The following is a 143708-nucleotide window of genomic DNA, read 5'->3' on the forward strand; positions in this document are numbered from 1 at the left end:
TTACAAAAATCTTGGTTGGTTTAAAATTCTCAAACTTTTTTTATTTGGTTGGAGTTTTTTGTTTTGTTTTGTTCTTTGTTGGGGTTTTTTCTCTGGTTTTGTTTTTATTGTGACAAATGTCAAAGAAGCCAAATAGTCTCATTTCTTTTTCAGTTTTTAACTTACTGCTTCTTCTTCCTGATTTCTTGGAGCCTTGCTCACTTCATGTGATGTTTTTCATACAATCTCAACTTAAATTCTTGGACAGAGCAGCTCACTTGTGCCCTGTCTTTAGTATTTTCTCCAAACTGTTTTTCTGCTGTTCTTGAGACTTGACTTCCTGACATCTGACAGGTGTTCCCCTTCATTGTGATTTCTCACCATGTCTCTTCTGGTTGTTTCACCCTTCTCCAGCTAGGCAGAAATTTCAGAAGAATGGGATGAATTTGAAGTAAAAATCTATTAGAAAATGGCGATCACGTAAATGCCAGTGTAGCTAGTTGTACTCAGTAACTTCAAAAGCTAATACAAAATATTTTGACTGAGGTTGTGAAATGAAGCAAAGTTCCTAGTAAAACTGCTTTTAGGAAAAGAACTTTTCCTTGGCATTGAAGCTTTCACAGATAAGTAGATCCAGTATTTTCCTGTCTTGGGGCAGTTGCTGGGCTGAAAATTTAAATCTCTTGAGCAGCAGTAAATTTCCCCAGAAAAGCCAAGCCTTTGCTCATTAGCTCTACCTGCCTTAGGTTTTCCTAGAGTCTTTTTCATGCGGCAGCCATCTGTCTTTACCATTACTTAAACTGAGCTTGAAATTATTTGGTACAGACTAAAGTTTCACGTAGATATTTGGAAATAAGCTAGCCAAGTTTTGCAGAAAAATGTAATTAAGTTCCTCATGCTTATAGAGCCTCACTTGAAAGAGTTGAATTTTTATTCCTTTCCAAAGGGAGAAGAGCTTTAATTTGTAGAAATCTCCAAAGCATTTCCATGTCCTTGTGTGAAAAGACACTACAAGAACACAAAATGTGTTTGTTAATAATCCAGCGTGTCACAGGATATCACAGTACACAGACTTAGGTTCATTACCTTTTTCTTTCTGAACATGCTTATTTGCAGTGCTATTTTTCTTTTTCTCTTTCTTTTTTTTTTTTTTTTTTTTTTTTTTTTTTTTTTTTTGTAAACAGCTGTACTCGATGGTGAATACCAACAGAAAGCAGAAGCTGAGAAAATGGTTGAAAGTGCTCAGAGGCAGTGGGAAGAGGAGCAACAAAGATTGGCAGTGGAGAGGGATAACATCCACAGAGCACACCTTGCTGAACTGGAATTCCTTTTCAAAGAAAGAACTGAAACAGAAAAGGCTTCTCAGGTGTGATATATTTATAGATGGAAAGTTCCATGATATGCTGGCTGAAAGTTTTTTGGTGCAAAGTGCGTGGTGGGTTGGAGTTTTTCTGGTTTAAGAGGAAAAAAATTCCCCAAATAGCTGAATACTGCAGACTAGTTCTGAAGGTTACAGCCTTATGAAATTACACTTAGTGTGCAACACTGGTTTGGGGCTTTGATGGAACATGTTGTGGCTGTTTGTCATGGTAAGCACCTAACCCAAGTTATCAGTACACAGTGGTAGGGAAAAACAGAGGAGCTTGTGGACAGGACATAAGATCCTTCTCAAAACAAGCAGAAACACAAGTAAGTTTTTATTCAAAGCTGATTACTATAAAGGCAGGGCAGGGTACAGGCTGTGAAGAAGCCGACTTTTAGATGGAGTTTTCTTTTTTGAGTTGCCAGGTGCAGCAGGGCAAGCTCTGAGTTCTGGCTAACAGTAGGTGGCTGAGTTGGTTTGAGGAGGCTCTGGAAGGGTATTGCCTTTTGTTGTGTACAGTGTTTTGTAGAAGATTCTTTCAGAGAGTTTAATGCTGCAGCAAAAGATGAATGTTGAAAAAGTATGCTATGCTCTGCCAAGTGATGTTTGTCCTCAAAAAGGACAAAAGGAGCAGTGTATGCTCAGGGCATTGTGTTCTCTGTCAGCTCCCTGGCAGTCTTCTCTGCCAGTGGTTGTGGAGGAAGGGGCTTTCTTGGTAGATGCAGTAAAGCTACAAAATGGTAGGAAGTGTAATTAAGATGAGTAGACTAAGATCGCCATGAATACATCTAGCTCATTAAACAGGTCAGTGTGAGCTGTAGACTTTCAGAATCTTGACATCTCTGAACTCAGAAGTCTTTCTGAACTTTCAAAACTCTCCAAAAGGAAAATGTGATTCACTAATAGGTGCCAAACCTATAACCTGCCTTCAGCAGTAAAAATGTTCTAATTTTCCCTTTTGCTTTTGTAGCTGTTCCTCTGCCCATCACCCTACAGTTATGTTATGTATAGTCATAAAATTCTGGGAAATAAAAAAATCTTACAGCTGGACATGACTGCATTGAAAGCTTAATTCATTTAAACTTGTCAGATAAACATCAGAAATATGTGGGTTTATAAATTATGACTTCGAATGCACTGCAGTCTTTTGTGTTGTGTATTTAGAGACTTGGTTGAAATCTCCTTTAATTATTCTGAGCTATGAAATGAAAGCTAAGGAGATTTAATTGTGGTCTTAATTCGTGCAGAGAAGTATGTAGGCAAATCCTGTCTGGAAAAACTGCACTTCACAAACTGTAATTCTGAACTTGGCTGTAAAAATGATGAGGTAGGATGGGAGTGGAGTCACAGAGTACTGAAATGTGTTTCTGGGACACGTAGGAAAGGTCACTCTCTGCTCCGTGACAGTTTCATGATGAGCTTGTTGTGCGCATCCTGGCCCGGGATAGGAGGAGTTGGGGCTCGCTAGGAAGGGCAATAGCATCACCTCGTGGTTAGACAGGAGACCGTATCTCTTCACGTTTTTTTCCTCAGAATACTTGGGAGATCGCGTCGTTTACACACGGTTAAAAAAAAAAAACAACCAAACAAAACAAAACCAAAACAACCAGACATATTTTCCATGAGCAAATATTTGCAGGTGGTATGGGGATAATGTTAAACAGTCATACAGCCTCCAACAAGGTTTGAAATTCTACAAAGCTCTGAAATCCTGCAGCTCATGCTGACTTTTTCAATGAGCTTGATATATTCATGACAATTTTAGTTTGCAAATGTTAATTATATTTCCAGTATAAAAAGTTTAAAAACTTTTGTAGTATTTTACAACAAACTATCTGTTAATTATTTCACATTTCCCAGTTCACTTTTGTTAATATCTGGAAGATAAACTTGAAGAAATAAATATATCTATGTCTTTCCAGGTATAGTTCCATACAAATTGTTAATTTTTGTTTATTTATTTACTTATTTATTTATTTTGCATTTTGAAGGGACGAAACCTGTCTTGCTGGACATGAAAAGCTAGATGATTAGCTTAGATTTAGTCCAAATTCATATGGACTATGGGGATTTCATAGAACTTATTTCGCAGACCCACAGAGTCCACTGATGTCAATAATTCTTCCAACCTGTAGTTTAGTTCAATTTGTGTATGCAGAAATTGATGTGGGGATCAGCTTCTTTTATTCTACTGAGGACTTCATATTTCATAAGTTTTTAAAGTAATTCAGTTTCTAGAAAGAAGAAAATCCTTTTCAAAATAGCAGAAATTAAAATTATTTAGTCTGTAGGAGTTACTGTTTCTGAAAACATCTGATTTGAAATTTTAGAAATTAATATCAGAACAAAAATGAACTTTTGTCCCCATGTGCCATGTAACCAAATGAACCCTTTTTCTATCATTGCCACTGAGTTGAGAGACAGAAGAGATTGGAATTGCTTTACTCTTTTTGAGAAAGATTTCCTGTGGAGATCTGATTTTAGTGTTACCACAGAAGGTCATGTTCACAGTGATTTTTGGGCCAATAGAGTTTTCTTGGTGTTGAATTAAAAGCATGTCTGCTGTTGGGTAAACACTTCTGTTGACATGTGCTGGCATCTTAGATTTTAAAGTTCTAGCATCTTCTGATGCGGTATCCACTCCTCTGTTGAACTCTCTACTGCAATGCTTTATCTTAGTAAAAGTACATCTTGATGTATTTCTTTATTAATTTACCTATGTATCTTTAGAAAACTAATGCTGCCCTGCAAAGCATGCTCAAGAAGTTTAAGGATATGGAGGTTGAGCACCATGGCTGCAGCAAGATGCTGAGGCTCCAGGCTGACCACCTGTATTACAAGGATAAACGGCAGGAGACGCTCATCAAAGATCTGGAGGTAAATCTTTCTGCTTGCTGCTGGGAGCCTCAGCAAGCACTGGCACAACTAAGCAGTTTCATTTTTGAGGGGTGGAACCTCTGAGTTAGTCTCTGTGTGCCTTGTGTTTGATTAACAAAATGTGGAGCATCAGTTTGGCAGGAAAGGCGCATTCACAGGTGAATGCTGCGAGCCTGACCTGAGACTCTGAACAGCAGATGGGAAGAGCTCTATGTCCCTGGGAAAGTGCTCTTAAAAATATGGAAGTATAGAGGAAGTATTTGTGCAGGATTTGTGATATTTTTTTTTTTTTTAATTTAAGATTGTTAAGAGTTAAATCTTTTGGGAGGGGAAAAAGCTTAAGCCTTTTGGCTGATGGTGTTGTGGAGTAGGTTTGGTATGCTCTGCGCTGTGACTTTCTCTTTAACAGGCCTTCCACAGATCTCTGTTTCTCTGTTATTTCCTTTTGTGAATGTGTGAGATTCTACAGAGTTTAAATTTAGTGCCAACAGCTTGTATTAAAATTTATTTATTTATTTATTTTCTAGCAAATGTTTCCCTAACTGAAGTGCTTAAAGTCAGATTCAGTCTCACATACTTGCTATTTTGCTTTACCTGTCCAAAATCAGTGACTTCATTTATATCTATGTATCGTTAGGTATCTTAAATGACTTTTAATATTAATGTGTTTTTTTTGATCTTTATTGTATCTCTTGAAGGTAGGAGTCATTTTGGAGTGTACTGTTCCTCTCAAATAAGTCATGAGTCTTAAGTGAAAAGATTTTTTTTGATAGAAAACAGTGTAGTTAAAATTGCATGTGAATTTCTATTATAGCAACTCTGTAGTTACTGCTTTTGCTAAAAGCATTTTTTACATTAAAATTCCATGTGCAGGCCTTTATAGGTATACAGGCCTTTATAGATAGGTATTCTGTGATTATGAAAAATGCAGCAAGAACATAATCCTACATCAATTTCTTTAATAAAGCAAAATTTTTATTTTAATATTCTGGATATGTAATTGGTTTTTTTTATTTATTTATTGAGATGAGTTTTCACAGTTCCAAAGTGCAAGTAGTTCAGATACCACAGGTTGGTTTATGGAGACCTAATAAACTGAACAAATAAAGTTGTCTTTGCATGATGTTATCATCTTTCTGGACTTAAATATTTTCAAAATGTCCTTTTAGGCAGCTACACTGAAAATAAAGGAACTGGAGGAAAACACGTCAGCAGCAAGACTAGCACATATAGAATGTAAATACACTATAGAAACCATGCAGGTAAGCTTTTAATTAAATATTTGGTAGAAGTTTACAGTAAAACAGAAGATGAACTTGTAAACTTACAATCTTCCAAAAATACTAAGACTTCCTTGCTCCAGTAAAAACACTGAATAGATTTTTTGCAATGAGTGTCAAAACTGTAAAAGGTAATAGAAAAATATCTCCTTTTTTCAGGGGACTATCAAGTTAATAGAATAAATATTAAAATAAAATGTCCCATTCTTATATTTGAGAATTCAAAGTAGTATTGAAACAGTGAGGGGAAAGGAAATGTTTCACAGTAGTTAAACTATTCAAATATCCTGTCCTATATCTTTGGAATGGGCAGTTAGATAATTTTGGGGACAGAGTGCATATATCCAGCTTCTCTAGCTGTGAGATATTAATGCATCCTGAGACTGCAGTTCCAAATATAATTATTCAGGGTACATTTCAGCTTCAAAGCTATTATATCTGCAGTTACCAGAGAAGTTTGAATACATGAAAAAAATGTAATATGTATACCTGAATATTAAATTCTTGTGTTACTACACTGTATTACACAGGGTTTGATCCATTAAAGCAATTAGGATTTATTTTAAAAAACAAGTGTGAAAAACCTGTAAGATGATTGCTGAGTGATCTCATACTGACTAACAAAGCCTTCATACTCGACTTTTGAAAAACTAAATGAGAAAACAAAAGGGAATATAATCTTTTTTTTCTTGTTTTTTGAGGAATACAAACAAGCATTGCCACTTCTTCAGTCAGTTATTTTCTTTTGAACTTTTCTAAGTACAGGCACTTAGCTTTCTGACATGATGATTAACTAAGTAGTGATGATTCAGTTTTCTTGGTTTCTTCTCTACTTTTACAACATACAAAGGAACTATAAGGGCAACATTCCTTGAAGTTAGAAATTTAACTTCTATAGGTGAAGAACTGATAAGGTTTTCTTCTTGTTTATGTACATGTACAAGCTCCACATGAGCTTAGTTCTGAGTGCAAGTGTAGCTTTTACTGTTAAGCCCATCCTTTCACAAGTCTACTAAAAAAAGTAGAATTCCCCTTGAAAACTTCTGTAATGCAAAAAATTGAAAACAGCAAAATCCAAACTCCATGAATGGACAACAAAATGTGCTTTTGGTCAGCATATCTATTTCTCTCTGTTTTGAAATCTATGTATTAATACATTTTTACATATATTCAATGCTTTCTAATTCCATATAGAATTAATAGAAGATATTCACCTGTAAAAAGCAGAACAGAACAGTGAACAGCACTAAAGACCATGGTAGTATTTTCTAACTTCTTTTAACTGCTTTCTTATCACTCGGTAGTTGAGAATTCAAGAACTTGAAGATGCTTTGAATGAAGAGCGCCTCGGGAGAGAAGGTTTTTCAGGGGTAGCAAGGAAAGATTTCAGAGAGTCAGAAAATGCACATGAGAGAGGAAAAAAAGTGTAAGTTTCCTTTTAAAGCCATTGCAAAATGGCAACAGACAGCTTGAGTACAACTCGTAGTTTACATTCCCTGCAATTTTCAGTCAGCAGAAAATCTAGTACAATGTGCCAAACCAAACGAAAGGTTCAGAACCTGTCAGTCCATTAATAACAGGCCCATGTCAATAACCAAAGGTATAGTAAATGGGTACAGATAATAACTGACCTGTTACAGACTATTTGCCTACCTAGAAATTTTGAAAATAGTAGTTATGGTAGGGTCCAGCCTCCAGTGGTGGTTGGGGTTAGTGTAGGAAAACATAGCCAGCAGGTCTAGAAAAGATGGCTTTTCTATCTACATTCTATCTACATTCTAGATATATTCTTATTATGAAGACATTATTTTCCACTTTAGTGACTCAGTTGAATCTCCAAGACTCCTGTCAAGAAGTTGTGTATCATTTATAGTGGATAATCTTTGTTTTCAACTTTTGAATGGCTGTAGAAAGCTTTAAACGGTTAAAAAATACTGAAATGTGTGACAGCAGAGGAAATCTCTTGGGATGTTTCCTGCCCAGCACAGTCTGCTGTGTCTGTGGTAACAGAGCTTGGGTGACCCCTCTGTCAGCCTAGAACTATAGGGGTCTGTATACACAGGTGTTTGTGTTGACTTACACAACGAGTGGTGGAGAATTAAAGAAACTGGTTTTCCTACAAAAAAAAAGCAAGTTTCCTGGGCAGCTAATTCAAGATTCATGGTTATGGAATATTTTTTAGTAATATATTTAAAACTTGAGCCTTTGCAAACATAAATTTTAAGCAAGCGTTTGGCTTTCCTGACACCATGCCTAAGTACTCAGACAATCTTTTTAAATTCTTCCTTGGATTCCTGTCTCTGATTCTGTCACCTTTGTGCTGTTGTTTGGCCTTGTAGTTTCCTCATCAGCTGCCTGTTTAGTCATGCCAGGCTCTTGTTTTCCTGACTGACACAGTACAAGAGCAGGTTAAAATTCTGGGTAGTCTGCTTTAAAAGTCATGCCAGAGTAGAGCCAGGCATGTGGAAACCTTAGGAGTGAGAACTGTACGTGAAATCAGGGTTGATGATGCAAGATGTGACATGGTCTCTCTGAGAGAGAGACCATGAGAGCTGTTGTGTTAGTTAAAATATAAAGACTTCTGTTTATTATATGTAATTTCGAGGCCATATCCAAATATTAATCTATTGAATTGCATGATACAAGGCTTGGTAACTGAAAACATAACCACTTGACAAGTCTTTCTTAGAAGGAATATGAATTTCTTCAATTAAGAAAGGCAAGCAGCTTCAGAAGTCATGTGATGTGATAACGTGGTATCTGCCATATCCATTGATTATCCTTTAAAAGAATACATTGTATTTGACAAAAGCAATTTTGGTTAAAGTATCTCATTATGGAAACTTTCCAGTTTACGAGGACAACGTTCATCCTTAAATGTGCAATGGAGAGATGAGGCAGAGGCAAGGAAGAAAGCTGAAGAATCCTCTAGGACATTTGTGGATACTATAGAGAGCTTCACCGTGGAGGAAGGCTCAATAGTAAGGAAAAAAAAACCTTTGGCACATATTGTTTAGGTTTTTTTAAACATACTGTCAAAATATTTACTGTGCTGAGGATCTGCTGCATTTGCTGTGCTGAACTGTGGAAGAACGCTGCCATTTTCTTACCCTGTTTGTTATTATGCTACCTTTTTAAGAATTTAATACATTGACAAATGTAACCAGTGCCTTGGAGAAGCTAATTTTTAAAGTCTGGATAGGATGTACTGGCATTCCTAATTAAGAAGGCATTTTGTAGATATGGATTATGATTTCATCTGAAAAATATTCTGTCTTTCTACCCAACTTTTTTGTCAAGTTTCATTAGCTACCATTGTAGAAATGTTTATTTCTATTTCATATACTCTCAGACTGTAAAAAATTATTGAAAATTGTTTCAAACTTTCAGGTGGAAAAGCAGAGGGGATTTTTTGTTGTTTTGTTTTTTGCTTGTTTTGCTGTAGATTTGGCACATTGGATGCATTTCACTGGATTATTTTCTGAAAACTTTCTCCTCTTATATGACCACTTTGGGCCTTTCTACTGTCTTGAATAACAATTGTGACATCTTCTCACATAGCAGCCGGGACGAAGGAAAGTTCTTAGCATGTCTATAAAATCTCTCATTGTGTGGTAACATTTGCTCTGTTTCTACTCTTAGCAATATTAATTTTGGTGGTGGTGGTTTGGAAACTTTTCCTCTTTCTCTCTCAGACCTCTGAGCATGGAAGGTACCTGAGGTCTGTTCCCTGTTGGAGCAGAGACCTGCATAAGAGAGTCTTCAGATTTGTGGGTGTCTTTTGTTCAGTTGGTGGAGTTATTCTGCACTTTGTTTTAGTGTAATTCGTAAACTGAAGAAAAATAAAGTCAGAACATTCTTTTTCCTTCCTCTCTGGAAGAACAGCTTCTTCCATGCAAGTATTAATGTATTAAAAGATATTTGCTGGCCTAGTTAGCCTGAAAAAATAATTTCATCAGGCACAAAAGGAATACATAGAAAGAAAAGCAACTGTCTGGCCTAACTACAGGCACTAATGATTGCTATTTATAACTATGAAACACAATTACAAGCTGAAAATGTTCTACTAGAAGCCTTAAGTGCTTGCTAGATGTTGCTGTGCTAAGAGTTTCCCTTTTTATCTGTATTCCTTAGTAAAATATATGTTATATATGAGAAAAATTCAGTACAAGATTTCATTCATGATCAAGATTTCTGGTAATGGAAACAGTGTTTAATGGCGTGCTCAAAATTAATGTTATATTACTGAAAGGTTAAAAAACCAAGATTGTCTCACTGTCATATTCACAGAGCTGGTTGTTTTAATTGTTTTATTCAAAAGATTTCAAATCACAGGACTGTCCTGAGCATGCTAGAAATACTCATTTTTGAAGAGTTGTATTAGTGGTTTCCTTATGAGGTTAAATATTTATTGCCTTGGTTGGCTTTGTATTTTTCCCAAAGATATTTGTATTTGTTTGGGAAGCAGGAGTGCCTGTATGTGATCCTGTTTACTCCATTGAGACAGCTTTGATTTTGCTTCCCAAAATGAGAAAGTGGAAGACTGTAGCAGCAACTAAGTATGGATAACATTTAATATATTGCTGTTGGTCTTCGCTATACCCATGTCAAAACTATGTGAAAATGTCAGTGTGTTCTCTTCCCTTCATTTTCCCTTCCTGCTTTCCTGAACTGTACAGTAGTTTCTCATATTTTACACCACTTTTGTGCTCCCTGAATATGTTCTTTCCACTCTAGTCTGAGAATCTTATCTTGATCTCTGACTGTACTGATACAGCAGTTTACATACTTTGTCCTCATGGCATTTGAGAAACAGCTTTCTATTATCTTAATCAAAGTTTCAAACCACATGAATGTACTAAAAGTATGAAGAATTGAATTTCTACTGCATGCTGTTTTTACTGGAATTTGTTTATAATCTGAATCAATTTATTATACCACTGATTAAAATCACTGTAAAGAAATGAGGCATGGCTTGTGGAGTTTGACTGATGGAGTTGTAGGCCTATTTTGGCCAGCTATTTAATCATATATAATCCATGCAAAACAAATTTTAAACTAATTTAGAGTGTGTTGTGCTGCCAGGCCAACTGGACTGTTTTCCGTGTGCTGTGCAGTTGTGTGGGGGCACAGTTTGAATGCACCTCAAAGTATTAACATGGGAGATTGAATTGCATCCACTAAGAGCATGGAAATTTTTATCTGTGCCAGGTCACGGTTGTGGCCCCCACAGAACTGGGATTTATTCAAATACTTTATAGACATACAGTGTATAATTAGATAGATTTTGTGAAATCTGTTTTCTTATTCTGCTGTAAGATTATGCACTATTATGGCTGCAAGTATTAGAAATGAACTGAGGAATTTTGTAAAGCTGTCAGAATGAACTTTGAGATCTTGTTTTCAGCTGCATTCAGCACTGCTACTGCACATATGATGCCTCTCTTTTGATTTTAACAGTGCCCAGCTACAGCAATTAATTTTTCTTTGTGTTCCAGAGGGAGATGTCCGTTCTCCTGAACTTATACCAGAGCATGGCAAACGCCCATGTGCTTGCCAAACATTCAGACACCCCCCTGGAAGAGTTACCGTGGACAGAGCTTTGTGCACTCTTGTGTGAGAATGTTGAAGCCCTGATCCTGAACTTCCACAAGGCTAAGGAGAGGGTGAGTGTCCCCAGGCATCAGCTGCCTCTGCTGAGCTCTGTGACATTTGTGCACGCTGCAGTCTCGTTAAAAAGGAGTGATAGTCATCCCCCCAAGAGGATTTGGACATTAACAAATGAACACCTTTAATTATGGCTGGTGCACTGCTCAGTTTGCGGCTGCTGCTGTGAGCATTTAGATGTGACCGGAGTGTGCATCAAGTCTCTCAGCTCCACCTTCTGTACAGGACACTCTGAAAGGACTATCTGATACTAGCCACAGGGACCTAATTAAAAGATAATAAATTCATCTTACTGATGAAGAAATTCACAGAATGTAGTAATTTACAGTCATAAAGCAAGTCTTTATTTTATCACAATCCATAAGCAAAATACACTCTCTCCAGGAATATCATCTTTAAATTATGTGTTTATGATGCAGATGTACTATTTGAAAGAATGCCAGTGTGGGGTTTTTGTTTAATTGTAGTTTTTGGATTATGGCATTTTTATTCAGAAACACAATAGAAATACCTGTTATAAAACATTTATCAGTATTTGTGTGAAGGAGGAGCTGTACTTTTCTAAGTGATATTAATGCAAGTGAGCTTACCTGGCCTTTCTTCCAGCAAACTTTGTTTTTTAGGGAAAAAAAAACAAAAAACTTTTTAAATAGGTCAGCTGGCTCCAGAGATTAAGGTAAGAGTGGCTAAGCCACTCTTCAGGATTTCACTTTGTTTTCTGGTTTATTTATCTTTTTAAGTAGAAGAGGAAAGGGAGAAGGAAAGATTAAAAGGGAAGGAGATGGAAATTGTTGGCAGTGTTTGTGGGGCTTGTGTCTTATTGTGTTTGATTTTAAATTAAGCCTTGTTACTGAGACTGGTTGTGAGGTCTCTAGGGCTCTTCTCAGGTTCTTAGCAGCTTTTCTGGGATTTTAGACTGTGTTGTCCAAAACTTTTTTCCCTACAGTTCAGTGTTGTCTTGCTGATATTTTCTAGTTACAAAGTGCAGGTGTGTGCATTTGGAGATCATTGTTAGCTTGGTTCATTCCTCCATTTAATTTGCATGGGAGGTACAGTGTTAAACCACAAGAGTGAATCCCTTCATGCTTGTTGAAAACAGATCATAAACTTATGAACTACTTGTAAGGAAAATATTCTCTATGTTTTCCCTGAAATTGTTTAAAAACTAATAATAATCTGGAATGTCTTGGCTTTTCAACAAAAAAAAACAACCCAAAAAAACTGCCAAAAAAACAACAAAAAAACCCCTAACCAAACAAAACCAAAAACCCCAACAAAATAAAGCCCCCCAAAAACCCCCAAACAAAACAAAAAAATAAATGTTGTTTTTTAATTTTTGTTTGCAATCATCACAAATTTCTAAATTTCTATATGCTTGGATTACTAATTTACTAATATACTAAAATTTAATACAATTGTTTAAAAAATGTTTGAAGTGTCTGGTTCAGATTTCCTACAAAGAAGGTGACAAGTATCTGCAAGGTGGTAAAAGGATGGCAGAACCAAAACCAAATAAAATACTTTGTTTCAAAATATATTTCAGTTTTGTTTTGAGAACCAAGTAATTAATCTGCTATGAAAGAGTTTTACTTAGTTTTAATGAAAATTCTGAAGAAATTACAGTTTAGATTTTATGCTGAAATAGTCTGTGCTTGACTCAAAGTGAAAAGGAAAAAAATAATTTCTTCTTAAATGCTTGTCACACAGATATCTCAGTTAGAATATATTTGCAAGCACAAGACAGACACTGTGAATGACCTTCAGCAGAAGCAGGAGGATGCTTTTGAGAAAATGTCTGAACAGTTAAAAGCACAGGAACATTGCTGGCAAAAAGAAAAACAATATCTTGAACAGCATTACTCAAATATCCTTGCAGAGATTCATGCAAGAGCACAGGTATGGTGCTGGGAACTTCTAATTTTTTGTATTGTAACATTTAATGGATTCTTTCAGGAGTTTAAGGCCCTTAGCAATTTAAGGTCATTTGGGAATATTAGTATATTTTTAAATTAAAAAAAAACCCAAACAACAAATCAACTCATCACTGTAATAATATTAACACCACTTAAAATAAGAAATAAATTACTTTATTGAAGCATTTGTTGAAGAGAATTTGGTTCACAGCTTCAGCTGAGAAGCCTGATTTCATCTACAGTGGGTAGTATTTTTTTTCTGAGAATGCTAAAGCTGTAAGATCGGATTTCCTTTTTTCAAGAATTACTGAGGGCAGCAGCTACTTTTTCAGCATCATCATTTGCAGAGATGGTGTGGAGTAATAATAATGTGGTTACCTGTGGATAAATTTAATTACATATGTACTGACCCTAAGAAGAGTGGTAGATTTCAACTTTATTGATATGTCCTAGGGTGATGTTTTATTGTATGCTTTATTGATATGTCCTAGGGTGATGTTATGATGCTTGTATCCCCAGTTGTGTGTTCTGTTTATGCTTGATATTATGTTCTGTGCTTTCAGAACTGAGTCTGAAAGCGAAGGTTTCTTTTGTCTTGTTATCAGCTGGCTCACCTCTCCCCATGGTCTGCTGTCTAGGAGAGGCTTTGCTTGCTTGCTCTTGCTCCTGCTTTTGCTTTTGCCTTTGCTTTTGCTTATTAGTTAGTTTAGCTAAGCAGTCCAATTTTTTTTTCCCTGGACTGTTTTCTTTCCCTCTCCTGAATATCACTCCAACCTGCTCCGGACTGGGACCTGGGAAACACTGAGAAACCCCAGGAGCCTGCATTTGGTGATCTGCAGCAGCCATCCCCAGTGTCGGAGACCGAGAACTGGGCGACCACGCCCAGAAGACACTTTCTGGATTTGTCATCTCTTCAGAGTGGTGAAAGAGTTTTTGTCATCTGGTGTTGTTAATAATTTTTTTTCTTTTTTGTGCTGGGGAGTGTCTTGTTTGTTAAATAAACAGGTTTTTTTCCCACTTCTCTTTGAGGAAATTCTTCCCGAACCAGGTTGGGGCAAGGGGCCATGGGGGTTTTCTTTCTGGAGCTCCTTCCAGAGGTTTTCTCCCGAATTTGCCCTAAACCAGAACATGATACTACAGTGAGAAGTGGTTTTAAAGTGTGAAACTGCCACTGCTTGTTAGATGAGTTATTTGCAATCCAAAATGTTACCTGTTATTCCACAACCACAATTTCCTGTCTTTACCATCACATTTCTTCACACCTGTTTCAATTAGAGCATTGTGAATAAAGGAAATAGATGTCCCTTGTTATTTGTGAGTTGCTGCAACTTACTTCACAGAATAATGTTGTAGTTGATGCAGATTTCAGGACTGGAAGTCTTTGCATGCTGAAAAATTTAATCTGTCTAGCTTCATGTTCCAGCCTTCCTTACCTTTTTTCTCTCACTTATGCTGGCTTTCTGCTTGGTAGAGCAGTGCTCTCCCTGAAATTGGAGGTTGTTACTACTATTGTTAAGTCAACTCATAAAACTGTATTGTGGGCAGACAAGCGGTGTTGGACCTTCTGTGAGCTGTCACTGTATTGGTGGATTGTTGTTAGAAATCAGGAGTCCAATTTGCAGTTGATGATCCTGTAAATTTCCCTCCTATCATTGTTTTGGTTTCATATATCTGATTCTGTAATAGTTTACTAGAAGGAGACACTTTCATCACCATCATTACTAAGAATATTTGACTCCTGTAATGCATCATTTGAGTGGCAAAATGAAGAATTTTCTTCTTGCTCTCATCTAGGTAAAAACAATCTAGTTAATATTTCTTCCTTTTATTTTTTGGTTTGTTTCTGTCACAGGAATGTGAAGAAACAGTGCAGAAAAACAGGCAAAAACTGTATGGTCTTGAACAAATCCGTGAGAAACTGGCCCACGAAAACTATTCCATGACAAACACATTATCAAATGCTTACAAGGCACGCTCATCCCTGCTGGCAGCCTGTGCACTGCTGTCAGGGGCCCTGTGTCCTCTCTACAGCAGACTGGGTGCTGTGTCTTGCCAAAGAGACATTCTCCAGGAGCAGGTGAAGCACCACAGATTATTGAACCAGAAGATCATCAGCCTCCTTTATGCTCTCCCTACTAATGTGGGAAACAGCCAAGTCGAAGGCAGGCTGGAGCAGAGAAGAGCCAAGAACCTGGTTTACATCTTCCGAAGAGCCGTGATTGCAGTTCTGGCTGCTAACAGGCTGAGGGCTCTGGCCCAATATTCTTGCACCTTTTTTGTCTGGACAGATGGCTCCAGAGGATGCACTGGAATTCAAGTTTGTGTGGGAGAATCCAGAGGCAGGCATATGTCACGTAAGTGAAATGTGCTTATGACAAATTATATGGTTAAGGAATAACAAAGAGCAAGATTATTATTATTATTGTTGGGGCATAAAGACATATTTAATGACATTTGGACAAATATTATTTATGGATTTATGTTTCTTATGTTGCTTGACAAATGTATTTCACTCTAAGAGGAAATGCCTAGTTTTATGTTAAGCATTGCAGGTAAAATTGCAATTATGCACATGAATTTAACGCTATCTGATATTTTTCATATTTGTGTTATGAATTTCAGAACTAGGTGCTACAGTATCTTTTCTGTGGTAAATATCTTGCAGTGTTCCTAAATTATTAACCATCACCTTTTCTTTTTTTTTTTTTTTTTTTTAGAAAAGGTATTTCCTTTTCTTTTTAAAATAATTTTTAATATTTATTTCCTAATAAAACCCACAAAAATGGCTTTCTGATTCAGGTAAAATATTAGCATAGGATTTTGAATTTTTCTTTAGAGACTATGTCTACTTGCCTCTTTCTGTTGCCAGATCAGTTTATACTTCCCTCTGCAAGGACAAACGGTATCAAAAATGTTTTGCAAATTAGAAGATTAATCTACTTTTTTTTTTAGTAATTCTGGAAGCATGCTTAAAGTGGTCTAAATTGTCTTGACTAATTTGTTGTTTATATGCTTATTTTTGGTTAATTTCTCAAAGAGCTTGAGTGTGCCATATCTTAGTGATTCACTTATCCTGCTAGCTGCAATTCTGTTTCCCAGGTTTTGAAGAGGAAGGAGTTGACTGCATTGAAGCACTTGACTGGTTAACTAGCTCTAACCTCTATACTGTAATAATCAGCTCCATCTCTGAACTGGAGGATGTTCTGAGCACACAAGGTAATTTTAACACTGTATTGTTGTAGCAGAAATATATTAAAAATAAGTAAGTAAGGGTGGTCATATAATTTCTATTTTTATGATTTTATCTAAACTATTCTGCGTCATAGCTCTGAAGAGATATTTCTGAATATTATGATAGACACCTTTGACGAGAGGTTATATCCTGAGCTAGTCAATGCAAATTTTAGTGGGGCTGTTTCCCTGAAGGAGTAATTTTATTGCAGGGTAAAATAATAACCGTCTTCTACAATCTCTGAATCATCACATCTCTGTACTATTGGAACAGATTCATTTTCTTTAACAGCTGATAGGATATTTTATATATATTTTATAGCCATGGAAGCAGAAGGCTGGAGAGTGTTTCTAGAGCTTATTTACAGTGAGAACTGATACAGGCTTCCTTGATTCATCTGCATTGCTGCCATCCCTGGTTCTTTATTAATCTCTAGTTTCAGAATCCCCACAATTTTGTCACAGAAAAAAAGGCTATTAGAAGAGGGATGATTATGTGAATAAAGGGAACTAGCAGGAGAAAGACAAAGTGATGCATTTTCCAGAAGGCTAAATACTAAATTGGTATAAAAGTTGTCATTGCATCAAATGTGCTTAGATGCAGTTTCAGGCACTTTTTTCTTTGATCATGCTGTTTTCAATAAATTGAATTAATATCCTTAAAAAGCAAAGTTTGAACAGTGTTTCAGATTTAGTATTCTGTTTTTCAGAATATTTACAGGTTCCATCCTGTATAAATGAAAAAGTACATGATATTACAAGAAATGGGAAGTAATAACCTGTTTGATGTTTTCTTTTTGTTGCTGTTTCTCAAAGATGTGCACTCCTGGCTTTCTGGACACTCACTCATCAGTGCAGCCAGGAACTGCTTTGCAAAACTGATGGACAGCCTGAGCATACTGATGGAGACAGTTCAGGGGAAACCTTGTGGGTGCAGAGCTTACCTGGAGAGGGACTCCCTGATACAAAGGCTGGCTCGTGGGCTCCACAGAGTAAATGCCCAGGCCCTGGAAGCTGGATTGTATGACAGACTGCCCAGCACAGTAAGCAGATTTACAGTTCTCTTTCATGGAAACAGAAGGTTTACAGCAGCAGTGAAGCTCCCTTGATAGCACCATTTAGTCCATGACAATGAAGTACCACTATATGGACACTCAGAAGTTGATTTGTCACACATTAGGGTGTGAATAGGTCTTCTCTTTTATTGACAGAGAATTTTTGGAGGAGGTTTAGTGTATCCAAATAAAAGATTTTTTTTTCAAGGTCTATCAGATCTGCATTAGCTTATAAGAGCAAATTTGCTTCTCGCTTGATGTAAATGTTAAGGATGCTTTTTATTATGATTTTCTACTTTCTCGTGTTTACCATCCTTTCTTTCAGTAAAGATAGCCTTCTTCCCTTTAACCAAAATGAAAGGATAAATTCTTTCTCCAATAATCTTTTATTGGAGACTTTAGGTGAAAATAGTACTTCTATGTAAACAGAATTTGCAGTAGCCTTTGGTAGGGTTGGTAGGTGACAGGTTCATACTTTTGCCCTTGTGTATGTCTTTTAGAGGTGGAGGAAAAAAAATGATAGTTTTGTCTTCATTTTCTTGGGTCTTAAATATGATTTATTGCTGACATAGCAGATTTTATAGCCCATCAACTTTTTTTGTTTGCTGACAGAGAAACATAGCAATCTTGCAGCAAGAAATATTTGAATTTTCACGAAGGCTTCATGCAGCAGAAGTAGAGTCCCGCTCACTGCACCTGCAGCTTGCAGAATGCAGATGGGCTCTCAGTGAGATGCAAAAAGATGCTGAAAAGGCCCACAGTCTGCAGGAGCAATTAAATGAACTTCAGCATGTAAGTGCATTTGATTTGGAGGCTCTCTTGCTTCAAAGAGATTCTCCTTTCTACACATTTTTGATTTGTGTCCTTTTGGAAAACAAGCATAAAATTGATTTACTTTCAACAGACTTTTGCAGAAACCTTGCCTTGTAAATATCACTAAACTAGAAGACAGATGTATTTAGAAAGACCCCTTTTCCACTGGAGTTTCCTTTTGATTTGTAGAAGGAGGTATCCTATATAAATTGCGGTTTGGTGTTCATCAGTCCAGGTTCTCCCATTTGTTGGAAATGTTGTGATGGTTTATGTATCCTAAAAGAAGATTTCACTTCAACAGAGTAAAGTCAGCTGGAATGAGGGTATTCAATAAGAATGTTAATGAGAAGTTCATGAAATATAAATATAGCAGTTTAAACTCTGTATGGATGTTGATGAATGTTATAATAAGTACAATACAAATTTTAGTAGGTCTGTTTCCCTGAAGAAGTAACTTTATTGGGGGGGTGGGGGGGAAAGCCTTTTCCTATGTTCTCGGTAACACAAATGAACAAAATTCTCCTGAGTCTTTTACTGTTGCTGATTAACTTACTGAAACATTGTGGGTTCCCTAACCTGAAGCCTAGTTGGTAGAAGCTGGCAATGTGTCCCAATCCAAACAGTTCCAAGCAGATAATATCTGCTAGATGATGTCTCACTCATTGTCCTTCCTGTTCCTATCTAATAAAATGGATTTTTTTTTTTACTCAAAAATATCTAATCATCTTCAGTTCTGTTCTCAACAGGTTTTATTCCCTTAGTGCTTTGGGACAATTAGATGAAAATTTTATCACATTTTACTATCACATTTTAGATTGTAGTTGAAATACAGATAATGATTTTCCTTGAAGAATTATTTCTTCTTTCTGGAACAGTTTTTGGAGAAGAACAATCCACAAAAGTGTTTACAATGATTAATAAGCTATCCACTAAAATTTTGATCATTGATCTGCATATTTTTGCTTCTAAATATTGAGGTTTTGCATCCTAGGGTCCTAATTTGAATAGAACAATGAATGCCAAGACTTTACATGAATGTTCTTTATTAAAAAGACAGTAATTAACTGGTCTTCCATCTTACTGTTCTGTGATCTGTCTTCATGTTAAAAAACCCTCAATACTAATCCTAAGCATGCATTTGTTTTAAAATTTTGTATGTTTGCAAGTGGAACTTACTCAGTGGTAGGGAAACCACTGAATATAGTTACAGAATCAGGCACAACTTGTTTTTCTTTCCAGAAATTCAACCAAGACAATATACATGAGGAGTTAGATTATGCTTTGCAGCGTGAGCAGCAGGCAAGATCGCTTTTACAAGAACACCAGCGACGGCTTCAGGAGCTGAGTAATAGACTGGAATTGCACTCATTTGCCAGCCCAGATAGAAGCCAAGTCGCTGATGTATCTCTGCTGGTAAGCCTATTCTTCTGGAACAGTCAATAGAATTTTACCTTTTGTTAAATAAGCCAAATAGTACAGTCCTTGTGAAAATAAAGTAATGAGTAAATACACATACACTACTCAGTCTGATGGAATTTTAGGCTACTGAGAAAACACTTCAAAGACTCCTTTTTTTTTTTTTTAAGCTATCTATGTTTTATTTTTAACAATTAGAGAAAAAGTCTTCAGTGGGTGTTTGTGTTGGGTTTTTTGCCTACAATAATTTTGTTTTCTAAAACACATTTATACATAGCAAATATACTAAAAACTAGGGGTTTCTAAATCAGTAATGCTTTTTATAGGTAATTCATAAAACCTTAGTATGCAGTGGTCCAAATCTACTTCACAATCAATTTGTCTTCCATGTTGGTCAGTAGGCAGTGGCATAAAGTGAAGTTTATTTGGGCTAAAGAGTAACTCTGCTCTCTGTCTGCTGGCAGAACCTCCCTAATGCAACGGAGCAGCTGAGGAGCAGAGACCAGGTTCTGTATCACCAGAAAAGACTCCTGGAAGACACGGAGCAGGACCAGCAGCAGCTTCAGGAGACTCTTGAGGAGGCGGAACCTGCCCTCAAACTGGGAGTAAAGTGAGCACTGGGGCCTGGGGGATGTCACTTAAAGTGAATAAAAATTTAAATTCCTACTTCCAGGGCAGGGTTTTAGCCCTGTACAGTGTAAGGTTAGAAGAGAAAAGTACATATCCCTCTTTTATTTTTAAATTCAGGGATAGTCTTCTAAAAACAAAAATGTTAGTTCAAAATACTAGGTCATACATTTTATGCAGTTATCCCATAATAGTGCACCAAATTCTGGGTGCTGAAATAACTAGCAAACAAAATACCTGTGCTTTCTTACTGCTCTGACAACATGTCTTTGGCAGATCCTTAAAGTTTTGTTTACTTAAGAAAAGATTGTTTGTTCACCGTGTTCCCACACCATCTTTTTGTAGACAGATACAATTTCTTTATAGTAAATACAGAAGCATCAGATAGGGGACAGATCTTTGCCACCAAGGGTACTGAAACCCATTTTGGACCTAGCCTTTCCTGTGGTACAAGATAGATATTCCTGCTGATTTCAGGGAGTTTTGGATTTAGCCCTAATCCCCACACCACTACATGATGACCTAGAGTAAAAGGAAAGGCTCAGGCACTGGTCTTGAAAAGTGAAAAGGAGCCCCCTTGACTCAAAGGAGGTTATTGCTAAGCTATTTTTACACCATGTGAAAAATTAAATCTTTGCAGATTTTGTTTTCTAATACTTATCATAGCATGAAATATGTATTATGAATATTGTTGTTCCATGGCTAGGATCTAAAAAAATTTAGTTAATTAAAATTTCTCATCATACCTGGGATCATTCAACCCCTGAAGAGCAACATCTGAGAAGCTTTAAGGGTTTTATGCACCAGAGAAATAATGCAATTTGCATAGTCCTCAATGAAATGTTTAACAAGCTAATTAAAATTATCAGATCATACCAAATGATGGTAGGATTTGATCAAAGCAGGTGTCACTTGCAGAAGGATTTGTTCTAGAAAGCTTTCTGTTTTCATCCTGCCCCAATCTATTTTGGGCATTTCAGTAAAGAGCATTCCTTATGGCCATACATATATCCAGTAAAGGTTATTTTAATGTGAAGTGACTTTAAAACTGGAATTGTTTCCCTGTATAGAGCAGCTGAATGTCAACCAAGAAAGCTACCCTTCCCTTCATTATTATAGCAACTCTTCACAACAAATAGGGGTTTTTTCTCCTTTTGGAACATATAAACAAAGCAGATGAAATAAACAGAATCTGTCTGTGTTTTCCAATACAAGAATATAATACCACCCTGCTAGAGACTTTTTATGACCTCTATATCTAAGCCATGATACTTGTTCATTAATAGACCTATAATTACATCTACTTGAATTGCTTATCCTCAACAGAAGCAGCTTTCATATGGAAATGCACCAAATAGTGGCACATTAAGTATTTTTAGGGTTTGCATTGGAGATATGAAAAAGAGAGAAAATCCAAACAGTTTATAACTGTTATAATAATCAACAATTATTTTACAAGACATGACATCTATAAAGTAGCAGAAGATTAATTTCTACATTGGTAGAGCTTCAGTTCCATAAAGTTACTCCATTATTTTGTTTTGGTTTGTTTTTTTTTCTTTTATAATAGAGACAAAGAGTTGCTCATCAACCATATGAAAGCTGTGGAAGACGCCCTGAATGAGGTAAGAATTGGAAGTGTTGCCTCTGATTTGTGTTTCCAAACATGCCAAAGCCTTAGAACTGCTTCTTATCAGGGGAAGAGAGAAGTTAATGTAAAGCAACTTCCTTACTGTTGAAGTTTCCCTGCTCAACTTCTTCCATCTTAATAAACCACAGTGAAAGAAAAGGCAAGTTTTTAGTACACACGCAACTTGTTCTAAATGTATAAGTTATGCCAAAATTCACTTTCCTCCCCTCACTGAGCATTATTTCTGGTTGACAAGTGAAGACTAATGGAACACACAAATTTTATGGTTAATCCTCTACTGAATAATGAGAGGTCACGTACTTGGTGGCCATATTTGGCTTTGTGTCTGCTCCTTTAACCTATGAAACATCATAAATAGGAAAAGGCAGGAAATCATAACCTTTGGACAGAAACTAATGTGGTACTTTTTAAAATCATATTTTAAACTTAATAGTAATCTCAGGTTTTCCTTCTGACTTATACAATTGTGCCTTGGTATAGGATTATTTGAAGGTCCAATAAAGATGTACATATTAATTATTTAGGAGAAAGGACTATTTTCAACTTTAGCTCTAATGGCAGATGGTTTCATAACTGTTTTTAATCAAGAGCAGCATAGAGCTAAAGAAGTGTTTTCATTACCTTGGAGTGTTGATTTCCCTTACTACATCTTTAATTCCTAGCAACATGGGATTCTTTATTTTAGTTTCTGCATTCACCAAAACTGTTGTTAATTATATTTTCAGATATCTTTTTCAAGTCTCTTTCCTTTAATGTTCATAGAAAATGACAGAACCTAAACTGCGTGTTTCACCTATAGCAAACCGTGCTGATAGAAAATTTCCTTTGTGCCACCACCATCTTCATACTGGCTTCTTTCAAACTTTGGAAGTGAATGTCATGCAGCAACTGCCGTGTTTTTACAGTAATACATATGTGCCATGTCCTTGGACTTTCTCTTTTCTGACCAGGGCAAGGTGCTTTTTTTATTTTCTTGGTAGCATTCTCTCCCAGCACTGTGAGTTAGAGATTTATTTGCAATGAAAATTCAATCAGTTGTACTTTATTCATGGATGTTAGGTTCAGTGATCAATGCAAGTCTACTCAAGGGGCTCAAGGGGACCCAGTTCATCCCAGCTGGTGTGTCTGAAGGAGAATTACCACTGATGCTGGGTTTTTCCCTTTAGGCCAAAGAGGAGGCCGTGGCAGGAGCTGCAGCAGCCACGCCGCTCCCCAGCCTGCAGCTGGAGACCCTTTCAGAGGAAGCAGTGAGGGGCAAGCCAGAGGCTTTGTCATTCCAGGTTAGAGTCTAAAACTAATCCTGTTTCATTTTTTGTGTTTTAATTTTCTTTCATTTTTGGCATCTGAGACACAACAGGCAGATAGACTTCTCTGAGCATGTGGAGAGCAAAAAGCTTCAAAACAATTACAGTCAACAGCAGAAAGACAATTTCCATGTATACTCTTGCACATGGTATTTCAGCAATGATGGTAACTTTTAATCTTGCAGTTACAGTGCTAAATAACTGATGGGAATACAAACATGGACAGAAGTATATGTACCTGAAAATTAATATCCCTCTATCTCCCTCTCTTTTTTCCCATTAATATACACAAGACTAATTAAAAAAAAAAAACAAACCAAAAATACAAACAAAACTAAAACCAAGTAAGGTTCCCACAAAAAACCAAAACCAACCAAATAAAAAATACAAGATTTTCATACTCATTTTTGGTCAGTATCAGATTTTTTCAACTCACATATCTAGAATCAATTATGGGGTTTTGAGCATTCCTCATTTAAAAGAAACTGATATTTAGAATGTTTAATATAGAAGCTATTTTGCTCATGTAGCTTCTATATAAATATAATTATTATATTTATTATATTAATTAATTATAAATATTATTCATATTATATATAAATACTGATTTTGTTAGGACAAAACAGTAAGTAGGAAAAAAGATAAATTAACAGAAAATGTGCCATATTTTCAGCTCTAAACATAGATTCAGTGCAATGCCTCCTCATTGTTTTTAAGTTTGATGTCTTCTGCAGAAACTATCCATTAGTCTTTATAGCTGTGCAGAATATATTAGTGCCAAGACAGATTTTTTTTCCCAATGAAAGAACAAAAGGCAGTGAGTACATATTTCTTTCATTGTACTTCTCTGTCTGAAGAGCAGGTAATCAAGTAAATTGCAAGAATCTTAGACAAAATAAGTATTTCATACAGTGTGTAAGTTTCTGCAGTAATGCCTTACAATTTGTTCTAGATTTTCTGTTCTAATGTAGTATAAAATTGCAGGATCAGGGTCACAAAATCAAACATTCAAGAAAGGCAGATTCTAAGCTGAAAAATTCTCACTGTTGCTCTCTTGCATGCATACATGCCTGATAACGATATAAATTATGTATGTATTATCGTGTTTCTGCACTAAAAGATGGAAATACGGAATATGCAATACTTTGAGATTCCCATGAAGCTTAATTAGCACAGATGAACTTTTCCATCAAAGGGTAGAATTACAAATGTTTTCCCAGTACAGTGATCCATTTTAGAGCTGCACAAAAGGTTCCATGTGTGGCATCTTTTCACAGGAGGCATTGTGACAATCATCAGGTTTTAAATCCTGCTTTTCTAATTTGGTAGTGGATGCTGCTTCTTTTTTCTTTTTATCCCATCCCAACTCCCATTCTTTTTGACCTCACAATGATTGCAGAAGGATCTGCAGCCTGTTCCCTCTTTCTCTCCAGAAGAGAATCAGAAATACAAAAGGTTGCCTTTCATATTTGCACAAAGTGCTTGTGGTATAACTAACAAAGTAGAATACGTGCTGGGGAGTTTGCTGCTGGGGCAGACTGGTGAAGTTCTTGTTCACTTGGCAGCCTCAGGTGCACTTGGTAAGTCAGGACATACACAAACAGCACCAATGGCTCACAGTCTGTGTCACTGTGAACTTTGTTTTCTCCATCCCTTTTCCTCTTTCTCCCCTTCCCCATCTCTCTTTCCCCCTTTTCCCTCTCTCTCTCTTCTGCCCTCATCTCTAGTTACTGTTTGATTCCTTTCCAAGCTCATTATTGAGGTTTTATTATGAAATTTACCTTTTATAGACAGAGGTCACCTAATGGATTTTAGTTTTACTTTATGCCAAACTGTATGAAGGGCAATCCTGCAATCTTGAGTAAGGTAAGGAGTTAGGAATCACTTTAGGAGCACTTGTCATTAAAAGCAGTGGAGTTGTTTGCAGGCACATCCTCTAGAATTGCCTTAGTTAGTCTGTGGTGAGCACAATTCAATTAAAGGCCTTATAATCTGCAAGAATCCTCTTTCAGAACTAGAACCACAGCACCAAGACATTTTGTAGATTCTTTCTGATGACAAAAGATGTGATATGGGTTAGTTTGGCACTGCTGGTTCCTAGAAACCATAATGAAATAATCTGACTGAATTTAGCAGTGTCAACAACTATTCTGAAAATCAGCAATGAGAAATCAAGGAAAGAAAAAACTACAAACATCATTGTCTTGGTTCGACAAGACAGGAGTCTGTGGAAGAGGGCAAAGCCTCCTGTGCAATGGAGAACGGCAAACCCCCCTCCCTCTGAATTACCAGGATCTTTAAATTAAAAGGCTCTCAGGCAAAGATGTGGGAATGGGAGTAACAATTCTTTACTAGGAGAAAACTAGACAACAATTTAAAAAGGCAAATGCAATCGGTACAAACAAAACCAGTGAGAAAGTCCAGAACCTGAGGAGTCGGGGTGCCCGTAGCAGTTCTGCTGGGACAATTGATCCCCTTGCAATGGTTGATGAGTTGCAGCTGAAGTGGTGATCTTTAGAAGGGTATAGTTTTCCTCTGAAGATCTGGTGGCAGTGGGGCCGGTCTTCCTCTGCGCCGTGGTTGCCTCTGAGCTCCGCTGCCGTCGCCTCAGCGCGCTCCGGCTGCTTCGCTGCGAGTGCCGCCGAAGAGAGCTGCTTCTCTGGCAATCCCGTGAAGAGAGAGAGCCAGCTGCCTCTCTCCCCAAAAGCTACCCCTTTAAACCATAATAGAGTGCTTGGCTTCCCCCTCTGGGTGGGACCCCTCACAATAGGATGATGTTACATTTACCAGCCTGGCAGTGAGTCAGTCAATAGTGTATAAACAAACCATTGCCTCTACGGGGCAAACCATTGTCTCTGAGAGAGATAACAAAAACCTGTCCAACCGGTTTGCCTTCAACAGATGGCAAATGGAATACAAGCTTATCTTACAACCCAGGACAATCATTGTAAATCAGTTTGTGGTAGTAAGCTGATTTTTGTCTGTATCACAAGTTTACATTCAAAAGACCAGTGTCATACTGTCTGAAGAGGAAAATTATCACAAATAAAATGTGATTAACCATTGTAAAGAAGATCAATAATTTCAACAATTAGTTGAGACAACTTGAGATACATATAAAGTTACCAGTACTGCCAAATCAGCTGTGCTCTCTTGTTCTGCTAATTTTATCATCAATCCAAACAATATGACGAAATTGGGACATTCTTCCACTGCACACATGGAAATAGTTACATTTTTCCAATTATAGTGCAATCAGATAATTGTTTGCAGAGTTCTGTAGGTTTGTGATGTATCTTTTGTTACTACCTTTTTTTTCTTTCTTTCTTTTTTTTTTTTTTCCTGTGGAGTGGAAGGATTAATAAATTGACTCATCTTGGAAGTGTGAACATTAGCCTGAAACTGTGTGGTAATTTTTTGTGAACAGAAATTGAACCTGAAATAAAATGAAAAAATTGTATCAAGAGATCAGTGCTGTACTGAATACTTGAAAACGTCTCATCAAAGCATCTTCTAACTAGGGTGTGGACTCATTCCCTACTCCTCAATGATATCAATATTCAATATTTTAGAAAAAATACAAAATCCAGCGTTAAATGTTTTTTGATGTTTATGTCCTGGCACTGACATTATGCTTACAATCTGTATTTGATCTCTTTGCTAAAAAGAAATGTTCTGTCTTCTGTAAAAAATTTGGAAGTGTGCTATTTGGCATTTAAGAGTAGCTTGCCTGGCACTAATGATTCCTTCTACTTTTATTTAAAGCACGTGCTTAGACATTTTATGGATCTCTACTCATTGGCAGCTTCCAAAGTTAAAGCATTAACATCAGGAAGAGAATCTTCACAGATTCACTTTGAACCCTTAATTGCTGAGCCTCTTACTCCTGCTGCTGATGGTAAGTCTGCTTTTCAAGCAATTTCAGTCACTTGGATGTGGGTTCCCAGACAGCATCTCCCTTCATGCTGCACAGCTTCAGTAGGCAAACACAGCAATACTTGATTGTAATGATAATGGAGAGCAATAAAATTAGTGCAAAGAGAAATGTTCTGAGACATTTTTCAAAAGAGAAAGGGGATGGTGAAACCTAATACAGGGATTGAAATTACTACTGTAAGTTTTCTTCCTACTGGTCGATGTTTCATTCTGAGTTTTTTGGTTTTAGTTCAGATTTGTTGCTTGATTGGTTGGATTTTTTTTTCTTTTTTTTCTTTTTTTTTTTTTGTTTTTTGTTTTTTTTTTTTTTTTTTTTTGCTTTTTGTTTTTTGTTTTTTGTTTTTTGTTTTGTTTTGGGGAGTGGTGGGTGGGTGGGTGTTAGTTTGGAGATTATTTTTATATTTCCTCCCTTCTTCCCTTCCTTCCCTTCCTTCCCTTCCTTCCCTCCCTTCCCTCCCTTCCCTCCCTTCCCTCCCTTCCCTCCTTCCCTATCTCCTCCCTACCTCTTTCCTTCTCTTTTTTCTTTTTCCTTCTCTTTCCTTCTCTTTCCTTCTCTTTCTTTCTCTTTCTTTCTCTTTCATTCTCTTTCTTTATTTTTATATATTTTGGGTTTTTTTAACCAAAGCATTTTCCTTTCTTTCTGTTATAAATCATTAACTTTTCTGTAATAGCCTGTCTCTGTAGCCTAAACCCCTTCGGTTCTGCCCATTTCCTTGCTTTTTAACATTTACTTTCTTTGAACAGAATCCTTGCAAGTTCACTTTTCCCCCGAAGCAGCTGGTTCCCCTCCTGCTGGTGCTGCTCCTTCTGCTCCTGATGGTAAGTCTGCTTTTCAAGAAATTATAGTTTCTTAGATGTAATTTTCCAGAGAGCATCTCCTTTCATGCTGCTCAGCTTCCATAGGTAAATACAACATTACTTGATTTTACACATATTGGAGCAATAAAAGTAGTGCTAACAGAAATGATCTGTGACTTTTCAAAAGAGAAAGGGGATGGTGAAAGATAAAACCGGGATTAAAATTACCTTTTTTTTTTTTTCCTCTATTGTTCCTGATTTGCTTAGGTTTTAGTTTGGGTTTTGTTTGTTGAATCTTTTGTTATTGGGTAGTAGTTGTGGTGGTTGGGTCGGTATTTTCATTTACAGTTTTTGATTTTTGTTATTATTGTTTTCCCTTCCCTTCCCTTCCCTTCCCTTCCCTTCCCTTCCCTTCCCTTCCCTTCCCTTCCCTTCCCTTCCCTTCCCTTCCCTTCCCTTCCCTTCCCTTCCCTTCCCTTCCCTTCCCTTCCCTTCCCTTCCCTTCCCTTCCCTTCCCTTCCCTTCCCTTCCCTTCCCTTCCCTTCCCTTCCCTTCCCTTCCCTTCCCTTCCCTCCTTCCTCTGCCTTACCTTTCCGTTTTTTTACTGAATTCTGTTTTCCTTTCTTACTCTTAGAAACTATGAACATCTCTGTAATGGCCTTTCTTTGCAACCATAACCCCTTCAGTTCTGTGCATTTCCTTGCTTTTTAAAATTTACTTCCTCCAAACAGAAGTTCAATTTCAACCCGAAACAACTGGATTGCCACGTCCTCCTCCTCCTCCTCCTCCTCCTCCTCCTCCTCCTCCTCCTCCTCCTCCTGCTGCTCCTGCTGCTCCTGCTCCTGATGGTAAGTCTCCTTTTCAAGCAATTATTGTCACTTGGATGTGGGGTTCTTGCTAGCATCTCCCTTCATGCTGCACTGCTTCTGTAGGCAAATACAATAATTTTAAGTGTAAACATAATTGAGCAATAAAAGTAGTGTTAACAGAAACATTCTGTAACTTTTCAGAAGAGAAAGGTGGATGATAGCAGAGGGATCAAAATTACTACAGTAATTTTTTTTTTCTATTGGAGCCCCTTTGCTTAGGTTTTTTAATTTTCCTTTGGTTTTGGTTGCTTGGTGAGTTGGATTTTTTGGTTATGAAGAGTGTTTGCTGTGGGGTGGGTGGGTGGTTTTGGGGTTTTTTTTTTTGGTATTCCTGTTTTTGTCTCCCTCCCTCCCTCCCTCCCTCCCTCCCTCCCTCCCTCCCTCCCTCCCTCCCTCCCTCCCTCCCTCCCTCCCTCCCTCCCTCCCTCCCTTCCTTCCTCCCTCCCTCCCTCCCTCCCTCCCCTTCTCTTCTTTCTCTTCCTTCTCTTTCCTCTTCTTTTTTTTAACAAAGGCTTTTTCCATTCTTTCTATTAGAAACCATTAACATTTTGTAATACCCTTTCCTTGCAATGATAACCATTCCAGTACTCTGCATTTACTTGCTTTTAAAATTTACTTTCTCCAAGCAGAACCTTTGCAAGTTCACTTTGAACCCAAAACTGGTGATACACCACCTGCTCCTGCTCCTGTTCCTGCTCCAGATGGTAAGTCTGCTTTTCAATGTTATAGGCTGGGGACAGTGTAACTGGACAGGGCTCAGGTGGAAAACGACCTGGGGGTGCTGGGAGCATAAGCCAGCAGTGTGCCCTGTACTCAGCAATGGTGAGGCTGCACCTTGAGTGTTGTGTCCAGTTCTGGGCCCTCAGTTTGGGAAGGACGTTGAGATGCTTGAGAGCGTCCAGAGGAGGCAACAAGGCTGGTGAGGGGCTGGGAACACAAGTCCTTTGAGGAATGACTGAGGAAGCTGGGGGTGTTTAGCCTGGAGAAAAGGAGACTCAGAGGTGACTTTATCACTCTCTACAACTCCCTGAGAGGTGGTCATAGTCACGTGAGGGTTGGTCTCTTTCTCCAGGCAGAACTGACAGAAACAGAGGACACAGTCTCAAGCTGCACCAAGGGAAATATGGGTTGGATATAAGGAAGAAGATTTTTATAGAAAGGGTGATAAAGTTCTGTAATGGCCTGCCCACGAGGTGATGAAGTCACCATTCCTGGATGTGTTTGAAAGAAGACTGGATGTGGCACGCAGTGCTATGTTTTAGTTGAGGTGTTAAGGCATGGGTTGGACTTGATGATCTTTAAGATTGTTTCCAACCCAGTCATTCTATGAATTCTGTGAATTCTGTGAATATTGTGGGGTTTTTTTATTGGCCCACATTTGCATGTGTATTTTTGAATTTTGCTTTGATTGGTTGGATTTTTTTTGGTTTTGTGGAGTAGCAGTAGTGGATGGGTGAGTGGGTTTTTGTTTTTTGACTTTTTAAATTATTTTTTCTTATTGTCTACCTTTTTCTTTTCTTCCAAAGGCTTCTTCCTTTTATTGTGTTATAAAGCATTAATGTTTTTTAATCATATTTTCTTGTAAATATAACCACGTCAGTTTTGTGCATTTCCTCGCTTTTTAAAAATTTACCTCCTCTGAAGTAAATTTACTATCTCTGAACATATATTTTTTGGGTTAGCGTTGCACCCAAAGCACCCTGTGTAGGTGCAAATACAAAGGCAAATACAGTAACAATTAATTGAAAACATAATGGAGCATTAAAATAGTGCAAACAGAAATGTTGTGATTATTTTTAAAGGAGAGAAAGGGGATGATGAAAGCTAAGACAGGGGTTTAAATTATTTCTGGAATGGTTTTTTCTATTGTCCCCTATTTCCTTGTGGTGGTTTGTTTTTGTTTTTTTGGTGTTTTTTTTTTTTTTTTTTTTAGTTTGGTTGCTTGTTTTGGATGCTTGGTTGCTTGTAGGTTTTTGGTTTTGGGGAGTGGTTGAGGTGAGTATATGGGTGTTTACTTTTAGATTTTTTTCCTTTTATTACATCTTTTCATTGTTTTCCTTCTTTTTTTTTTTTTTAAATAATAAAAGTGTTTTTCCTTTATTTCCACCATAAACCATTAACATTTTGTGACAGCCTTTTCTTTCAACCATAACCATTTCCAATCTGTGCATTTCCTTGGTTTTTAAATCTTACTTTTACTCAACAGCTATTTTTCAGCCTCATGTTTCACCCCAAGCAGCTGGTAGACCTATTGCTCCTTCTGCACCTGCACCTGCACCTGCACCTGCACCTCCTCCTGCTCCTGCTCCAGCTCCAGCTCCAGCTCCAGCTCCAGCTCCAGCTCCAGCTCCAGCTCCAGCTCCAGCTCCAGCTCCAGCTCCAGCTCCAGCTCCTGCTCCTGATGGTAAGTCTATTTTTCAAGCAATTATAGTCTCTTGGATGGGGGTTCCTAGGCAGCATCTCCCTCCATGCTGCACAGATTCTGTAGGCAAATACAATACTTGATTTTAAACATAATGGAGCAAATAAACTAGTGCAAACAGAAATGTTGTGATACTTTTTTCAGAAGAGAAAGGGGATGGTGAGTACTGCAATGTTTTTATTTTCTATTGGTCCCTATTTGCTTGGATATTTTTTATTTTATTTGATTTTATTTTAGATTTGGTTGCTTGGTTGGTTTAATTTTTTGGTTCTGGGAAGTGGTGAGGGTGGGTGGGTTTCTGGTTTTAAATTTTTTTCTTTTATTTTTTTCTTTCTATTTATATTTTTTAACTGAACACTTCTTCCTTTCATTATGTTATAAACCATTAACTGTTTTTAAAGGTATTTCCTTTCAACCATAACCATTTCAGTTCTTTGCATTTCCTTTTTATTAAAAAATTTACCTTCTTTGACGTAAATTTACTTTCTGTGAACAGGTACTTTTCAGCCTCTTTTTTCACTCCGAGCAGCAGGTAGACCCACTGCTCCTCCTTTTCCTGCTGATGGTAAGTCTGCATTTCAAGCAACTGCAGACAGTTGGACGTGGGTTCAGAGCCAGCATGTCCCTTTATGCTGCACAGCTTCTGTAGGCAAATACAACAATACTTAATGCATTTCTTTGCATTCCATTTTTTTAAAAATTACTTCCTCTGAAGTAAATTTACTTTCACTGATCAGAATCTTTTTGGCATCACTTTGAACCCAAATCAGCCAGTACCTTGTACTGTGTCCTAGTTTGAAAACTAACAAGTGTGAGATTCCAAGTCAGAACTAGTATTTAATAGGACAATTAAAATAAAGGCAGAAAACACTGGCCTAAAGAGTCAGGATACAACCTGACACCCTGTTAGTCACGGTGGTGGTAGCAGTCTGATAAAATGGTGGCTGCAGTCCTGCTGAAGTGATAGATGTGGTTCTGCTAAAGCAGTGATCCTGTAGAAGGGTCTGATCTTCCTCTGAAGATCCAGAGGTGGTTATGCAGCTCTTGTCCTCTGGAAATCCAGTTGGTAAGGTTGTTCTGGTGTTCCAGTTCTCAGATTATATCCAGGTAGGAATGCTTGGCTCTCCCCATTGGGCAGAGCATCTCACAATGGGATGATGGAATTTTACGGGTGATGCAGTGAGGCCTTGATGGCCCATTGGCAGACACAGGCACCTGGAGGGAGTTGTCAGGAATGAGTCATGGAAAGGATAAAAAATACTGCCCCATTTCTCTTAACAGCTCAGCAGCTGTTGTAGATGGCAATAGAATGCATACGTCTGGGTTACATCTTACGTGATACCCTAAGACACTGAACTAAATGTACTTTCTCTGAACAGATTCCTTTCAACGTCGCATTGAACACCAAGAAGTTGCTACACCTCGTACTCCTGGTCCTGATGGTAAGTCTCCTTGTCAAGCAATTATTGTCCACAGTATTGGATGTGCATTCAGAGCCAGCCTCTCCCTTCATGCTGCACGGTTTCTGCAGACAATATAACAATACTTCATTGTAAACATAATGGAGCAATAACACTACTGCTAACATTTTGAATTAGCCATTTCTTGCAAACATAACCCTTCCAGTTCTGTGCATTTCCTTGCTTTTTAAAATTTACCTCCTCTGAAGTGATTTTACTTTCACTGAACAGACTCCTTCTGGCTTCCTGTTTCATCCCAAGCAGCTCGTGCACCTCCTGCACCTGCTCATGCTCGTGATGGTAAGTCTGCTTGTCAAGCAATTGGGATGTGGGTTCCTAGGCAGCATCTCCCTCATGCTGCACAGCTTCTGTAGGCAAATACAATAATCCTTAATTGCAAACACTAGGAAGCAGTAAAACTGCTGCTAACAGCAAAGTTGTGAGATTTTCTCAGAAGAGAAAGAGGATGCTGAAAGCTAACACAGGAATAAAATTACTGCTTATAGGGTTTTTTCCTATTGGTCTCCATTTGCTTGGACATATTTGGTTTTCATTTGGCTTTGGTTGCTGGGTTGTTTGGATTCTTTTCGTTTTGGAGACTAATGCTGGTGGATGGGTGCATGTTTTTTGGTTTGGTTTTTTTTGTTTGTTTTTGTTGTTTTTTTTTTTAACTATTTAAAATGTATTTATTTATTTTTCTTTGGTTTTTTTGGGTTATTTTTTTTTTAACCAAAGACTTTTTCCTTCCGTTATGATAGTTATGTTATCAACCAATACATGTAATGGCCTTTCCTTGCAACCACACCATTTCAGTGCTGTGCAATTCCTTGATTTATAAAACAAAAGCATTTTTTAGATTGAAAATTACTTTCTCTACATAGAATCTTTCTGGGGTCGAATTGGACACCAACTAGCCAGAACACCTCCTGCACATGCTGGTGCCAGTGATGGTAAGTCTGCTTTTCAAGCAATTTCAGTCACTTGGATGTGGGTTCCTAGCCAGCATCTCCCTTCATGCTGCACACCTTCTGTAGGCAAATGCAGCAATACTTACATGTCAGCATAATGGAGCAGTACAACCAAACACAAACACAAGTGCAAACACAAAACTTCTGAGCCATTTTTCAGAAGAGAAAGGGGATGGTGAAAGCTAACACAGGGATTAAAACAAAGGGATTGAAATGAATGCTATTATGGTTTTTTTTCTATTAGTCCCCACTTGCTTAGATATTCTACGTTTTAATTTGGCTTTGGATGCTTGGTAGGTTGGATTTTTTTTTTTTTTTTTTCATTTTGGGGTGTGTTGGGTGTGTGTGTGTGTTTTGTTTTTGATAATTTTTTACTGCCATTTTTTATTTCCTTCCTTCCTGCCTTCCTCCCCTCCTCCCTTCCCTCCCTTCCCTCCCTTTCCTTCCTACCTCCCTGCCTTCCGTTCCCTTTCTTCCTTTCCTTTCCATCAGTTTTTTTTCCAGTTGGCTTTTTCCTTTCTTTCTGTTATAAACCACTAATATTTCTGAAATAGTCTTTCCTTGCAACCATAACCCCTTCAGTTCTCTGCATTTCCTAGCTTTTTTCATTTTTTCTTTTGAAAAAGTAAATCCTCTAAAGTAAATTTACTTTCCCTGAACAGACTCTTTTGGACCTCAATTTGTGCCCAAAGGAGCTGCTGCACCTCCTGCTCCTGCTCCTCATGGTAAATCTGCTTTTCAGACAATTACAGTCACTTGGGTCCCCAGCCAGCATCTCCCTTCACACTGCACAGCTTCTGTAGGCAAATACAGCAATCTTTAATTGTCAACATATACTGGAGCATTAAAACTAGTGCTTACAGAAATCTTCTGAGACATCTATCAGAAGAGAATGGTGGTGCTGAAAGCTAACACAGGGATTAAAATTACTACTGTGTGTTTTTTTCTATTGTTTTCCATTTGCTTGGTGATTTTTGGTTTTGTTTTTTTTTCTTGGTTGGTTGGTTAGAATTTTTTAGTTTTGTGGAGTAGAAGTAGTGGATGGTTTTTTGCTTTTAGATTTTAATTTTTTTTCTTATTTTCCCTTTTTTTGGGTCAAATACTTCTTCCTTTCATTATGTTACATACGATTAATATTTTTTATTCATCTTTTCTTGCAAGCATAAACATTTTCTTGATTTTTAAAATTTACCTCCTCTGAAATAAATTTACTTTCTCTGAACAGATATTTTTCGGGTTAGTGTTGCACCCAGAGCGCCCCGTACACCTGCTACTCCTGTTCCTGCTCCTGCTGGTAAGTCTGACTTTTAGGCAATTACTGTCCTAGCCAGCATCTCCCTTCATGCTGCACAGCTTCTGTAGGCAAATACAGTAACAATTAATTAAAAACTTAATGGAGCATTAAAATAGTGTACACAGAAATGTTGTGATACTCTTTAAAGGAGAGAAAGGGGAGGGTGAAAGCTAATATTATTTTTTTAGCAATAAAACAGGGATTTAAATTATTACTAGAATGTTTTTTCTATTGGTCCCTATTACCTTGTGGCTTATTTTGGTTTTAGTTTGGGTTTGGATTCTTGGTTGCTAGTACTTTATTGGTTTTCAGGAGTGGTTGAGGAGGGTGGTTGGGCGTTTGGTTATGCTTTTTTTTTCTTTTCTATCTTCTTTTAATTCCTTCCTTTCTCCCTCCCTCCCTCCCTCCCTCCCTCCCTCCCTCTCTGCCTGCTTCCCTCCTTTCTGCCTGCCTGCCCTACCTTCATGTTTTTCCTTTCTTTCTGTTATAAACCATTAACATTTTGTAACAGCCTTTCCATTCAACCATAACCATTTCCAATCTGTGCTTTCCTTGGTTTTTAAATCTTACTTTTACTCAACAGATATTTTTCAGCCTTATGTTTCACCACAAGCAGCTGGTAGACCTGCTGCACCTACTCTTGCTCCTGCCCCTCTTGGTAAGTTTGTTTTTCAAGCAATTGCAGTCACTTGGATGTGGGTTCCTAGCCAGCATCTGCCTTCATGCTGCACAGCTTCTGCAGACAAATATAACAATACTTCATTGTAAACATAATGGCACAACAAAATTAATGCAAACAGAAGAGAAAGAGGATGGTGGAAGCTAACACAGAGATTAAAATTACTTCTGGAGGATTTTTTAATATAATGAGTCCCTAATTTGCTTAGATATTGTTGATATTAGTCTGTGTTTAGCTGCTTGGTTGGTCGGATTATTTTTTGGTTTTCCAGAGTGATGGTGGTGAGTGAGTGGGTGTTTGATTTTTTTTCTTTTAGTACTTCTTTTAATTGACTTTTTTTTAGGAACCAAAGGGTTTATCCTTTCTTTCTGTTATAAGACATTAATATTTTTCTAATAGACTTCCTTTTCAATCATAACCATTTCTATTCTGTGCATTTCTTGTGCATTTACCTTCTCTGAACAGCTATTTTGCAGCCTCATGTTTCACCCCAAGCAGCCAGTGCACCCCCTGCTCCTACTCCTGCTTCTGATGGTAAGTCTGCTTTTCAATAAATCAGTCTCTAGGATGTGGGTTCCTAAGCAGCATCTTCCTCCATGCTGAACAGCTTCTGCAGGCAAATACAACAATACTTGATTTTAAATGTAATGGAGCAAAAAAACTAGTTCAAACATAAATGTTTTGATATTTTTTTCAGAAGAGACGGGGGATGGTGAAAGCTAATACAGAAATTAAAAGTATTACTTTGATTATTTTTTTCCATTGGTCTCTATTTGTTTGAAAATTTTTTTGTTTCAATTTGGTTTCGGTTGATTGGTTAGTTGGATTTCTTGGTTTTGGGGAATGGTGGGTGGTGGTATAGTGTTTGATTTTTGAATTTTTACTTTAATTATTTCTTTTACTCTTTTTTTTCCCTTTTCTTTTTCCTACTAAAGGCATTTATGTTCTTTCTGTAATATATAATTAACATTTTTTGTAAATGCCTTTCCTTGAAACTGTAACCATAACCATTTCAGTTGCTTGTATTTCCTTGCTTTTAAAAATTTACATTCTCTGAAGTAAATTTACTTTCTCTGAACAGAATCTTTTCAGCTTCCCCTTATACTCCAAGGACCTCATACACCTCGTAGTCCAGCTCCTGATGGTAACTCTGCTTTTCAAGTAATTGTAGTCGCTTGGGTGGGAGTTCTTATCCAGCATCTCTGTTAGTCTTGCAAAGCTTCTCTAGGCAAATATAACAAATAGTTAAGAGTAAATATAATGGAGCAATAAAATTAGTGCTGAAAGAAAAGTTCTGAGACTTTGTTCAGAAGACAAAGCGATGGTGAAAGCCAACAGAGGGATTAAAATTACTTCTGTAATTTTTTTTCTATTTGTCCCTATTTGCTTATATACATTTCATTTTAGTTTGGCTTGGGTTGCTTGGTTAGTTCACTTATGGTTGGTTTTGGGGAGGAGTTATGGGTGGCTCAGTTTTTTCTATTCTGGGGTTTTTAAACTAAAATTATAACTATTTTTCTTTTTGTATCTTACTCTAACCAAATGCTTTTTTACTTTCTTTTTCTTTTAAACCATTAGTGTATTTATAATTGCACATCTTTGCAACCATATATATTTCTGTTCTGTGAATTACCTTGGTTTTTCAAATTCATCTTTTCTGACATAAATTTACTTTCTGTCAAAAGAATCCTTCCAGATACTCTTTGTACAACAAGGAACGAGTACACAACGTAGTCCTGGTCCTGAAGGTAAATCTGCTTATGAAGTAGTTAGAGTCACTTGCATGGGGGTTCCCAGAGAGCATCTCCCTTCATGTTGCACAGATTCTGTAGACAAATACAACACTTTATTATAATGATAAGGAAGCAATTCATCTAATATTAAGAGAAATGTTCTGAGACATTTTTCAGAAGAGAAAGGGGTGATGTAACTGACACAGGGATTAAAATGTTTGTAAGAGAGGCTGTAGAAGAACTTTGTTTCCTTTATTAAAAAAAATTAAAATCATGAGGTATCAAATATGTATGTAAGGATATGTAAAAGTTCAAATAAAATGAAATTCCTACAATTCCAAGGGCACTATACTTGTGCAAATGTCCTGTGTCCATTAAAGAGAAATATATAATATTCAGCTGCCGTGTATTTCAAGTAAGCAGTTAACACAAGGACCAAACAATTCTTACTATTACAAAAATATAACATTGTGAGAGGTATGTAACAGCAAATGTACATTTTCTCTTGATTTGTTTTTTATTCTTTTGCTTCTTCCAGCAAGCTGGGGAGAGCCAAGACATAGAACCTACCTTGATTCCAGAACTGACACAACCTCCAGTGTGGCACCCTACAAGGCCTCTACTATGTCTGGAATCGACACAATCTCCGGGGTGTCACCCCAGAGAACCTATCCTGTGTCTGGCAGTGATGTACCCTCCAGGGTGTCACCCTACAGAACCCACACTGTGTCTGCAAGTGACGTATCCTCCGGTGCGTCTCCCTACAGAACCTATGCTGTCTCTGGGACTAATATAGCCTTTCCTTCCTATCATAACCCTTTCCGGTACCTACATTTCTGTGCTTTTTAAAATTTGCCATCCCTGAAGCAAATTTGCTTTCTCTGAACAGAATCCTTTCGGCTTCCCTTTGTTCCTCAAGGAACCAGTACACCTCGTGGTCCTGCTCCTGTTGGTGAGTCTGCTTTTGAAGCTATTGCACTCACTTGGATGTGGGTCCAGAGCCAGCACCTCCCTTCATGCTGCACAGATTCTGTAGGCAAATACCACAATGCTCTCTTGTAGTGATAATGGAGCATTGCATCTACTATTAACAGAAATGTTATGAGACAGTTTTTAGGGAGGAAAACAGGATATTGAAAGTAACAGGAGGATTAAAGTTGTAGTCAAGGAAAATCTAGAAAAAGTTTGCCTACTAGATTAAATAAACACAGCTATGGAATTATCAGAATTAGCGGTAAAATATGTCTCTAAGTAAAAAAGTAAATATATGCAGCACTTCAAATAAAGTATTATTCCGAGATTTCCAAGGGCACTATACTTCTGTTCATGTCCTTTGTTTATGAAAGATTAATATACAATAATCACTTGCAGGGTGTTTCACACAAGCAATCAAAAAAGGAACCAAACACTTGTTACAAGTACACATACATAGGCTTGTGGGAGGTCTGTAACAGCAAGTGTAGATTCCCTCTTGATTAGTTTTTTATTCTTTTGCATATTGAAGCAAGCTGGGGAGAGCCGGGACACAGAACCTACATTGATTCTAGAACCAACACAAGCTCCAGTGTGATGCCCTACAGAACCTCTACTGTGTCTGGAACTGACACCAGATCCACTGAGACACCCTACAGAACATATACTGTGTCTGGAACTGGCACAACCTCCAGTGTGACACCCCAGAGAACCTATACTGTGTCCGGCAGTGATGTACCCTCCAGTGTGTCACCCTTCAGGACCTATACTGTGTCTGGCAGTGATGTGCCCTCCAGTGTGTCACCCTACGGAACCTATACTGTGTATGAAAGTGACGTACCCTCCAGTGTGTCACCCCACAGGACCTATACTGTGTCTGGCAGTGATGTACCCTCCAGTGTGACACCCTTCAGGACCTATACTGTGTCTGAAAGTGATGTGCCCTCCTGTGTGACACCCTTCACAACCTATACTGTGTCTGACACTGATGTGCCCTCCAGTGTGACACCCTTCAGGACCTATACTGTGTCTGGCAGTGATGTGCCCTCCAGTGTGTCACCCTACGGAACCTATACTGTGTATGAAAGTGATGTACCCTCCAGTATGAAACCCTTCAGGACCTATACTGTGACTGAAGGTGATGTACCCTCCAGTGTATCACCGTACAGAACCTATACTGTGTCTGAAAGTGATGTACCCTCCAGTGTGTCACTCTACAGAACCCACACTTTGTCTGCAAGTGACGTATCCTCCGGTACGTCTCCCTACAGAACCTATGCTGTCTCTGGGAATAATATAGCCTTTCCTTCCTATCATAACCTTTTCTTTTCCCTGCCTTTCCTTCCTTTTTAAAATTACCGTCTCTGAAGCAAATTTGCTTTCTCTGAACAGGATCCTTTCGGCTTCCCTTTGTTCCTCAAGGAACCAGTACACCTCGTGGTCCTGCTCCTGTTGGTGAGTCTGCTTTTGAAGCTATTGCACTCATTTGGATGTGGGTCCAGAGCCAGCACCTCCCTTCATGATGCACAGATTCTGTAGGCAAAAACAAGACTCTCTTGTAGTAATAATGGAGCATTGCATCTAGTATTAACAGAAATGTTATGAGACACTTTTTCGAGGAGAAAGGGATATTGTAAATAACACCAGGATTATTGCTGTTGTTAAGGAGAATCTAGAAAAAGTTTGCCTCCTAGATTAAATAAACACAGCTATGGAATTATCAGAATTAGCAGTAAAATATGTCTCTAAGTAAAGAAGTAAATATATGCAGCACTTCAAATAAAGTGTTATTCCGAGATTTCCAAGGGCACTATGCTTGGGCTCAAGTCCTTTCTCTATGACAGATTAACATACAATAATTACGTGCAGTGTGTTTCACACAAGCAATTAAAGCAACGAGGAAACAGTTGTTGTGAGGACAAATACATAGGTTTGTGGGAGGTATGTAACAGCAAGTGTAGATTCTCTCTTGATTAGTTTTTTATTCTTTTGCTTATTACAGCAAGCTGGGGAAAGCCAGGACACAGAACCTACATTGATTCTAGAACCAACACAAGCTCCAGTGTGACACCCTACAGAACCTCTACTGTGTCTGGAACTGACACCAGATCCAGTGTGACACCATACAGAACTTCTACTGTGTCTGGAACTGACACAGCCTCCAGAGTGACACCCTACGGAACCTCTGCTGTATCTGGAACTGACACAACGTTGAGTGTGTCACCCTACAGAACCTATACTATGTCTGGAACTGGAACAACCTCCATTGTGACACCGCAGAGAACCTATATTGTGTCTGAAAGTGATGTACCCTCCAGTGTGTCACCATTCATGACCGATACTGTGTCTGGCAGTGATGTACCTTCCAGTGTGACACCCTTCAGGACCTATACTGTGTCTGAAAGTGATGTGCCCTCTAATGTGACACCCTTCAGGACCTATACTATGTCTGAAAGTGATGTGCCCTCCAGTGTGACACCCTTCAGGACCTATACTGTGTCTGAAAGTGATGTACCCTCCAGTGTGTCACCCTACAGAACCCACACTGTGTCTGAAAGTGATGTACCCTCCAGTATGAAACCCTACAGGACCTATACTGTATCTGGCAATGATGTACCCTCCGCTGTGACACCCTACAAAACCTATACTGTGTCTGGCAGTGATGTACCCTCCAGTGTGTCACCCTACAGAACCCACACTGTGTCTGCAAGCGACGTATCCTCCGGTGCGTCTCCCTACAGAACCTATACTATCTCTGGGACTGATATAGCCTTTCTATCATAACCTTTTCTTTTCCCTGCTTTTCTATGCTTTTTAAAATTTGCCATCTCTGAAGCAAATTTGCTTTCTCTGAACAGAATCCTTTTGGCTTCCCTTTGTTCCTCAAGGAACCAGTACACCTCGTGGTCCTGCTCCTGTTGGTGAGTCTGCTTTTGAAGCTATTGCACTCACTTGGATGTGGGTCTGGGGCCAGCACCTCCCTTCATGCTGCACAGATTCTGTAGGCAAATACAACAATGCTCTCTTGTAATATTTTGTGAAGCATTGCATCTACTATTAACAGAAATTTACTGAGTCCGTTTCTGGGGAGGAATACAAGATATTGTATTAACAGGATTAACATTGTTGTCAAGGCAAATCTAGAAAAAGTTTGCCTCTTATATTAATTAAACACAGCTATGGAATTATCAGAATTAGCAGTAAAATATGTCTCTAAGTAAAGAAGTACATACTTGTAGCACTTCAAATAAAGTGCTATTCCAAGATTTCTGAGGGCACTATGCTTGGGCTCAAGTCGTTTGTTACAGATTAATGTACAATAATTACGTGCAGTGTGTTTCACACAAGCAGTTAAAGGAAGGAGTAAACACTTGTTATGTGTACACATACATAGGCTTGTGGGAGGTCTGTAACAGCAAGTGTAGATTTCCTCTTGATTAGTTTTTTATTCTATTGTTTATTGCAGCAAGCTGGGGAGAGCCAGAACACAGAACCTACATTGATTCTAGAACCAACACAAGCTCCAGTGTGAAACCCTACAGAACATATACTGTGTCTGGAACTGACACAGCCTCCAGAGTGACACCCCAGAGAACCTACACTGTGTCTGGCAGTGACATACCCTCCAGTGTGTCACCCTTCAGGACCTATACTGTGTCTGAAAGTGACGTACCCTCCAGTGTGTCACCCCACAGGACCTATACTGTATCTGAAAGTGATGTACCCTCCAATGTATCACCGTACAGAACCTATACTGTGTCTGGCAGTGATGTACCCTCCAGTGTATCACCGTACAGAACCTATACTGTGTCTGGCAGTGATGTACCCTCCAGTGTGACACCCTACAGAACTCACATTGTGTCTGCAAGCGACGTATCCTCCGGTGCGTCACTCTATAGAACCTAAACTGTCTCTGGGACTAATATAGCCTTTCTATCATAACCTTTTCTTTTCCCTGCCTTTCCTTCCTTTTTAAAATTTGCCATCTCTGAAGCAAATTTGCTTTCTCTGAACAGAATCCTTTCGGCATCCATTTGTACCTCAAGGAACCAGTACACCTCGTGGTCCTGCTCCTGTTGGTGAGTCTGCTTTTGAAGCTATTGCACTCATTTGGATGTGGGTCCAGAGCCAGCACCTCCCTTCATGATGCACAGATTCTGTAGGCAAATACCACAATGCTCTCTTGTAATGATTGTGAAGCATTGCATGTACTATTAACAGAAATGTACTGAGTCCGTTTCTCGGGAGGAAAACAGGATATTGTATTTACAGCATTAAAGTTGTTGTCAAGGAGAATCTAGAAAAAGTTTGCCTCCTAGATTAAGTAAACACAGCCATGGATTTATATATTTCACAGTAAAATATGTCTCTAATTAAATAAGCAAATATCTGCAGCACTTCAAATAAAGTATTATTCCGAGATTTCCGTGTGTACTATGCTTGGGCCCAAGTCCTTTGTTACAGATTAATGTACAATAATTATGTGCAGTGTGTTTCACATAAGCAATTAAAGCAACGAGGAAACAGTTGTTACGAGTACACATACATAGGCTTGTGGGAGGTATTTAAAAGCAAGTGTAGATTCCCTCTTGATTTGTTTATTTTTCTTTTGCTTATTGCAGCAAGCTGGGGAGAGCCGGGACACAGAACCTACATTGATTCTAGAACCAACACAAGCTCCAGTGTGACACCCTACAGAACCTCTACTGTGTCTGAAACTGACACCAGATCCAGTGTGACACCCTACAGAACATATACTGTGTCTGGAACTGGCACAACCTCCAGTGTGACACCCTACGGAACCTCTGCTGTGTCTGGAACTGACACAACGTTGAGTGTGTCACCCTACAGAACCTATACTATGTCTGGAACTGGCACAACATCCAGTGTGACACCATACAGAACCTATACTATGTCTGGAACTGGCACAACCTCCAGTGTGACACCCCAGAGAACCTATACTGTGTCTGGCAGTGATGTACCCTCCAGTGTGACACCCTACAGGACCTATATTGTGTCTGGCAATGATGTACCCTCCAGTGTGTCACCCTTCATGACCTATACTGTGTCTGAAAGTGATGTGCCTTCCAGTGTGACACCCTTCAGGACCTATACTGTATCTGGCAGTGATGTGCCTTCCAGTGTGACACCCTTCAGGACCTATACTGTGTCTGAAAGTGATGTACCCTCCAGTATGAAACCCTTCAGGACCTATATTGTGTCTGGCAGTGATGTACCCTCGATTGTGACACCCTGCAAAACTTATACTGTGTCTGAAAGTGATGTACCCTCCAGTGTGTCACCCTTCAGGACCTACACTGTGTCTGACAGTGATGTACCCTCCAGTGTGTCACCCTTCAGGACCTATACTCTGTCTGAAAGTGATGTACCCTCCAGTATGAAGCCCTACAGGACCTATACTGTGTCTGGCAATGATGTACCCTCCAGTGTGACACCCTTCAGGACCTATACTGTGTCTGAAAGTGATGTACCCTCCAGTGTGACACCCCTCAGGACCTACACTGTGTCTGACAGTGATGTACCCTCCAGTGTGTCACCCTTGAGGACCTATACTCTGTCTGAAAGTGATGTACCCTCCAGTATGAAGCCCTACAGGACCTATACTGTGTCTGGCAATGATTTACCCTCCAGTGTGACACCCTACAAAACCTATACTGTGTCTGAAAGTGATGTACCCTCCAGTGTGACACCCTTCAGGACCTATACTGTGTCTGAAAGTGATGTACCCTCCAGGGTGTCACCCTACAGAACCCACACTGTGTCTGCAAGTGACGTATCCTCCGGTACGTCTCCCTACAGAACCTATACTGTCTCTGGGACTAATATAGCCTTTCCTTCCTATCATAATCTTTTATTTTCCATGCCTTTCCTTCCTTTTTAAAATTACTGTCTCTGAAGCAAATTTTCTTTCTCTGAACAGAATCCTTTCGGCTTCCCTTTGTTCCTCAAGGAACCAGTACACCTCGTGGTCCTGCTCCTGTTGGTGAGTCTGCTTTTGAAGCTATTGCACTCACTTGGATGTGGGTCCAGAGCCAGCACCTCCCTTCATGATGCACAGATTCTGTAGGCAAATACCACAATGCTCTCTTGTAATGATTGTGAAGCATTGCATCTACTATTAACAAAATGTACCGAGTCCGTTTTTGGGGAGGAAAATTATATATTGTATTAACAGCATTAAAGTTGTTGTCAAGGAGAATCTAGAAAAAGTTTGCCTACTAGATTAAATAAACACAGCTACGGAATTATCAGAATTAGCGGTAAAATATGTCTCTAAGTAAAGAAGTACATACTTGTAGCACTTCGAATAAAGTGTTATTCCAAGACTTCAGAGGGCACTATGCTTCTGCTCATGTCCTATGTCTATGAAAGATTAATATACAATAATCACTTGCAGGGTGTTTCACACAAGCAATCAAAAAAAGGGACCAAAAACTTGTTACAAGTACACATACATAGGCTTGTGGGAGGTCTGTAACAGCAAGTGTAGATTCCCTCTTGATTAGTTTTTTATTCTTTTGCATATTGCAGCAAGCTGGGGAGAGCCGGGACACAGAACCTACATTGATTCTAGAACCAACACAAGCTCCAGTGTGACACCCTACAGAACCTCTACTGTGTCTGGAACTGACACCAGATCCAGTGTGACACCATACAGAACATATACTGTGTCTGGAACTGGCACAACCTCCAGTGTGACACCCCAGAGAACCTATACTGTGTCCAGCAGTGACATACCCTCCAGTGTGTCACCCTACAAAACCTATACTGTGTCTGAAAGTGATGTGCCTTCCAGTGTGACACCCTTCAGGACCTACACTGTGTCTGAAAGTGATGTACCCTCCAGTGTATCACCGTACAGAACCTATACTGTGTCTGAAAGTGATGTACCCTCCAGTGTATCACCTTACAGAACCTATACTGTGTCTGGCAGTGATGTACCCTCCAGTGTGACACCCTACAGAACCCACACTTTGTCTGCAAGTGACGTATCCTCCGGTGCGTCTCCCTACAGAACCTATGCTTTTTCTGGGACTAATATAGCCTTTCCTTCCTATCATAACCTTTTCTTTTCCCTGCCTTTCCTTCCTTTTTAAAATTTGCCATCTCTGAAGCAAATTTGCTTTCTCTGAACAGAATCCTTTCGGCTTCCCTTTGTTCCTCAAGGAACCAGTACACCTCGTGGTCCTGCTCCTGTTGGTGAGTCTGCTTTTGAAGCTATTGCACTCACTTGGATGTGGGTCCAGAGCCAGCACCTCCCTTCATGATGCACAGATTCTGTAGGCAAATACCACAATGCTCTCTTGTAATTTTTTGTGAAGCATTGCATCTACTATTAACAGAAATGTACTGAGTCCGTTTTTGGGGAGGAAAACAGGATATTGTATTAACAGGATTAAAGTTGTTGTCAAGGAGAATCTAGAAAAAGTTTGCCTCCTAGATTAAATAAACACAGCTATGGAATTATCAGAACTAGCAGTAAAATATGTCTCTAAGTAAAGGAGTACATTCTTGTAGCACTTCAAATAAAGTGTTATTCCGAGATTTCCAAGGGCACTATGCTTGGGCTCATGTCCTTTGTCTATGACAGATTAACATACAATAATTACGTTCAGTGTGTTTCACATAAGCAATTTAAACAAGGAGCAAACAGTTGTTACGAGTACACATACATAGGCTTGTGGGAGGTATGTAACAGCAAGTGTAGACTCTCTCTTGATTAGTTTTTTATTTGTTTGCTTATTGCAGCAAGCTGGGGAGAGCCAGAACACAGAACCTACATTGATTCTAGAACCAACACAAGCTCCAGTGTGACACCCTACAGAACCTCTACAGTGTCTGGAACTGACACAGCCTCCAGAGTGACACCCCAGACAACATATACTGTGTCTGGCAGTGACATACCCTCTAGTGTGACACCCTACAGGACCTATACTTCATCTGGAAGTGATGTACCTTCCAGTGGGACCCCCTTCAGGACCTCTACTGTGTCTGGCAGTGATGTGCCCTCCACTGTGAAACTCCAGAGAACCCATACTGTGTCTGGGAGCGACGTGTTCTCCGGTGTGTATGCTTCCTGAGAGGGGAATCTATTTGTGTCTGGAAACTACATAGCCTTTCCTTCCAACCACAAGCATTTCAGTTCCCTGCATTTCCTTGGTTTTTAAAATTTAAGTTCTTTGAAGTAAGTTTACTTTCTCTGAACAGACTCATTTCAGCGTCACACTGAACCCCAAGAATCTGCTATACCTTGTACTCCTGCTCCTGATGGTAAATCTGCTTGTCAAGTAATTATTGTCATTTGGATGTGGATTCACAGCAGCATTTCCCATCATGTTGCACATCTTCTGCAGAGAAATACAGCAATACTTAATTGTAAACACAGTAGAGCAATAGAACTACTGCTACCATTTTGAAATAGCAATTTCTTGCAACCATAACCCTTTCTGTTCTGTGCCTTTGTGTTGTGTCATTTTTTAAAGAAGAGAAAGGGAATGGTGGAAGCTAACTCAGGAATTAAAATTATTATTGGAATATTTTTTTCTGTTGTTTCCCACACCCTTGTGGGTTTGTTTTGGTTTTAGTTTGGGTTTGGATTCTTGGTTGCTTGGACTCTTTTGGTTTTGGGGAGTGGTTGAGGTGCATGGGTGTTTTATTTTTTTTTTTTTTTTTTCTGTTATTACTTCTTCTAAATACTTTTTTTTAATAAACAAATTATTTTTCCTTTCTTTCTGTTATAAACCATTAACATTTTGTAATAGACTTCCTTTTCAAGCATAAGCATTTCAGTTATTTGCTTGGTTTTAAAATTTACCTCCTCTGAACAGATATTTTTCAGCCTCTCATTTCATCCCAAGCAGACAGTGCACCTTCTGCTCCTATTCCTGCTCCTGATGGTAAGTCTGCTTTTCAAGATATCATAGTGTCTTTGATGATGTGGGTGCCTAGGCAGCATATTACTTCAAGTTGCACAGCTTCTGTAGGCAAATACAATATTTGTTTTTAAACATACTGTAGCAATAAAATTAATGCTAACAGATATGTTATGAGATTTTTTGAAAGGAGAGAAAGGGGAAGGCGAATGATAACACAGGGATTAAAATTACTACAGTAATTTTTTCTTTGTGTTCCCATCTACTTGGAAAAAATTTGTTTTCTGTTTGGATTTGGTTGGTAAGTTGGTTTGTTTTTTGGTTTTAGAGAGTGTTTCTGCTGGATAATTGGTTTTGACTTTTTCTTTTTCTAAATTATTTTCTCTAGCTATTTTTTTTTTTTTACTAAAGTCTTTTAGTTTCCTTCTGTGATAAATTATTGTAATAGCTTTTCCATGCCAACAACTATTTCAGTTCCATGAATTTCCTTATTTTTAAAATTCACCTTCTCTGAAGTAAATTTACTTTCTCTAAACAGAATCATTTCGGCTTCTCTTCATACCCCAAGGTCCCAGTACACCTCGTACTCCTGGTCCTGATGGTAAGTCTCCTTGTTAAGCAATTATTGTCCACAGTATTGGATGTGCATTCAGAGCCAGCCTCTCCCTTCATGCTGCACGGTTTCTGCAGACAATATAACAATACTTTACTTCATTGTAAACATAATGGAGCAATAACACTACTGCTAACATTTTGAATTAGCCATGTCTTGCAAACATAACCCTTCCAGTTCTGTGCATTTCCTTGCTTTTTAAAATTTACCTCCTCTGAAGTGATTTTACTTTCACTGAACAGACTCCTTCTGGCTTCCTGTTTCATCCCAAGCAGCTCGTGCACCTCCTGCACCTGCTCATGCTCGTGATGGTAAGTCTGCTTGTCAAGCAATTGGGATGTGGGCTCCTAGGCAGCATCTCCCTCATGCTGCACAGCTTCTGTAGGCAAATACAATAATCCTTAATTGCAAACACTAGGAAGCAGTAAAACTGCTGCTAACAGCAAAGTTGTGAGATTTTCTCAGAAGAGAAAGAGGATGTTGAAAGCTAACACAGGAATAAAATTACTGCTTATAGGGTTTTTTTCCTATTGGTCTCCATTTGCTTGGACATATTTGGTTTTCATTTGGGTTTGGTTGCTGGGTTGTTTGGATTCTTTTCGTTTTGGAGACTAATGCTGGTGGATGGGTGCATGTTTTTTGGTTTTGTTTTGTTTTGTTTTGTTTTTTTGGTTTTTTTACTATTTAAAATTTATTTATTTATTTTTCTTTGGTTTTTTTGGGTTATTTTTTTTTTAACCAAAGACTTTTTCCTTCCATTATGTTATCAACTAATACATGTAATGGCCTTTCCTTGCAACCACACCATTTCAGTGCTGTGCAATTCGTTGATTTATAAAACAAAAGCATTTTTTAGATTGAAAATTACTTTCTCTACATAGAATCTTTCTGGGGTCGAATTGGACACCAACTAGCCAGAACACCTCCTGCACATGCTGGTGCCAGTGATGGTAAGTCTGCTTTTCAAGCAATTTCAGTCACTTGGATGTGGGTTCCTAGCCAGCATCTCCCTTCATGCTGCACGGCTTGTGTAGGCAAATACAGCAATACTTACATGTCAGCATAATGGAGCAATACAACCAAACACAAACACAAGTGCAAACACAAAACTTCTGAGCCATTTTTCAGAAGAGAAAGGGGATGGTGAAAGCTAACACAGGGATTAAAACAAAGGGATTGAAATGAATGCTGTTATGGTTTTTCTCTATGAGTCCCCACTTGCTTAGATATTCTAAGTTTTAATTTGCTTGGTAGGTTGGATTTTTTTGGGGGGTTGAATTTTGATGTGTGTGCCCCTCCCCTCCCCTCCCCTCCCCTCCCCTCCCCTCCCCTCCCTTCCCCTCCCCTCCCCTCCCCTCCCCTCCCGTTTTTTATCAAAAGGCTTTTTTCTTTTCTTTCTGTTATAAACCACTAATATTTCTGAAATAGCCTTTCCTTGCAACCATAACCCCTTCAGTTCTCTGCATTTCCTGACTTTCATAAACTTTACTTTCCCTGAACAGACTCTTTTGGACCTCAATTTGTGCCCAAAGGAGCTGCTGCACCTCCTGCTCCTTATGGTAAGTCTGCTTTTCAAACAATTACAGTCACTTGGGTCCCCAGCCAGCATCTCCCTTCACACTGCACAGCTTCTGTAGGCAAATACAGCAATCTTTAATTGTCAACATATACTGGAGCATTAAAACTAGTGCTTACAGAAATCTTCTGAGACATCGATCAGAAGAGAATGGTGGTGCTGAAAGCTAACACAGGAATTAAAATTACTAGTGTAGTTTTTTTTCAGTTAGTCCCCATTTGCTTTCTGGGGGTTTTGTTTTGTTTGTTTGCTTGGTTAGTTGAGTATTTTTGGTTTTGCAGAGCAGCAATAGTGGATGGGTGTTTAAGTTTTGAATTTTAATTTTTTTTTATTTTCATTCTTTTTCCCCAAAAGGTTTCTTGCTTTCATTATGTTATAAAGCATTAACTTTTTTTATTCATCTTTTCTTGCAAACATAACCATTGCAGTTCTGTGCATTTCCTGACATTTTAAAATTTACCTCCTCTGAAGTAAATTTACTTTCTCTGAACAGATATTTTTCGGGTTAGCGTTGCACCCAGAGTGCCCCGTACACCTGCTACTCCTGTTCCTGCTCCTGCTGGTAAGTCTGCTTTTTAGGCAATTACTGTCCTAGCCAGCATCTCCCTTCATGCTGCACAGCTTCTGTAGGCAAATACAGTAACAATTAATTAAAAACCTAATGGAGCATTAAAACAGTGTACACAGAAATGTTGCAATACTTTTTAAAAATGGGAAAGGGAATAGAGAAAGCTTACACAGTGTTTACAATTATTACTGGAATGTTTTTTCTGTTGGTTCCAATGTCCTTGTGAGTTTGGATGTCCTTGTGGTTTTAGTTTGGGTTTGGATTCTTGGTTGCTTGGACTTTTTTGGTTTTGGGGAGTGGTTGAGGTGGGCGGGTGTTTGATTTTTGAATTTTTTATTTTATTACTCCTTTTAATTGCATTCTTTCTTTCTTTCTTTCTTTCTTTCTTCCTTTCTTCCTTTCTTCCTTTCTTCCTTTCTTCCTTTTTAATAGCCAAAGACTTTTCCTTTCTTTGTGTTATAAACCATTAACATTTTGTAATAGCCTTTCCTTTCAACTATAACTACTTCCATTCCATGCATTTCTTGGTTTTTAAAACCTATTTTTACTCAACAGATATTTTCCAGCCTTATGTTTCACCACAAGCAGCTGGTAGACCTCCAGCTCCTATTTCTGCTGCTGACGGTAAGTCTGTTTTTCAAGCAATTGTAGTCCCTTGGATGTGGGTTCCTAGGCAGCATCTCCATGCTGCATAGATTCTGTAGCCAAATACAACAACACTTAATTGTAGACATACAGAATCATTAAATCTAGTGCAAACAGAAATGTTTTGAGACATTTTTCAGAAGAAAAAGGGGTGGGGTAACTAAACAGCATTAAAATTTTTGTTAGGGAGACTGCAGAATAGGTTTGTTTCCTTGATTAAAAAAAACAGCTTTGGAATTAATATGATGAGAGGTAAAAGATGTCTGTAAGTAAGTACTTGTAGCACTTCAAATAAATGCTATGCCAACTTTTCTTAGGGAAGGATACTTGTGCTAATGTCCTTTGTCTATTAAAGATTTATGTATAATAATCAGGTGCAGTGTGTTTCAAATAAGCACTTAAAGGAGCAAACATTTAGAAGTACTTCACATACAACCCTTTGGTATGTATGTGAGGTATTTAACAGCAAACATAGAATCTCTCTTGATTTGTTTTTTATTCTTTTGTTTATTCCAGGACGCTGGAGAGTGCCTATCCACAGAGCCCATTCTGTATCTGGAGCCAATGTACCTGCTGCTGTGGAAGCACGCAGAACCTACAGTGCCTCCGACACCAACGTACCCTCCAGTGTGACACCAGGCAGATTCTACAGTGTGTCTGAAACCAACATACCCTCCAGTGTGATGCCAGGCAGAACAGGTTTTGGGTCATCAATGGACAGAGTCATCAACCCGAAACCAACCAGAATCAATACTGGGTCATCAGTGGATGCATCCTCGCGTATGAGAGGAAACAGAGCTCTTACCGTGCCTTCAAGCAACGTGTCCTCCATTATGACAGGGAATAGAGCTGGTACTGGGTCTTCAGTCAACAAATCCTTCAGTTTCAGACCACGCAGAGCCAGTTCTTTGCCTTCAGTCAGAACTTCCAGCCAGGATGTCTTACTCAGCACCAGAAAAAGTAATGAAATTTAATTACCAGATGTGACAGATTTCTTCATCAAAATACCGGCTTCTCTTCAGAAAGAAAATACTTCAGCAATGAAAAAAAATCTAAATAAATTACAATCTAAATAAAGTACGATCTTACCTACCTTTGTATTGTAGTTCAGTGTATATATTTTTTTATTTGTAATTTCATATTTTTATGAAAATGTGCATTCATATCTTCAAATTTCTGTGTTTCTAATTATTTCTATACCAAAGCACTTATTTATTTCACTCTTTTTAATTGCAGTCTTTAATTTTTATGTAATAAAAAAAATACACAAGCCATTTTAGTCTCTGTCTCTCAAAGTTGTTTCATACCTGTCTATTTTAAACCAGGACTACAATACTTTAATAGGATTGAGAGAGGTCCATCAAATGTACACCAGTGATTCCTCTTGTGGAATGTCATGGCCCTGTGTTGTGGTTTGAAAAGACAGGTGTCTGCTAAGGAAGGCAGAAGCTTCTCTTGAAATGGAAAATGCAAACTCCTTCTCTCTGAATTAGTATAATTTTGAAATAAAGGGGCTCTCAGGCAATAGGAATAGTAGTTCTTTATTAGGAAAATTAAAATACAAATGCAATAGTACAAAAAAAATCTACTGACAGAGTCAGAACATGGCCTGACACTGTGTTGGTCGGGGAGTTGGTAGCTGATTACATGGTGACTGTAGTCTTGGTGTGACAGCTGTGGTTCTGTTGAAGCAGTGATCCTGTAAAAGGGTGTAGTCTTCCTCTGAAGGTCCAGTGGTGGTGTAGATGGGCCTGGTCTTCTTCTGGCAATCCAGTGGAAAAGAAAACTGCTCCTCTGGGAATCTAGTTGGAAAAGGCTGCTGTGGTGTTGCAAAGCTCTGATTATATCTAGGTAGGAATGCTTGGGGTATCGTGGCGAGAGGAGCTGACCACGATAGAACAAATGGTAGCAGAGGATGGTTCCCTTCTTCATCTTGCAGAAAAAATGGGCAAATTTGTGGGGACACCCACCTCACAGAAGAAGAAGGAGGGAAGAGGGACATCTGCGGCCGTGGAAGCTTTGCCGGATGCTAAGAGGAGTTGAGCGCCAAGCAAAAAGGAGGTTTAGGCTCCGGGACCCCCTTTGTCCTTTCCACTGTGCTCTCTACCCCTGCCTGGAGCAGCCATTCTGCACTGGGGCAGACACGCTACAGAGGCTTTAAGCGGGTAGACCTACCCCGGGACAAAGAGTGCAGTTTGGCAGCAGCTCGGGAATGAGCCTGAAGAGAGGCCGACCGAGAGGGAGGTGGCTTTCCCCTTTTTCTTTTGCTTTATCGGGACCTGCCGGCTACATGCTAAAACAGGCAGGCTTCCGTTCTTTTTCCAAGAGGGAGGTAATGCTCCTCACTTTGTCTTTGACAGGGACCCATGCTTGAATCCCTTGGTCAAGGCACCTGCAGTGAGACCACCGGAGGCGGACAGTGGCCGAACCCAAGGCTTCGGGGACAAGCCTTGGTTAACAGGAACACCCAGGCCTCCGGAAGGGCCGAACCATGAAGGGACGTCCCTAGTTCGGTGCGACTTTTCCATCAAGTCAAGGAGAAGATTCAAGTCATCACCGCCTGCGCCCAGAGGGTAAGGTGGGCTAGACGGGGCAGGGACCGCCCCGACGGACGGCTGGGTTTGCCATTTTTCTTTTTGCGTTTTAACCCCCGCCCGCTCCCAGACTGGGGCTGTATCCCTGCATGTCCCTGGCAGGCGGGTGGGTTTTCCTTTTCTGGGGGGGGCTAGCACTCTTTGCTGAGTGATACTCTTTGCCCAGTCTTCTGTGGGGACCCATATTGGATTGTTTTTTCTTCTCCTCGAAAATGTTGTCTTCTCTATCCTCCCCTCCCCATTCTGGGCTGGACGGAGGGGGTAGAAAAGACACAAGTGGGACAAACATCTAAAAGGTGACACGTTAACTATGGGAGAGTTGTTAAAAGAGGCCCTTTACACCCACGCATTGCGCCGACATCTAGCTGCGTTGGGCCCCCCTCCTATAAATTTCCCCTTTTTGCTTCTGTGAAGCTCCCTATGCCCCCATCCCCTCGGACTTTCCTAAACCTTTCCCTATCCTCCCTTGGGGATTGCTGTGGCCAAGCCGCCCCAAGTGCCCTGCCGGACACTGCTCAGGTCAAGTGCAGTGTATCTGGCACCCCTCCCAAGATGGCGCTGGCCACGCCGCTCGGGACCCATTTCCCGCCTTGACCCTTCTTTTCCGCCCCTGGCTTCCCGCCAGTCCCATTTCTCCCCCAATAGCCCTGCACCATCCCTGCACGAGGCTAGTCCCTATTGTGGGGAGGCGGGGTTGGATATTCCCCCATCCTTCTTCTGACTCCTCCTCCGGGGGGAAGGATCGGGAGGGACCTTCTTCCGAGGAAATGGAGTCAAAACCTGGGACTGGGGATCCGTCATCTTGTCTTCCCCCTAACATGGTGGAATCCTGGTCCACCCCTTACCGATTCCCCTTATTATTCATGACAATCACTAATTAAGTGATTGTCTGATTCCCCGATCGTATTCCTTAATGTACCGTATGCAAGGTTCCCTTTTATTTTGCTACAAATTCTTTTTATTGCTTTTGATTATTTTTTGAATAATCTGTTTGTTGAGTTATATTTTATAGAAAGAAAGATCATCCCATTTAATTCATACACAAGGTATTATGCCTACCTCTCAAACAAATATTCAAATTGGACAAACCACGTCACTGTCTGCTGACCTGACTCTGCTTTAGGAATTTTAAGAAGCTGAACATCACAAGCGCCGTGACAAATCAAGTTCTAAATCAGATGAAGTCACAAATCCTGCTGTGTTTTGTACCCTTAATCTGGAGTTTCATTTAGGACAATTTTATATATTCCAGATCAAGTTTTTATGTGCTACATGTGTTGTAAACATAATTAGTTTATCCTTTTTTGATGTCTTTCAAGTTATGTCCTTTTAATAATGTGTAATGTTACAATTTGACTAAATATTAAGTTGTTTTGTTGTAATTATGATTAAGTTATTCTTTTCTGGTGTTTTTCAACTTAAAGATTTTTCCCTTTTCCTCCTGTTTTGGGAAATCAGAATTTATTTTTTTGCTGATCTCTGTTGTATTTCCGACCATCATTTGCTATGTGAACCATGTGGCTGCTGCATCTTTTCAGGCTTGCTGCATTGCTGTGAGGTTTGAAACTTATTTTTGACCAATCAAGGTTCAAATTGCTATAATCATGATTAGAATCTTGTGGTCAGTTGTAGTAATTTCTTTATTCTTCTTGTTTCTATAGATTGTTTGTTTTATTAGATTATTTCATTGCTTTTGTTCATTGTACTAATTCCAATTACTAGTTATTTTTAGTTTGATCTTTTATTGTAATCTATTCAGATTGTTTTATTTGGTTGTTTCTGTTAGAATCAGTTAGTATTTTAAGAGTATAGTTTTATTTTGATTTCATATTTAAATTGTTTTCAGTTTATCAATCATTTTATTCAATTGTTTTATTAGACAAAATTTGTCTAATTTAATTATTTAATTCAAATAATTCCATTTAATTATTTTATTTAAATTTGATAGTTGTGATTTTAATTATTCTAATTCAATTATTTAGTTTCTGTTAATTATTTCATTCTTTTTCAATCACCTGATTTTTAATTATTCTTAGTTAATTTGAACTAGATTTAAGTTGCTATTTCAATTCTATTTGTTTTATTTGTTACTCAAATTTCCTTATTTCAATTATTTTAATTTATTGCTTATCTTTATTGTCATTATATTATCATTATATCATTATATTATCATTAATTCAAAAGTTTTCCTTTTGTTTGTTTTCAATCACTTGATCATTCCACCGGGTATTATTTACATTATTTTAGATTGTCACTCAGAGCAGCAAAGCATCAAGTTTTTGTGCAGTTTTGTGTTTGCTTTGGGAGCAGTATAGCCAGCTAGTAGTTTAAAGGTCTGCTGTTGTTCCTGGCACTGTTGCTGCTCGCCTCCAGCCCACTGCTGCCGGCTGGCCCAGCTGAGCCTGGGACATGCCAGAGCACTGCCCAGTCCCCTGCCTGCTACTGACCTGGGTTGGACTACCCTGTCTTCCATCTAGAGCTCTATCTTGCCCTCCAGTGCTAGTGGCCGCTTTAAGGTCACTGCCTGCTTTCATAATGTCATCTTATTTGCAGTGGTGTTCTTGCAAGCTGACATGATTGGGGAGTTCAGAGTTGAGCTGTAGCAGAAGTAGAACTTGCATCTGTGTGCAGCAGGTCAGCTTGAGGTATCTGAGGCATTTGAAAAAATAAGGCTGTTACTGCCCTTCTAGCCCTGTTAGTGTAATTATGTGTTTTCATGTCCTTTTAGTAATTTGCAATGTTATCATATCCTGTTGTATTTTGTCAATGAAGTTTATATTATTTACATGCTATATTAATTTGCTTAAACACTAGAACTCTCCTTCTTTTATGTAAGTGATTAGTGAAATAAAAGGGCCAGGAGACCTGCTCCTTTTTAAGGCCTTTATTGAGTGACCAGCTCTGGGTTGGGGGCCCGAGGGGTCGCGCACACCGCCGCTGCTCCCACGTGGCGACGCTGAGGAGGAGGAGATCGGCTCCGCTAGGCAGCAGAACCGGGGCTTCCGTCCTCGCGGGCGTGCCCAGGAAGGCGATTTTCGGCTCGTTGTCTGGGGTCCTGATCATACAGATGTACTGTTTAAGTTATGGTGACATGTCGGCAGCTACTCCGCGGGTCTGGCACCGTCCGGGGACCTTTTGCCGATTGTCCGATCCGGTCTGCGGCCCCGAATTTGGCGTGGCTCATTGTCCTTGGGGCTCTTTTCAGAATTTTGCACTCGGTTCGCGATTTGCATATTACCGAGACAGCGCAGCCGCCATTTTGGGGAGCAGCGGCGGTAAAAACCCGGCGGTCACATAGTGAAGGGCAAGCGGGGCAAGGGGGAAACATAAAAAGGGTGCACATAAAGGGGATTTTAACAGGGTTTGAACAGTTAACAGCATTTCAATTAACATTTTCAATATAAAACTGAATTTATTCATAACAAGAGCAACTGTTCCTGCAGCTCTCGGTGACAGATGCTGCAGCCTTGTCCACAGGCCTCCCTCCTGAAGACTCAGGGGCAACATTGATTTTCCCTCTGAAAGAACAACAGAAAAAAAGGAAACTAATGATCATTCAGTATTTTTTTGGAATCGCATCAAGGATGCAGTTACTCTCCTCCATATAACAATGTTAGAAGCTCTCAGACGAGCCTCTTCCATTCCTCTCCAATGGGTTTACCTGGGCAGAGGGAGACCTTTCAGACAGGGACCTCCTGATCTCCTGAAACATTTGCTCTATGGCAAAGCCAAGATCCACTGGTGGCAGTTGCTCTTCCCGAGGTACATTCTGTGCTGAGCCATCGATGCTGCTCAACCTACACTGGCTGAAATGCCCGAGGCAGCTGCAAGAATCCAAACACAGTGGTCGCACTCCACAATGGTTCTGGTACACAGATCTTTGTTGCTTCCTTAGATCAAACAACACAGGAAATATGCAGGCAAATCAGGAAGAGAATCATTTGGCTTTCTAGGTGGCCCTTCTTAATAGGCTTGACAATTTGGGGCCAAGAATGACAGAGCCTTGAGGAAAAATTCTTCAGTCAGGATTTATGTCTGGAGTGAGAACTGATCTACCCCTCAGATAGGCCCTGATAAGCAGCCTTGATGGGGCGTCGAAGCCTTTGATGCAGTGAGAATTCAGTTGTGGCGCAGTTAGAAATTATGTTAGGGTAACTACAAAGTAATGAGCTATCTGAGCATGAATTAGAGGAGAGCGGCAGTGTGAAAAGCCTGACCACCTTAAGGCAAAGGTAAACAATGTTAGCATGCCAATCAGAGTGCCTTTGTAAACTAAACTATATGGAAGTGTATATAAACTGCCATCTTACCACTAATAAAGGGGAGAACGTTGCATTAATCATATTGGTTGGATTTGCGTTCTGACCTGTCCAGTCTTCCCGATTTAATGAGGTCCCTGGCTTTTAGTAACTTTTCATGACCTTTCGGAAAAGCAAGGCTACAGCTCTTTTCCTACCTTGTGGGACGGAGGCTGGGGGCTGCTGCTCCCTGTGGAGAGCCTGGAAGCTGCAGGGCTGCATCCTGAGCAACTCCAGGTCGACTGGAAGCAGCTGCTCTCTGTAGAACTCCTGGAAGCGGCTGCAGGGCCCCGCTCGTCTGAGCAGTAGCAGTAGCTCCCCGTAGAAACCGAGCAAGTCGCAGGGCAGGATCTGAAGCACCTCCCACTTGGCGGGCAGCGGCTGCTCCCTGGGCAGCGGCTTGAAGTGACTGCCCCCATCCTGCCCGTCCGGCAGCGGCCGCGCCCCGGGGAGCTGCCGGGAGCCGCAGGGTGGGCGCCGGCGGCCCTCCCGCCCCACCGCCGGCCGCTGCCTGGTGGCCGCGCTCCGGCGCCGGATGCGGAGCAGGAGGTCGGGGCGGTCGCGGCGGAAGCAGGGGTTGCTGTAGTGGAGCCGGGCCCCGGCATCGCCCGGCGCGGCTGAGCCAGCCCGGCCCGGCACACTGCGGAAGCCGTAGCGGTGGAGCTGGCGCACGAAGCTGCGGAACCGCGTGGCTCTGAAGGTGCGCGGGGCCGGCCCCTGGGCGTCGCCCGGGCCGAGCAGCTCCCGCTCGAAGAGGGAGCGGTCGATGAGCAGCCCCTGGGCCCGGCTGTCCCCGTGCACGGAGCGGACGCGGGGGCTGTTCGCCAGGCGCCACAGCTCGGCGGGGAAGGTGCTGGGCAGAGCCCGGCGGGCAGCGGCAGCTCCGCCATGGCACCGATCGCCGAGTGCCGCCACAACGGCCGCGGCTGCGCCGGCGGCGCGCGGCCTGAGGGGGGCGCTGCGCTCGGGCCCCCGGCGCGGGCCGGGCTCGGCGGGGACGAGCGCGGCAGAGCCGGGGCCGCGGGCACAGCGCGGGCGGGGCGGCTCCGGGGCTGGCCGGGCTCGGCACGGCACGGCACGGCACGGCACGGCTGGGCAGGGCAGGGGAAGGCCCTGGCGAGGGCGCCGGGAGCGGCGGAGGGCTCTGTCCCCACGCTGCATCCCGCGCCTGCGTCACCATCGGCTACAGGGGGAAAGGACATTGCTCTGTCATGTCTAGGAGAATAATGAAAAGGGGGATTGGAAAACATTCCTTTGGCGTCCTTTTCAGCAGACTAGCTGGTTTTATCTCAACATCTCTGCCTGTCTTCGGCAGAGTTAGCACACTGCTCGTGATTTGGAGTCAGCAGCAGCAGCAGGAAGGGGCAGCAATTTTGTCAACATTGTCCTCAAAACCACACTACTGCCCCACGGATAGATATTGCTTATCCCAAGGGATTATAATGCCTGGGCAACATGATAATCATCAGCTGGGGGAAGCTGTCCCAGCCAAGCCCTGGAAAGCCACGGCTGGGAACTGGGAAATCCCACGGTGCCTCCACCGCTGCCAGCCACGAGGTTTCTGACTGTGCTGTGAGAGCAGCCCAGCTTTGGTAGTGCTGGATGAGCAATGTGACAGAGCTTCTGCTGTGGGTGCATCTGATTTCATTCTCCTCCTCGTTTTCTCCCCAAGCCTGCTCAGGGCTCAAGGAGAAACCAAGGCCAGATTGGCCTTGTCCAGTTTCCTAATGCCAGAACGTGAAAACATGTTTCACTAATGAATGGATGCATCAATCCTTTTGAGAGCAAAACTTGGTTAAGGAGCAGATACATAGAATATTTGGCTGTAAAGGTCATCTGGAGGTCAGCTTTGGCTCAGGTCCTGTGGAGGCTTCAGTCAGGGTCTGTTGTTCAGGCCTTAGTCTGTTGGGGTTTAAGTTCCCCCATGTTATGGTTGCTCCCTCTTCCCCTCTTTATGTTAAATTGTATGTCCCTCCTCCTCCCCCTCTGCCGGTCAGTCTTCCCTTTCCCCACCCATGTTATGTAACTTTGTGCTGAGTCAATCCCCTGACCCCACCCCGGGGCTTGTCTGTCACTCTGAGGCCTCTCCCTTCTTTCCAGAACCTTCCATAATACCTCGGGTGATAGGCTGATCCCTGGGGACCCCTCCCTCCTTCTCACCTCATTGGACACCTCTCCTGGTTGTCATTCCCTTCACCACTCCCGGGTGGTTCACTATTGTTCTCCCCCCGGGTTGCCACCCCCTGTTATATACCTGTGCAAGCTGTTCTCAGTTGCCTTTTGGGACATTCCTGATTCGAGTTGAGGTTGGTCTCGTGGACTACCAATAAACTTGGAGCTGCGATACTCCCAAAAGGACGACTCCCTCGTCTTTGTCAATGTCGCCTAAGGTCCTTTACTGGTCTGGTGCATTGGAACCTATCGGTCACATCCCTCTCCCGCAGTGGTCATAGGGAGTGGCTGTTGTCAGCCGTGCTGAAAACCTGAGCTGGCTGCAGACCAGAGGAGGCACCGTGACATTAGTCCTTCAGTATTTTGTGGTGCAATCAATGCTGTGCAGAGCTGGACACAAACAAGTCTGTACTTAGCACATTTGAGACAGCAAAGAGGATTAGCCCTGCAAGGCTGGGCTAGAGCCAAGAGCAGAAGGCCAGCACCCTGCATTGCCCACAGGGAGCTGTCCAGAGCAAGAAGCCACTCCTGCCCAGGGCTGGGGTGCCCGAAGCTGCCTCCCCGCTGTGCAGCTCTGCAGAGCCCGCGGAGCGCAGGGCCCTGGGCAGCCAGGGCAGCCCGGCTGCCTTGGGGCACAAGGAGTGTCCCAGAGAGAAGCTGCTGCCCTTTGCTTTGGAGCTGCTGCTCAGAGTCTTGTCATTAATCCACAGCGTCAGACATGTTTTCCCTTTGTCTCACAAATTTAACACAGCTTCTTGAGAAAATTGACTGATGTGGCTTCTGCTGGTGGTGGTGCTTTTGTCTGCAGGTAATTTGAACCAAGGACAGAGTCCATTGTTAACACCCCAATTTTGCCAAGTCAAGGAAACCATTCACAATGGGGCTACTGGGGATGAGCAGCTTTCCTAGTTTTTGGCAAGTTACAGCCTTGAAAACTCAGCAGATTTTTCTCCATGAGGATACCAGCAGTAGCATGATGCCAAATTTTTCCACATCTTTTTTGTCTCTTCAGTGCTTTTAGGAGCTCCTCAGTGCCTAGCAGGCATAATAATGGAAGCGATTATACATGTGATAATGGATTTGAGAGCTTTGTTTTGTGCCCTGCCACATGAGTGTTTATGACAAGCTGAACACCCAACTCGTGGATCTGTCACGTTAAATTCATCCCAATTCTGTGCAAACAGCAGCCCTGAGATGCTGAGGAGAGCAAGGAGAATGTGTGGGTGTGCATGCATACTCAAAAAATACATCAAAAAATAGAATTGTCCAAAAAGACATGTGCATTAAATTTCATGCGTATTATATATTATATATTTTGATTCCTATCATATCATATCTAAAAGATATAAGGAATATATGTGATCATTTTCGAGGCCACTGCTTGTGGGGCATATAGATCATGTCCTAGTGTTTGTACATTTTTCCTTTCTGCTACTGCTGATCCTAGCAGCTCCCCTGGCAGTTCTTCCAGGGAACTTCACCCAGAGGGCTTCCATCATGTTAGTGCTTGTGAGAACTTCTTGTTTCCCAGTTTTCCAGCCTCCTTCTGGATTTTAGGGCATCTCAGCACTTGTGTCCTTCATCCCCAGCCTGCAGCAGTGACAGTCACTGCTGCCTCCCCCTTGCTGCAGCTCATTTCCCAAAGTGCTGCCAAAGGCAGCGGAGTTGGCTCAGGATCCTTGTTGGCTTCTGGTCTCCGGGATGAGCTTCAGAGGGACACTTGGAGCGCTGCCTAGAGAGCTGCCCCTGGGATGGGGGTGGATTTGTCCTCCCAGGTGGCTCCTACTTGCAGTGGAGTCCCAGAGTTTCCTCAGCAGGCCTCTCCAGCAAGTTCTGAGCCAACGTGTGGCTCTGCTGCCATCTCAAATCTGTGCTTCCCTTGCCCAGCCTGAGTGCACGTTGGGCATGTGCTGGGCATGACTGGAGATTTTCAGGGCCAAAATGATCCAGCATTGTATCTGGTCATGGCTTTGGGTAGCACAAATCTGTACTTCTTTCAGTCGAAACATTTACTTTTCTGCAGATTGTTACACTTGCACTGCTAATAAACAAATACAAAATCGTCAAATTAAGTTTAAAAATGAAATTTATTTTAAATTGCTACACTTGTGCTGCCAATATAGAAACATACAAATATCCATTTAAGATTAAAATCTAATTTATTGTGACAATAATGTTATGTAAATATATATGGGTATCAAATTCAGTTAAAGAAATTAATTTTCTACAACTCACTATACACAAATATGAATTTAAGTCTAACAATTACATTTTATTATGTATTACTACAACTGTACAGCCCATATACAAATACAGAAATATCAAAATCCCTCTCTAAAGAATGTCAATACAGAACTAAATAAAAAGAATTTTAGAACTATAGTGTTGCAGCATTTTTGAGAGAAAAGAGGACATGAGTTATGAGATTTGAGCTACTCCAGTCTAGGCCTCAATCTGGGCCTTGTGAGACCTTCAAGCCTCTGACGCAATTAGAAATTAAGAGTTTGTGGCACATTTAGAAATAGTATTAAGGTGTGATGGGGACCACTGGGCTGTCTGGGTGTGAATTAGTATAGATTTATAGTGTAACGTTTAGGCCACCTTAAGGAAAAGGTAAACAATGTTAGCTTGCCAATCAGAGTGCCTTTGTAATGTGTAAACTTTGTAGAAGCTTATATAAACTACCATCTTATCTTGAATAAACGGAGAACGTTTGATTAACCACATTGGTTCAGATCTGTGTTTGTCCTGTCCAGCTTCCCGTTTCCTGAGATTCCCTGGCTTTTCTATACAACTCCATATATATAAAAATAAGTAAATACATATATACTCATAATAATATACGCATTACATATTTCATGACATATGACACATATAATACACACATAAGAAATATATCTATAAACATACAAATATCAATGTACCAATAAAACAATCCATACAACTCCAGCAATAGAACTACACAGCTACAGAACTGTGCAAGTATGTAAACATAACTAGAGATGTAAACAGATCAATATACATGCATCAATATAACAACATAAATACATGGGCACCCATACAAATATCAGTATATATATATAAATATCCCTATACTTGTAACTAATAGAATCTAACTCTACACATTCATAAACAGAACTAGATCAGGAGGGATTGCAGCTGCCAAAGCTCCCAGGCTCTCCCTCGGTCTCTCCCTCCCATGCGGAGCAGGTCTCCTGGACACGGACAGCAGATGGCACATGTGGCAAGCAAAGGGAACACTCAGTCAGTATGGGGACATTTCCCTTGGCAGCAGCTGCACTTCCATCCGGGAAGAGAAGATCTCAGAGCCTCCCCAGGAGGATGAGTAAGAAAAAGCAGCTAATCAGGCCAGGCCATGGTGAGCTGTTCACTTCTTTCAGGCATCCCAGTTGGTCTGAGGGTGTGGGAGGTGCCCCTGGGGAAAACAGTTTGGGGATGCCAAGGGAAATTGCATTTGTTTAAAAAAGAACACTTCCCCAGAGTTCCCTGGTTCCCCATGCAGATGAGCACATGTCGATCATCTGTCAGTTCGTGCTTGTCACCTCCCCAGGTTCTAGAAAGTTCCCTGTTCTCGTTACTCCCATTGGTTCCCTCAGCAAACCACTCCTTCTCTTCCCCATTATTGGTCCAGTTCATGTCACCCCATGCCTGCTCCTCCCCTGAACCTTTCCCTCAGTGGACTGTTGTACCCTAGCCCTGCTATCCTGCCCCAGTTATATGCCCTGGGCCCTCCTTCCCTAGTCACTCTTTTATAGCCTGCTTCTCCTGCATGTGGTTGTCTCCCTGTGCCTGCTCCTGCCTCCCTTGTCCTTCAACCTGCCCTCAAATAATCCATGTGGATTTCAGCAGCCTGAGAGTCCTCCGGGCTTTTGGTGGAAGTACAATTACGCTATCCAGGCACCTGTTGACCAGCCAGCAGTGGCCTGCCCTGCAGGACAAGGCACAGGGCACCTGCAGGAGGGAACTCCATCCTGTCAAGTTATTCAACCACCTTTGCACTGTCAAGCTTGTGGCTCCCAAATCAATCAGTATTTATGTCTCCAACTGTTTGCACCAATGTCCTCTAACAGTGATGGGGCACAGTTACCTTCCTCAGGTCATCTGACAGGGCCTTTTTCTTCCTGTGCTTCTTGACTTTCTCCTTATCTTCTATTTGGAATTTTGAAAGGATTTATTTTTATTTTCTCTTATCAGTGCTAAAATGCATGTTTCTCTTTCAAGTTTTAGTTTGTTTAGTGAATCTGTCAAGCCTTATCTCAGAAGTCTTTATAATAAAATTGAGAGTAAATTTCAGCAATTTTTGTTGATTTCCTGTGTGATTTACACAAATTTCCTGTTAATTAGGTCACTACTTAGGAAGGTAAAAAGATAAAAAGGTTGTTTCTATACGTCAGTTCAGTAGGGGAATATTCATGGATAGAGAGTGATTAACTGAATTTTACATGTACTCCTAACCTGAAAATGCAACAGATAACTTGGGGAGAAATTAGAGCCAGATCTCTTCTCCTACCAGCCTGTATTCAAATGTAAAGTAAATAGAGCAGAATGGGAATGTTAGTGCTCAGCTCCTAAAGTGCCTTATTAAGGTGTTCTTAGAGTAATGGAGATAAAATCTGACTTCTCATTCCTAATTTCCAGACACTCATTGTCAGTGTCATTGACTCTGAAAACAGCAGAAATGTGCACATCATACCTTATCAATCCATCTGGGAATATTTTAGTTTTGTACTGTAATAGATGTTTAGATCTCTAGACAATGCTGTCTGGAGTCTAAATTATTAAATGACTTTCTCTTTTTTTCCTCAGTGTTTGCATCCATGTGCAAAGAGATCTCCAATGAATGTATTCCACTCTAACACAACTCCAAGCTGAATCTCTCAGCTGTGTTTACAGTGGTTGTCCGTGTGTCTCTTCTGCAGAGCACAATTTTAAAATCTTCATTCCTCATTATCTCTGCCCTTCTTTTTCTGTTTTAGCTTATAAATGCATGCAGATGTATCAGAAATGGCTTCCCCCCCCCCATATCACTTCCTGTCTAGCAATTTCTTTTTATCCTGTTCTGATGTTTTCCTAGTTTCGTATGTTTTATTCTAAATGCACTTCTGTTTTCTTGAATGTGAAGTTCTACAATGCAATGCTCTCATTCACCTGCTTTCGTGAAATCCTTCATTAACATTAGCTCAAGCAACTGTCTTGTTCCATTCCCCTTTGTAGAAGATTTGGGAAACTCAAGTCATGCTCAGGTACAAAAAACATATATGGTGCTTGGTAATTCTCATAAGAGCTTAAGTTAGTGGTAAAGCAACTGCAGCTGCTTATTCACAGAAACTGGGAGAAAACACACTGCAAATACTGAAGGATGCAGTGCAAGGGTGATGGGCATCGCTCAGTTATCATGACAGTCTGATGTCACTGGCAAAATTCCCTGTTTTCCAAAGGGTTTTCTGTTGCAGTGTCTTCCCAAAGTCTCTGGCAGCCCAGTACCTCTGGCACTGCAGACAAAAAGGGCCATGTTCGTACGCCACTGTGGGCAAGAACTATGGCCTGTGGGCCCGAAGCCACCAGACAGGAGGAGGCGCGTGACGACAGTGACAAAAGCAAGGAGTGATCATTTTGAGGGTATCCACATTCTGAGCTTATTAGAAGTCTGAGCAGACAACTGTGGCTCTGAGGGAAGATATGCCCCAAAAGGCACCGAGCACTGTGTGCACGGCCTTTTAACTGAGGGTGGTAACAAGGGGAGGGAACAACAGCAAAGGAATGGGGTAACAACTGGGAGTGATAACTGGGGTGACATACAAGGGAAGCGTCCAATGGGAGAAGGAGGAGGGAGGGAACCCCGGAGACCAGCCTGTCACCCGAGGCCCTGGATGGAAGCTTCTAGGTGGAAAGGAGAGGCCTCAGAATGACAGGCAAGCCCCGGGGTGGGGTCAGGAGGATGACTTAGCAGAAAATCACATAGCTTGGGTGGAGAGAGGGATGATTGGCAGAGGCAGGGAGAGGAGAAGAAGGGAGGTCAGACCATTTTACATAAAGAGGGGGAGAGGGAGCAACCATAAATGCGGGGAACTTAAACACACCCCAACAGTTTCATTTGCTTTGGCTGTACTTTGTATGGCTGCAGGTCACATTTCCCTTGATTTAAGGAAGTATCTTGGCAGTTCTTGAAGAAGCCGCCCTTGAAGGAATTACTCAATTCTGCAGTCATTATACACTCTGTTCTAAAAGACTTTATGCTATTTTCCCTCGCTCTGTTATCACAATTGTTCAGCAAGTTTTCTTTCTAAGAGTATTAATCACAGTATCCCAAAGGAATAAAAAATATTTGGGTACTTGTTCCCCATGTATTTACAAAAGAACAATTTAAAAAACCTGTATAAATGCTGGATGTAATATGCAAATAAAAATAAATTTGAGAATTTGCCCAAAAACCTTAAGAAATAAACCCATGTATTCAATAAAAATCAGATAATTCACCTGCAGACTATGCAAAGGGTAATGTTCTAGAAGAGGAAATTTGTACAACAGTGCTGCACAGAATTCTATTCTTTCAAGCTTTTTGCACTTCAGGGACAGTATCATTCTCTGAACTGTAATGCTCTGAGCATGTTCTGCTCACCATGGCAGATATCTGCTCTCCCTAGTACAGATCATCCTCCCAGCAAAGGGTGAGTGCAGCCACCACAACTCACAGCATCTTCCCACACAGCAAGAACCTGAAGGAGATAGCTTTCACCAACTGCTATGTGTTCTAATACTGCCACCTCTCAGTTGCTGAAAGCCTGAACTTCTGTGCCCTTTTCTCCTTCCCCAAATGTCACATTTTGCACCCCAAACATGCAAACCATTCCTCTCATCAAGGAGGAATGTCTATCCCACCTGTGCTTCAATGTCACCACTTGGCTCAGCCTCCTTTCCTTAGACCTACAACCTTTTTTCCCAGTGTGGGAAAAAGGCATATTCCAGAGCTTAGCAGAACAGCAGGGGTGATGAATGGATTGAGAGCAGCCCTGTGGAGAAGTACTGGGAGATCCTTGAGAAGGAAACACTGGATGTGAGCTGGCACTGTGTGCTTGCAGCTCTGAAACCCCTCTGTAGCCATGTTTAAAGAGGGATGTCTGCCGCGGCATCAGTCCAGCTTGGTTGACCCTGTGGGCTGTGCTAGCCACCTTCCCGGTCCTCGGAAGGTAGGGACGGCGGCTTGTGGGTCTGGATGCCCCAGCCCCAGAGAAACATTGGCAGCCAGGAGTAGGTGGAATCTGAGATTTGGTTGGTAAAGAGAGATTGTTCGGGGGAGAAGCCAAATTGGTTGTTAGACAAAGAAGTTGGGGCAGAGAGGGATGTTAAGGAAGGAGTCGGGATAGGGGCCAGGGAAGTCTGGGCAGGATTGTGGTCTTGTATATAAACGTTAGGAGGAGGTAGTAGTAGAATTACTACTGCAGGAGCTGGTAGGGGATTGGGGTTCAGGATTGGGTAAATTGGAGGAGGAGGAGGTGGCAAATAGTCAAGGGGATCCCAGGTCTTAGTAGTGGTTTTCTCCCCCTCATTTTCCTCCTTATCCTCTTCTTTCTTTTTTAATTTATGGATCTTCACATTCCCTTTACTCATATCTTTCAACCAACAAGCAGCATATTCTATTTGCTCAATGTCGGGAGTCTCTTGTGTCTTTAAATAATGATGTAGTTGGGAACAAATCCATGGGTCATTAGTCCTGTACCACGGCCACCTCCCCTGTAATTTTAACTTTGGCCAAATCTCGGTGCAAAAATAAATCATTTTTACTTGGTCTAGGGATTTGGTGGCTTCCTGAGACTCCCAATCGCTTAGCAACTGTCCTAGTAGACTTTCTATGGGAATACTTTTGATTTTCTTTTTCCCTACCAGGGGGCTTCCTCTTTTACTCACACACTGTCCCATTTTTAAATAAGCAACTCAAATCCCCTCAAAGGTGCCCCTACCCGAATGGAAATCTACAGACGGGCAACACAAATCTACAACCAACCAAACACTTTCTGAACTAAAACTATTTAACTTCAACGTAAGCCTTTTCCCCCCTCAGTGCAACTTAATCCCTCACAGACCTCTTTCACACTTTCCTTTCGCTCCAGGGAATAACGTTAAAAGACAGGATTCACACACACTCTCTTCCACACTCACACCTTCAGTATCGACTTCCTAGGCGTCCCCTCTGGACATTCCGATACCGGGGCCTATCCTAATGATCCGACCCCCGACCGTACCCCTAACCGTACCCCCGTGCCTCGCCTCTACCCTAGAGTCTCCTGAGCACACTTTTCGGCACCAGCCAGGGTACACAGTATTAGAAGCCTCTCCCCGGGCACCAGGTCCTCCCCTGGTCTAGCCTCCCGCCAGGCCGGACACCTTTAGTCCGCTCCCCGGGCTAGACCGCCCTGTTCTAATACTGTTCCTTCCTAAATTTTTTGAACGGAGGTAGGAAGGGACCAGGAGACGGCGTGGGGTTACCCGGGGGGTATCCCTTCCCAAAAAACAACTGGGATCAACCCAAGCGGGGCCCGACCCCTTTGCCATCTACCGGTCTGGCTTGGCTACCCCTCCCCAGCAGAATAACCTAGGCGAAAGGGATGTGTGTGGAATGTGTGGTGCCTGGCCTTGCCCTTCCAACTCCCCACCCCGGTGCTCTCGGCCGGGGGTTTACGGTCCCCTCCCTGGGACCGTGGCAGCGCACCACCTACGGCATGTCTGGCCCGGCCCTGGGAAGCGAGGACCCAAACCTACCCAGACCGCAACGGTCTTATCAAGGGAGACCTAGCCCTGCTGCGTGCCACTCACACTGGCTATCCCCTGCACGTGCGGGGGGGCCCTTATTATCCCCAGGAGACACCTCTTTCTCACCAACTTCTTTCACTTCCCCCCGTTCCTGGCCGGCCCCTCGCGGGAATCCGGAATGGTGGTACTAAGGGTCCAGTCGCTTCGAGGGTCCGAGCTGCCGGCCCTCGTCTCACTCACACACCACTCGCACGCCTCCTTCGCCCGCCACCGGGGTTACTCACCCTCCGGCACTCCTTGTCGTCACCGTGCCCAGGCTGGTCCTCTCTCGGTCCGGATAGCCAGCTGTCCCAGAGGCCCAGAGTGGGCAGCCGTCCCGGTCCTGGTGTCCTCTTCGGGTGTGGCTATCCCGGACGAGCCCCCAGCTGTTAAGAACGGGCAAGGAGACCAGCTCCTTTTTAATGCCTTTATTCAAGTGACCAGCTCTGGGTGAGGGCCCGAGGGGTTGTGCACACCGCCGCCGCTCCCTTTGGTGATGCAGAGGAGGAGGTAGTCAGTTTTGGTGTGCAGCAGAACTGGGGCTTCCGTCCTCACGGGCGTGCCTGGGAAGACGCTTTTGGGCTCGTTGACTAGGGTTTTTGTTCTTGGTTGGCTCTACTTAGGTTATGGCAACGCTTTGGAGATGATTTGTAGCACTGGTAAGGTGGAGGGACTCCTTCCCGATGGCCAGAGTCAGTTTGTTGTTCAGGTTTTAGGTTGGCTTGCTGTCTTTAGGGGTTTTTCCGAGTTTCTGGTTACTGTCCTTAATTTGCATATCCCCAGAAGTACTCTGGTCACCATTCTGGGGAGCAGCAGAGGCAATACCCGGCGGTCGCACCATGGATGACAGGTACAGCGAAGGGGCACAATAAAGGGAGATATGAGGGAGACATCAATGGGGATTTAACAGATAATAACAGTCTTAATTAACACATTTAACCTTAAATTCCTTAACTTCCTTTAACTAATGAACTTGTTCATAACACTTTTCATTGCTTTATAGAATTTTCTTTGATACAATTGGACTTCCTTTCTTTAAAAAGATAAAAAAAAAAGAAATATATGGGATTTAGCTGTGTGTCTGGATATGAAGCCACATGAGGTTTTTGAAGGGCCCCACACAAGTTTTTCAAGTTTTCTCTAAGCCTCCAGGTTCCCCAGCCCCAGGAGCACCAGTGGCCGGTTTTGTTGGTTTTGCATGGGTCAATTTTTGGAGAGGAGGAAAGAAGCCAGCCAGGAAAGTGAGGCACTCCTGTGAGGAGCTGCCATAAGCTCTCCCTGTGCCAGGCAAAAGCAATCCCTGAGTGGCTCTGAGAGCAGGCGCACTGCTAAGCCAATTAGAAAAGCTGGTGCCGCCTGTAGCACAACATTTCGAAGAGAGGAAAAAGAGAGGGAAAGAAGCCGGCTTTGTGTGTGCCCCCGAGGGGTGCTGCGGGGCAGCGGGGCCCCTTCCCGGCGGGCTCGGGGCTCTTTCCCAGCAGGGCCGCCGGGCCGTGCTGCCGGGGCTCATCCCAGCGCCGCCGGCAGCTGCGGCCGAGGCCAGGAGCGGGCCCGGGGCCAGGAGCGGGAACGTTCCCGCTGCCTGTGCCGGGAGCAGCCCCGGGACGGCGCCAGGGGAGGCCAGCATGGCCCGAACTGAGCGCGGCAGGGCCAGAAGGGCCCACGCAGCCACCGCCACCTCGGCACGGCCAGCGAGAGACTTTGCCTGCCCGGCCAGCGGCAGCTGCCGCCGCAAAGCAAAGCACAGAACCTGCTCAGGGGAGCGCTCTCTTCACTGGCAGGGCCGGGAGAGCCATTTGCAGGCATTAATCACTGCACGGGGGAATAGAGGGCTCAACACTGCCTGCTACAGCTAAAGGAACGCAGGATTTGTTAGGATTAAACTTTTCCTCGACACATCCCTTTCCTGGGAATTGCTCACAAGCATTTCGTCAATGCAACTGGCAAATGCTTTTGCTGACTGAAGCCACACTGTGTCTTTCCTTCAGAAATGAATAAAGGAAACACAAGTTGCCTGCTGAAACCCTTCTGCTCCCTTCCAAATCAGATCACTAGTCAAGCACAAGGCTCAGGCTCATCCCCGATTCCCTCTGAGAGATAGGAGGTAATATTTTGCTGCAGCCAAAAGGTCATTAGAAAAAAGAATGAAAGTTGTTGGTGCTAGGTCTTGTTAATTATGGTTTGAATTTCTTCAAGTTAATTTTTTTTTGTGTTTCTGTGAGCTGGAAAAGGTGGGGGGGGGGTGGGGGGATGGGTTGAACACCAGAGCAAAAGGAAGTATACCCAGCTCAGCTGAACCCTTACTAAGAAGAATGTTCTCCTTTGCTTTAATGACTTTGTCTCCATTTAATTGTACCTAAGAGTTTATCTCTAGCACCTCTCTCCCAGCAGCTCCCAGCTGCGGCGTGGCACAGCGCTTGCTGTGTGCCAGGGAGCACAAAGCAGGCTGGCCTGCCGGCCCTGAATATTTCTGCAGAGCACTCTGCAGCTCCCAGCTTTGCTGTGGCTCAGTGCAGAGCTGCAGGATTGCAGGCGCTGCCTCCCAGAGCTGTGTGAGGCACTGGCTCCTGCAGCCGTGAGCTGACAAGCTGTCCCTGCCTCCCGCTGGCCTCGGGTCCCCTGGCACAAGTGCCGTGCCCGAAGGACGCTGCCCTGTGCTCCAGCCTGCCGAGCAGCCCGGCTCCCTGCCCCGGTGCCCAGGGTGCTGCACACACTGCTGACCTTTGCCAGGAGTCGCAGGGCAGCGGCACAAGAGTGGGAATGCTGAGCCAGGCCAGCGGGCCTCGGCTGCCCTTGGCCTATCTCTCCTCGGGCAGACTCCAGAGGGCCAATGCCTCCAGGCTGGGCTGTGCCCAGCAGGGCTCCGCTTGCCCTCGGGAGCAGCCGGCTGCGCTTGGGCTCTGAGAGCGGAGGATGCGCCCGCTGCCAGCAAGAGGCACGCAGGGCCGGGCTGTGCCTCCTGCAGCTACCAGGGCCTCCTTGCAGCCTGGCCCTGCCGAGGCTCAGGCTGCTCCGGGCTCTGCCAGGGCTCTGCTGCGGCTCCACGCCGGGCAGGGCCGGGCCCGCTCTCAGCTCACACTCGCTGACAGCTCTGCACCGCAGGAGACCTTTCAGAGCACCTCTCTGATCTTTCTGCTTTCTCCGCTGAGCGAGGCTCTCCTCCAGCCAAAGACTTTGCCCTTTGTGATACAAATCCAAGTGGCAGGCACCCAAATGCTCTCGAGTCACAGCTGAAGGCCTGCATCTGCACAGGATGTTTTGGCTGCACAACTCACCCTTTGCTTTTTCCTGAAAATGCCATTGCCCTTTCTGTCTCAACTGGAAGTGCCACAGATGTGCCAAACAGGGCCCACGGGCCGTATGCCAAAGGCAGTGTGGTCTGGAGAGGATGAATGAAGAAGAGCCTTCTCCACTTACAAACCATACCAAAGGAGCCATAAGCATGTCTTAGCACCAATAAAAGACAACTGGCAATTCAGAAGGAAATCTTTTGTGAAGGGGTCAGAAGGAAGAGAACCTTCCAAATTATTTGATGTTTTGAAAACTTTAATTATAATCCTATCTATAAACCTATACTACAAAACTACTTAACAATCCTACTCTAGAGTCCTACTCTGCAATCCTACTCTAACTTGGTAATATCTTGATTGTTAGATTCTTGTCTTCTTTGTCTTCTTCTTCTTCACTGAGCTGATGAGTGGTGCCAGGGTGGATGCTGGCTTGGCTGCTGTTACAAATGGATGCTAATCCACAGGAAAAAAACAACAAAGAACCGTGAACCATGAGTTTCCAAGCTCAGTACATCACAGACTCAATCAGGATTCCTCTAACTCCTAGAAAGACCCAGAAAGTAAACCAACGGGACCATCTGCTCCCTAGTCGTCATGTGCAGGACCTTGCCATCACAGGCAAACCTGGCCCAGAATCTCACTCATCCATTTATTCTGGTTTCTCCATCTTGCCAGGATTTTTGCCCTGCCAGTGCCCTAGAAATGGTGCTTTCTGTCCCCGGGGTTTCTTCCTTTCAAGAAGCTCCAATGACTCCCATAGGTCCCTGTCTTGGAAAGACAGGCACCGTGCTGATTTCCACAGGCACACAGAGCAGTGTCTGCCTTTCCATGCCCTGCCCCTCCTGTGCTGGATGGCACCTTCCTTCCCAGCAGGGCCAGCCGAGCGGTGCTGGGTCCTGCAGTTCCCTCTCTGCCACACAACCTGGCAGTCAGCCTGGGCCAGTTCCCCTCTGCCTGAGTGTGCCAGGCAGCAGATGGGGCTGGGACAAGTCCCTCTCAGCTGTCCCTGTTTGTGTGCCAGAAACCTCTAAGGATGGGGTGGGGGGCACAAACCAGGGACCCTCAGAGGCTCACAGTGAGTCCCTCACAGCCCCTCCTGCCCACAGCCAAATCTCTCCAGAGTGCTCTGCCAGGACTGGCAGCCTTGGGTTCCTCCACCACCATTTCACGTCTCTCTAGCCTGCATTACTGTACTTCAGTTCTTTTGCCATTAGATAAAACTGAACACCCCACCAAATCAGGGCAAGAGAAACAGCCAGAAAACAGGGCACCTGTCCTCTCAGGAAATGCTCAGAGAGGTGGAGTTATTCAGTTTTGTGAAGAACAGGCCCCAGGGAGACTTTATTGCTGATTTCCAAGATTTCAGAGTAGCTTTGAAGAAAGTGGGGAACACCTTTTTTAACAGGGCCAGTTACAAGAGAGTGTGGGCGAATAGTCTTAAACACATGGGGATCTAATCAGAGTAGGTCTAAGGAAGAACTTGTTTACTCAGGGCATGGTGTCTCCCTGGCACAGGCTGTCCCAAGAGCTTGTAGGTGCCTCCATCCCTGGAATCATTCCACTTCAGGTGGGACAGGGCTCTGAGCAACCTGATCTCTTTACAGATATCCCTGCTTATTTCAGGACAGTTGGACCAGAGGACTTTACAGAGCCCTGCCAGCCCAGCCCAGTCTAGCACTCCTCAGCATTTTCATTTGAAGAGCACCAAGAGTGGAGGTGAGGAGGAAGGGGGCTCATCTGATGCCTCGGACCTCAGTGGAGGAGGAGCCCATCCCTCGGACACTATTTCACCTCAGCCCCTTGGCATTTTACCTGCAGGAGCCTCTTGGCAGGCCAGCGCTGCTGTTGGTCTGTCTGCAGGCAGCAGCTCAGGAAGTCACGCAGGTGAGACGAGAATCGGTTGGGCTTCCGCAGCTGTGGTCTCTCTCCTCTGGCTATCAGGAGTTCAGCCTGCAGGAAAAGGAAACACGAGGCTCCACCTGCTTCTTTCCCATCTGTAACTGCTCTCCCTGAGCCCAGTGTTTAAGTTCCACTCTGCAGAGCAGGTTCTGGTAAGATGCAGATGGTAAAGGAAAGATGACTTTCCTTTACCAACAAAAAGCCACGGCTTTTCCAACATCCTGCTGATCGTGCCTTGGCAGTCAATTTCATTGACTGACCCAGTTAGTGGGAGCTACATCAGCAAAGCATGTTTCCTTCTTGCAGGATTCACACCACCCTGACAGGCTTTCCGGAATATGGGCTCTGCTACACTAACTAACTCTACTATTTCCAAGGATTAGTACAGGAAAGGCATCTCTGCAGTGCTTGTTGGTCCCTTAAGCACAGTGGTCATAAACCAAAACTCACTGAGCTTCTTGTCCTCTTCTAGAAAACAGTGGTACATGGGAGGCAAGAAAAGAAATCCACCAGGTATTCCTCAAAGTAAGGAAACAAACATTTGGAATCTCATATTCAACACAGACCCTTTAAGATGCCTGCACACATGTATTGGGATGAAAATGCTTGCTTGGGCACACAGGAGCCACCTGCAGCTCTGTCTCTCAGCTGCAAGTTTCAGCCTCTTTATGTGGCAAAAGGAAACCTTTTCAAGGTCAAATCTGAAGAAGAAGTCAATGCATTAATGGCGCCCCCATCGCAAACAGTGTAGGTAAGAAGTGGGAGGTTTTGACAGGCTCTCCATGACACCAGGCTGCAGCCTGGTCTCCATAAAAATTCCCATCACAATAGTAACAGCTCTGTGCTGGTGGCACTGAAATAGATGGTGACCAAAAAGACTTTGTTATTATCCTCTTCAACTCAGAGGAAAATTTCCAAGCCTAAAACAGCAAGCATAGTCCCCTGGAGTATAAATAATTATGGCAGCTTTCTTTCTTTTTCCTGCACGCCCAGAGGTCACAAAGGGGGTTTTATCCTGTCTCTCTGCAACTGAGCTCAGCCACTGGACATGGTGGGGAGCTGGAGTCCTCATTGTCCTCAGAACTGTGCAAGCCAGGGATGTCCCTGCTCCTGTGGTAAAGGAACACAGCACCGGCATCAACCGCCCACGTTGGGTCCCAGCCCCAGGCACCGGGCTGCAAGCTCATCAACTTGTTAAAGTACCCAGAAACAGCCAAGGGTTTAGTGTTACTGCAGTTGGAGAAAAACACATCCTTAACTTATCCAGGCCACCCTCACACATGACTGAACAATGTACAGATGATTTGAAAGCCTGGAAGTTCTGAAGACCCACAGGTCTTGGAAAAGATGCTACAGTATGGAGGAAACTTGATGTGCTGTGGTTGAAAAAAGAAAAAGAAACCAAAACTATTGGGGAAGATGAAACAGGAAAACCTTACAAATATGTATGCCTGGAAAAAGATTTTGAGAATATGGAAACTGTAAGCGAGATTGAAATGAAAGTAAGCTTTGAGATAGTTACTAGCCTTAGTTAATGAACAACTGGAAAACAATGGTATGGCCAGCTGAAGGTAATCCCCTTGTGATTAAACTATACCCTCTGCTGGCAGACAGGTCCAAGGGTCAGAGCAGACCCTACTAGCTTGACAGAAAGGGTCCAAAGAGTAGTTTTTGTCGTTTAAAATGTAACACAATATGGTAATGTAATGATTCTTATAGGCTGTAGGTAAATGCTCTAGTGTTTGTATCTTGTACTAGATTGGTTAGTGAAAATTTGAATATTCAGCCCAGAAGAAGATTTATTGTATTGTAACAGGAACTTCCTCACTCTTTCAGGTCTCTCTTTTGGGCTCCTCTTTCGGGACTGCTCTGAGCTGTGGCTGGCAGCTCCAAGCAGGGCCCTGCACCCACGCCCTGTGCAATAAACTGAAAGTTCCAAGACCTGGCTTCAAAGATCTCTCATCTCCCTCCATCCCGACCATCCTACCCACTGTCACTCCTACACAAAACTACTTGGGCATTGCTTTGGTGGTTGTTTCTTTTTTCTTTTTCTTTTTCATTTTTTTTCTTCTCCAATAAAATTGAATCTGGGAAGGTCTGACCTCAGTTTCTCAGGATATTTATCACATGTCTAACCTCTCCACTGAAAAATTCTTGCCCTTCAGAGACTGTGGGAACTCAAAATGTCTCTCAGACATTTTTAGAGGTTCCAGGCCTTGGTCAGAAGCATTCTAGACCCTGGCAGACAGCTGAAAAACAGCTGTGATTTTGAGTTTGAGCCATGGAATGAATTACCAGCTTTGGAGGTGGAACAAGCAGTCACAAAAGGTTAGATAGTATAGTAAAAGTAGTTACAAAGTAGAGGGGAAAGTTTTTTAGTATTGTACAGGGGGGTTTTAACACATGTACAGGGGGGTTTTCACTTTGTACATGGGGGTCAGAAGTTCTAAGATGGAGGAAAGTGGGCTGATCCTGTTCTTCCTCCTTCTTTTTCCTTACCTCCATGTTCTTGGTGATGTTGGCACTCACAGATTGGTTTAGAGTAGAAAAACACTTGGCAACGTAGGTAGTAGGTATTGGGGAATAATTGTAAACATGTTATACGTAATATATCTTATAAAAGATAGCAGCAGCCCTGGGTGGGAAGAGAGACCGAAGAAGACAGCAGATAGAGAGGATGTCAGGGTGTGTGTGTGCCTCTACCCAGGCCGCTGATCAAATAGCCGCAGTCCAAGAACATAATCTGTTAGATAACTAGCAATAAACTGCCTTGAGACCGAACAGCTAAAGCCTGCGGAGTTTTTCTTTGGAAGCACGGGTTGGAGGAGGAATTTCAGCACCACATGAGACCCCAGAGCAAGGCCGGGCTTCTCACAAGAGACAGAGCACCAACGGAGTTCAAAAAGCAAATGAGAAATGTCAGGCAGGCTGGAGGCCAAAATGGCAGGTTTCTGAACTGCCACTTCACTTCTGATGCAACCAAATGTACAGCAGATGCTGACGTGCTGCAGGGACATGTTTAGAAGGGGACCTTGGTGGAAGTGGTGCCAGCAGATGGCAACGGGACTTGTCCAATGGCACACAGGACATGGGACAGGTGAGAAAGACAGGTGGGATCAGGGAGTATTTGCACCTTACCGAAACAGGAGTTTCATTCCTGTGAGGAACTTCTCGTTCCACCATTTCGATGCCCACGATTCCAAAAGACCATATGTCCACTTTGGGGCCATATGGTTGACCTGTCAGCATTTCAGGCGCCATCCAGCCAGAAGTGCCGGCCACTGAGCTCTGTCGACGCTGCACAGGGGTGAGCTGAGCAAAGAGGCCAAAGTCAGCTGTGGAGAAATAAACATACCATGAAAGCCAGCTCAAGTTAGGAAACCAAGCAAAAGAATTCCCCACTCTCAGTCTATGTGTTGTTGAATCTCCTGGAGAACTGTCCACGCTCGGTTTCCTTGGGGCTTTAGCCAAGGACATATGAAATTGGCCACTTCCAAAAAAATCCCAGTTTTTTTAACGCTGCTCACAGCAGTGGCCTTTATTCCCCTGAAGCTTTAGTTTGTGGCTCCCTCCCTCTGGAAGAGACAAAATCACACCAATGACACCCTTGACTTCTCGTGGTTCCTTATACCCCTGTGCACGTTGCAACCGTGCCCTCAGCTCACAGCGGTGGGGCCCTGCACTGCCACCAGCACCATTTCTGGGGAGCTGGCAGCCACTCAAAGCAGCCCCTCACCCCACATCCCTGAACGCTGCACCTGACCAGGAATATACTGACCCAGCTTGACAGAGCCATTGGTTCTGAGAAGAATGTTGTCACTCTTCACATCTCGGTAGATCACGTGGTTCCAGTGAAGAAAATCCAATCCTAGCAGGCACTGAGAGGGAAAACAGAAACAGGAGGGCAAAAATTAGTGATGTGATTTCATCACACCAGAAAGGAAACAGAGACTCTAAAAGATTCCCATTCCCCAGGGGAATGGCAACTAATGGCAGAACACAGTGCCACTGAGAGGAAGAGTTGTGTTCCAACACTTGCAGAGGAGGACCTTTCTACGGAAAGGCATGTCAGCTTTTGAAAGAGCAACAGCACCTGCTGTTGTAGACTGTCCCCTGCAAACCTGCCAGGATGACTGCTGCTGCAGTGGATGTGCTTTCTCCATGCAGAGGGCAAAGGAGGGGTTTGGCCAAGAAAGAAAAAGTCCCTCTCTCTGGTGTGAAGCGGATCACTTTTGGGTGGGAGGCTGCATGACGAAGGTTTTGTTGCTGGCCTCAGCACAGACTTAGAGTATAACATCAGTCACCTTCCTGAAGCAAAGAGCATTTTGGCTGCACTACTGTCCTTTTCAGTTGAGGACTGTGAGAAATGAGTCTCTATTTTTTCTCAGCTGATCATTTCAAATCCTGCCACCAGCACCTTTGCTTTTACAGGCAAGGAATGCAGTGCAGATAGGTTGAAGATAAAAGTTTAAGGAGGCAAGGTGGGGAAGAGCAAATACAAATACAGGAGGCAGAAGGAGAATACAACAGTAGGAGATAAGAGTACAAGAACTGAGTACAGTGAGTGCAGGGGCACTGGCAGGCAGTTCCCTTGAGATGCTTTTACTTGTCCATAGCATACTGGCACTAGGGAAACAAAGCTTTATACATGGAACCTCTCTGTTCCGAGCCCGTTTCCCAGACAATCCTGCCCAAGCCCTCTGAAGCACAGGTGGGATCCCTGACCTCCCGACTGATGGCTGCTATCTCCTCTTCAGACAGGTAGGTCTTGCTGATGACATCGCTCAGAGTGCCTCCATCCATGAACTCCATAACCAGCCAGAATTGATTATCCACAAGGTAGCTGAAAGAAGGAAACAAGAGCACGGAGGTAAACATGCATGGTTAGTTTGTTTTCTTGATTCTTATTTCCAAGTCCCTTTGTGACAAGGACAGAATAAAGGGAATAGACATTCCCTCTAGGCTGTGCATTGTTTGCAACCTGTCTCGAGAAGAAAGGCACAGCTTTGAAAAAGGAGAGGCCTTAAATAGCCAGCAAGTAAAAACTGCAGTTTAGGAACAGATAAAAAAGCCTGTCCCACTGCGTGTTTCTGGAAATAACCACCTAGTCTTCCTGGCATGCAAAGCAATGGAAAAGAGGGGACACAATCCAAGGAAAATCCATGTTAGTTTACCCAGATGTAAGAGGACTGTTGAAAAAAATCAAGCCCCAAAATAATGTAGTGGCTGTGAACTTACAGCCTATTGATTTAGTTAGATATGACTGATGCAGGTTTTTGAATAATTTTCAAACTATGTGTGCCAGGGAATACTCCTGCAGACAAGATGCACTCTCTTCCCACCCATTGGACATGAGCAGAGCAGTAATAATTCACCAATAATTACAGCTCTATTTTCTGCCACTGAATATCCTTGCATGTTTGCAGAATGTAAACAAACATTTACAACAACTCACCTGTCTAAATAGTTGACCACGTTGGGATTCTTATTTATCTTCACAACCATGAGTTCATTGACTTTTAGTTCCTTCTTCCTTGGTCCTTGGAGATTTATTTTCTTTATGGCCACCTAAAATGACATTGAAAACCAGTAACTTGAGAAGTTGGTGGCACGAAACCACCTGGAGCGAGTAATTTTGCAATGACACAGCCGAGCTGTGCCAGACTGCCTTGTGATCAGGCATTGCAGTAATTAGGAACTGACATTGCAATAGCCCATTGCTCCACTCCCTTGGGGGCCAGTTACAGGACACGTGGCCACTGAGGTTTTGCCGTGAACACTTGGTGACAGTGGTGTCTAAACTATCACCCACAAACCTCTGAGCCCACTCCCTGCTGCTTTGTATGGGATTCAGAAGAAGTAATCCACGCCTTAATACTCTGTGGCTACATCCTGGGCTATGGGCAGGGCTTGGGGCTTCTAGGGACGCCTTGCAGATCTCCCCCTATGTGCAGTTCCCAAGTGCAGCACTGCAGGTGGCTAAAGAACTACCAGTATCTTTCAGATGTATTTGCTGGCAACCAGAAGTGAGAATTCAAGACTCTGAAGCTGTAGCCCCAAAGAGCAGTGAGATGCTCTAAGGCACCACCTTTGTTTTAGCAATTGAGAGCGAGTGAGCACATCCTTCTCCGAAATGGACTGCTGCCCTGCGTGACTTCCTTCTGGCAGCTGAGAAGGACAAAGACTGTCCCCGATGTATTTTGCAGGCTGGTGCCAGTCTGTGTTTCTTGTGCCTCCTCAGCACAGCTCTACCCAAAGCTCTGGCCACAGCTGCCCACACCAGAGGGGAAAGCCCTTGAGTGCAGCAGAGTCTGTGGGGGATGTTGACATTTACCTCTACTCCTGTGGCTTTGTTGATTGCTCTAACCACAAATCCAAAAGTCCTAGAGACAAAAAAGCAGCAAAGAAAGGAGAAGCCATTTAGATCGTGCAGTGAAAGCCAGTCCACACAGGAGATCTCTGCTGTAAATGCCCAAGACCTGCAGGATGCAGGAGGGCTCTGCCAGAAGGCAGCTGATGCATTTTCCTCTTAAGTGCATGGGCACTGGGCCTGTCCCTGAAGTGTTGGGGTTTACTGCCTCAGCTCCTAAAGAGAGCTCCTTCTTTCATCTCAGGTTTCAGGTTCTAAACTGTGCAGTTTTCATAGTTTTCATCCTGACCATGGAGAATTCCCTTCAGCAAACTCTTGGAAAGAAATGTTCCTGAGAACTGTTATCTGACAGCTATCAGGGAGTAGGTTGCTCTTTCAGGCATGCAAGTTTCTTGCCCTTTTATTAGTGTGGCTATATGATTTGGAGAGATACAGAAATGCTAAGGAAATTAACAGAGAACTGTCCCACACTTGAGAGACAAGGAGATCTTCCAGGTCCTGTTCCTTGCTGAAGGCAAGAGACCTTGGCAGCACAGATGTGTCTCTGACAACACCTTCAGGGCACACTCACAAATTCTGAGCAGCACTGAGAGATGGGACAATCTATCCCCAGTGTCTGAACATGGCCATAGATGTCTGTTTGCAGCTGGCCTGACTTCACACTGCATAGATATTCCACCAGAAAAACACCTGGCCCATGGTTATGGAGAAGTAATTGTGGTTGGACTCACCCGCTGCCAATATATTCCAGTTCAGCATATTTCCTCACAGGATTTTCCATGTTCACTATTTTCCCTGAGGGAAACAAAATGCAAGATGCTCACTTTAAAGCAAAGACCCCAGCTTCCAGGAAATGCAAAAGGCAGCCCCAGAGCTTGGAGCTTTGAACTTCTAGTGGTTTCCTGGGTAACAACAACAACCAGGCAGACAGCTCTGCAGCACAAGTGGCCAGCACAGAGACTGATTTTCTACAGCAGTTCCCATGGGGAAATGTCTCAAAATGTCCCTGGGACACCAAACTCAGGAAAACCATTTGGTACAGCTATGCTGAAACATGCACACAATACACTGTCCCTCAGAGGAGAAATACAGCCGACGTACTCAGTTGCTCCAGGGAGTCATCCTTGTTCTCCTGTTGCTGAGCAGCGCTGGAGATGAGCAAATGGCCCCGGTTCCACTTCTCAGGTTGGGGAGCAAAGGCTCCTTTAGACAATGCTGCTCCTGCAGCAGGTTTGACAAAGCCCTTGTAGATCTGGGACAAGAAATGAGTTCATGTAAGAAAGGTCCCTGGCAGAGATAAGCCTGAGATCCCACTTCAAATGCAAGCCCTTAGGAAGGTGCTCTCAGCCACATGAAGGGATCTTAAATGGGTTTTTTCTGATGTCCACTTCTCAAACTGGATGGGTCAAAACCAAAGGCTAGCTCTACTCAAGTTCATGGCCAGATTCATGTTCCATTTTCATGGATTTTCTGAAGGATCACGCCACAATGACCATTCTGCTTCCTCTCAAGGATTCCTTTCCCCCTCCAAGGGCTTCAGACACACTTGCAGCTCCTTGTTCAAATGTTCTGCCTCCTCCCACTGTGTCCTCTTTTCCTGCACCATCTTCAGGTCATGCTCAACCTGTAGCAACTTTGGTGGGGACAGTTCCTGTACCTCATGCCAAGACTGGGGATCTTCATTGCCACCCATTTGCTGGAAGTCTTTGTAGGCTGCCCGGTGAGATGTCAACACTTTCACCTCAAGTTAAACAGAAGAAAGCAGTCAGAGACTACAGCTTATCTCTGTCAGTCAAGAGTCATTGACTGTAAGGAAAGGGAAAGAACAGATTTACAAGGGGTACAGACAGCTTCTTTCAATCCTCCCTCTGGGTCATCATGCTCCCCTGTAAAAACACCTCAAGAAACAAGGAGAGCAGGAACAGGCCACCAGGAATCAATTTGGATGACTGCTGGCCAAAAGGCCAAAGGACAAGTCCCTCTGTCCAGGGCAGCAGGTGAGATTCAGCACACCAGGAAATCCTTCAGAGTGAGTGTGATACACACTACAGCAGGATGGCACTCAGAGGCATCACCTCACTCCCTGCAGCTCTGCACTGGAAAGGCAAGAAGGGCAGAAACCACCAGTTTGGTGACTGCAGTGGCTATCCCTTTTTAACTCACTTGCTCTTGCAGATCCTGAGAGAGAGAATTAAGCTTTTCTCTGATGATTTTAATTTCTTCTTCCTGCCTCTTCTCCTTTGCTTTTATCTTACTGTGAACTTTCTGAAACTCCGTGTCCAGCTGTTCCTTCAAGTTCTGTAAAATACAAGAGAGAGGATCTTTCACGAGTGGAGTGGCTGCCACTCTTTCACTCACCTGGTTTTGTTGATCGCCCCTCTGCTGACGGAGATTCATGTCCTCTTCAATTCTTCTCATGTCTTCCTTGTTCCCCTTCTTCACGTCCACGATGGCACTCTGAGCTCCGGGCAGCTCTGCTTGTGACTCTGCCTTGATGTTCTGTACACACAAATGCAGGGCAAGTGACTGGGAGCTGCCATCAGGCTCAGCTTTTTCCTCTTGCAGCCTCAAAGTCACATTTATTCAGCCACTTCTTTCTGCTGCCCTACCCACCTCTGCTTCCAGTGTAACCCTCCTGTCCCAGTGCTGACTTTGGCAGATTCCAAGGCTCTGTGCTTTCAGTGCCTCCGTTTTATGCCCTCTTCCTGCCCTTCCCTCTGACACCTGGTGAGTCAGGCTTACCTGGCCTTTCTCCTGTGGCTCTTCCACCTGCTGCCTGAGCTGCTCTTCCTGCTCTCGGGCTGGGAGCAGCTCTCCACGAGTCTGCCATGGCATCTCTGACAAAGCAGGCTGCTCCTGCTCTTTCTCTGGAAGGACCTGCACAGAAAGCAAGAGAAGATGGGTTTCAACTTTCCATATGACATTTGTGGGCCAAGGCTCAAGGACTGATGGGCTCACACGTTCCCAAAGCACTGCAGTGCTGCAGCTCTCCTGGGTCATTCTCTGCCTGTGGGGAGGCACAGATGCCAAAGTGACCCTGGCACTGCAGTCAGGGGCTGAAGCTCCAACAGCCTCTGAGGCAGCTGACAGGGAAGCTGTGGCATTTCTCAAGGGTCTGCTGAGGACCTCCCTCTGCTTCTGCCATGCTCTGTTTGTCTTTCAGTAGTGACTGACACCCCACCCTGTCCCACAGCTCCATCCTGGCTCTGCAGGTAGCTTCCTGGGTGAGCTCAGCCCTTGTGAGAGACACTTCTGGAGTTCATGTTCTCTTCACCACCTAAAATATGGAATTCTTCCACCTCTCTGGGACAGACAGAACATTAAAGCATTAACTGGGGGCTTCAAGAAGAAGTGGCTGGAGGGAGAAACCATGTCTGAGGGGAAAAAAACACCACATCTGGAGGAGGAAACACCTCTGCCTGCTCAGAATCAGTCAATGTCTTTAATCCTCTCCTGAAAGGGATGCTTTACATGAACTTTTCACCTCCAACTGCTTTGGACCAGAGCCAAGAAGATTCAATTATGTAAATGTTACATAGATAGATAGATAGATAGATAGATAGATAGATAGATAGACAGATAGACAGACAGATCTCACTCTTATAATCTCTTGTTACTATAATTTCCATTCCTGCACACATCAACACTTGGTAGCCATTGCCCCAGTCAGCAGCAATCCCAAGACTGCTCCTTCAATAAACCACACTCTCAGGGAATTTAGAGCATTTAGGTCCTTATGGAATACAATCAGATCCAGAGCATTGCACTGGGAACTGCACTCTTGCAGCATCTGTGCTTGGCCAAGTGCTTCTCGTGGACTTGACCACACTGACAGTGCTAAAGGGGCTGTAAGCAGAAATAAAGCCCAGCCCCTCTCAGCTCCTCTGATCTCTGGGGACCAGCTGGAATGCAAGGGCATTGATTTCCTGCTCAATTCCCAAACACCACACCTACTGGTTTCCTGGGTTGCAAAAAGACACAGGGACTGTTAATAAGAAAGCAAAGAGCAAGGGCCTGTTGACTGGCCTGGCACCAAAACAGCTCCCTGTCCAAAACAATGTGTCATGCAAAAATACTGCATCCTCCAGAAGGGCCCCCTTACACAAGAAAAAGCAAGGAGAATCTTTACAAGTGCAGGAAAAGGACAGAAAAGATGGAGGAAAATCGACTTGCATAGATAAAAGACAAGAAAATGAACAAGACTTCTCCTCCTACCAAAGGAACAAAGACAGGAGAGCCACAGATGCCAGAGAAAAATACACTTGGATAAAGTGAGGGGATATTTGCTGAGGAAACAACCCTGGTGGTGAGCACTGTCACGTATGGAACCATGGAAGTGTGCCTAAAGGTCCCTCACGAGGCTCTCGTTGTCCAGGCTGAAACTCCCTCAGCACCTCCTCCTTGGCCTTGTGCTCCACACCCTTCCCCAGCTCCCGTGTCCTTCCCTGCACACGCTCCAGCCCCTCAAGGACTTTCTGCTTCACAGGGGCCCACAAGTGGACACAGCACTCCCAGCTCTGGCCGCAGCGCTGCCCAGCCCAGGGGGACGGTCACTGCCCTGCTCCTGCTGCCCCACTGCTGCTGACACAGGCCACGATGCCCTCAGCCTTCTTGGCTACCTGGCCAGGCGCTGGCCACCTTCAGCTGCTCTTGACAGCATGAGCCACAAATTTGCCCATTGGACTAAAAATACAGCATCCCTGGTTCCAAGATTTCCTTCCTGTTCTAAGCAACACAAGACAGCAGTCAAGGACTTGCAGCTTCAACCCCACCTCCACGTTCCAATGCACTTTACAAAGCTACAGACCACACCAAAAAATGCATACACAGAACCTTGCTCCTTCTACTGTCACTGCCTGCAGGAAGTCGATGGGTCCTGGCAGGACTCCAGCACTCAGCACCCTCAGGCAGCAGCAGCAAGAGCTGGCTGGTCAGAAACTTGCAGCTCTGCCTTCCTCTAAAGACAGCACCACCCACAACTGGCACTTACTGGCTCTGAAGATTCAGGCTCTGCTGTAACCACTGATGGAGCCTCATGCTCATACTCCTCAATTTGCTCCTCTTTGGTTTCGTCACCAGGAGGAGAGGGAGCCAGAACAGACACTGCTGGTGTCTCTGCCATCTGTGGCAAGAGAGAAGCATGAGGGACAGGCTGTTACCTCCAATTTATAGCCTTCTTTCTTCTCACATTTACCACCACATCTTCCAAGGAAAATTGAGAACCCTGGATTAAAATGGGATTCCAAGGCTCTCTCATGTATTAAAATTGGCTAATCCAACTGTACTGCAAATAGTTCTGAATTAAATATTCCACACTGCCTACTAAAAGGTTACAATGATCTATTTGTGTAAATGACCTTTTAAATCTTGAAATCTCTGAGATGAAAAATCGAAACTTGCAGCTCTCCCTTGCAGTAAAGACAGCAACACCCACAACTGGCACTTACTGGCTCAGAAGATTCAGGTTCCAGTGTAACCACTGATGGACCCTCGTGGTCATACTGCTCAATTTGCTGCTCCTCTTTGGCTTCTTCACCAGAAGCAGATGGAACTGGGGCAGAGACCGCTGCTCCTTCGTCCATCTGTGGTAAGAGAGAAGCATGAGGGACAGGCCGTTACCTCTCATTTATAATCGAGTTTCTCCTTGGATCCACAAAAACCTCTTCAAAGATGGAATCATCAACTTTGTTATAATTGGGATTCTTAATCACTCCAACCAGATTAAAATGGGCTAACTCAACAGAACTCTATTTGATGAACTCTATGAATTTGATAGTCCTCCCTGGCTGATATCAGCAAGCAACTGTGCCTTCGCGCAAAGGAGCATTTGGCACTTGAGAGCTTCAAACTGGAGAAATAGGAGATACCATGGCCTTTGCAATTGCTGCAGCAGACATAGAAAACTCAAACTGGATCAGAATCCCATCCAGTGCATGAAAAGGGCAGGAAAACTTTGTGCAGAAGCAGCTTTACTTGCTGGAAAGAGAGAAAACAAGCAGGGCCTCTCCGGCTAGCAAAGCAACAAACCAGAAATCAAGTGTCCCCTCCTCTGGCAGCTAAAACGCTTGGAGGCAGAGAGGGCATGTTTGGCAGGGAAACAGCCCTGGTGGTGAGCACTGTCCCGTATGGATCTACGGAAGTGTGCCAGAAGGTCCCTCACGAGGCTCTCGTTGTCCAGGCTGAAACTCCCTCAGCACCTCCTCCTTGGCCTTGTGCTCCACAGCCTTCCCCAGCTCCCGTGTCCTTCCCTGCACACGCTCCAGCCCCTCAAGGACTTTCTGCTTCACAGGGGCCCACAAGTGGACACAGCACTCCCAGCTCTGGCCGCAGCGCTGCCCAGCCCAGGGGGACGGTCACTGCCCTGCTCCTGCTGCCCCACTGCTGCTGACACAGGCCAGGATGCCCTCGGCCTTCTTGGCTACCTGGCCAGGCGCTGGCCCACCTTCAGCTGCTCTTGACTGGCACCCCTGGGTCCTTTGGCCCACACAGGTACCCAGCCACAAAGTTGCCCGTTTGATTTCAAATACAGCATCTCCGGTTCAGAGACATCCTGCCTCTTCTCAGCAACACAAGACAGCAGTCAAGGACTTGCAGCTTCACCCCCATCCTAGGCCCTAATGCCAGTTCCAAAATCTGCAGGCATCATTGCAAAAGGCATCCACAGGAAATTGCTGTTTCTGCTTTTTGCCACACAAGAAGCCTTCCCAATGAGGCACTTGGTTTCTTTGGCCATACCCGACAAGAATGGCACCCCACATGTTCCTGGACAACACAATCATCTTCATGCAGCTTAGCAAAAGTCAAAAGACAATGTACAAGAGAAGAACTATTGCAGAGAACTGCAGATCACTTCCACAAGCCAAACACACGTTCCACAAAGGGAAAACAAACAAACCAAGCCCTGCCACTTGCAGCACTACGTCCTGTGCCTTTGGCCACAGCAATGCAGAAGCCCAGAGACAGAACTTCCCTGAGCTGAGCAGCCAGAAGCTCATCCAGAACCCCCAGCTCTTCAGTGCCTCAAGGTGACAGGTCAAAATCCAATTTGTTGCTGGAGGTCACTGCCTGCAGGAAATCGCTGGCTCCTGGCAGGACTGCAGCACTCAGCATCCTCAGGCAGCAACAGCAAGAGCTGGCTGGTCAGAAACTTGCAGCTCTGCCTTGCACTAAAGACAGCACCACCCACAACTGGCACTTACTGGCTCCGAGCTGTCGGGCTCCGGTATGACCATTGATGGAGCCTCGTGGTCATACTCCTCAATTTGCTCCTCTTTGGCTTCTTCCTCAGAAGCAGAGGAAGCCAGGGCAGACACTGCTGTTGCCTCTGTCATCTGTGGCAAGAGATAAGCATGAGAACAGGGCATTATCTATGATTTATAACCTCCTATCTTCTCACATCTACCACCATATCATCCAGGAAAAATTGAGAAACTTTGATTGCAATGGGATTCTTAGGCACTCTCATGGTGTTGAATTTGGCTAGTCCAACTGTAATGCAAATTGCTCTGAATTAGTATTCCACCCTGTCTGCTATCATGTTACAATGATCTGATTCTGTAACTGACAATTTAAATCTGAAAGCTTTGCAATACAAAAGCAAAACTTGCAGCACTGCCTTGCACTAAAGACAGCACCACCCACAACTGGCACTTACTGGCTCTGAACTGTCAGGCTCTGGTGTGACCACTGATGGAGCCTCGTGGTCATACTCCTCAATTTGCTGCTCTTTGGCTTCTTCACCAGGAGCAGAGGGAGCCGGGGCAGAGACCGCTGTTCCTTCGTCCATCTGTGGCAAGAGAGAAGCATGATGGACAGCCATTACCTATCATTTATAGTCTCCTTTCTCCTTGTATCCACAACAACCTCTTTGAAGGAGAAATTATCAACTTTGTTAGCATTGGGATTCTAAGGCACTCTGACGAGAATAAAATGGACTAACCCAACAGAACTCTATTTAATGCACTCTATGTATTTGATAGTCCTTTCTGGCTCCTATCTGCATGCAACTGTGCCTCTGCACAAAGGAGCTTTTGTCTCTTTAAAGCCCTGAAATGGAAAAGTAGGAAACAGCCAGCAAGGCCTTTGCTATTGCTGCAGCAGACACAGAAAACTCAGACTGGATCAGAATCGCATCCAGTGCGTAAAAAGTGCAGGAAACTTTGTGCAGAAGCATCTGCGCTTGTTGCAAAGAGAGAAAACAAGCAGAGCTTCACCTCCTAGCAAAGCAACAAACCACAAGTCACAAGTGTCCCCTCCTCTGGCGGCTAAAACACTTGGAGGCAGTGAGGGCATGTTTGGCAGAAAAACAGCCCTGGTGGTGAGCACTGTCACGTATAGATCCATGGAAGTGTGCGTGAAAGTTTCTCTTGAGGCTCCTGTTGTTAAGGCTGAAACTCCCTCAGCACCTCCTCCTTGGCCTTGTGCTCCACAGCCTTCCCCAGCTCCCGTGTCCTTCCCTGCACACGCTCCAGCCCCTCAAGGACTTTCTGCTTCACAGGGGCCCACAAGTGGACACAGCACTCCCAGCTCTGGCCGCAGCGCTGCCCAGCCAAGGGGGACGGTCACTGCCCTGCTCCTGCTGCCCCACTGCTGCTGACACAGGCCAGGATGCCCTTGGCCTTCTTGGCTACCTGGCCAGGCGCTGGCCCACCTTCAGCTGCTCTTGACTGGCACCCCTGGGTCCTTTTGGCCCACACAGGTACCCAGCCACGAAGTTGCCTGTTTGATTTCAAATACAGCATCTCCGGTTCCAAGATGTGCTGCGTCTTCTCAGCAACACAAGACAGCCGTCAAGGACTTGCAGCTTCACCCCCACCCTAGGCCCTAATGCCAGTTCCAAAGCTGCGGCTTCATTGCAAAAGGCATCCACAGGAAATTGCTGCTTCTGCTTTTTGCCACAAAGAAACCTTCCCAATGAGGCACTTGGTTTCTTTGGCCATACCCGACAAGAATGGCACCCCACATGTTCCTGGACAACACAATCATCTTCATGCAGCTTAGCAAAAGTCAAGAGAGAATGTACAAGAGAAGAACTACTCCAGAACAGTGCAGATCACTTCCAGAAGCCAAACACACCTTTCCACAAAGGGAAAACAAACAAACCAAGCCCTGCCACTTGCAGCACTACGTCCTGTGCCTTTGGTGACAGGTCAAAATCCAATTTGTAGCTGGAGGTCACTGCCTGCAGGAAATCGCTGGCTCCTGGCAGGACTCCAGCACTCAGCATCCTCAGGCAGCAACAGCAAGAGCTGGCTGGTCAGAAACTTGCAGCTCTGCCTTGCACTAAAGACAGCACCACCCACAACTGGTACTTACTGGCTCCGAGCTGTCGGGCTCCAGTATGACCATTGATGGAGACTCGCGGTCATACTCCTCAATTTGCTGCTCTTTGGCTTCTTCACCAGGAGGAGAGGGAGTCAGGGGAGACACTGCTGCTGTCTCTGTCATCTGTGGCAAGAGAGAAGCGTGAAGGACAGGCCATTACCCCTCATTTACAACTTCGTTGCTCCTCACATATACCACCATTTCTCCCAAGGAAAACTGGGTAAGTCTAATTGCAATGGGATTCTAACGCACTCTCATGGTATTTACATTGGCTAATAATTCAGTAATGCAAATTGCTCTGAAATAAATATTCCACCCTCCTTACTATCATGTAGCAATGATCTCTTTGTAATTGATTTTTTAATTCTTGAAAGCTCTGAAATGCAAAAGGAAAACTTGCTGCTCTGCCTTGCACTAAAGACAGCACCACCCACAACTGGCACTTACTGGCTCAGAAGATTCAGGTTCTGCTCTGACCCCTGAGGAAGACTCATGGTCATACTGCTCAATTTGCCCCTCTTTATCTTCTCCAGGAGCAGAGGGAACTGGGGCAGACACTGATGCTGGTTTTGTGGTCTGGGGCAAGAGAGAAGCATGTGGGACAAGCCATTACCTATCACGTATAACCTCCTTCCTTCTCACATCTACGACCATATCTTCCAAGGAAAAATCATAAACTTCCAGAGTAAAAGATTCTAAGCCACACAGATCAAATTAAAACAGGCCAATTCAACAGAACTGCATATGGATATGTAGCCGATATTCCTCCCTGGCTGCCATCAGCAAGCAGCATTGTCTCTGCAAGCAGAGCTTTTATCTTTTGAAAGGTCTAAAATGGAAAAGTAGGAAAAAGACAGCTACGCCTTTGCTATTGCTGCTGCAGACATGGAAAACTACAACTGGATCTGAATCTCATCCAGTGCTGGAAAAAGGAGGAAACATTGTGCAGAAGCATCTTTGCTTGTTGGAAAATGAGAAAATCAACAGGACGTTTCTTCTACTAAACCAGCAAAATAAAAACTCAACCAACAACCAGCAGGGAGTGTCACTGATGACACTGTCTAAAGCACTGGGATGCAGTGAGGGAATGTTTGGTAGGGGAAAAGCCCTTGTAGTGAGCTGAGGGCCAATTTCTAGCTGTCACTGCCTAAAGGAAATGGCTACGTCCTGCAGGACTGCAGCTCTCGGCATCCTCCGCTAGCAACAGCAAGAGCTGGCTGCTCAGAAAATTGCAGCTCTGCCTTGCACTAAAGACAGTACCACCCATAACTGGCACTTACTGGCTCAGAAGATTCACGCTTTGGTGTGACTCCTGATGGAGCCTCGTGGTCATACTCGTCAATTTGCTGCTCTTTGGCTTCTTCACCAGGAGCAGAGGGAGCCAAGACAGAGACCGCTGTTCCTTCGTCCATCTGTGGCAAGAGAGAAGCATGATGGACAGGCCATTACCTATCATTTATAGCCTCCTTTCTCCTTGTATCCACAACTACCTCGTCGAAGGAGAAATTATCTACTTTGTTAGCATTGGGATTCTAAATCACTCCAACCAGATTAAAATAAGCTAACTCAACAGAACTCTATTTGATGTACTCTATGTATTTGATAGTCCTTTCTGGCTGCTATCAGCAAGCAACTGTGCCTCTGCACAAAGGAGCTTTTGGCTCTTTAAAGCCCTGAAATGGAGAAGTAGGAAATAGCCAGCAAGGCCTTTGCTATTGCTGCCGCAGACATGGAAAACTCAAACTGAATCAGAATGCCATCCTGTGCGTGAAAAGGGCAGGAAAGGTTGTGCAGAAGCATCCGTGCTTGTTGGAAAGAGAGACAATGGGACAGGGCTTCACCTCCTACCAAACCAACAAACCAGCGGTAGAAAATGTCCCCTCCTCAGGTGGCTAAAACACTTGTAGGCAGTGAGGGAATGTTTGGCAGGGAAACAGCCCTGGTGGTGAGCACAGTCACGTATGGAACCATGGAAGTGTGCCTGAAGGTCCCTCAGGAGGCTCCCATTGTCCAGGCTGAAACTCCCTCAGCACCTCCTCCTTGGCCTTGTGCTCCACAGCCTTCCCCAGCTCCCGTGTCCTTCCCTGCACACGCTCCAGCCCCTCAAGGACTTTCTGCTTCACAGGGGCCCACAAGTGGACACAGCACTCCCAGCTCTGGCCGCAGCACTGCCCAGCCCAGGGGGACGGTCACTGCCCTGCTCCTGCTGCCCCACTGCTGCTGACACAGGCCACGATGCCCTCGGCCTTCTTGGCTATGTGGCCACACCCTGGCTCTTGTTCCACTTCTCTTGACCAGCAACCCTGCATCCTTTGGGCCCATGCAGCTCCCCCACCACAGAGTTGCCTGTTTGACTTCAAATACAGCATCCCCATTTCAGAGACGTCTTGCTCTCTTCTCAGCAACACAAGACAGCAGTCAAGGACTTCCAGCTTCACCTCCACCTCCAGGCTCCAAAGCACTTTCCCAAGCTGCACACTACCTCTAAAAATGCAACCACAGAACCTTGCTCCTTGTGCTTTTTGCCTCACAACAGGGCTTCACAACTACACACTTTGTTTCTTTGGCCACAGGTCTTGTCCCCCACAGATTCATGGACAACACACTCGTCTCCTTCCATCTTATCAAAAGTCACAAGAAAGCTGGGCCACACACTTCGTAGAACTGAATAAATACTCAAGTAAGCTGAAGAGCAATTTCACCAGCCAAACACATGTTTCCACAAGGAGAAAGCAAACAAAGCAAACAAACCAAGCTCCAGCACTGCCATGTGTGCCCTTGGCAACAGGACTTCAGAAACCAAGAGACAGAGCTTCACTGAGCCGAGCAGACAGATGGTCACCCTGAGGCAACAGGGTTTGGTGCCTCAACATGACAGCTCCAAGGCCAATTTCTGCCTGGTGGTCACTGCCTGCAGGAAATCGCCGGGTCCTGGCAGGACTCCAGCACTCAGCATCCTCAGGCAACAACAGCAAGAGCTGGCTGGTCAGAAACTTGCAGCTCTGCCTTGCACTAAAGACAGCACAGCACCACCCACAACTGGCACTTACTGGCTCAGAAGATTCAGTCTCTGCTGTGACCCCTGATGGAGCCTCGTGGTCAAACTCCTCCATTTCCTCCTCTTTGGCTTCTTCTACAGGAGCAGAGGGAGGCGGGGCAGACACTGCTGTTCCTTCGTCCATCTGTGGCAAGAGAGAAGCATGAGGGGCAGGCCATTACCTATCATTTATAACTTTGTTTCTCCTCACATCTACCACCATATCATCCACGGAAAATTGTGAAACTTTGATTACAATGGGATTCTAAGGCACTCTCATGGTATTGAAATTGTTTAATCCGACTGTAAATCAAATTACTTGGATTTAAATATTCTACCCTGCCTACTATCAGGTAGGAATGAATCTATTTGTATAACTGATTTTTTAAATCTTGAAACCTCTGAAATGCAAACGCGAAATTTGCATCTCTTCCTTGCACTAAAGCCAGCACCACTCACAACTGGCACTTACTGGCTCAGAAGATTCAGGCTCTGCTGTGATCACTGATGGAGCCTCACGCTCATACTCCTCAATTTGCTGCTCCTCTTTGTCTTCTTCACCAGGAGGAGAGGGAGCTGGGGCAGACACTGCTCTTCCCGCTGTCATCTGTGGCAAGAAGGAATTATTAGGGACAGGCCTTTACCTATCATTTATAACTGTCTATATTCTCACATCTACCACCATTTCTTCCAAGGAAAATTGGGAAACTTTAATTGCAATTGGATTCCAATGCACTCTCATGGTTTTAAGATTGGCTAATCCACCTGTAATGCAAATTGCTCTGAAATAAATATTCCACCCTCCCTACTATCAGGTAGCAATGATCTCTTTGTAACTGACTTTTTAATTCTTGAAAGCTCTGAAATGCAAAAGGAAAACTTGCTGCTCTGTGTTACACTATAGATAGCACCACCCAGAACTTACACAAGTGTCTGGCTCTGCTGTGACCACTGCTGAAGCCTCGCGGTCATGCTGTTCAATTTGCTCCTCTTTGGCTTCTTCTCCAGGAGCAGAGGGAGCCGGGGCAGACACTGCTGTTGCCTCTGTCAGCTGTAGCAAGAGAGAGCCATGAGGGATGAACCGTTACCTATCATTTATAAGAACCTTTCTTCTCACATATAACACTAAATCTTTCAAGGAATATTAAGAAATTTTGATTGCAATGGGATTCATGGTATTAAAATTGGCGGATCCATCTGTAATGCAAATTGCTCTGATTTAAATATTCCACACTGCCTACTATCAGGTAGCAATGATCTACTTGTGTAACTGATCTTTTGAATCTTGAAAGCTCTGAAATGCAAAAGCAAAACTTGCAGCTCTGCCTTGCACTAAAGACAGCACCACCCACAACTGGCACTTACTGGCTCAGAAGATTCAGGCTCTGGTGTGATCACTGATGGAGACTCGCGGTCATTCTGCTCAATTTGCTCCCCTTCATCTTCTCCAGGAGCAGAGGGAGCTGGGGCAGACACCGATGCTGGTTTTGTGCTCTGGGACAAGAGAGAAGCATGTGGGACAAGCCATTACCTATCTCGTATAACCTCCTTCCTTCTCACATCTACCTCCATATCGTCCAAGGAGAAATCATAAAATTCCAGAGTAAAAGGATAGTAAAAGGATTCTAAGCCACACAGATCAAATTAAACCAGGCCAATTCAACAGAACTGCATATGGATATGTAGCTGATATTCCTCCCTGGCTGCCATCAGCAAGCAACGTTGTCTCTGCAATGCAGAGTTTTAGCTTTTGAAAGCTCTGAAATGGAAAAGAAAGAAAGAGACAGCTACGCATTTGCTATTGCTGCTGCAGACATGAAAAACTACAACTGGATCTGAATCTCATCCAGTGCTGGAAAAGAGCAGGAAACATTGTGCAGAAGCATCTTTGCTTGTTGGAAAATGAGAAAATCAACAGGAATTTTCCTCTACTAAAACAGCAAAACAAAAATGCAACCAACAACAAGCAGGGAGTGTTACTGATACCAGCGTCTAAAGCACTGGGATGCAGTGAAAGCGTTTGGCAGGGGAACAGCCCTGGTGGTGAGCACGGTCAGCTATGGATCTATGGAAGTGTGCCTGAAGGTCCCTCATGAGCCTCCCATTGTCCAGGCTGAAACTCCCTCAGCACCTCCTCCTTGGCCTTGTGCTCCACACCCTTCCCCAGCTCCCGTGTCCTTCTCTGCACAAGCTCCAGCCCCTCCTGGTATTTCTGCTTCAGATGGGCCCAAAAGTGTTTACGTATATAAAAAGGTAAAAATCTTTCTAAAGTGTAAGATGGCTTTAGAATGTACACATAATTTTGAGAAATGTTGGGAAATTTTAAAATAATAAGCAAAATCAGGATCACAAAATCAGGATCTAAATCATTAAGGAAAATTTAAACATTTAGAAAGCTGAGACTGTGAGTTGCTATAGTACCAAACTACTAATGAACCAAGCTGAGACTTCTTTCAGCAGAAAGATCAGAACTGTGTCTAGAAACCAAGACAGATTTCTCTCAGAGCTCAGTTGCTACAACAATAACCTGCCTAGTTCAGAATATGATGTCGCAACATCTGATTAGAAAAAAAATAGGGTTATATCTTTTGGAAAAAAAGAGATTTTAAGTGTTTAAATGAACAGATTTTCACCATGCCAGTCGCTTATGAGAGGGATAATAGTAGGCCAATGTATTAATCACTCTCGCTATATAACTGTTGTTGTTTGACACGGAAAAGGAATTTTCTCGGCAGGAAGAGGTCAATTTGGATATTGACCAATTGAAGGTGGACACGCCTCTGAGAACACAGAGGGGTTAAAAGCAGAATTCCCAGGAGAACTGGCTCTCTTTGGTTCCGGTCAGAGTGCAGTGCAGGACTCTGCCCTGCCTGGCCGTGGCTGGGTGGGGAGGGGAAGGCCCATGGCCTGGCTGAGGTGGTCCCAGGGGTGGAGGGACTGGAACTGGGCTGGCCCCTGCAGATGGAAGGGTGGAGAAATCTGGGATGTCTCCATTCCCCCCAGTCTCTCTCTCAAGAGAGACAGAGAAAGAGACAGCGGTGGTTTTATCAGCATCAGCAGTACGCCGCAGGGAAGGAGAAGAGCGAGGGGGCCGCAAGGTGCCCAGCTGCCTGTGGGAGCCGGAGCCTGGGCATCGAGCCAGCCCTGGGAGTCGGGACTTTTAACCCTTCCTTGAGAAATGAAAGCTTGGTGAAATTTCACTCCTCCTCGGTTTGAAAGAGAGCAAGAGAGACAGCTTGGACCCTGGGATGTTAGAAGGAGAAATTCGAGGTGGGAGGAGATGAGGAGTGGTTTTTTTGGCTGGACTTTTCCTTGTTGGCCATAGACTGAACCGATATTTCTCTTCCAAGAGAGACTGTATTTTTGGAGGATGCCAGTGAGCCAAGGGACCGGCTTCAGCTGGGAAAAGACAGAAGTGGAGCGAACAGAGAAGAGTTAGGGGGTTTGTGGTGGTGTTCCCTGTCCTCAAAGAAGGAGAAGAAGATCTCTGTTCTTGGACCCTCGGCCCCAGGGGAAAATGGGGGGGGACTGTGGTCCCAAAAAATGAAAAACGGAATTGTTGTTTTTCCCCCTCTTGGCAGGCATCCTTGAAAGGAAAAATCCTAAAAGCACTCTGTCCATCCATGCATTGGTGGTGAGAGCACAGTGCATGGAAAGGAGAAGGGTCACCATGGCAAACTTCTTCTCCGGGCGGTGCCATGTGTGACATGGAAACACAGGATGTGGCAGTGTGTTTCTTGGGGGGTCTGTGGCACAGAGGAGACGCCTGTCCCCCTTGATGGACTGAGTATCGATTGCCTGCAGGGTGAAACCTGATTGGGTTTGATTTGTAAATGCAAATGATGATTGCAAAAAAATTATTTATACAACCCAAACAGCCTCCAACTGTTACTCAAATGCTTTCAAGTTACAGTAAAATTAGCACTCCACAGTATCTTGCTACAGTACAAGCTAAAGCCTTTAGAGAACAAATTACTAAATCTCATGATTCACTAAAGAACAAAGTTTAAAAAGCAGTTGAAGAACAAATAAAACTTTTTAAAAAAAACTCTTGCTGCTGTTCAATGAAATTCTACTTAAAAGTCGTGCTTCAGATGTGAGAAGCCTAGTCATGTGATAAAGACTTACCCTGATCCAATAATAAAATCTGAAGAATACATTCTGCTAGTCCTCAATATCAAAAAGGGAAACATTATGCAAGAAATTGTCGTTCTAAATTTGATATAGATAGTAATCGCCTACCATTAAACTCCAAGCAAAGCGCGACCCACCACGCGGTGAAACAAGCAATAGCAACCCAGAATCCAGGGAATTTTGCCCCCTTAGCCTTAACTAGGAGACCTCAAAGCCAAACACAAGATCTACCTTTACCACCAGTACCACAAGATGTTCCTTCTTATTACCTCCAAGGACAAAACTGGAGTTAGCAAACTCAAAATTAACATGGTTTTTAAAAAATTTCTGTTATGAATGTATACCTACAGGTCTGATTAAGAAATCACAACAAAGACAAGAATTTTTAATTATTATAGGTTAAGACAACAATACAAGTCTTGGACTGTTAATTTTTCCAGTTATCATTTCAGTAAACTACAATGAAGAGCTAATAGTTTTAGCTCTTCCCCTCAAAGCCCCAACAGTAATTCAACCTAAGACGCCTCTTGCTTTTACAATGGCTTTACCTATAGACATACTCATACAAAATGTATCTCAACAAAATGCTTTGTTAACCAATCAAACGGTGTACCAAGGTGTTCCAGATGTGATTTCTACTCCAATGCTAGATGTCTTCTAAGTAGAACATACTTAGAAGTATGTTTTAAACCAACAAGAACTGACTTGTGGCCTAACTCATCGTGGTAGAACAATTTATGTTACAGGCATACCAGATATGGTGCAGATGTCTCTGTATTTCTCTCCTGTTTTAGCCCAGTAGCTAACACTTAATATCACCTATGAGAACACTCACAAGGATCAGAGGAACTACTGTTTGTTTACAAAGTGAATCCATGATTACTATTACAAGTCCTGAAAGGAAGATAGCGGCTGTACGTGCCTTTCTATCAAGAATTCCTAGAAACTGGCCTCTCATCATCATCGCTAGAAAAGACTGTTTCTTCAACATGCCACTTCATCCTGAAGATGGCCCAAGATTTGCCTGCTCAGTTCCAGTCATCAATCAAAGAAAGCCAATGCAAAGATATCACTAGGAATCTTTACCAATGAAGGGATGAAGACTTCTCTAACAATTTAACAATATTTTGTCACACTAGTACTGTGCCCAACTTGACAGAAGCATCCACAATCCCGGATTCTACACTACATAGATGATCTACTTGCAGCACTGACACAGACAAAGATGAAACAAACTCGTGACAGTGCTGTCACTGAAATCCAAAAGACTGAACTAGAATTTCTACATCTAAGATACAAGAAATCCCACTCTTAAAATATCTAAGATAAAAGATAACAAAACAATTTCACCACAAAAGATACAACTTCAAGTCAACATCAACACTTTGCAAGATTTACTTTGCAAGATTATGCTCCCAAGAAACCTTTCTTCCTGACTGCTTTGAGACAGAAGCTACAACTTTATAGCTTCATTTTTCAATGAGCTCCATCTGAGAAAGATCCATTACTAATAGTAGAATAAATTTTTCTTCCCTACAAGTCTCCAAAGACAATTTCTACAACCCTAGAGATAATAGCACAAATTGTAATTAAGGCCAAAGCAAGAATATTAACCTTAACAGGAAAAGATTTTACAGTTCTATATTTACCTTTAAATAAAGATTATTTCGATTAGGCATGACAAAATTCAGATGATTTACAAAATGCATTCTTAAATTTTTCAAGTGTTTGTGCTATTCATTATCCAAGTCACAAATTACTACAAACAAAATTGAGTTTCAAAAAAAAAAGCCCTTGCTAATGAAGGGCCTTTAAGTAAGACAACGCTCTTCGTCAAGAAAAACACATAAATCAGTAATTTAAATCAAACAACAAAAAATTAGAAATCAAATATTCAAGTAGTCAAAAGTTCTCCTCAAGTAGTTAAACTAGCTGCTGTTGTTAAAGCTTTTCAGCTATTTTCAAAGCCTTTCAATTTAATTACACATTCTACCTCTGTTACTAATGTAGGTAAAAATATAGTTTTAAAAGATACTAGTAATAATAATTTATATTGTTAGCTTTCATATCTTCATAAAAAATTACAACACAGAACTAACCTATATTATATTTCTCATATTAAAACCCATTTATCTTTACCAAGATGTTTAGCAAAAAGAAATTCAAGAACAAAAAAACTCACCATAGTTATCTCAAACACATTAGCAAACATTTTTCAGCACGCAAAATTGAGTCATCCCTTTTCCATCAATATACACAAGCACTTGTACAGACATTTCGTATCTCTAAATCCCAAGCTAAATCTGTCATTAACAGTTACCCTGATTGTCAGCTTGTGCAAACCCCTGTTTCTACAAGAACTGTTCATTCACAAAGTTTATAAAGTCTACAATTATAACAAACATCACTAAATACCCTTCTTTGGAGAGATTTAAAAATATTCATGTTTCAGTAGATTCACTATCAAGTACAGTTTTTACCTCTATCCACACAAGAGAACAAGTAATCGTACCTATCAACATTTTTTACAAACATTTACTTCATTAAGTGTACCACAATAGACCCACATATCTATCTCAAAAAGTAACAGCATTCCTAATAAATTAAAATGTTCATCACTCCTTCCGTATTCCCCGCTCCCCCACAAATCAAACAACTGTTAAAAAGACACATCACACATTAAAACACATTTAGATCAACAGAAGAGGGGAGCAGAAGTAATACCACAGATAAAATTGAGTAAAGCTTCATATGTTTCTAATTCTTTAAACAGTTCTTTTGCAGAACCAGATCCACCAATTCTTAAGCATTTTACAAATAACACACAAACAAAACTAAAAAAAAAAATCCTCCTGTTTTAATTAAGACCATAAAAAAGACAACTTAAAAGTCCTTTCCAATTAATAACTTAAAGCAAAGAGTATACTTGTATTTCTACAAGCACTAGAAAAGCAAAGTGAATTCCAATAAAGAACGTCAAACCATACAACACACCAAAACACACTAACAAACCCAAATACAAAAGAAAAATTACAAATAATTCACAAAACCTCACCAAAAACAATTAAAGTCAGTCACAAATTTAACTTTTAAATTGAGACCTTAAAAAAGTCAAAATTTATCAGAACCTAATACAAGATACTAAACCTAACTTTACCCAACATTAAGAATGGTTTAACTTAGAATTATAGAGCTTAAAACAAACAAAAACAAAAGTACCTTCATATAAAAAGTTTGTAACTTTTTTCCTACATGAATAAATATATGCAGTAGTAAAGCTATGTAACACAAAATAATAAGTGACGAGTCAAAAGCAGTTTATTTAAAAAAAGAGAGGGGGAATTGTAGGAATATATAAAAGGTAAAAGACTTTAGGAAGTGCAAAAAGGCCCCAGAAAGTAGACATAAAGCTGAAAAAGGCTGGGAAATTTCAAAACCTTCTCATGGGAAGCTAGGAAAATATATTTATATTTATCATAAGGAGCAAGAAAGAACAAGAACTTAGTGATAGTTGGAGATGTCAAAAGTCCTAGATATATGCTTTGCAAAAATAGAAAAAGGTTCAATCTTACATAATGAATTACCCTATACTGTTTGAGGTTCATAGAAGTCCTTCTGTTAATGTTAAACCCACATGGGTCCTGTTCTTATTGAGTAGGGTATAATGACTCTGCACCTTTTCTTTTATGTTATTGGTTCAAAGCATAAGTAGAAAAAGGCTTTGCATAAACTGCCATCTTGCCTTTGATCTAGATTTGCATGGATGTTCGTTTCTCTGTGTCTCTGGCTATTTGCTTGTATGATACAGACATAATAAATGCCAAGTCTGCAACCAGTCCGGGTCCCATCCTGTTTTGTGAGACGCAGAGCGACCGGGCAGAAAGTGGACACAGCACTCCCAGCTCTGGCCGCAGCGCTGCCCAGCCCAGGGGGACGGTCACTGCCCTGCTCCTGCTGCCCCACTGCTGCTGACACAGGCCACGATGCCCTTGGCCTTCTTGGCTACCTGGCCAGGCGCTGGCCCACCTTCAGCTGCTCTTGACAGGCACCCCTGGGTCCTTCGGCCCACACAGCTGCCCAGCCACAAAATTGCCCATTTGACTGCAAATACCGCATTAAATTGTCCTTCTACTTCTACAACCACATCTTCTAAGGAAGTATCATGAAGTTTGATAGGGATAGGAATGTAAGTTGCTGTGACTTCATTAAAATGGGCTTATTCAACTCTGCAGGAAGTTGCTCTCTCCTAAGTATTCATCCCTGTCTGGTGTCATCAAGAAATGTTCTCTCTGCAAAACTGAGTTTGTAGGTCTTCAAAGCTCTGAGTTGGAAATTAGGAAATATCCAGCTATGCCTTTGTATTTGTTGTGGAATGCCTGAAAATGGATTTTCTTTCAGCCTGCATGCCTGGCCCTCTACAGCCTACTGGTTCTGGCTAAGCACACAGCTTACTCTGCAATTGCCAAACAGCACAAACATGAAATGTTCCTTTCTTACTCACCTTAGGACCAGCACCGCTGAATACATGCTTCAGGTGACCTGTAGTAGGCAAGGGAAAATGAACCAGATGCTGTGAGAAAATTGCCTGGGCTGGTGAAACCCACAGAACAAGCACCACGAACAGAGAGTTTTCCCTTTCACAACATCCCTTCAGCAGACACATTTCATTCATACAACCAGCAAGAGATCCAGATAATATTCTTGGGCATGCCTACCCTTTGGCCTGTTTAGCCATTAAATGAACACAAACATGATGAAGAAAATGCAAATTGTTCTCTAACACTCAATGCTCCTGTTCTACCAAACACATAACACCTCTTTTAAAAATCCTCTCCTTCTGGTACCTAGGGTTTTTTTTAATCAGATGCATGCACAACTTCTCATTAACTTGCTGGAAACAGTTGCCCAGAAAAGCTTTTCCAAAATTCCACTCTGATGGGGCAGGCTCTATTGTGACACAACACAGCAGCAGCTCCAAGTTCCAGGAGCAGACACTCACTGCTTTGGAGTTTGCTCTTCCTTGCAAAGGGAATCACTATTTAACACTCAGTCAAGGCTCAAGTTAGACAGTCAAATCCTTTCATGACAAAATGTAGAAAGAAAGAAGCTTTCCCTGAATTCTGGGAAATACTGCACAGTTGTTAGAAGGCCTTCCAAGAAGGTCTCCAGTTTACATTTTCAAAGCTGTCTTGCATGTCCCAGCAAACTGAGGAAAAGACAGACTCTGCTGCCTCAGACTCTCCCGTGGAGGGAAAAGAACCCCTGCAGGTTCCCTTGCAAATGCTGCCCCTGTGGCTGCAGAAATCCCCTTGTACCTGGATGCCTTGACAGGAGCTTTACCAAACCAGTGGCACCCTAGTGTTCTTTCTGTTTTAAAATAACTCAGGCACTAACAAAGAGCAGGAAGACATACAGAAGCCAGGTTCGGGTACACCCAGGGAAAACCTCTACTTACGTGCCAGGTTAGTGAGGTAATAGCCAGAATAAACAACGCCATAAGCTGTGAAAGCTGCAGCAGCAAGTTGCTCAATCATTGTAGCACTGCGGTGCAGATTTGTCCAACACTAGAAAAAACAAGGCTCTTGTCAGTGGGCAGCTCTCACTGACAAGCACCTCAACCAGGAGGATGCTCCTGCACTGAGCAAGCCCTAGGGTTGCTCTGACACTGAGGCCTTCTGTGCACCAAGACAACCTTCTGCTGTCACCATGACCACATGGCAACCATGCCCTGACATCACAGTGCAAGCACTCTATATTGGCCTGTGAATTTATGCAGAGCAATAACCACCCTTCCGTACAGCAAACACAAAATAACCGGGGAAGTTCTTCTCTGTCACAAAGCAGCACAAATTCACTTTGTGGCCAAACCCTGTTGTTCAAGGGATCCAAGAGTAACTCCAGAAGTGCACCAAACAACTACAACCTGTACCCCAACTGAGCACTCGGGACCCAAGCAAAGGAAACCAGACCAAGAAAATGGCCCAAAGCATTGCACTTCTGAAAAACAACGCTTACTTTAAAAAATTTAAATGTTTATTAAATCTTAACAAAGGACTGAATAAGGAAAATTTGCAGCACTGGGAGTCTCTGACCATTACAAGCAGCACATCTATAGAATGGATGCTCTGCCTTTTATACCCTTAACCCCTCCAAAGTTTTGTCAAAGTTTTGCCATCCACTGGTGGAGATTCCTTTCTTACATTCTTATTGGAGGTCAGATGTTGCTACGCCACCCACACCTCCTGGTCACAAGCCAGCCCTCCCCAAAACCCCTGACTACCAAAGCCATTGCAAGGGGCAGGGGAAATAGGACTCTGGGAGGATGTATTACAATAACATCACTATACATTTTTACATCCCCATAATATCTACCTCTTAACAGTGAGAGCCAACTGTTACATGACTCATCTATTACACACAGAACCAGGAGAGAAGGCACTGTTGGCATAACAGCTGAAACAATTCCTAATCTCCCACATATTTTTGCACATTTATTGGATATGCCCAGGGCTCCTGAGCATGTACATCTCGGCCTTTATTCCCCTTTGGAAGCAGGCAAACTGGCACCATCTGCCTGCCAGCAGGAGCTGCTCCGAGCTTGGAAGACGACTGGTGGTGCTGATTTCCAGAGGCTTCTGTGTCCCAGGAGAAGATAAGGAAGGAGTGGATTGAAAGGTGCTGGCGCTGCTGCTGCTCTGTGCCAGACAGCCCTGGCTGAGCAGGGCACGGCGCTGCAGACTCTTGCTCCTGTCAGAGCTGGGCACACCTGGGAACAAGGCATGGCAACTTGTGGGGAAACCAAGGACTTCATGGGGACTGCACTGCTCAGCACACACCCAGGCCATCTGTGACCCAGAGTTCTGGTGCCTAAAAAGATAAAGCAGACGGAAATAGCTGGGAAAGGTTTCATTTTGACCTTTCTTACCTGTTCACAGAAGTGGCCAAAATGAAAGTTACAGAGCAGGGCCTGATCCCTGCTGCCAGCTCAGGCTTGCAAAGGAGGCATTCATTGATTTCAGTATTCAGTGCCTAGGGAATCACTCCTCTGACACCTGTACACCCACCAATCTCACTTACTACTTTGTATCCATGGAATGAAGACATATTTGATACTTTGCTGAAATTCACAGGCTAAACATTACTCCAAATTATTTGACATATTTAAATAATTTCTCAGAATTTATTGGCATAGGGGTAGGAGTATCCTGAAGGTCTCTGGTGGTCATTGCCACAGGTTCAGGAGGAGACTCATGAACAAAAGAATCAAAGACACAACTGGGCTTGCCAGGCAAATCTATTCCATTAGTTGCAGTAGCAAGTAATACATACTTGGATTCCCAAAAATCCACTGAGCAGGAGAAGGAGATGGAGTTATTATGGAGTCAAAATTATGTCTATATTCTAAAGACATCTTACAATTTAGAAAGATTTTTACCTTTCTATATACATAAACACTTGTGGGCCCCTCTGAAGCAGAAAGTCCTTGAGGGGCTGGAGCGTGTGCAGAGAAGGACACGGGAGCTGGGGAAGGGCTGTGGAGGGCAAGGCCAAGGAGGAGGTGTGGAGGCAGTTTCAGCCTGGACAACGGGAGCCTCCTGAGGGACATTCAGGCAAACTTCCATGGTTCCATAGGTGACAGTGCTCACCACCAGGGCTGTTCCCCTGCCAAACATGCCCTTACTGCCTCCAAGTGCTTTAGACGCTGGTGTCAGAGACACTCCCTGCTTGTTGTTTAGTTGCATTTTTGTTTTGCTGGTTTAGTAGATGAAAAGTCCTGTTGATTTTCTCATTTTCCAACAAGCAAAGATGCTTCTGCACAACGTTTCCTGCCCTTTTCCAGCACTGGATGGGATTCAGATCCAGTTGTAGGCTTCCATGTCTGCAGCAGTAATAGCAAAGGTGTAGCTGTCTCTTTCTTTCTTTTCCATTGCAGAGCTTTCAAAAGCTAAAACTCTGCATTGCAGAGACAATGTTGCTTGCTGATGGCAGCCAGGGAGGAATATCAGCTTCATATCCATATGCAGTTCTGTTGAATTGGCCTGGTTTAATTTGATCTGTGTGGCTTAGAATCCTTTTACTATCCTTTTACTCTGGAATTTTATGATTTCTCCTTGGAAGATACGGTCGTAGATGTGAGAAGGAAGGAAGTTATACGTGATAGGTAATAGCTTGTCCCACACGCTTCTCTCTTGTCCCAGAGCACAAAACCAGCATCGGTGTCTGCCCCAGCTCCCTCTGCTCCTGGAGAAGATGAAGAGCGGCAAATTGAGCAGAATGACCGCGAGTCTCCATCAGTGGTCAGAGCAGAGCCTGAATCTTCGAAGCCAGTAAGTGCCAGTTGTGGGTGGTGCTGTCTTTAGTGCAAGGCAGAGCTGCAAGTTTTGCTTTTGCATTTCAGAGCTTTCAAGATTCAAAAGATCAGTTACACAAGTAGATCATTGCTACCTCATAGTAGGCAGGGTGAAATATTTACGTCAGAGCAATTTGCATTACAGATGGATCTGCCAATTTTAATACCATGAGACCACCATAGAATCCCATTGCAATAAAAGTTTCTTAATATTCCTCAGAAGATTTAGTGTTATATGGGAGAAGAAAGATTCTTATAAATGAGAGGTAATGGCTCATCCCTCATGGTTCTCTCTTGCTACAGCTGAGAGAGGCAACAGCAGTGTCTGCCCCGGCTCCCTCTGCTCCTGGAGAAGAAGCCAAAGAGGAGAAAATTGAGCAGCATGACCGCGAGGCTCCATCAGTGGTCAGAGCAGAGCCTGAATCTTCTGAGCCAGTAAGTGCCAGTTGTGGGTGGTGCTGTCTTTAGTGCAAGGCAGAGCTGCAAGTTTCTGACCAGCCAGCACTTGCATGTTGCTTGCTGAGGATGCCGAGTGCTGCAATCCTGTGGGACGTAGCCATTTCCTGCAGGCTATGGCCTCCAGCTAGAAATTGGCCTTTGACCTGTCACTTTGAAGCACTGAAGGTCTGGGGGCTCTGGCTGAGCTTCTGGCTGCTCGGCTCAGGGAAGGTCGATCTCTGGGCTTCTGCAGCGTCGTGGCCAAGGGCACACATGGCAGTGCTGCAGGTGGAAGGGCTTTTTATGTCTGTTTTCCTATTGTGGACAAGTGTCTTTGGCTTGTGGAAGTGTTCTGCAGTTTTCTGGAGCACTTCTTCACTTGTACAGTCTCTTTTGGCTTTTGCTAAGCTGGAAGAAGATGATTGTGTTTTCCAGGAATCTGTGAGGCCCCATTCTTTTCCAAGCTGTCTGTATTCCTTGTTAATCTGTTCTTTCCCTTTCCTCACAGTCAGTCACTCTTGTCTGAGAGGGATAAGCTGTTGTCTCTGACTGCTATATTCTGTTTGACTTGAGGTGCATGTGTTGATATCTCACCAGGCAGCCTCCAAAGACCTCCAAGAACACACTGGCCGTGAAGATCACCAAATTTGTCCCGGACCACTGGAACTTTCCCCTCCTCGAAAAGTGCTGCAGTTTCAGCACGTCTGCACGGGCTCTGGTCCCAATCCTTGCTCTGCAGCAGCATTACTTAAAGGAACCTATGATGTGGAACCTGTGAACTCAATCTCAGCCTTTGGTGATCTCCTTCTTCTCAGCTCCTTCATCTCCCTCCACGTGGCTTCTGAGAACCAGGAGACTGAGGAGCAGTACCTGCGTATGCTCTGTACTTCTGCTGTATTTCTTGTCTGAGGGTCAGTGGATTGTGTGCAGGTGTCAGCAGAGCTGTACCAAATGTTCCTCCTGAGTTTGGTGTCACAGGGCCATTTAGGACTCCCGAGAGGAAGTGCTGTGCTCTGAGGCAGCGAGAGAGAGCTCTGGGTGCTCCTGCTGCCTCTGAAGGTAGCTGGGACTGGCCTGGGTTTGCCTGAGCTTCCCTCTCGGCTAAAGGCTGAAGCAGGGATTTTTCTTGCATCAGCAGAAGGCTAGGCAAGTCCTGCATGCTAGTGGCCAAACCAAAGAGAATTTTTAGCTTCCTAATTTCCCCTTAGACTCCTGACTTCCAACCAGTCATCAGAGCAAAAAATCTTCAGAAAAATTTACTGGTTTTATAGTTTTGTCTTTTTGGTTGGGGATTTTTTTTTTTTAGGGGGCTGGTGGTTTGGAGCTTTTTGCTTTTTCCCTGTTTATTTTTTTTATGGGGTTGTTTTTTTGGTTTTCTTTTTGCTGGGTTTTTTGGTCTTGTTTGTTTCTTTGTAGCGGTTATTTTTTGGTGGAGTTGGTTTATCTCCATCCTGAAGGAGCCCTTCTGCCCCACATGTCTTATTGATGTCATTTTTATGACAATTTTATGTTGCCACTACTACATATACAGTTTCTTTTCATGAGAATGCTATATTTTTGTCAATAAAAACTACTGTGAAAGAATATCAGGTTGCAGGAGAAATAGAGAGCAGGAGGTGTTTCCCGTGTGCCCCCAAAGAAAAAAACAGATACTTTTATAACAATCTGTATTTCATATCCTAGTTTTATGCTTCTAAAGATGTGTCCAAGAGAGACACATCGAAGTGGCTTGATCAGATAAATCTGTACTGCAGGCATTTCTCAGGAGACAGCCTCCAGCCCATCCATGGTATATTCCTCAGATCCATGGCACTTTTTCGTACCTTCCCCACTCTTTCCCATGACTCTTAGAATCCTACCCATTGGCCCGATCCCTGCTCAGATCCGTCTCTAGGAAAACACATCAAGTCCTCTGGGATTCTGCAGCACACCCCAAGGAATCTGCTTCTTGCCCGTAACAGCTGCCAGTGCTGAACTCTCAGATAAGACCTGGTGGGGCTGAGAGCAGAGCCCAGTGGAGAGCCCAGTGGATTCTGTGTCTACCATCACCTGTTGGGACAAAAATGGCATTGATCTGCACCTCGGTGTGTCTGATCTCAAAGCCCATCCTGTTGTGGCATGAATGGGGGCAACACTTTGACCGGGGCCCAGGCTGCCTGTGGCTTCTTCCCATTGCTTGTCAGTACTCATGCTTGGGCTTTGCCAGCCTTGTTGTGGTCACTGCCCTGTCCCTGAGGGCTGGTGGGACAGGGCTGGAGCCTTCCTTAGCCCCAAGATGGGTGTCTGTGAGCTCAGCCTGCTCATGAAGGGTGAGGGTCCCGATGCTGAAAGCACTGTTGACATTGGTTATAGCATGAGCTGCTCTGGATTACAATTGGAAAGGCATTGTTTGGGCAATGTTTTGGCTGAAAGCTGGAGAAGATGTGCTCCTCTCCTGGGAATGCATCTCCCTGTGCTTTGTTTCCTGTCAAGAGAACTCTTCCAAGGGCTCTACACAATCAGTCTCTGTGCCAGCCATCTGCACTGCAGGGCTGCCTGTCCTGTTGATGTTGTTGCTGTTGTTGCAACTAGCTGACTGCCTCCAGACACTGGGGCTGCCTTTTGTATCTCCTGGAAGCTGGGATCTATGCTTTAAAGTGAGCATCTTGCATTTTGTTTCCCTCAGGGAAAATGGTGAACGTGGAAAATCCCAAGATGAAATACACTGAAATGGAATATATTGGCAAGGGGTGAGTCCAGCCACACTTACTTCTACACAACCATGGGCCAGGGGTTCTTCTGGTATATCACTGGTATATCAGGTGTTCCACTGGAATATCTATCCATGTGAAGTCAGGTCAGCTGCAAACATGTTCAGACACTGGAGATAGATTGTCCTATCTCTTCAGTGCTGCTCAGAACTTGTGAGTGTGCTCAGAAGGCATTGTCAGAGACATCTCCATGCTGCCAAAGTCTGCCTACATCAAGAAGCAGGACCTGGAAGATTTCCTTGTCTCTCAAGTGTGGGAGAGCTCTGTGTTAATTTCTTCAGTATTTTTGTATGTCTCAAAACCACACTGCCACACTAATGAATGAAGAAGAATCTTGCTTGCCTGAGAGGGCAACCTAGCCCCTCTCAAAGCTGTGAGATAACAGTTCCCAGGAGAATTTCATTCAATCCACGGTTCTTGGAAGGAAATGCTCCATGCTCAGAATAGGAACCACAGAGTTTAGAAACTCAAACCTAAGATGAAAGAATAAATTCCCTTTAGGAGCTGAGGCAGTAAACCCCAGCGCTTCTGCAACCAGCCCAGGCACTGCCCATGCACTTGAGAGGAAAATGCATCATCTGCCTTCTGGCAGAGCCCTCCTGCATCCTGCAGGTTTTAGGCATTTACAGCAGAGATCTCCTGTGTGGGCCAGCTTTCACTCTAAGAAATAAACAGCTTCTCCTTTCTCTGCTTCTGTTTTGTTTCTAGGCATTTTGGATCTGTGGTTAGAGCACTCAACCAAGCCACAGGAGGAGAGGTAAATGCCGACATCCCCTGCAGACTCTGTTGCACTCAAGGGCTTTCCCCTCTGGTGCGAGTAGCTGTGGCTGGAGCTTTGGGTTGAGCTGTGCTGAAGAGGCACAAGAAACACAGACTGGTACCAGCCTGCAAAATACATTGGGGACAGTCTTTGTCCTTTTCAGCTGCCAGAAGGAAGTCACGCAGGGCAGCAGTTCATTTCAGAGAAGGATGTGCTCACTCGCTCTCAATTGCTAAAACAAAGGTGGTGCCTCAGGGCATCTCACTGCTCTTTGGGGCTACAGCTTCATAGTCCTGAATTCTCACTTCTGGTTGCCAGCAAATACATCTGAAAGTTACTGGTAGTTCTTTAGCCACCTGCAGTGCTGCACTTGGGAACTGCACAAAGGGAGAGATCTGCAAGGTATCTCTAAAAACTCGAAGCCCTGCCCATAGCCCAAGATGTAGCCACAGAGTATTAAGGCATGGATTACTTCTTCTGAATCCCATACAAAGCAGCAGGGAGTGGGCTCAGAGATTTGTGGGTGATAGTTGAGACACCAGTGTCACCAAGTGTTCACAGCAAAACCTCAGTGGCCACGTACCCTGTAACTGGCCCCAAGGGAGTGGAGAAATGGGCTATTGCAATGTCACTTCCTAATTACTGCAATGCCTAATCACAAGGCAGTTTGGCACAGCTCAACTGTGTCATTGCAAAATCACTTGCTCCATGTGCCTTGTGGTCTCATGACACCAACTTCTCAAGTTACTGATTTTCAGTGTCATTTTAGGTGGCCATAAAGAAAATAAGCCTTAAGGGACGGCAGAGGAAGCAACTAACCGTTAATGAAATCACAATCATGAAGAACCATAGGAGTCCCAGTGTTGTGAATTATTTAGACAGGTGAGTGGTCATGGTCTTATCCTGTGAATATGCATGTACATACTGCAAACATGAGAGGTTAAAAATCCACTTTGGTCACTTCTAGAAAGTAGAGCTGTTAATTATAATGTATTAATATTTCTCTACTCATCTGCAGTGGATGAGAAGAGAGTGCATCTTGTCTGCATGAGTCTTCCCTGGCACACATAGTTTGAAAATTATTCCAAAATTATTCAAAACCTGGATCATCTGTAGAGTACGAAGTTAATACTTTCTAAGTTCACTGCCTCCACATTTTTTGGGATTGATTTTTTAAAGTTTCTTCAATGCTGAATGATGAACCATCCTAAAGTGGATTTCCCTTGGATTGTTGCCCCTCTTTTTCTTTGCTATGCATGCCAGGAAGACTAGGTGCTTATTTCCAGAAACACCACGCGTGACAGGCTTTTGATCTGGGCTCTTACTAAACCACACTTTTCACTTGCTGGCCATCTAAGACATCTCCTTTTTCACAGCTGTGCCTTTCTCCCTGAGACTGCACAGATTGCAAACAAAGCACAGCCAGGAGGGAATGTCTATTCCTTTTATTCTGTCCTTGTCACAAAGGGCTTTGGAAACAAGAAGCCCGGAAGCAAAAAATCAACCTAGCCATACATGTTTATCTTCACGCCCTTGTTTCTTTCTTTCAGCCACCTTCTGGGTGAGGAACTCTGGCTGGTCATGGAGTACATGGATGGAGGCGCTCTGAGCGATGTCATCAGGAAGACCTTCCTGACTGAAATCGAGATAGCAGTCATCAGTCGGGAGGTCAGCAAGCCCACCTGTGCTTTCAAGGGTTTGGGTAGGATTATCTGGGAAACAGGGGCTCAGAACAGGAGAGGTTTCATGTGCCAAACTTTGCTTCTGCGTTGCTGGTATGCTATGGGCATGTAAAAGCATCTCCAGTGAAATGCCTGGAGTGCCCCTGCACCCACTCTACTCAGTTCTTGTACTCTTATCTCCTGCTGTTGTATTCTCACTCTGCCTCTTGTGTTTGCTGTTCTCCATCTTGCCTCCCTAAATTTTTGCCTGTCTTCACTGCATTCCTCTCTTGTAGAAGCAAGGTGCTGGTAGCAGGATTTGAAATGAACAGCAAAGGAAAAAAAAGAGACTCATTTCTCTCAGTCCTCAGCAAAAAAGGATACTAGTGCAGCCAAAATGCTCTTTGCTTCTGAGCACATCCACTGCAGCAGCAGTCATCCTGGCTGGTTTGCAGGGGGACAGTTTACAACAGCAGGTGCTGTTGCTCTTTCAAAAGGTGACATGCCTTTCCTTAGAAAGGTCCTGCTCTGCAAGTGTTGGAGCAGCAAATCTTCCTCTCAGTGGCACTGTGTTCTGCCATTACTCGCCATTCTCCTGGGGAATGGGAACCTTTTAGAGTCTCTGTTTCTATTCTGGTGTGATGAAATCACTGGGTTTGTCCCTCCTGGTTCTGTTTACTCTCTCAGTGCCTGCAAGGATTGGCTTTTTTTCACTCAAACCAAGTGATCCACAGAGATGTGAAGAGCGACAACATCCTTCTCAGAACTGACGGCTCTGTCAAGCTGGGTCAATATATTCCTGGTCAGGTGCAGCGTTCAGGGATGTGGGGTGAGGGGCTGCTTTGAGTGGCTGCCAGCTCCTAATAAATGGTGCTGGTGGCAGTGCAGGGACCCCCCGCTCTGAGCTGATGACACGGTTGCAAGGTGCACAGAGGTATGACAATGCACAAGCACTCAAGAGTGGTGTTGCTCTGTGTGTGTCCATTGCAGAGGGAGGGAGCTACATGTCTAAAGCTTCCACAGAACAAAAGCCACTGCTGAAGGCAGTGTACAAAATGTGGGGATTTGGCTAAAATCCTGAGGAAACAGAGCAGGGACAGTTGTCCAGGAGATTCAACAGCACATTCTCAAAGTTCTACTGGGCAATTCTTTTGCTTGGTCTCCTAATTGCACAGAATTCAAATAAAAGCAGTATTTTGCTTTCCCCTCAGCTGATTTTGGCATCTCTGTTGAGCTCAGCCCTGGGAAGAATAGACCGTCCTCGGTGGCTGGGACTCCTTGGTGGATGGCGCCTGAAGTGGTGATGCGTCAACCATATGGCCCCAAAGTGGACATATGGTCTTTTGGAATTGTGGGAATCGAAATGATAGAACGGAAAGTTCCCTACCGGAGCCGAAGTCCTGCCACGGTAAGGAGCAAATACTCACTGATCCCACTTGTCTTTCTCACCTGCCCTGTGTTCTGCATGCCATTGGACAAAATCCCATTGCCATCTGCTGGAACTACTGCCACCAAGGTCCACTCCTTAAAATGTCCCTGCAACACATCAGCACCTGCTGTAGTTTTGGTTGCATCAGTGTGGAACTCAAGCTATACCACATGCAAACAAACCCCGTGCTCAGGCAACACTTTCCTTTGGGTTGTAAGTGGTTCCAGTTCTTTGGTCTGTGTAGATGGCCACAATAACAGGAAACAAGAATCTCAGAATTGGTGCTGTACTTCCAGAAATGAAGGAAAGAAAGCCAAACCTAACAGAGTTTCTAAAAGAGTGGTTTTAGTGAGGAACTGCATCCCCTGTGCAGTTTCTGCACACTGAGAAACATGCCTGGAACCTGAACATGAGGCTGCAAGGGCCACAGAGTCTCTTCTGCTTCTTGTGCAGTGTTGCTGAAACACTTAGTGACTGTGTTTCTCTCATAGCCCAAGCCACCTTCTCCACATCACCAAGCCAGGGCCTGGTGAGAGGGAGAGCCTGCCAAAACCTCCTGTTTGTTTCCTGGCATTTTCTGGGATGGGCCTTCCATTCATGCATTGACTTGTGTAGCTAAATGAGCAGAGGGTGTCCACAGGGATGGCACATCTTCATCTTCGGAGCAGGAAAAGCTTTTCTGTTGCTGCATAAGGGAAGCTGAAATTTTCAGACTGCTGAGAGACAGAGCTGCAGGTGGCTCCTGTGTGCCCAAGCAGGCATTTTCATCCCCATACATTTGTGCATGCACCTTAATATGTCTGTGTTGAATATGAGATTATAAATGTTTGTTTCCTTACCTGGGGATTAACTGATGGATTTCATTTCTTTTCGTTCAATTACCATTGTTTTCAAGAACAGGGCAAAAAACTTTGAAAGTTTTGTTCTATGGCAACCGGGCTGAAGTGACCCACAAGCACTGCAGAGATGCCTTTCATGTCCTAATCCTTGGAATTATTTTGTATAGCAAAGTCCCCCTTCCAGAAAGGCTGCCAAGCTGGTGTGAATCCTCAGAGAAGCAAATGTGCTTTTGCTGATGTAGTTCCCAACTAACTAGGTCAATCAATGAAATTGGCTGCCAAGGCAAGATCTGCGGGATGTTGGCAAAGCTGTGGCTGCATCAGAGTTTGGTTTTTTGTTGGTAAAGGAAAGTCATCTCTGGGTCTCTGCCAGGGCAGAAACTGCCACTGAAGAAGAGAGGTTAAACAATGGGTTCTGGGAGGGCAGTTACAGATGGGAAAGAAGCAGGTGGAGCCTTGTGTTTCCTGTTTCTCCAGACTAAATTCCTGATAGCCACAGCAGGGACGCCACAGCTGCGGCAGCCCAAGCTCCTCTCGGCTTGGCTGCGTGACTTCCTGAGCTGCTGCCTGCAGAGAGACGAGGAGCGGCGCTGGTCTGCCAACGAGCTGCTGCAGGTAAAATGCCAAGGGGCTGAGGTGAAACAGTGTGCGAGGGATGGGCTCCTCCTCCACCAAGGTCCGAGGCCTCAGATGAGCCCCCTTCCTCCTCACCTCCACTCTTGGTGCTCTTCAAATGAAAATGCTGAGGAGTGCTAGACTGGGCTGGGCTGGCAGGGCTCTGTAATGTCCTTTGGTCCAAGTGTCCTGCAATGAGCAGGGACATCTTTAGAGGGATCAGGTTGCTCAGAGCCCTTTCCCACCTGACCTGGAATGGTTCCAGGGATGGGGCACCTACAAGCTCTTGGGACAGCCTGTGCCAGGGTGGCACCCTGCTCTGAGTAAACAAGGTCTTCCTTAGACCTACTCTGATTAGATCCCCTTTGTGTTTGAAACTATTTGCCCACATTCTATTGTAACTGGCCCTGTTAAAAACGGTGTCCCCCACTGCGGTGGTGTGTTTTTATTTCATTTAATATTTGTTCAGTGTCTGTTCACCCCCCAACCCCTCAATCTCCTCCTCTCCCCAGCTGTCAATCTCCCCAAGCTCTTCCCTAACCCACTCCTCTCCAAGTTGTCAATCCTCCCTTTCCCTGCCCCTTTCCCCAGAACATTCCCTGTCATTCCTCTCAGCCTCCTCCCCTGCTTCCAGACCATTCCCTGTCTATTCAGTGAGGCTCAACACCCTATTGGTTACTTTGTGTTACTCCACTCCCCTGTTTCCCCTGATAGGTTTGTCATATGTTAGTCCTGCCTTAAACTCCTCCCCAGCCCTACCCTCAGTGGTTGTTGTTTCTACTCCGCTCCTCTTGAGTTCTGTATAAAACCTTTGTTCACCCTCTCCATAAGGTCTTGGGGCTCACTGAATAAATCCATCTTGTTCACCCCCAAGTCCCGTGTCACCTCCCTCTGTTCCCGCGCCACCGACTGGGACAGCAGAGCACCCCGGGGGGAGCGGCTGCCCGTTCTCTTCCCTCTCGCCGCCCAGCACGCCACCGCTCGGGGTATCGCGGCGAGGGGGGGCGCATGCCGCGCCGCGACACCCCACTTTCTTCAAAGCCACTCTGAAGTCTTGCAAAGTGGCAATAAAGTCTCCCTGAGTCCCGTTCTTCACAAAACTGAATACTTCCACCTCTCTCTGCAGAAGATAGGACAGGTGTTCTATTTTCTTATTCTTTCTGTTGCCCTGTTTTTTAATTTGGTGGTGTATTCTGTTTTACCTGACAGCAAAAGAATTGAAGTAGAGCATTGTAGGGAGACATGAAACGGTGGTGGAGGAAGCCACGGCTGCCAGTCCTGGCAGAGCACTCTGGAGAGATTTGGCTGTGGGCAGGAGGGGCTGTGAGGGACTCACTGTGAGCCTCTGAGGGGCCCTGGTTTGTGCCCCCCACCCCACCCTTAGAGGTTTCTGGCACACAAACAGGGAGAGCTGAGAGGGACTTGTCCCAGCCCCATCTGCTGCCTGGCACGCTCAGGCAGAGGGGAACTGGCCCAGACTGACTGCCAGGTTGTGTGGCAGAGAGGGAACTGCAGGACCCAGCGCCACTCGGCTGACCCTGCTGGGAAGGAAGGTGCCATGCAGCACAGGAGGGGCAGGGCATGGAAAGGCAGACACTGCTCTGTGTGCCTGTGGAAATTAGCACAAGACAGGGACCTATGGGAGTCATTGGAGCTTCTTGAAAGGAAGAAACCCCAGGGACAGAAAGCACCATTTCTAGAGCACTGGCAGGGCAAAAACCCCAGCAAGATGGAGAAACCAGAATAAATGGATGAGTGGGATTCTGGGCCGGGTTTGCCTGTGATGGCAAGGTCCTGCACCTGACAATTGAGGAGCAGATGGTTGCATTGTTTTCCTTTCTGGGTCTTTCTAGGGACTAGAGGAATCCTGATGGAGTATGTGAGGCACTGAGCTTGGAAGGTCATGGTTCACTGTTCTTTGTTGTTTTTTTTTTCCCTTTGGACAGCATCCATTTGTAACATCAGCCAAGCCAGTGTCCATCCTGGCACCACTCATCACCGTCCTGAAGAGGATGCAGGAGAGAAGAATGTAACAACCAATTCAAGATGTAATCACCACAAGCAATTTTGAGGATTGGATGATTATAGGAGGAGGATTGTTGATAAGGTTTTATAGAATAGGATTTTAGAGGAGGATTGTAGAGTAGGATTTTTGGAGAGTTTTGTGGAATAGGACTGTAGATAGGATTGTTTAAGAGTTTTGTGGAATAGGATTGTAGAGGAGCATTGTGGAGTAGGATTGTTGAAGAGTTTTGTAGAATAGGATTGTAGAATATGATTGTGGCATAGGATTGTAGAGTAGGATTGTGGAAGAGTTTTGTAGAATAAGATTGTAAACAAGGATTTTCATTAAATAAAGTTTCTGAAAAATAAACTCACTTGGAAGACTGCCCTCTTTCTGACCCCTTCAGAAAACTCAACGTTTCCTTCTGAATTACCAGTTGTTTTTTATGGGTGTTAAATGGCACTTCTGGCTTTTTTTGTATGGTTTTTAAGTAGGGGAAGGCTCTTCTTCATTCATCCTTTCCAGACCACACTGTCTTGGGAAAATGGCCAACTAGGCAGCTTTTGGCCAGCTGTAGTATTTCTAGTTGAGGCAGAAAGGGCAATGGCAGTTGCAGGAAAAAGCAAAGGGCAAGTGGTGCAGCCAAAACATCCTGTGCAGATGCAGGCCTTCAGCTGTGACTCCAGAGCATTTGGGTGCCTGCCACTTGGATTTGTATCGTGAAGAGCAATGTCTTTGGCTGGAGGAGAGCCTCGCTCAGCGGAGAAAGCAGAAAGATCAGAGAGGTGCTCTGAAAGGTCTCCTGCGGTGCAGAGCTGTCAGCGAGTGTGAGCTGAGAGCGGGCCCGGCCCTGCCCGGCGTGGAGCCGCAGCAGAGCCCTGGCAGAGCCCGGAGCAGCCTGAGCCTCGGCAGGGCCAGGCTGCAAGGAGGCCCTGGTAGCTGCAGGAGGCACAGCCCGGCCCTGCGTGCCTCTTGCTGGCAGCGGGCGCATCCTCCGCTCTCAGAGCCCAAGCGCAGCCGGCTGCTCCCGAGGGCAAGCGGAGCCCTGCTGGGCACAGCCCAGCCTGGAGGCATTGGCCCTCTGGAGTCTGCCCGAGGAGAGAAAGGCCAAGGGCAGCCGAGGCCCGCTGGCCTGGCTCAGCATTCCCACTCTTGTGCCGCTGCCCTGCGACTCCTGGCAAAGGTCAGCAGTGTGTGCAGCACCCTGGGCACCGGGGCAGGGAGCCGGGCTGCTCGGCAGGCTGGAGCACAGGGCAGCGTCCTTCGGGCACGGCACTTGTGCCAGGGGACCCGAGGCCAGCGGGAGGCAGGGACAGCTTGTCAGCTCACGGCTGCAGGAGCCAGTGCCTCACACAGCTCTGGGAGGCAGCGCCCGCAATCCCGCAGCTCTGCACTGAGCCACAGCAAAGCTGGGAGCTGCAGAGTGCTCTGCAGAAATATTCAGGGCCGGCAGGCCAGCCTGCTTTGTGCTCCCTGGCACACAGCAAGCGCTGTGCCACACCGCAGCTCGGAGCTGCTGGGAGAGAGGTGTTAGAGATAAACTCTTAGGTACAATTAAATGGAGACAAAGTCATTAAAGCAAAAGAGAACCTTCTTCTTAGCAGAAGGCTCCTCTTGAAGCCAATAGCAGGTTTCTGAATATAACAGGAATTGGATTAAACCTAAAAGTCTGCCACTGCTATGACTGAAATACCAATTTGCATGTTTTCTTATTTCGGAATCAAAATACGACCATGGCTTTTAATGTTGGGTTTTTTGCAGCTAAGAGTTCAGATGCAATAATCACAGAACTCAGGTCATTTGAGATTACAGAAAGGTTAAAAACTATACATGGGAAGGTAATAACAGGAATTTCTATCTAATAACAAATGGATTGTCCTGCAGCCTTGAGGTCATATCCTTCTACCCTTCCCAAATGAAAACCTATTCACTGAAGACCCATCATCATCCCAAAACCATGTTTAAATTATTTGGACCTGTTTATTAGTCCATGTAAATTAGCACTTTCCCTTTTATTTTCACTGACAAACTCTGATTCAATGTCAAATTATCAATCTTTCAAGGAAAAACTATACCATGCAGAGTAAAACCCAGGGCAGAGGCTTCTATACATAGTGTTGCCAATCCCTGTGTGACAGCTCCTGCTAGCTTCCTACATCAGCCAGAAGGCAACTTCGCTGCAACACAGACTTTCTTTGTATTGGTGACATTTTCAAATCCAAAGACACTGCTTGTTTTCAAAGTCCTGAAAAGTGCGTTCTAAAAAGTTCATGAAAGCAAACACAGAAGCACGGATTTGGTTTAGGAGAGAAGGTGTTTGTGCAGTTGGATAACAGCTTACATGTTGAAGTGTCGGGGGGGATTTCTATGTTTGCGCTCACCTTGTTTGAGACAATGAGCGCAGTGTCACCTGTGCATCCCTGGATATGCCTTGAAGGTGCAATGCTTAATTTGTAATCAAAGGGGAAATGTATCTAAATTTATTAGGATAACCAGTTACTTTGCAAATAGACTGATAGAGAAACTTAGCAATTTTTGCTGGAGAATGGTTGCAGGAGAGGGGTCATGGATCAATGGAACAGTTATTCATTGATACCACTGTTTAAGACCCTAGAATCAGAATCAGCCTGTGTCTGGCCTGGGAACAAAGCTTGGGAAACAGGCTCTGTGTCTAGGCCTGGGAAACTGTACAAGGTCTCTCTAGGCCTGGGAAATAGAGCAAGTTCGGAATGAGATAATAAGGACAGGCATAAGGACAGCCTCAAAGATATGCTCTGTCCTTGGAAGGCATGACTTAGCAATGAGAACTTGGCTTGGAGAACTTAGCTACAGCTGTAACCACCCGTAGGAGAAGTAAAACAAAGACCTTTGTAAACTTGACCCATGAGAGCTGTTGCTGACTTTGCTTGTAGCAAACCCTATATAAACGGACAGGATTTTTGAATAAAAGAAGCTTGCTTATCAATCATACTGACTGTGCTTGTCTTCCCTGCGCCCGCGTAATCACCACTTGTCCATTCTTTTTACAGAACAATCTTCTAAACCTTTTTAACTTAATGTGACCATGATACATTCCTAACCTTCATATTGCAATATATTTTCTAATTACATGATTCTGTAAGCCCTTGTAGACCATGTGCAATTTCTACAAGAGGTTGTCATCAGCCTCTGGTGGTCGTTTTGGATGAAGGCTCAGAAGGCTTCCTCGGGCTTCAGCTGTTTTACCTCTGTTTCTGCACATGCTCTACAAGATTGTCTGCTCAAATAGGCACTGGTGAGTCTTTTGCAGTTAGCTTGTTCTGCTAAATTTGCTGATTTCTAGAAAGTGCTTCATTCCCATCCCTGGGTACAAAGTAACTACTTCTTTCTGCACAGCTTTTAGCATAGCTCAAGCATTATCTCATTGCCTCGGCACCTAAAAGAAGGTAGGGAGGAGGGGGCAAACCAGTGAGAGTGATGGGTCATTATCTTGTTAGCCAGGTATCAATTCTTAGATTAACTAAGGGCTATTCTTGTCCATAAAGTACGTGCAGGGATACCACAAGGACAGAGGCAACGCGTGGATTTGGAGCGCTGGGCTTGGCACCAAAGTCCTGCTCTTGAGAGGGGTGCAGGGACACAGGGAATGTCAGAAGACAATGAGAGACGGGGACATGAGGCCATAATGGGCCAAGCATGATCCTGCACAGGATGGCAGCAAAGACACTTCCTCACCATGGCTCTGGCACTCCAGGGCACCCCAGAAAGGGCTGAGGAGTCCTATGTGTAACCAGGAGAGAAGACTGACATCACTGTGGGTCCCAGCATTCCCCAGTCCCTTGCTGGCCATTCAGTGCTCACTGGGGACGCTGGACATGTGTGGGACATGGGGATGGGGTGCACAAAGTTAAAGGGGGACCCCAAAGTGGAAGGAGTGGAAGCCAAAATCGCTGGGTGGAGATGCCCAAAGAGGAGGTGTGGTATCCCAAAATGAACGGAGGACACCAGAAAATTGGGGCGATCCCCCAAAAGGACACACAAAGCTGTTCCCTCCCTCCATTACTTACCAACAAGAACTATCTACCAACTGTGATAATCACATCAGGACCATTTACTCCATAACCAGCTAAGAACAGGACTGAAGAGTAGTTTTGTAGAGTAGGATTGTAGAGTAGGATTATAGTTTAGGATTGAAAATAAAGCTTCTGAAACTTTAACTTGCCTGGAAGATTCCCTTTTTTTCAGCCTGTGAATACACTCAGCATTTCCTTCTGAGTTGTCAGCTGTCTCTTAAAGCTACAAAGTGACATTTCTTGGTGCCTTTGGTAAGGTTTAAAAGTGGGGATGGCTCTTCTTCATTCATGCCCTCCAGACTACACTGCCCTTGGCATATGGGCCACTGGTCCCACTTGGCACATCTGTGGCACTTCTAGATGCAGGCAGGAACCAAAGCAGAAGTGGTGCAGCCACAGACATCTCTGTGATGTCACTTCGGTCCTATGAGCTCCCACAGCTTTTTGTGATGTCACAATGACATCACTGTGATGTCACAGAGCTGCCTGCGATGTCACATGGACATCCCTATGATGTCATACTGACTTCTCTGTGATTTCACACAGCTGTCTCTGATGTCACACTGACCTCTTGGTGACGTCACACAGCTCTCTGTGATGTGACATGGACATCACTGTGATATCACACAACCTCCTGTTATGTCACACAGACATCTCTGTGATGTCACACAGCTCTCAGCGCTGTCACATCCACATTTCTGTGATGTCAGGATGAGATATCTGTGATGTCACGCAGTTGTCTGTGATGTCACAGTAACATTTTTGATGTCACAATGACATCATTGTGATGTCACACAGCAGTCTGTGATGTAACCCTGACATCTCTGTGACATCACACAGCTCTCTGTGATGTCACACAGACATATCTGTGATGTTACACTGACATCAGAGTGATGTCAAACAGCTGTCTGTGATGTCACAATGACATTTCTGGGATGTCACACAGACATCTCTGTGATGTCACTTGGACTCCATGAGGTGTCACAAAGTCATCTCTGTGATGTCACACAGCTCTCTTTGATGTCAGAATGACATATCTCTGATGTCACACAGATTTTTGTGACATCACGATGACATCACTGTGATGTCACACGGCTGTATTTGATGTCACACAGACATCACTGTGATGTCATTTCCACCCCATGAGGCCACCCAGCTTTTTGTGGTGTCACATGGACATCTCTGTCATGTCACACAGCTGTCTGTGATGTCACACTGACATCTGTCTGATGTCACACAGATTTTTGTGATGTCACAATGACATCACTGTGGCATCACACTGCTGTCTGTGAGGTCACACAGACATCTCTGTGATGTCACGCTTACATTTCTCTGACGTCACACAGCTCTGTGATGTCACAATAACATCTCTGTGATATCACACAGCTGTCTTTGATGTCACCCTTACATCTCTGTGATGTCACACAGCTCTCTGTGATGTCACACAGACATGTCTGGGCTGTCACAATGACATCACTGTGATGTCACACAGCTCTCTGTGATGTCACACAGACATCTCTTTGAGGTCACACTGACATCTCTGTGATATCACACAGACATCTCTGCGATGTAACTTTGTCCCTATGAGGTCACACAACTTTTTGTGGTTTCACACTCACATCTCTGTTGTGGGAACTTAAAATGTCTCTCAGACATTTTTAGAGGTTCCAGGCCTTGGTCAGAAGCATTCTAGACCCCAGCAAGCAGCTGGAAACAGCTGTGATTTCGAGTTTGAGCCATGGAATGAATTACCAGCTCTGAAGGTGGAACGAGCAGTCACAAAGGGTTAGATAGTATAGTAAAAGAAGTTACAAAACAGAGGGGAAAATGTTTTAGTATTGTACAGGGGGGTTTTAGCACCTGTTCAGGGGGGTTTTTACTTTGTACATAGGGGTCAGAAGTTCTAAGATGGAGGAAAGTGGGCTGATCCTATTCTTCCTCCTTCTTCTTCCTTGCCTCCATGTTCTTGGTGATGTTGGCATTCACAGATTGGTTTAGAGTAGAAAAGCACTTGGTAATATTGGTAGTAGGTATTGGGGAATAATTGTAAACATGTTATATGTAATATATCTTATAAAAATAGCAGCAGCCCTGGGTGGGGGGGAGAGAAGAAGAAGACACTGGACAGTGAGGGTGTCAGGAGTGTGTGTGTCTCTGCCGGGGCCGCTGATCAAACAGCCGCAGCCCGCGAACACAATCTGTTAGATAACTCGCAATAAACTGCCTTGAGACCAAACAACAAGAGGCTATGGAGTTTTTCTTTGGAAGCACGGGTTGGAGGAGAGACTTTACCACCACTCGAGACCCCAAACCAAACCCGGGCTTCTCACAGGGGATCAGAAAATTCTTTTGGGGTTTGGCTCATTCTCTCTTATTTTCTACATTACTCAGAATTCTCCCCATTTGGGTCTACTTCTGGATTAGGAGTCTCATCAGCTCCTCTGGACATCTTAGCCCTCAGTTTAGAGAAGCTGTAGACTGTATAGAGGAAGCTTACTAGATTAAATATGACGAAAGTGGTCTCTTTAACATTCAGGGAAAACTGACCATTTTCAAAAAGGGAAATAACAGATTCAGAGAAGAAGGAAAGGAAAGGCTGGAAAGCTTCATCCCTTGTTTCTCCTCTAATCAACTGGGTGTCATTTCTAATAAACCCCCAAAACATGCTATTGGAACTGGGACCTAGGGTAGGATGAAGAAACTATAAACCAAATATATCTTGGACAGACTTCAGTACTTTTGTTAACAATAGTGCAACTTCTTTATTGCTAAAGTTCAATACTAAATTCTGTAATCTTAGACTAACTAATCCTATGTTTTTAACAAATAATCATCTACTCAATCCTAACTTGAAGAATCCTAAAAACTTAATCTTCTTTTAAAATAAAACAGCCTGAGTTCATAGATGATTCCTTGCTGAAGCAGACGACTGGTGCCAGGACTCCACTTGCTGCTTGCCAAATTCAGATACTCATTGCTAAATGTGGGACAGCTTTTTGTGGAGGTACTGGCATCTGCTCTTCATCTCAGAGTAGCTGGGGCTACCCTAGGAAGAAGAAATTAAAAAAAAAAAAAAAAAGATTCAGGCATGTCAGCATTTCTGCAGAGTTTAGAATTTCCTGACCTTTTCTTTAAAATAGCCTTGAGGCAGACTCAGAGGTTACCAAGCCAAGCCAGTCTGGTTTTATTCATGTAAAGCAGTAAAAGTACTCTCAGACTGACTTTGGAGTCTTCTGGGAAGTTTGCAAACTGAGGCTGTTCTTTTACAACAAACTCTAGACAAGTCTGAAACCACAACAACAACCCAAAGCCCAGCAGTGGCTAAAGAGGGCAAAACTCATTCATGCTTAAAGCCACTGAAGGGACTCAAACCTTCTCCATCAAATCAACAGGTGTGAGGTTTATCAAGCTCATGATACAAATCCACGATGAAGTGGCAATGAGAATAATACTGTCACACCAAAGCTTCTGCTCTTCTGGGCCTGAAGATCTGGTTCTCTTTGGAATGACAAAAACTCATTCCACATGGGAATGAACACTTCAAACCATCTTGAGATAAATATTTACAAGCAATAAATCTTTACCAAGTTAAAATTCAGTACAGGGAGAGACAACAACAAATGCCAGGGATGCATCCCAGGCCAGATGCACCTGACTGGTGTGCAGGACAAGTTAGAAGAGAAAACTACAGATGCCTTTCAACATTTTGAGAGGTTCCTAAGAAGCAGTAGCTTGGACTACTGGCCTCTGCCCAGTGACATTAGCTAGCAAGAGCCCTAGCACGGGCCTCACTGCACTGCTCCCCTGCAGGGCCAGGCTTGCCCTCAGCCTTCCACAGAGCATCCCTGGCTGCATCCAGTGCGAGCCAGGGCCCTGCCTGCTCCAAAGGCCACAGCTGCCCCACAGCCCCAGAGCTGCAGGGGCCTGACTGCCCTTGCCAACATCACTGCTCTGAGACAAGCTGGGCGCAATTTCCAGTGTTTTATACCACACACACACACACACACACACACACACACACACACACACACACACACACACACACAGACAGTACTCCCTCCCCTCCTGCACTGCAAATGCAATGAGGGGATGCAGCACCACTGCTGCAGCTGAGCCTGTGCAACTGCACTGCAGGAAGGGAGGGCCTATGCGGGCCTAACCCACCTCGGTGTTCATCTCAGCTTTTCTCCCTGCCTGGCCCATCTCCTCCTTTAGCTTTCTATCCCTCTAGTTCACATTTACTATTAAATAATGTCTGTACTAGTGACTCTGGAATAGAGTCTTTCTTGCACCTTAATTCATGCAGAGGCTTCCCTTAATCATCAAATCTTTACTCCATCATTATCCACACTGGAGTTAGGAAAAGCTGTACACTGATACCTTCATTGAGATCCAAGGGACACTACTGCTTCAGCCTCCCGAATTCTTTTCACATCTTTTTTCACATGGTAGTCTTCAGCACATGATTGCTGTCATTGTAGAACTCAGAAATTTGTGTCTTTCTTAAACCCAAAAGGTGCAGGGGAAATGGAGCCGACATTTGGAGACAGGTAGGAAGTAGAATGGGATGTCAAAGCCAGCAGCCAGGAAGAAGAGCGGCCACCAGGTGCTGGCTGGAGGTAACTGAGCTACTGCTCAATCCTCTGCTTCTTGCTCATCACAGGTCTGGTCAAGACAGAACCCTGTTTCTACAACAATAACAAAACATTTCATTACTCTCTGACCCAGATCAGGTTTTGCTCCATTCTAAAAAAGCAGGATTTGTGAACTAGCAATGGTTGAAAACACATGTTTTTTTTTAAAAAAATAGCAGTCCAGTAATGGAAGACCTCCAGGTAAATATCTGCTCTATTGCATTCCTAGTTTCTCATCTTAGGAAATAGCAAGTCCTTCTCCAGGTCTACTGTTAAAAGGCTTTGGGAGGTAGCTCCCACTCCCTTCAGCATCTCCAGCAAAGCCTCCCCCAAAGGGGATGTCCTGTAAGTTTTATCTAGGTCCCAATTTCTGCTTGTACACACCAGGAAAATACTCAGCTTTTGCTGTCAAACTCCCACATGACTTACTGAAGAGGCACCTGGCTGTTTTAGAGTTTTATGTGTTAAAAATGAGATTAGTGCTTCGCTATAAGAATACAGGAGTGCAGGGTGTGATGGCTGGTTGTGAATTCTCATCGGGATGAACAAAGACAGCAGCCACATGTCAGGAAGCTCTTGTGCTTTTAGGTACAGTAGTCTAAGGTCCAGCGGGCTACCTGCTGTGCAGACTCAAAAGCTGTTGGCGGACAAAACCCTTAAATTTGCACAAGAGAGTTTCACAAGTGCTTACCAATAAGCCCTCAGTGCTGCTCAGTGCCCTTCAATCATCTCTCAGCTCCTCCCAAGGACCTTCTCAAAGCTGCTGACTCACAAGCCACAGCACATGGCCACAAGCTCCCCACACCCACTGCAAACTTCTGAACTGAGCATGGAGTAGAACAGGACAGCCGTGTGTGCCCAGGCAGAGTGAGGGAGGAGTGAAACAGAGACAGAGGAGGGACTGAGGGAATATCACCATTCTGTAGATCCTGTGTTGGTGCAGCCACGTGGATAGTGCAGAGCTGGAGTCAGCAATGAGGGTGACAGAGAGACAGAGGGACAAGAGGGCGAGAGGGCCCCATCTGCCTGGCCCTGGGGCAGCCTCTTATGTACAGGAGATTTTTCCTGCAGAGCCAGCCTTTTGAGGCCTCCTCCAGGGAATGAGTTGAGGTGGGGACTGAGCTCAAGTCTTCAGGCAGAGGAGAAATTTGGCTCAGGACAGTGCTGCTCCACCCCTGCAGGATCCTCTCTTCTCACCACAGCCTTTCTGTCACAGCACTTGGAATGTCTAAGGCAAAACATGCTTAGGCCTGCTCCTGCACATTCACATCACAGCTTTTATACCACCAGCAAGTCTGCTGAAACTTTACACAGCGTACAGAATATTAAAAATGCACAAAATACCTGAGCAGGTCTTGCTGGAGCGTTTCTCTCTGAAGGCCCTGGAGATGTTGCTTGGCTGCTGCTGGTGGGGCTCTGAGATGGAGCTGTTTTTCTGTAAGGATCGTCCAATATTTCAAGTTACAAGGCCTAAATATCAACTGTCATAGTCCTTTCCTTGCAGAGCTTCAGTGCCAGGACTCAAGGAAACAGCATGAAGCTGAGTTGAAGGAGCTTTAGGCAGGATATCAGGAAAACATGCGTGCCCCAGAGGGTGCTTGAGCACTGCAGCAGGCTCCCCAGGCCAGTGGTCACTGCAGCAAGGCTTCAGGAAGTGTTTGGACAGCACTCTTGGGCACCTGGTGTGATTCTGTGCAGGGTAAGGATCCTGGCAGGTCCCTCTACCTCAGCATATTCTAAGAACCTAGGCTTCATTTCCCAGGGCTAATTGAATTCTAATTTAAAGTAGAGCAACATGTAAAGCTTGGACCTATATCAAGGAGGTTTCCTAACATATTTTACCCAAGTTCAATTTGATGGTATAATTCATTCTCTCTCTTTTGCCACTAGCTTGGGGCCTATAAGGAGTATGAAGATCCCAAGCTATTCCCAAGGCTTTCCTAACTTCTTGTACCCCTTCTGCAATAAAGTGGGAACCTCTATCTGATGACATTCCTAAAGGCACCTCAAATCTAAGTATTATTTTATTCAACAATATTTTAACCACTTCCCTAGACTGATTGGTGTGACAAGGGAAGTCTTCTGGCCACACAGAAAAGGTACCCACCATAACTAGGAGAGATTTAGACCCCTATTTTCTGGGAAATTCTGTAAAATCCATCTGCCACTATTCACTTGGAACATCCCCAGATTTTATGGCTCTCAGCACTACATTGTAAGCTGTGTTAGGGTTGTCTCTTTTACAAACTATACATTTTTGGAGTCTTGATTGTACAATCTGAGCCATTTCAGACCCAAATATAGATCTTTCCAATGTTTCAAAAGTTTTTCAGTACTCCAATTAATGGCTTTGTGTTTGCAATCCACTTTTTCATGTAAGAGTGATTCTGGGACTACTCTTTGCCCAGCTGGGATAACTGCCCAGCCTTATGGTAATAATAACACTAAAAGGAGAGTGTACAAGAGGTGAACAAGTCACACATGATTGTTCACCATACAGAACTTGGCACACCCCATGACTAATGGCACACCGGCGGAGGAAGAACAAACCCCTTCCACTTCCCCCTGCCACGTGGCAGGTGATATCCAATTACCCCAAGGTTCTGGCCATACTCCTCCTGGCTGGTGAAAAATTTACCCCCGTTCTGGCTGGATCCAGGACATGGGATCTGCCCTGCGGGTCCTGGCTCTTCTTCTGGGTGAGAGACCTCCATGGCATCTGCCCGGCAAAAGGGACTTCAGGACAACCTACTACTTATTGACATTCCCCCAGTGCCCCTGTCCCAGCAACCTTTTTGCCTCTAGAAAACTTTGAACAGAAGTAGTACTTAGGTACAGTTCTGCACATTCTGAACTGGCAGGAAGGTGACCCACATGTCACTCTAGGCACATGTGCAGCACGGACAAAGAAAGTTTTTGAGGGGCCTGGGTCTCAAGGTCTTTTGTTCCAGGACTACCACCTGTTACTTTCAGATTCTGCTCAGGGATAACCAGTGATGTCCTTTTTGTTCTACATGAGACATAACCATGTGTGGCACATAAACTGTCACATTTTTTCCCATTTATTTTCAAGTATATTCTATCAATCAGGACCATGGTGGCTCCTGCTCTGAGGTGCAGTGGCCATCCCTCTATACATAGGTTAGCTGTCTTTTGAGAAATAGGCTCAAAATACCACAGGGTTACTTCCTTTATTCCCATTCTTTGAGCTAAAGATGGAATTACTGTGCAAGGCAAAAATACTCATGTATGAACAGTGCAAAGGGGTCAGTCACATCTGGTAACTCCAGAGCAGGAGTTGTCATCTATAACCTTTAAAATATATAGAAAGGTTGTTGGACATTCTGGAGTCCAGTGTAACACCTCCATGGAATCCTTTCATGACTCATACACAGGCCTTTCCAATAGTTCATAACTGAGGATCCATAATCAACACCATCCAGTCATTCCCAGAAAGGGACACAGATGTGGCCTCTGGTGTTGGACAAATTGCTTCCTCCCTTTCTTTCCCCAGACTGCACTGTCCTTGTGAGTGAGGCAGCCAGGAGATGAGACATGGGGAGATCTAGACATGGTCTTGAAAAAAAATACAAGATGTCATTGAAAATGTGCTTTGGATGGTAATATTCAACACATTCTTAACTACATGCTCTTATTATCTCTCCTGGTAATGACTGGACATCGTTTTTTTGGTGCCAGCTGACTTAAATCAGGAATAATCTTGGGTAGGGGGAAAATGACAATAAAACCATCATAAACTGAGTATAAAATGTTATCCACATGTGTCAGTAACTTCAATGGCCAGCTGCAGTCAGCATAATTATCAACCTGTAACTGTGCTCAGGGCCAGCATGAGCCTTTCCATGTCAGCTCCTCCTGCACAGCACATGGGGGCCTGGGCATGCTGCTGACTTGTTTCCTTTTAGGAGACTGGGATGAGGAAAGGTCAGGTTTTGTCAAAGAGATAATATTTGAGTGACTGTGTATGTGCTGGAAGCCTCACAGACTGATTGGTCCATGACAGGATTGCCCAGTGCTGGGGGGGCTGCACCTTGCTGCCCTGGATAGGGGTGTTAAGCTGCTCTTTTGCCTCAGAGAGAGCCAAGTGCAGCACTTTTGTGCAGAAACACTTCATTAGCCCTGGTTTGCAAAGCTACTGCAGCAACTGGTGTGGCCAGAGCACCCCTTTCTGCACTTGGAAATGAGCTGAGTCAGTCATGGGATAAGATAGGGCATTCCCCATGTGTGCCCATTGTGAACTCCCTGTGCCCCAGCTGTGTGGCGTCCCGCTCCTCAGTGACATCCCACCCAGCCTGGAACATGGAACTCCCCGTTTCCAAGGACACGTGGCCATTGTCACCAGCACACAGCAGGACCGGTCAGACCCCTCAGCAGCAGCGTTGAGAGCAGAGGTGTCAGAGCAAGAGCGAGTGTTGTTCCAGCTTGGTTGGTTCTAGCGCACGTTGTTCAAGAGGCCGATCCACACACTGAGTGGCGGTAATTATTTACAGTTCTGTGCAGAAATGGGGGGGCTCAGGGACAAAATCACACACATTTTCCTAACAAATATTTTGCATTTTGCAGATTTCTCAGCAGGCTCAGTGGCTGTGTGGGAGCCAGAGCACCCGAGGCAGAGCGGGATGGCGGAGCCGTGGGCCTGGGCACAATCCAGAGCGTTCTGCACTGCGTCCCACAGGGCCCCCGACAGCACTGCCGTGCCCGTCAGGGTGACCCAGAGGCCCCAGGACCAAGAGGTGAGGGGCAGGTGTCGGGCGCTGCGGGCTGCCAGCGGGTGGGGGCTTGGCCATGGTGTTGGTGTCGGGTGCTGCTGACCCCGCGGGACCTGTTGGGCAGGGCTGGGGCCCCACTGGTGCTCCAAGGGCTCCTTTGAGGCAGCGGCCCGGGTGGAAGCAACTCACAGGGATCACACGGAAGAGGTGCCAGTGGAATGGGAAGTTCTCTGAGGGATGTGTTTCTCAGGGATGACACTGAGGAGGTGCCAGGCAAAGTCAGATGTTCTCCACGCTGGGACACTCAGGAAATTCATGCTCTGGGCATGGCTCTTGGTCAAAATGCATGGATTTCTCATTGTTCCTTGTTTGCACTGTACTCACAGAACATGGCAGGAGAAAGGAAACTCTCTAACAATATTTTTTAGATTTAGGAGTAGCCATTTCTTTATTCTCAGCTGTGATGCATAGTGGAGAACTCCAGCCACATGCACACCATTTTCAAAGCTTTTCCAAACAAAGAAATTTTAGCATTTTTAGCTAACAAAAAAATTAATCTTCATTGGTTCTAAATTACATATTTTCTTCAATTAAGTAATATTCTACTGTCTATTCGGTATTGATGTCTCCCTTCTCATGAAAATTAATGTGCATCTTTCAGTCCATTTATCATAGCTTTTTAGATTTTATCTCAGACAATTCTGCCTACAGAATGAAGCAGTTGGATGGCAGTACTTGTTTTTGTTAAAAATGTACTTAGACTGATGAACATTTTAGTGAGTTTTAACCTCCAGCAGAATGCGATACATTATGCCCTAAATTATGAGATCAGCCAAGCAACCCAAATTCTGTTCTATATGATCAACCAAGGATAAACTGCTTCCATTTCACAGCTGCAAAGAATTGTATCTAGAGCTGAGGACGAGAGAAAGGGTTTTCATGCCTGTTGAGAGTAGACAATCACCTTATGCAGATGAAATTCTTCTTGGAGGTGACGCCAAGATGTGCTTCCTTAGTACCAAATAAATCCCAGCACCAGGTTGCATCCAAAATTCTTATATTTTTGTGAACCATTCTCACCTGCATTCTTAGCTGAACACTGGTTAGTTCAATTGTACTCAGGCACTTGATTTCAAGGGAAGCCTGTGTCTATAAATTCCGGCAACTGGGAAAGGATGACTTGCTACTTGAATGCTTGGCTGCATTAGAGGCTAAGTGAGGGTTGCTCTCTCAGGGCAGTTTTGTAGCCGGTTGCTTGCAGAGGGAGAACTGTGTCAAAGCAGCCCTTTCTAGTGATGTGACAGCAAACCTTCACAAATAGAGCTCTTGTTTAAAACAAGAGGCCTAGTTAATCAGCAGTGATGGAGAGTAGGCTGAAGTTTTTACAGAAAATATCTTTTTCCTTTTAGCCAAATGCCAGTGAGGCATCGCAAAATGGAAGTGGACAGAATGTCAAATTGTATAACCCACTTGGAGGTATGGTTGCCTTTCACATTTTGCTCAATGTTTGTAAGATTTTCAACTTGGTAATTCATTTTTGCAGCATATTCCTGGGACAGGGGGATCTCTTGTGTTCCAAGATCTCAACTGGAGGTGGTATGGCCTCAGATCAACCTTGCAGTCTCTTGTCACTGCATTTAGCCACTAGTTTGTTTTCCCCTGAGAAAGCGTGCCAGTCCTTCCCTGTTCACATACTGGTTGATGTGATGCAATTTGGAGCATTGAGGTCAAGGTTTGGACTACCTCATGCACCTAAGTTCACTGCCTTGGTAGCTAAGGTTTTGATTCTGGAGTATCTAGGCACTGTCATTATTCTTTAAATTTAATTGGGAAATGGGAAGAAAACCTATGCATTTTTGAGGAAGTTGCATAGAGCATTTAATAAAGCCAGCATGGGAAACTTTGCTTGATTTAATTTTTTGTCTTGGTTGTTAATAAGTGAGTGTTGCCACAACGCTGCATTGGATTCTTTTCAAGGGAATTGAAAGGAAGATATTGATGTCATCTTCCCCACAAATCCCATCATTTCCCACAAAGCACCACGTGCTTAGGTGATGTCATTTCTTATTAATCTGTTCTCAATGCTGTTTCCCCAAGGAGCCTGGTTCCAGGCAGACTCAAGGTGCATATTCCCCTTCCAGGCATTCAGTGGTGCTGCCTGCAGCAGTGAGCTGAGCCAAGTACAGCCAGCTGCCCTGAGAAAATCAGGCTCTCACCTGGCTGTGGCTGCAGCCACCTGCCTGCAGGGACGTCCCTGCCACTGCAAGTGCAGCTCTTGCTCTGCCTTAGCCTAGTGCAGAGCATTTTAAACTAGTGTCAGGGTGGCTTTTTGGAGAGACAAAACAAAACTTCACATTTCTCACTGGGAACGTTCTGTTTCACATGTGATTCTTGGTGGTGGTCTACATAGATCTTAAGGGAATATTTAACATTCAGTAACTGGGGTGTGAGGACTGGCAGCAGGGAGACAATTGTGGAACTTGGTGCTGCTTTGGCTTTAGGCTGGCACAGAGAAACTCAGGTGAGACAGGTCTGGTTGCTGGTAGGGTACAGGGTGCCTTTGCAACATACTCCATGCAGTACCAGTTAGGGACTGGGCCTTGTCACAGAATCAGAGAATCAGAATCAGAGTTGGATGAAAGTGCAGCTCTGTCCCCAAGAATCCCACCAGGTGCCTGTGGAACTTGTCCAAATGTTTTCTGAGCTCTGGTGGACTTGGTACCATACGCAGTCTTGTGGGGAGCCTGTCCCAATTCCTGACCACCCTCTGGGTGAAGAACTCTTACCTAATTTTCATCTTAATGCTTGCTTATGGTTTCAGGTAATTTTCTTTAGAAGTCATTCAGGGGTATGGTTTTAGGAGGTGTTTTGTTTGAATGCTGTGGGAAGTTTCTTTATCCACATTGGATTGAACTCAAAACATTAGTAGTGTCTTCCCTTGACAACTGGCATGTTTACAGTGTTCTAAATAATTAAAGTGTGTGATGTTTGTGCAATTAGGTTTGCGGACAAATATCAGAGAGGCATGGTCCAAGGAACAGGAAGTGGAGAAAGGCATTAAGAATTTGATGTACATTGCAAGACTGAAGGAGCGTGTAAAGAAAGGTCAGTCTGTGTGTGTGTGATGGAAGACACAAATCTCCCGGATTTCTCACCAATACGCATGAAGTCTCCCTCAGCCACTAAGCACAAATTCCTGGTTTCAAAACAGTGCTTGCTGTGTCATATCCCCTTCCTTGACCTGCTGGCCACACTTCACCTGATGCAGCCCAGGACACGGTTGCCTTTCTGGGCTGCCAGCACACGTTGCTGCCTCCTGTCCAGCCTCTCATCCACCAGCACCCCCAAGTCCTCTCCACCTTCATTCCAGGCTCCCCATCCCATCCCAGCACCCATGCCCAGCTGGGATAGGCCATGTCCCAACTCCAAAGATGCAGCACTTTGCACTTGGCCTTGTTAAGTTCCCAGGGCCCTACTTGCCAAGGTTCTCCATGTCCCTCTGGATGGCACCCCATGCCTCTGGTGTTGTCAAACTTGCCAAAGGTGCATTTAATCCCACTGGCCATATAACTCTTGACATAGCTCAGTGCTTGAGCTTACAAACTGCAGAAATCATATGAAAACCACTGTGCATATAAAGAGTTTTTCATAAATACCTCCCTTCCAGTATCACTCCTTTACATGGTCTTTTTAATGACTGTTTCTTCCCAATGCTTTACTATCTTGATTTGTAATGATCTATAAATTCTGAACAAAGAGCGTTTCAACAGTGTCGGTACATCCTTTTGAATCAACTGCCTTGCTTCCTCCCGCTCCCCATTTGACAATTCGTTTTCTGTTTTTTCTTTACTGAAGTGAAAATACCAGAGCTCAGGAGAGCACCACACAGCTCTCCAGATCTTGTGCCTGAGAGGAAGAGAACGATGCCCATGAACCCTGCAAAATACATCCGGAGTCTTTTCAGTACTGTTTCTCAGCGACCCATCAGAGACAGGGTGGTTCATTTACTGGCTCTGAAGAATTACAAGAAGTCAGAGCTACTTGCCTGCTTAGAGAGAGAGGGAGTTGTGGAAAAGGACAAGAAATCCCTTGAAAAGATCCTTCAGGAGGTGAGATCCTGGAGCTGCTGCCAGAAATGCTAACTCTTAGCAGCCTTACTTTAGGGTTTCAATTAGAAACCAATGACAGGCTTAGGAAATGCTCCTTGTTTACATTTTCCCATCAACTTTACCCAGTTTCCACCCAACTGCAAGTCCATGTGACAAAAAGAAAGAAATCTTCAAAACTTTGGAGGCCTTGTTGTTGTTTTTCTAGAATAGCTGGCAATGATAAATTCTTTGTAATGTTGTTGCTTCTCATGCCTTATTTTAATCCTCCCTCTTTCCCTTGCACTGTTAAATTGCTTCATAAAGTAACTTCACAGGGTGAAACTCTCAGCTAGGCAAAACACTTAGCTGAGGTCCTTAAAATACCTGGGGCAAGTTTCAGAGGAGAGAATCTTGGTAGCTGTATAGAGCAGTATATCATTTGAACGGATTTGGTGGTCTCTCAATGGTATTTCCTTCTACTTGGATCTGTGGGGATTGCCTTCCAGGGAAGGGTGTTCCAGGCAAATCCTACATGATAAAGGTGGTGGCCTAACTTTGAGCACAGAGTTTCTTTGCTGTTGTGTGGATTGAGTCTTCAGCTTCCTTGGCACCTGTTATTTCTCATAATATTCCATTTGTCATTTTAGTGCCTCTGGTATTTCTTTATTACAGCCATTCATATATGATTCACTTGGACTGAAGGATGCACTGGCTGTTTCCTTCCTTTTTCAATATTCCCCTTATTCAATATTCTCAATGTAGGCTGTTGCTGAATTATGCAAGCATTAACATATCAAGTAGCAATATTTCCTTTTTAGCTATGAAAAAAGTGATGATAAGATTTCAAAGCTCAGCTCCTTAGAGGGTAAGAGATGAAAAAAATTCTCCTTTCTGTTTAGTTTTGTTCATGTTGAAGGAGATTTTGAAGGAGTAGTTTCTTGTTTGCAGTGTGAACTGCCTGAAGATACTGGTTTGCATTCCGAAAGGGCTGTGTGAACAGCACTACATCCTGAAAAGCTGTTATTGACGTTTTTCTTAGCTTCACAGGGAGGTGGTGTTGTTTTTTTCTATACATGAAAAACCAGTAGGGAGAACTTGCTGAGCTCTTATACTCACAGTCTTCTTTCTCTTCCAACACAGCCTGAGTTCTGCTTTTAAAAAGTGAATTCCCGATTCTGGATATCTTTGTTACTGTTAAGCTGTTGAAGTGTAGCCCTAGGGTAGGTTATCTCCTATAAGTGTTCCATAGGAAGCTGTAGTTTCCTCTGAGCAGACACTTGAGGAAGAAAAGCAGTTCTGTTTGAAGAGACAAATGCCAACATCCTGTGGTGCTTCATGGGATGATGAAATCCTGCCCCTTACAGGTCCAGGCTGTGTTCTGCCATGGCAATGTAGCTGGGGGAAACAAGAGGGCAGCAGGTGTCCTCCTGAGGGTGGAAAAATATGGACTTGCTCATGGAGATGGTGTTCTTCAGGACCTACTCAAAAAAAGAAAATGAAAACAGAAAGGAAAAACCTGGTCTCTCCATGTATTTCAAATGGTGAAGACTGAGAGTTCTGGCATAGTGTACCTTGGTTCCCAAAGCTGTGTAAAAACCAAAAAACCTGGATCCCTGGTGCAGGGAGAGGTTTTCATAGCATCCATTTCCTCCATGCTTGCAGCAGTTTGGCATTTATTACATCCAAATTTCTACAGCCCAAATGGACCACACGTGTTTAATATTGTTGCTTCTTACATGACAGCTGCTTTGTTCTTTGCATCAAACAAAAATCCTGGAAAACTGGTGCATGATTTTCTTTTCAGCTTTGCTTTAGCTTTGTACTACCAGTTTTACATCTGTAGTCTGCCTTCAGGTGTAATGAATATTGATGTTTTAAATGTCTGCCGGTAGGTAGCCAACCTGGATGCAAATGAGAATTCTTTCAGTCTGAAGGAACGTTTCTTCAAAGACATTCAGGTTGATTGGCCTGGCTACAATGAAGGAGATAGAAAGACATTGGAGGTGACTCTTTTTCAGTAAGTTCAGTCAGGACAACAACCATTTCAAAAAAACCCTCTGGGAAATGAAGGTCTGTTTTCGCTGTGAGGTAAAAATGATGACTCTTATTTTTGCCTTGTAACCTGAAATGTTGGACCATCCTTACAGAAAAACAGCTCCAGCTCCAAATGTCACCAGCACCAGCCAGTCACTGTCTCTGGGACCTTCTGAAAGAAATACTCCACCTAGAACTGTTCAGGTATTTTGTGAAGTTTTAAGCATTCTCTAACATATATGATGTTTTCTCCCGCTTGCTCTTGGTGTCCAAGCAGTAGTGCTGTCTCTATAGTATATAAACTTGCAAGTGTATACTTCTACTGGGATTCCTGTATACTTTTCCTGATGGTTACAATGTCAAAGCCTGCAACAAGCTGCACACACATGACTTGTTTGTCACAAGTGGGTGGGAAACTCTGCTAAGGACAAGATGTGGACATATTTTTTGGTACCTAGCTGTGTCTGTGGAGGGTTCTTGATGATACGGCAGCTCTAGTACCTAAATCATGCACAGTAATGCCAGTGCTACTGTTTGAAGAGAAATCTTATTGAAGTCTATGATAAGGACATATTCCAGTACTGAGGCATTTGTAGGAAACTTGTTTTTCTGTCCTAAGCAGCATTTAGGCTCCCATTTTGGTTCAGGCTATCCCATGTGTGAGGAGGGGACTCTGAATCATCAGGGAATACCTTGGACTTGTCAGGCTTAAAATCAATACAAGAGGGCAAGGAAAAAATTCAGAATCTTGGAAAACACTGCATGAAAGGTATATTTTCTATACCTTAAAGAATTGTCTTTAAACAGCTCTGGTTTTCCCTAGCTCTTTTCCCAGCCAGAGCAGGAAATGCTGCAGGGCCCAGCATCCTCTTATGTCCTACCTCCATGCCTACAGAATTTCTGTCAACAGGCGGGCACAGAGCTGTGTCTGGCAATGCTGCTCTGAGCTGCTGCTGTGCACAGGTGGGAGCAGCGTGTGCTCGGTAGGGAAGAGGCTGTGATCCAGGGTTTCCTCTGGAGAACAGCAGGAATGGGACCTGCAGTCAGACTGGGGCTTCTCTCTGTTGTTATCATCTCTGCACTGAACACGCTGTGATCAGCACGGTACTGGCGGTTTCTTGGGGTTGCTTTGTGAATTATGTGGGTGTGTGACAGCAGGAGTTGAGTGTGTTCCTGGGGTGTCTAAGCAGAAATAGGGAACGAGATTGATAGAGGTGCTGAAGGGAATGTCTCTCTCCCAAAGCCATTTAGCTACAGAGTTGGAGGATGACTTGCTGAATACTCAGGTGAGAAAGTAGGAATGAAATAGAGAACATATTTAGCTGCAGCACCTCCTTGTATGACAGGCCATTTTAGGTAAGAAAGGTGTGTGTTCAACCATGGCCAGGTCAGAAATGCTGCTTTTTCAGAGCAAAACTAATTGGGATCATCTTTGCAGAAACGGCCTCTGGCTTCTGCCTTTATCAATCCTGTGAGGACCAAGAGGCAGAGGATTGACCAAGAGCCCTGTGATATTGAGCCAACAGCTGGTGGCCGCTGTCCTTCTTCCTTGGACCTGCCTTCCACATCCTGCTCAACTTTGAACCTCTCTCCAAGTGTCAGCTCCATTTCCACCTCCACGCATGAGCTACAAGAGAAAGATAAATTTCGGACTCCATCTGGAATCCCAGTGCCTGTCAGGGTGCAGGGGAAGATTTCTAGCTCCAAAGGTGAGAAAACAGAGTTAGACAGGGTGGAAAAATCCCATCCTTTGATTTTGATAAAATGCTTGCCATGAGCAAAGCCAAAGAGATGAGCAGAGAGTGCAGGAGCCAAGAACAAAAGGAGCCACACGATCCCAGCATGAAGGGTATTAAACTGATGGACCACTTTTAGATATGCTTCCATTACATTTTTTACTGGATATCTGTATGTTTTTTTAGTCATATTTAGCCTCCCATCTACCAGCACTTCCAAGTCCTCCCCACCTTCATCTCCAAGCCTCTCTTGGTGTCAGGGAAAGTCCCAAACCCAAAGATGCAGCACTTTGCACTTGGCTTTGTTGAATCTGATGAGGTTCCAAAGGCCCCACTTCCTGGTCCTTCCAGATGGCATCCCATGCCTCTGGTTTTGGCAAACTTGCTGAGGTTGCACTTAATCCCACTGTCCATGTCATTCTAGACATAGCTCAATGCTTGAGCTTACGAACAGGGGAAATCACATAAAAGCTTCATGCATAAAAAATTTTTCATAAAAACTTCCCATTCAGTATCACTCCTTTACCAGCTTTTAATGACTGTTTCTGTTTAATGCTTCACTGTTTAGATTCTTGGAGGTCTGTAAATACTGAACAGAGGCTCAAAAGTCTTGGTACATCCTTTTGAATCAACTTCCTTTCCTCCTCCAAACCTCCAATTTGAACTATTTGTTTCTGGTTTTCCCTCACTTTAGGAGAAAAAGCAGAGGTCAGAGGAGCTCAACAAAGCAATTCAGGTCCTGTGCCTGAGAAGAGGAGGATGATGACTGTGAGACTTGCAGACATTGACTGGAGCGGTTGCGCTGCTGTTTACGGCCGGCCCTACAGGGACAGGGTGATTCATTTACTTGCTCTGAGGGATTACAAGGAGCCAGAGTTACTTGCTCGGCTGCAGAGAGATGGAGTCAGGCAAAAGGACAAGGATTCCCTTGGAAAAATCCTTCAGGAGGTGAGATCGTGAAACTTGTGCCAGTGCTTCTTCCATCATGCTATTCTACTATTCATAATTTACTACTTCCTCACCGGTTGAAATTAGAGACTTTGCCAATAGTCCTTCGAGTTAAGTTCCACTGGGATTTCTTTCTCATAGGCTTTCATAAAATGCACACCCATTGAAAGATGCAGGAGATCTTTCCTTCCTTCCTTTTTAAATATTCCCCATCTGCATAATATATCAAATAGGAATATTTCCTCTTTAGCTAGGAAAAAGCATTTTGGAACTTAGTCAAAGGACTCAAATTCAACATGGACACACTTTTAGTTGATCCTACAGTGACTTTAAGGAACTGATTCCCTGAAGCTGTGACGTTTGTTGCTGTGTTTGCCCAGGGCAGTGGCAGGGATTTTTCACCCTGAGGACATTCACAATACCATGAGAGCCATGTTTTGCCATCCCAACTGAAGTAGCCCTTTTAGATTTCTGTAGTTTGCACATAGATGTAATGAACATTTCTTTTCTGAAATGTGTGCCTGTAGGTTGCTGAGCTGAATGCAAAGGATAATTCCTTCAGTCTGAAGGAGCATCTGTTTCAAACCCTTCAGACTGATTGGCCTGGCTACAGTAAAAACGATAGAGCGAAGTTGAAGTTAATACTTTCTAGGTAAGTTCAGTCTATTGGGGAAGGAAAAGAGCCTTTTTAGAAGAAAGCCCTGGGAAATGAAGCCTAGGTTCTTAGAATATGCTGAGGTAGAGGGACCTGCCAGGATCCTTACCCTGCACAGAATCACACCAGGTGCCCAAGAGTGCTGTCCAAACACTTCCTGAAGCCTTGCTGCAGTGACCACTGGCCTGGGGAGCCTGCTGCAGTGCTCAAGCACCCTCTGGGGCACGCATGTTTTCCTGATATCCTGCCTAAAGCTCCTTCAACTCAGCTTCATGCTGTTTCCTTGAGTCCTGGCACTGAAGCTCTGCAAGGAAAGGACTATGACAGTTGATATTTAGGCCTTGTAACTTGAAATATTGGACGATCCTTACAGAAAAACAGCTCCATCTCAGAGCCCCACCAGCAGCAGCCAAGCAACATCTCCAGGGCCTTCAGAGAGAAACGCTCCAGCAAGACCTGCTCAGGTATTTTGTGCATTTTTAATATTCTGTACGCTGTGTAAAGTTTCAGCAGACTTGCTGGTGGTATAAAAGCTGTGATGTGAATGTGCAGGAGCAGGCCTAAGCATGTTTTGCCTTAGACATTCCAAGTGCTGTGACAGAAAGGCTGTGGTGAGAAGAGAGGATCCTGCAGGGGTGGAGCAGCACTGTCCTGAGCCAAATTTCTCCTCTGCCTGAAGACTTGAGCTCAGTCCCCACCTCAACTCATTCCCTGGAGGAGGCCTCAAAAGGCTGGCTCTGCAGGAAAAATCTCCTGTACATAAGAGGCTGTCCCAGGGCCGGGCAGATGGGGCCCTCTCGCCCTCTTGTCCCTCTGTCTCTCTGTCACCCTCATTGCTGACTCCAGCTCTGCACTATCCACGTGGCTGCACCAACACAGGATCTACAGAATGGTGATATTCCCTCAGTCCCTCCTTCACTCTGCCTGGGCACACACGGCTGTCCTGTTCTACTCCATGCTCAGTTCAGAAGTTTGCAGTGGGTGTGGGGAGCTTGTGGCCATGTGCTGTGGCTTGTGAGTCAGCAGCTTTGAGAAGGTCCTTGGGAGGAGCTGAGAGATGATTGAAGGGCACTGAGCAGCACTGAGGGCTTATTGGGAAGCACTTGTGAAACTCTCTTGTGCAAATTTAAGGGTTTTGTCCGCCAACAGCTTTTGAGTCTGCACAGCAGGTAGCCTGCTGGACCTTAGACTACTGTACCTAAAAGCACAAGAGTTTCCTGACATGTGGCTGCTGTCTTTGTTCATCCTGATGAGAATTCACAATCAACCATCACACCCCGTACTCCTGTATTCTAATAGTGAAGCACTAATCTCATTTTTAACACATAAAACTCTAAAACAGCCAGGTGCCTCTTCAGTAAGTCATGTGGGAGTTTGACAGCAAAAGCTGAGTATTTTCCTGGTGTGTACAAGCAGAAATTGGGACCTAGATAAAACTTACAGGACATCCCCTTTGGGGGAGGCTTTGCTGGAAATGCTGAAGGGAGTGGGAGCTACCTCCCAAAGCCTTTTAACAGTAGACATGGAGAAGGACTTGCTAAGTCCTAGGATGAGAAACTAGGAATGCAATAGAGCAGATATTTTCCTGGAGGTCTTCCATTATTTAACAGGTATTTTTTTTAAAAAAACCATGTGTTTTCAACCATTGCTAGTTCACAAATCCTGCTTTTTTAGAATGGAGCAAAACCTGATCTGGGTCAGAGAGTAATGAAATGTTTTGTTATTGTTGTAGAAACAGGGTTCTGTCTTGACCAGACCTGTGATGAGCAAGAAGCAGAGGATTGAGCAGTAGCTCAGTTACCTCCAGCCAGCACCTGGTGGCCGCTCTTCTTCTTGGCTGCTGGCTTTGACATCCCATTCTACTTCCTACCTGTCTCCAAATGTCGGCTCCATTTCCCCTGCACCTTTTGGGTTTAAGAAAGACACAAATTTCTGAGTTCTACAATGACAGCAATCATGTGCTGAAGACTACCATGTGAAAAAAGATGTGAAAAGAATTCGGGAGGCTGAAGTAGTAGTGTCCCTTGGATCTCAATGAAGGTATCAGTGTACAGCTTTTCCTAACTCCAGTGTGGATAATGATGGAGTAAAGATTTGATGATTAAGGGATGCCTCTGCATGAATTAAGGTGCAAGAAAGACTCTATTCCAGAGTCACTAGTACAGACATTATTTAATAGTAAATGTGAACTAGAGGGATAGAAAGCTAAAGGAGGAGATGGGCCAGGCAGGGAGAAAAGCTGAGATGAACACCGAGGTGGGTTAGGCCCGCATAGGCCCTCCCTTCCTGCAGTGCAGTTGCACAGGCTCAGCTGCAGCAGTGGTGCTGCATCCCCTCATTGCATTTGCAGTGCAGGAGGGGAGGGAGAACTGTCTGTGTGTGTGTGTGTGTGTGTGGTATAAAACACTGGAAATTGCGCCCAGCTTGTCTCAGAGCAGTGATGTTGGCAAGGGCAGTCAGGCCCCTGCAGCTCTGGGGCTGTGGGGCAGCTGTGGCCTTTGGAGCAGGCAGGGCCCTGGCTCGCACTGGATGCAGCCAGGGATGCTCTGTGGAAGGCTGAGGGCAAGCCTGGCCCTGCAGGGGAGCAGTGCAGTGAGACCCGTGCTAGGGCTCTTGCTAGCTAATGTCACTGGGCAGAGGCCAGTAGTCCAAGCTGCTGCTTCTCAGGAACCTCTCAAAATGTTGAAAGGCAACTGTAGTTTTCTCTTCTAACTTGTCCTGCACACCAGTCAGGTGCATCTGGCCTGGGATGCATCCCTGGCATTTGTTGTTGTCTCTTCTTGTACTGAATTTTAACTTGGTAAAGATTTATTGCTTGTAAATATTTATCTCAAGATGGTTTGAAGTGTTCATTCCCATGTGGAATGAGTTTTTGTCATTCCAAAGAGAACCAGATCTTCAGGCCCAGAAGAGCAGAAGCTTTGGTGTGACAGTATTATTCTCATTGCCACTTCATCTTGGATTTGTATCATGAGCTTGATAAACCTCACACCTGTTGATTTGATGGAGAAGGTTTGAGTCCCTTCAGTGGCTTTAAGCATGAATGAGTTTTGCCCCCTTTAGCAGCTGCTGGGCTTTGGGTTGTTGTTGTGGTTTCAGACTTGTCTAGAGTTTGTTGTAAAAGAACAGCCTCAGTTTGCAAACTTCCCAGAAAGCTCCAAAGTCAATCTGAGAGTATTTTTACTGCTTTACATGAATAAAACCAGACTGGCCTGGCTTGGTAACCTCTGAGTCTGCCTCAAGGCTATTTTAAAGAAAAGGTCAGGAAATCCTAAACTCTGCAGAAATGCTGACATGCCTGATTTTTTTTATTTTTTATTTATTTCTTCTTCCTAGGGTAGCCCCAGCTACTCTGAGATGAAGAGCAGATGCCAGTACCTCCACAAAAAGCTGTCCCACATTTAGCAATGAGTATCTGAATTTGGCAAGCAGCAAGTGGAGTCCTGGCACCAGTCGTCTGCTTCAGCAAGGAATCATCTATGAACTCAGGCTGTTTTATTATAAAAGAAGATTAAGTTTTTAGGATTCTTCAAGTTAGGATTGAGTAGATGATTATTTGTTAAAAACATAGGATTAGTTAGTCTAAGATTACAGAATTTAGTATTGAACTTTAGCAATAAAGAAGTCGGACTATTGTTAACAAGAGTACTGAAGTCTGTCCAAGATATATTTGGTTTATAGTTTCTTCATCCTAGCCTAGGTCCCAGTTCCAGTAGCATGTTTTGGGGGTTTATTAGAAATGACACCCAGTTGATTAGAGGAAAAACAAGGGATGAAGCTTTCCAGCCTTTCCTTTCCTTCTTCTCTGAATCTGTTATTTCCCTTTTTGAAAATGGTCAGTTTCCTCTGAATGTTAAAGAGACCACTTTCGTCATATTTAATCTAGTAAGCTTCCTCTATACAGTCTACAGCTTCTCTAAACTGAGGGCTAAGATGTCCAGAGGAGCTGATGAGACTCCTAATCCAGAAGTAGACCCAAATGGGGAGAATTCTGAGTAATGCAGAAAATAAGAGAGAATGAGCCAAACCCCAAAAGAATTTTCTGATCCCCTGTGAGAACCCTGGGTTTGGTTTGGTGTCTTGAGTGGTGGTAAAGTCTCTCCTCCAACCCGTGCTTCCAAAGAAAAACTCCATAGCCTCTTGTTGTTTGGTCTCAAGGCAGTTTATTGCGAGTTATCTAACAGATTGTGTTCGCGGGCTGCGGCTGTTTGATCAGCGGCCCCGGCAGAGACACACACACTCCTGACACCCTCACTGTCCAGTGTCTTCTTCTTCTCCCCCCCCCACCCAGGGCTGCTGCTTTCTTTTATAAGATATATTACATATAACATGTTTACAATTATTCCCCAATACCTACTACCAATATTACCAAGTGCTTTTCTACTCTAAACCAATCTGTGAATGCCAACATCACCAAGAACATGGAGGCAAGGAAGAAGAATGAGGAAGAATAGGATCAGCCCACTTTCCTCCATCTTAGAACTTCTGACCCCCATGTACAAAGTAAAAACCCCCCTGAACAGGTGCTAAAACCCCCCTGTACAATACTAAAACATTTTCCTCTCTGTTTTGTAACTACTTTTACTATACTATCTAACCCTTTGTGACTGCTTGTTCCACCTTCAAAGCTGGTAATTCATTCCATGGCTCAAACTCGAAATCACAGCTGTTTCCAGCTGCCTTCTGGGGTCTAGAATGCTTCTGACCAAGGCCCTGAACCTCTAAAAATGTCTGAGAGACATTTTAAGTTCTCACAACAGAGACGTGAGTGTGAAACCACAAAAAGTAGAGTGACCTCATAGGGTCAAAGTTACATCACAGAGATGTCTGTGTGATATCACAGAGATATCAGTGTGACCTCAAAGAGATGTCTGTGTGACATCACAGACAGCTGTGTGACATCACAGTGATGTCATTGTGACATCCCAGAGATGTCTGTGTGACATCACAGAGAGCTGTGTGACATCACAGAGATGCAAGGGTGACATCACAGACAGCTGTGTGACATCACAGAGATGTCATTGTGACATCACAGAGAGCTGTGTGATGTCAGAGAGATGTCTGTGTGACGTCAGAGAGATGTAAGCGTGACATCACAGATATGTCCATGTGACACCACAAAAAGCTGTGTGACCTCATGGGGTCAAAGTGACATCAAAGAGATGTCTCTGAGACATCACAGAGATGGCTGTGTGACATCACAGAGATGTCAGTGTGACATCAGAGAGAGATGTGTGGCATCACACAGACATCTGTGTGACATCACAGGAGGTTGTGTGATGTCACAGAGATATCCAGGTGACATCATGGAGAGATATCAGTGTGAAATCACAGACAGCTGTATGCCATCACAGAGATGTAAGGGTGACATCAGGGAGATGTCTGTGTGACATCAGTGTGGCATCACACCGATGTTATTGTGGCATCACAAAAATCTGTGTGACATCAGACAGAT

General features: G+C 43.8%; 2 protein-coding genes and 2 long non-coding RNA genes across 5 annotated transcripts; 2 read left to right on the forward strand and 2 right to left on the reverse strand.

Moving 5' to 3' along the window:
* Nucleotides 1–14895: 14895 nt before the first annotated feature.
* Nucleotides 14896–51869, forward strand: LOC144248177 (coiled-coil domain-containing protein 171-like). The gene is made up of 14 exons (XM_085567848.1): nucleotides 14896–15433; nucleotides 16179–16295; nucleotides 17127–17353; nucleotides 17978–18157; nucleotides 19418–19591; nucleotides 20059–20204; nucleotides 21792–21846; nucleotides 26942–27074; nucleotides 29409–29483; nucleotides 33543–33611; nucleotides 34292–34354; nucleotides 34855–34923; nucleotides 50514–50582; nucleotides 51120–51869. Exons 1-14 carry the CDS (start codon nucleotides 15019–15021, stop codon nucleotides 51575–51577), a joined length of 2250 nt encoding a protein of 749 aa, XP_085423974.1. The 5' UTR covers nucleotides 14896–15018; the 3' UTR covers nucleotides 51578–51869.
* Nucleotides 44564–47004, forward strand: LOC110472375 (uncharacterized). The gene is made up of 3 exons (XR_013341597.2): nucleotides 44564–45327; nucleotides 45466–45528; nucleotides 46078–47004. It is a non-coding gene; the product is annotated as an uncharacterized LOC110472375 (long non-coding RNA).
* Nucleotides 51870–56066: 4197 nt separating the features above from the next.
* On the reverse strand, nucleotides 56067–57858 carry LOC144248310 (uncharacterized). Of its 2 annotated transcripts, none has more exons than XR_014951439.1 (4): nucleotides 57654–57858; nucleotides 56859–57021; nucleotides 56481–56715; nucleotides 56067–56134 (listed from the first exon to the last, which is right to left on the reverse strand). It is a non-coding gene; the product is annotated as an uncharacterized LOC144248310 (long non-coding RNA). The 2 variants fall into 2 exon arrangements; XR_014951440.1 differs by having other exon boundaries at nucleotides 56859–57087; nucleotides 57654–57836.
* Nucleotides 57859–58498: 640 nt separating this feature from the next.
* Nucleotides 58499–88572, reverse strand: LOC146763598 (uncharacterized). The gene is made up of 15 exons (XM_085567906.1): nucleotides 87234–88572; nucleotides 85482–85616; nucleotides 85025–85156; nucleotides 82777–82911; nucleotides 82198–82533; nucleotides 81692–81775; nucleotides 81136–81286; nucleotides 80766–80829; nucleotides 79999–80047; nucleotides 79120–79232; nucleotides 78390–78507; nucleotides 77443–77542; nucleotides 76803–76999; nucleotides 73578–73715; nucleotides 58499–69277 (listed from the first exon to the last, which is right to left on the reverse strand). Exons 1-15 carry the CDS (start codon nucleotides 87396–87398, stop codon nucleotides 69188–69190), a joined length of 2007 nt encoding a protein of 668 aa, XP_085424032.1. The 5' UTR covers nucleotides 87399–88572; the 3' UTR covers nucleotides 58499–69187.
* Nucleotides 88573–143708: the final 55136 nt, after the last annotated feature.

Source organism: Lonchura striata, chromosome Z (genome assembly GCF_050655825.1).
Source record: "Lonchura striata isolate lonStrDom1 chromosome Z, ASM5065582v1, whole genome shotgun sequence".
Taxonomy (NCBI): Eukaryota; Metazoa; Chordata; class Aves; order Passeriformes; family Estrildidae; genus Lonchura; species Lonchura striata.

Excerpts from the sequence above, each read along its gene's own strand:
- LOC144248177 (XM_085567848.1), top strand. The coding sequence starts at position 15,019 with ATGACAAACACATTATCAAATGCTTACAAGGCACGCTCATCCCTGCTG. Across the intron at positions 16,296-17,126 it reads GGATGTTCTGAGCACACAAG|ATGTGCACTCCTGGCTTTCT; the intron begins GTAATTTTAACA and ends TGTTTCTCAAAG. Across the intron at positions 50,583-51,119 it reads TCCTATTTCTGCTGCTGACG|GACGCTGGAGAGTGCCTATC; the intron begins GTAAGTCTGTTT and ends TGTTTATTCCAG.
- LOC146763598 (XM_085567906.1), bottom strand. The coding sequence starts at position 87,398 with ATGCCCTGTTCTCATGCTTATCTCTTGCCACAGATGACAGAGGCAACA. Across the intron at positions 85,617-87,233 it reads AGCCCGACAGCTCGGAGCCA|ATGGACGAAGGAGCAGCGGT; the intron begins GTAAGTGCCAGT and ends CTCTTACCACAG. Across the intron at positions 82,534-82,776 it reads AGCCACAGGAGAAAGGCCAG|AACATCAAGGCAGAGTCACA; the intron begins GTAAGCCTGACT and ends TTGTGTGTACAG.